Here is a 118,598-nt window from a genome sequence, read left to right on the forward strand (position 1 = left end):
GACACTGAGCTGTAATAGTCGAGTTCCTGATAAATCCTAAACATAGTTCTGTTAAGAGTGTTTTCATTAATGCTTGGAGTAGAGGCAATTTTGACTGACATTAAATGTGTTTCTTAAAGGTTTGGGGGAGAATGGAACACCTATATAGCTCTAATATTAGGGCTGGTAAGCAATTAAATTTTTTTATCTAATTAATTAAATTATGTGGCGATTAAATAATGTAATTTATCACAAATTAATCGCACATAAAATTTGACTGAGAAATTACTGCCAAAAGATCATTTAAAGTCATTGTTGTGTAAAGCATCAAACAGATGTTATAAAACGTAGATTCAGCAAGAAATATTTTGTTTGATAAAAATCAAAAAACCAGTTTTAGGTGGGTGAACTATACCTTTAATGATTTATTTTATTCATTTTTATTATTATTGCTATGGAAATATTAAATTGTTTATTTAATGAAATGATTTTCTTAATAATATACTAAAACTGCCAGTAGGTGGTGGTAAATGTCTTAATGATTAAGTCATCGAATCATTTATTCATTCATTTGATTCTTTCAAATGGCTGATTCATTCAGGAGTAAAGTAAATGGTTCTTTATGAATGGTCCATTGACTTATTAGGCTTATTTGACTTGAAGCAGATCATCACCATCAGACCGACCGGTGTGTGAAATCACAGTACAGCAAGAGCTATAGAGAGCAGACAGCTCCTTATGCTTATAAATAGCTCTCGTGGTACTTTGACGTTATGCAACGATTGGTCTGTGCAGCGGCTCTTCAAATCCAAGTCACCTATGGCCAATGGTTCAAAACGCCAAATGGTTCACCCAATCCGTTCAAAACATGCATTAAGAAATGAAATGCCACTGATTCACAGATGAACAGTTCTGCTTTTAATTTATATTTTCATTGGTAAAACTGAGCAAAACAGTGTCTAAAATTACACAGTATTAACTTACTTACTGAACTGTTGTATAAAATCAGTATCGAATTTGCACCCATGTGATATTGCACTTAGCCTATAGCTCATGTGATATTTCTTAACTATATGATGTAAATATGAGACAAAAACATTTTAATCAACTCGATACTAGGTTTCCATCAACCTTGGTATAAATGTCCCACCACAGACTACGCCCCTGGAGAAAAGAGTTCCATAATCTAAAGTGTTGCTGTACATTTTAACTGTAGCCCCTGAATATAGCATTTGCCAGCATTACCTTCCTAAATGGCTTGCATAATTAAAAAATCAACAATGCTACACATACCTTTGATTTTCACAACACAGGTTTTTAATAGTGTTTTTCTGTACATAAAAAAAAAACTATCTGGAGACTTTGACATGGTAATGGTTATGACAATGGTAATGTATTTGGTCTTGGTGGAATACTGTAGATCTGCTACACTGCTGCTGAGTTGCTGCTGCCATTGGTTATTGCTGCAGTTGTAGATTATTTCTGCTGCTGGTGCAGACAAGTTCAAGAACTGTAAATATATACGCTCATATGGTGCTGTCAGTATTTAAGACATACTGCTGCTGCAAAAATAGCATATAAAATAATCTGTAGCAGATCTATAGGTGGAGCTGGGAAAGGTGGAACTCTAAAAAGTGAGCTGCAAAATGCTAACTAGGCATTTCAATGTAAAGCAGCAAGCTATTTGGCTGTGTACAAAACATGAACCAATCAGCATGTGCCAAGTCATTTAATGCTGTGAATATCATCGGTTTACATTAAGGATCATCCTCCAACATCTAGGATTTCATGACAGAACTTGCCATTTATCAGGAAATGTAACTAATGTCATGGTGGATGTTATAGTGTGTTAGGAAATGGTGTATGTTATGGCACACAGTCACAGGCTGTGTTATATGGGGTGTTTTGTTCTATACTGTCATTTTTTTTGTTCTCCCGCAGACTTTATCTCAGAGCTTGTGAAAAATGTTTACAGATAGGTACTCAGACTAAATTCATTTAAACTAAGTTAACATCCAGAATAACAGATTTTAAACATGATTGCATTTAAATATTATGATGTTGCCGATGCTAAACCAAAGCACCACACATGACAAAAAAAGGGTATTTTTTTATTAGTGTTATAAAACATTAACCGTTAAAACATAACCGCAACTTTGTGGCACCTCAGTTTTAAAACGCAGACTAGGCCTACTGCATACATGCACCAAACGATTAACTAGGAAATAACTTTACTATTAAATAAATAACCTCAGAGAACTTTGAAAATATGCTAGATGTAATTTTAACAAAATAAATACAAAACAAAATAAATAAAACAAAATAGAAAGCTTTTTAAAAAAATCTTACATATTTCACATTCACAATAGCTAGCTTAACAGGCTATTGCAAAAAAAGAAAATAAATAATACTAATATATATATATATATATATATATATATATATATATATATATACAGGTCCTTCTCAAAAAATTAGCATATTGTGATAAAGTTCATTATTTTCCATAATGTAATGATAAAAATTAAACTTTCATATATTTTAGATTCATTGCACACCAACTGAAATATTTCAGGTCTTTTATTGTTTTAATACTGATGATTTTGGCATACAGAAAAAGAAAAGTGTTTTTAATACAAAAAAGTCAACCTTCAAATAATTATGTTCAGTTATGCACTCAATACTTGGTCGGGAATCCTTTTGCAGAAATGACTGCTTCAATGCGGCGTGGCATGGAGGCAATCAGCCTGTGGCACTGCTGAGGCGTTATGGAGGTCCAGGATGCTTCGATAGCGGCCTTAAGCTCATCCAGAGTGTTGGGTCTTGCGTCTCCTACCTTTCTCTTCACAATATCCCACAGATTCTCTATGGGGTTCAGGTCAGGAGAGTTGGCAGGCCAATTGAGCACAGTAATACCATGGTCAGTAAACCATTTACCAGTGGTTTTGGCACTGTGAGCAGGTGCCAGGTCGTGCTGAAAAATGAAATCTTCATCTCCATAAAGCTTTTCAGCAGATGGAAGCATGAAGTGCTCCAAAATCTCCTGATAGCTAGCTGCATTGACCCTACCCTTGATAAAACACAGTGGACCAACACCAGCAGCTGACATGGCACCCCAGACAATCACTGACTGTGGGTAATTGACACTGGACTTCAGGCATTTTGGCATTTCCTTCTCCCCAGTCTTCTTCCAGACTCTGGCACCTTGATTTCCGAATGACATGCAAAATTTGTCCAAAAGTACAGTGCTGCTTCTCTGTAGCCCAGGTCAGGCGCTTCTGCCGCTTTTTCTGGTTCAAAAGTGGCTTGACCTGGGGAATGCGGCACCTGTAGCCCATTTCCTGCACACGCCTGTGCACGGTGGCTCTGGATGTTTCTACTCCAGGCTCAGTCCACTGCTTCCGCAGGTCCCCCAAGGTCTGGAATCGGTCCTTCTCCACAATCTTCCTCAGGGTCCGGTCACCTCTTCTCGTTGTGCAGCGTTTTTTTGCCACACTTTTTCCTTCCCACAGACTTCCCACTGAGGTGCCTTGATACAGCACTCTGGGAACAGCCTGTTCGTTCAGAAATTTCTTTCTGTGTCTTACCCTCTCGCTTGAGGGTGTCAATGATGGCCTTCTGGTCAGCAGTCTTACCCATGATTTTGAGTAATGAACCAGGCTGGGAGTTTTTAAAAGCCTCAGGAATCTTTTGCAGGTGTTTAGAGTTAATTAGTTGATTCAGATGATTAGGTTAATAGCTTGCTTAGAGAACCTTTTCATGATATGCTAATTTTTTGAGATAGGAATTTTGGGTTTTCATGAGCTGTATGCCAAAATCATCAGTATTAATACAATAAAAGACCTGAAATAATTCAGTTGGTGTGCAATGAATCTAAAATATATGAAAGTTTAATTTTTATCATTACATTTGTGGAAAATAATGAACTTTATCACAATAAAGGCTGGGAGTTTTTAAAAGCCTCAGGAATCTTTTGCAGGTGTTTAGAGTTAATTAGTTGATTCAGATGATTAGGTTAATAGCTTGTTTAGAGAACCTTTTCATGATATGCTAATTTTTTGAGATAGGAATTTTGGGTTTTCATGAGCTGTATGCCAAAATCATCAGTATTAATACAATAAAAGACCTGAAATATTTCAGTTGGTGTGCAATGAATCTAAAATATATGAAAGTTTAATTTTTATCATTACATTATGGAAAATAATGAACTTTATCACAATATGCTATTTTTTTGAGAAGGACCTGTATATATATATATATATATATATATATATACATACATAAAACGTAGAGTCTAGTTGTAGACTACTTAACAAACAAATGAATTACTATGTCCATATTACTATGAAGGAAAAGTATATTGCTGACTGACTGCGGTCCCAGACTTGTGCGTCTTTCTTCCAAGATCCGCCCATACACACTGAAAGCCCTTCTGATGGCGCACTAGATGCGGGAATTCTCAAAATAAAACGTGTGAATTTTGAGAGGACAGGACTATCACTCTTTCCCGTTTATTTCAGTGACAAATGAGAATTGTTTCCAGATGTCTGACTTGCCTTGCTTTGTTTTTGTTAAGTAAAACTCAGATTTAATTTTCTTCTCAACTTCTTGTGTTGACTCAATTTCTACTACACACCACCATTCACCGCGGGTCTCCTGCAAAATGTTCTGACCGCCCACTCCCGCCCGCAGCAAAGGTAAAACCGCCAGCTCCCGCGAGATTTTAGTTGGGTCCCAAACCCAATGCAGCCTTCTAATGCTAAACTCTCAGAGAGCTGTCATGACAGAAATGCAAAGTTCTGTCATACAACTCTAGATGGTGCAGGCCAATAGTTTCAATCAGATATCATCAGATTCAATCTGATGTACTGTAATCACATCATTACTCACATGACAGAGCTGACTGATTTCTTTTCGCATCAGCACCTTGGCTAGTGCTTGCTTTAACAGTTATGGTGTGCTTGAGAGACCCTCTACCTTGCCCAGGTCCACCTGTATAGGTCTGTTATGGGGTGATTTCAAGTAGGTTAGATATTGGGATTATTTTATATGTTACATGTGCAGCAGCAGTATTTCTTACATACTCACAGCAGCATGTCTGTCAACAACAACATCAAATCATTTGGTGTGCATATTTTATTTTCTGTAATATTTCTCAAAATAGGATAAATTATCAAATTATTTCTGTTCGCCAGTGCCAGGTCCAACTTTTGTAAACACATTAGGTAGGTTCAAACTCAGGACATTGTGTTTGTCATCATAATCTGTAGAAGTATTCTGATAATGAGCCCATAAACACTGTGCTCGATTTATTCCTGGCTACCCTCAAAGCTCAAGGCTGTCATGAGCTGTTTCTCTGTTTATCTCTCTGAGCAGGGGCTACAAAGCTGCCATTAGAAGGTGATTGAGTGAGACCCCCAGCCTCCCTCCCTTCACCTTGTGTATTCATGCTGTAGTGTCCAGAGGTCACCATCCCAACCTGAAATCGTCTTTATGGCCTCCTACACACTGTGGTTGTCAATAAAGTTCACTCTGAGTCCACGGTATTGGGACTCTTTCTTGCTCTGTGAGTTTAACCCTTAAAATGGTTCTTGGTGACCACTGATGTAGTGGAGAACAGCATTATCTAGAAGCCTTTACTTGGTCAGATACTTTCCTGTGATGCAGTGTATAGATTATATATAAGGCTTCCAACCTGAAATCTTTTCTACAGTTATTTACCTGTTATTTACATCACAGTTAAATTTCTAATTGGACCAAAACCTAATGTAACTGTTGAATTTCAAAATGTTCCTTATGTTCCTTTAATATATAAAAACAATAGGGCTAAATGAATAATGTAACAAGCCAAAGGTGTAAATCATATAACTATTGTAACAAAGAGCTAGACAAAGGAAATAAAAGAAAAATATAGTCATAACTCTGAAAGTCATTTACATTACACCATTATTTTTTGGAAAATGTATCTTGTTACTGTAGAACAGTTTGTGATGTTTTCAAAAGAACTCTCTTATTCTCAGCAAGGCTGCATTTATTTGATTAAATGTAGTTAGAACACTATTAGTGTAAAATATAACAACATTAACTGTTTTTGTTTGTTTGCTTTTAATGCATTTGAAACTGTAATTTATTCCTGTGATGGAAAATCTGAATTTTCCTTAACTATTACTCCAGTGATCAATGTCACATGATCTTTCAGAAATCATTCTAATGTTGTTTTGGTGGTGAAGAAAAAAATCTTATTACCAATGATGAAAACCATAGGTATTGAGCATAGGTTTTGTGTCACGATCGGTGTTACAAAGAACCACGGGAGAGGGAACCAATTGCAGGTAAGTCTTTTATTAAAGGGTAATCCAAATAGAGTAAACAGTCCAGGCAGGGGTCGAGACAAAAACATCCATCCAAACATAAACAAGACACGAACACAAGGCAAGGACAAGAGCTGACGGACATGAATTAAACATTCAACAAGGACTCTGTGACACATACACAGACAGACCGGGTATAAATACACAGAAGGTGAATGAGGGAACTGGAGACAGGTGGGGGATAATCAATTAACTCAAACAAGGAGGAAGGTGACCAAATAAGGGAACAGACAGTTAATAAGGTGACAGACACCGTGGGAAAGGAGGACATCTAGTGGAAACCCAGGGACACAACCCAGACACTGTGACAGTACCCCCCCTCTACGGAGCGGCTCCCAGACGCTCCACGACAGACACAAAACAGAGACCAGGAGGGAGGCGGACAGGTGGAGGCTCAGGGGGAGGGACGGAGGGCCAGAAAAGAAAAACATGGGGAACAGACACCAGAAGTGTGAACACCAAACAGGGAAACCAGGAGGGAGGAGGACCGGAGGAGGTTCAGGGGGAGGGACGGAGGGCCAGACTGACAGAGAGGAACAGGGACAGGAGTGAACACAAAAACAAAAAACAACATGAAGCCCCACCAGGGCGGGGCAGAAGACCACCACGTCCGTGTGGTCAGGACGGAAGGCCCCCAGGGCGGAGCGGAAGACCACCACAACCGTGTGGTCAGGACGGAAGCCCCCCAGGGCGGAGCGGAAGACCACCACAACCGTGTGGTCAGGACGGAAGGCCCCCAGGGCGGAGCGGAAGACCACCACAGCCATGTGGTCAGGACCAGAGCCCCCCAAGGTGGAGCAGACCTCCGTGCGGCTGGACCAACGGGACGACGAAACTCTGGTAATTCCCTGGTGTCCTTACTGGACTCCAGAAGATTGGTGCTGGCCTGACACTGCTCATGAAGATCATTGGTGGCTTGCATTTGCTCATGAAGATCACCGGTGACTTGACTCAGTCCCTGAAGATCACCGGTGACTTGACTCAGTCCCTGAAGATCACCGGTGACTTGACTCAGTCCCTGAAGATCACCGGTGACTTGACTCAGTCCCTGAAGATCACCGGTGACTTGACTCAGTCCCTGAAGATCACCGGTGACTTGACTCAGTCCCTGAAGATCACCGGTGACTTGACTCAGTCCCTGAAGATCAGCGGTGACTTGACTCAGTCCCTGAAGATCAGCGGTGACTTGACTCAGTCCCTGAAGATCAGCGGTGACTAGCCCTGACTCTGGAGGATCAGCGGTGACTCTGGAGGGTCCACTGGCACCTGACTCGACTCTGGAGGGTCCACGGGCACCTGACTCGACTCTGGAGGGTCCACGGGCACCTGACTCGACTCTGGAGGGTCCATGGGCACCTGACTCGACTCTGGAGGGTCCACGGGCACCTGACTCGACTCTGGAGGTGGAACCTGACTCGACTCTGGAGGGTCAGCTGAGACTCTCATCCTGTGCAGCGGCGCTGGGCAAGCAGCCATCTTGGGCCATGACTCTGGACAGGCGGCCATCTTGTACTGTGGTGCGGGGCTGGCGGCCATCTTGTACTGTGGTGCTGAGCTGGCGGCCATCTGGGGTTGTGGTGCGGGACTGGAGGCCATCTTGTACTGTGGCGCTGGACCGGTGGCCAATTTGGGCATTGGCGCTGGGTTAGCGGCCATCTTGTGCTGTGGCGCTAGGCTGACGGCCATCTTGGGCTGTGGCGCTGAACCGGTGGCCAAAGTGGGCATTGGCGCTGGGCTGGCGGCCATCTTGTACTGTGGCGCTGGACTGGTGGCCAATTTGGGCATTGGCGCTGGGTTGGCGGCCATCTTGGGCTGTGGCGCTGGAACGGTGGCCAATTTGTGCATTGGCACTGGGTTAGCAGCCATCTTGTGCTGTGGCGCTTGGCTGGTAGCCATCCTGGGCAGTGATGCTGGACTGGCGGCCATCTTTGGTTGTGGCGCTTGGCTGGTAGCCATCCTGGGCAGTGGTGCTGGACTGGCAGCCATCTTGGGTTGTGGCGCTTGGCTGGTTGCCATCCTGGGCAGTGGTGTTGGGCTGACGACCACCTCGCTGGAAGAGACAGAAGTGGCTGGGGCATCCGACCGAAGCCGATGCTGCAGGTAGCGCACGAATTCCCAGAATTCCAGTGTCTCTAACTGCGCCATCTCCTCCTGAGACACTGGATCATCCAGCCCGCCATTAAAATAGTCTTTAAGGGCTGCGTCATTGTATCCCATGCCCTCGGCCAGGGACCAGAACACCTGTGCCAGGGCACCCACCTCATTGCCCTCTTGGCGGAGGGCTATCAACTTCAGATACTTCGCCCTCCGCTCCGCCATCCTGGCTGGGGAGCGGGAAAAAGACATACCGCTGGTTCCTTGCATGACGGAGTCCTTCTGTCACGATCGGTGTTACAAAGAACCACGGGAGAGGGAACCAATTGCAGGTAAGTCTTTTATTAAAGGGTAATCCAAATAGAGTAAACAGTCCAGGCAGGGGTCGAGACAAAAACATCCATCCAAACATAAACAAGACACGAACACAAGGCAAGGACAAGAGCTGACGGACATGAATTAAACATTCAACAAGGACTCCGTGACACATACACAGACAGACCGGGTATAAATACACAGAAGGTGAATGAGGGAACTGGAGACAGGTGGGGGATAATCAATTAACTCAAACAAGGAGGAAGGTGACCAAATAAGGGAACAGACAGTTAATAAGGTGACAGACACCGTGGGAAAGGAGGACATCTAGTGGAAACCCAGGGACACAACCCAGACACTGTGACATTTTGAGCACTCTATATGTTCCGATGAATAAAGCATAATTTTCGCACAATTACTTGATGAAAATCATGTTATGACTTTAAAACTATATTAATATGCTGGGATATTTGAAAATGTATGTATTTGAATGTTAGCATTGCACATATCCAGCTTCATATCTATGATTTTTCATAGATGGAAGGTTTGTTAGGTATCTCACGGAGTAAGGAGACGTACTTGAGGGGTGAGGAGCTCCCGTGTAACCACGGTTCCACAAAGCAGTTAAAATCTTTATATAAGGAAGTTGAAATGGCACTGTTGCATCAGCAAATGCATTTTTATATCAGTTTTGCATTTGTCAACACTATCGGGTAGGTTTAGGGTTGTGTTTGTTGTAGGTGGGGCTGGATTGGTAATCGGGCATACCGGGCATTTTCCCGGTGGGCCGAGGGATTTAAGTGGCCGACAGAATGTATTTTTTTTTTTTGCAAGGACCATCACGCAGGGACAGCGAACAGCCAGTGGCCAATTGGTATGTCTCCTGTATTGACAGTATAAAGATCCAATCACTATGCGCTGTAGACTGAGTGGTGAAGTTTTTTGCTCTGCCTATAAAAAGACCACTTCGCCCCAACTTCTTCCTCGTTGGCTTGTCGCATGTTTTCACATTAGCTTTATCAAGGACAGGCTTGCTCTGTGGTAAGTGATGCAGGCCAAAGACCCAGGCAGGAAGAGAAGAGAGTAGTTGAATTTGTAAAGTGCTCAAAAGGGACACTCAACAGAGGCAGGCATCTTGTGTGCGCTCCATGAGTGTAGAATACATAAACACTTTTTAATAAAATGTTAATTCTTAGCCAAGTCAAGTGTGTTCATAAAGGTTTCCATGGGCAAATGCGAATAAAGCTATTTAAAAAAAAAAAAGACACAATATTGTTGGACCTGACATTTTATTCATATCCGAAACAAGATATGAGTGTGATATATAGACTATATACATACACTACCAGTCAACATTTTTTAAACAGTAAGATATATATAAAAAGATCCAATAGAAAAATCCAAAGATGAACATTTATCTGAAATAAAAAGCTTTTGTAACATTATATATATTCCATTCAAAACCTTGGGAGTCAGTATATAAAAATAAATGAAGTAAATAAATGAAGGCTTGGTGAGCAGGAGAGAATTCTTTAAAAAACATGAAAAATCTTACTGTAACTTTTAGCGACAGTCCCCGGACATTTGAATTCTGATTTTGTGTTGATTATGTAGTTTTAAAAATCGTACACTCTTTGTCATTATTTAATAAAAGAAAATCAGCACAATATGTTTGCACGGACTGTGTGAGACCAAAGGATTTTTTAATCAGAACCTCAAAGAGAAATCTCCTCTACTTTCATTTTCCCAAAGATATCTCAGCTGAATAATATCTCAACAGTTATGACAGCGAGGGTCATCTTGTGTCAGTAGGCTCTGAGAGGCCTTTTTGTTTTCATTTCAAACAGACGAACAGCTGAAATTAGTGTATTTCATCTTGCTCGCATTCAAAGCCTTTGATGAATATCTAAGTGGTGTCTGAAGCCAGAGGGCTTTTGACCAACCTGCTGCTCAATGTATATCTATCTTGCTGCCAGTCGCAGTACAAGAATGGAAAGAGAAGCGCTCTGCCATGGAGAGCTGGGAAATGGCAGTCACTTTATCCCCTCACTTCATTATTCAATAAAGTACAAGTTAAGTCTACTGAGAAAGACACAAACCTCACAGGTGAGGCGCCTTTGTCCTGGTAAAGTGCTCCAGAAGAACTGAGTTAGCGAGTAAATATAACGGAAACTGCTGTATTTAACCCTGAAGTCAGTTATCCATGCTGCTTAGAATGGCAAGGAAAATTTGAATGCTCTTGACTCTTTGTACTCTCCCTCCCAGGGACTGTTTTGCTTTCTGAGATCATGTCCGTCATTGCCAGGGGCAACTGTGGCATGTGCAGCTGCCGGAATGTCTTTGCCACAGGCAATGAAACTTTGTCCTTCTCCCGAAAGATGACGGAAGTGAAATAGTTCAAAGACGAGACTGTGTGTTATTGTTCTGTAGTTCCACCAGAAGTCACAGCCGAATCTCCCACAGAAAAACTTAGCGTGATTATGCAATTTCATCAGCTGCCTGCAGTTCCAAATCATTGATTTTCTGATGATCTCCTCCTGGAATAAGAAATTCCCACTTTACTCCTTGCTGGGTGATCAGCAGTGTACTCCATCAATGTCTTCTCCCAGTGTCTCTCATTACACTTCCGTACTAAATCACAGATGATTCTGTGTAGGTCACTAGAGTCTCCACATTACAGTCAGTGTAACTGAAAGGCCTCTAACGAGAACTATGTACCCAGTGCAGAACTTCACTCATGCATGACCACATCTTTTCTTCAGAAGATGTAAGAACAGTCACAAGTAAATGTGACCAGGCCAATGTCAAGTGCTTTCCACTGTGTATTGAATGCCTACAAGCTGGTCTACAAATAAAGACACCGCTGTTTTCAAATGTAACGATTGCTAACCTCTGACATCGCAAGTTACTAAGGAAAGTGCTATTCTTTAAGCCTCAATAGCACACAAGATTTATGCTTTGTAACAATTATTCGCCTAAAGTCTACTTAATAATCTCTCAAAAAACAGAGAAAGTCAGATGCTATACATAACTGATTTGAGAATGCCTTTTACAATACATTTAAATTTAATTTGTGAATTTACATTGAGGTTCCAAATAGAAGGCAGAATTTAATTTAAAGAAGTAATATTACAGTTTTTCTCGGTTTGGCTCATTTCTTGAAACCGAGATGACATTCTCAAAATAACATGGACAAATCTCCAAACCACCTTGCAATTGTTCACAACCGAATGTCATTTTTCATTGGTTTTATCAAATTGCAAATGCTTTAGTACATATCTCAAGTGACTCTGTGCTTTTTTTCAAATGATTATGTACAAGTAGCTACAGTTAGCACAATGAGCCCACATTTAGCACATTTTCCAAATAAATAGATCTTGCTGATCTAAACTGATTAGTTGATTTTTCAGTGAAATGGTTACTCTCTCCAAAACATATCAGCATGGTTTCATTGTGTAAGTCATCATATGAACAATTGTCTGTTCAACTGTCAAAATTAGTCAAAGATATAATACCATGAAAGAATTTCTTGGAACATTTGATAAATTTATGACAGTACTTGACAATCAATCAGGTGAAATTAGAACTAACGAAGGAGCAGTTTCCCACATCTCAGATGACCAATCAAACAGTTTGTTTAGTTACCTGACAGGTGTTGTCTATGATTATGACTGCTGCCAAAAGTATATAGACAGAGCTTGGCCCGGGGCCAGTTTCATTTGCAGTGTGAACATGGAAGCACCTCGCCAAGTACAACAGCAACTTCCTGCTCGAGGAAGAGGAGGAAGAAGAGGAAGAGGAGGAGTGAGAATGCGTGGAGGAATAGGGGAAGAGGCCGAGGAGCACGGAGGCACCATGATGTCCCAGATGAAATCCGGGCCACCCTTATTGACCACGTTATAAACCATTGCCTCACAATGGCAGAGGCAGGTCGCCGAGTGCAGCCTAATGTGCCTCGGTCTACAGTCTCCTCCATCATCCAAACCTTTCGCAGGGAAAACAGGTACAGAACTATTCTATTGAACTATTCAGTGTTGGTGTGTGTGTAGGCCTAGAGTACTGTAATATCTTCATGTGATGTTATATGATACTATAAAAATGACAAAGAAAAAAAAATGGAGAAAATACTGTGAATAGTATTCCAGTCACTGTGCAGTGCATCACACTTTTAGTACCATAAAACAGCAGTACAATTACATTGGTAACTCATTTTGTAACAAATTTACAGTGTTGACCTTTGACTTGTATGTCTAGGATTGGACGACAGCCTCAAGTGGGTGGCAGAAGAAAACTTCTAAATGAACAACAAGAACGAGAAATATGCAACATGGTCATTGCAAATAATGCCATCACACTGAGACAGATTCATAATGCAATCCTTCTAGACAATGTAATGTTCCAAAATATAAACTCTATCAGCATCTCCACAATAGACCGGGTATTGAAGAAACATCAGATGACCATGAAACAGATTTACAGGGTACCATTTGAGAGAAACTCTGACAGAGTGAAAGAGCTGCGGTACCAGTATGTGCATGTAAGTCAACTACTGGTTGTCTATCATTGTAACACTATTACAGTAAGACATGGTTACCACTTTTTTTTGTTTTGCTTTATCCTTTTTACCTTCAGAATCCAGCTTTGTGTGACTAGAGCATTTTGCCTAGAAATTGTCTTCAGTTTTTCACTCCCTCTTTTTACAGTACTTTAGATCCTCCCTGCAGTATCTGTCTCTACTTGACTGATTAGATTTATTTTTATTCTATTGTAGAGAATAATGGCATTAGAAGGCAACGAAACCTCTCACATCCTAGTGTTCGTTGATGAAGCTGGCTTCAACCTGGCCAAAGGTCGAAGGCGTGGCCGTAACATCATTGGCCACCGAGCCACTGTGGATGTCCCAGGCCAGCGAGGAGCAAATATAACAATGTGTGCCGCTATATCAGAAAGAGGTGTGGCCACACACATTCCCAGTTTAGGGCCCTACAATACACAAAAGCTCCTCAATTTTTTGGACCACCTTTATACTGATCTGATCCCGGAAAATGAGAGAGTTGAAGAAGGACCTCAGCTACCACATTATGTCATTGTGTGGGATAATGTGAACTTCCACCGTGGCCCACGCATCAGAACCTGGTTCACCACCCATCCCCGGATGCTAATGGAGTTTCTTCCACCTTACTCTCCTTTCCTAAATCCAATTGAGGAGTTTTTTTCAGCTTGGAGGTGGAGGGTGTATGAGCATCAGGCTCAAGACCAGAGGGCCCTGCTGCATGCAATGGATGCTGCATGTGAGGACATCACAGGGGATCAATGTAGGGGATGGTTAAGACATTCACGCCGTTTCTTCCCTCGCTGCATCGCAAGAGAAAATATCCGTTGCGATGTGGATGAGAATTTATGGCCTAACAGAGAGCAGCGTGTCGATGGCCAGGAGGATGAGGATGGTGGCCAGGAAAGAGAGGGTGACAATGGCGACCACTGAAAATATTACTGTACTATAGTTCTGAAACTTTATTTACAGAATGGTAGGCTAGAGTTTTTTTTGTTTTTTGTTTGTTTATAACCGTTCACATTTACAGAATCCTGTATATGTTTTCTTTTCACAGTATGTTCTCTAATGTTAACATTTCTTTGTAAGAATAAAAATGTTTACAGTTTCCTTGAGTATGAGTGGTTTATTGGAGGCTGATTTTACTGTAAAATCTTTTAGTTTTATTCATAGTGGTATTCTGTTGCTAGACCTGTGCCTCAGTGACAAAACGTCTAAGCATTTTGACTTGCAGTGCTTAAACAATGCCAAAGGTATAGTGCATTTTGGGGGCACTGACTATTTATATGAGAAGGATATTTAGTTTTGACACATGGATAAACTGTTTTGGGAGAGATATGAGCTTTTGCAGGGGATCCATGGTGTTGTGCTAAACCATCCAGGTTATTTTGACAAAAGCACTAAATGAATGCACATGTGCCAAGGCAATTGAGAAGGATCTGTGCTATTTTGACTGTACTGACCTTTTATATGGGAAAGGAATCTGCTTTTGAAGCATGGAAGAAGAGTTTGGGGAAAGATATTTGATTTTGCTAGTGAGCTATAATGTTGAGCAGAACTGTAAGACTGTTTGGCCAAATGACCTTATGGTTTTGAGAATGTCATCTCGGTTTCAAGAAATGAGCCAAACCAATCGAGAAAAACTGTAAAAGGAAGTAAGGTTTAATATTTTTTTTATTTTACAAGAAAATAAATCTTTGAATGATGGCTTGACAATGCCTTGTTTGAAAGCCTTTTTGGCTGCCAAAAGTATCATGCCTGTAAAAATGGTACAGAAGGAGAGAGAAGGGAGGATGGATGGATGGATGGACAAAAAGACAGAGATAGATAGATAGATAGATAGATAGATAGATAGATAGATAGATAGATACTGTAGATAGTTTCTAGGTGGGATAGGTGATTTTATTGTGTGATCCAGCACTCAGTGCATAATGCAGAGTACGTGTCAAAGTTATAGAGTGTAACAAATAATTGACCGAGACAGAGAATTTTCCACCTAATGGGACTGCCTTGAATGTGATCCAGATGCGCATGCACATTACTGTTTGAAGGGCAATAAAAGAGGGATTCTTGATGATATTCTTGGGAAAGGACAGAAGTCTCTGTTCTTTCAGATGTGCAGAGAATTTGTTCCTTATTTATCTCCTTTCAGCTCCAACTGGATCTCCGGCAAGTCAACTTCTTGAGATAATACATTTCCAACATTCGTAATGCCACTTTAAGTGCCTCTAGAGGAGTACAGTAAATTAATAGGCTGCATACCTCGATTTCAGGCAATTACATTACCAACTGATTTATGAAACAACAGCCGCAAATGGGACAGTAACCTTGGGCATGTGAAATGCAAAGTGAATTGAGTTTTTTGTAGAATTTAAGTCACCGCAAGAAGAACTTCTGGATAAGCAAACTACTTTTAAGAGTAATGGGATATATATCAAAGTACCCCCACGCCCGCTAATGCCATTGCACACAAGTAAAGACTGGAACACACTACACAACTTTTAAAATTTAAACAGATTGTAAAACGGACATTAAAGACTTGCCAACTTTAGAAATGGTGACTGGTCAAAGTTCATTGAGAATACAGAGAAAACTGGGCACCACTAAACAACTGAGAATCACACACCAGACTTTTATTTCAAAGACAACATACTCATACAGAAACATGTTGCTCTGTGCTAGGTGACACATGACAGATGAAACAATATGATTTCTAATAACTGCTAAAAAAAAAATAATAATGATTTTGTGGATTAATTGTCTGAAGCTAAAAAATCAGAGTCTGTGCCCATCCTAACTATGCAATTTTCTGTGATTTCTGATAACTCAGACTGGCTACAATTTGCAGAGTAGATATGACTTTCAGCAGCTAATGCTAACCATTTCTGCCCTAAATGATGTGAGGCTTATTTTCTTTAAATGATATCCGGCTTATTTTCTTGATGAATTAGTATATATTTAATAATGCATAAAAATTTAATTAAATTTTAACTATTTTAAGCTAGTCAATGAAATATGCTAATCAGGTAACTGACTGCTATCTGATGAAAACTGCTGCTTTTTTCAACAGAAAAAGTAAACATGTTTCTTTTAAATAAAATCAAGCAAAATGTGCAAATGGGTGCAAGGCATATTATAAGTTTAGTAGATAAATCACAATCTATAATAAGATTAATTTGAATAGAAAGAAGGTGTTTGTGCTAAAAACGGCAATGACAAATGTAAATACTCACAGGGTAGCATTACAAACTAGATTGCAGGTGGTTTGTAAATAAGATGCAGTGTTTGGTGCTGAAATACTGACCATTTTGTCCCTGAGCATTTAACATTATCTTTTAGCCAACAGCAAAATTGTTTCCAAATTGCATTGTCTATTCATTCGATTCTTTCACTTCTTGAACACAAAACCCCCAGATGGTATTCAGAGGCCACTTCCGTTGTCAATATTTAATCAGCTATGACTTGTTGTGATCAGCTCACTGGCCTTACAGCTCTGGGGATCTGAAATTGAGGAACAAAAGTGCATCTGATGGACACTTTGCATGATTTGCTTTTCTGTTGTATGAATTTGCCACAAGCTGGCAAGCCCCCAATAACAGATTAAAGAGAGGCCTGTTTTTGTTCGAAGCCTAAACTGCTAGTGACAGCTTAATGTCTCAAGAGGTTGAAAAGGAACGCCTGAGTTAACATCACTGGGATTGTCACCACGGCATGTCAAAATTCTGACAAATCAGCCATGCTGCATTCATCGTAAACATTATCTTTCTCTTGTGCGCAGATGTGAGTGGCGGGGCAAGAGGCTGGCAAATCTTGGACTAGCTGGTACTGTGCAGTTTCTATTAAAAAGGTAATGAGGAGAGGCTGGAGGTGAGAGTTCTCATCCACCCGCAGTAATTCCCCGGAGCTTGTTGTGCTGCATTTAGAATCTCATAGTGGATGACTGCATGTCGCCTGTATTCGGCAGCTGTTAAGTCCTTGCTCTGTTTCAGCAAGTGCTAAGGGAGTATACTGCTAAAACTCATCAGGACAAACAAGCCCGAATGCACCCTGCATATTAATGAATATTGCAGCATCAAATTGCAGGTGAACCATTTTGACTTTGAGAAACTCAGTTCAGACTTGTGGGGGGTTAGGAAAGGAAAAAGTAGTTTTTGCTAGTCACTTTGGCAACAGGGTCCCCGTTGAGTGACAAAACACTTAAATTCTCTGCTGCAGTATACACTAAAAATGTTGTTGCCATTAGGCAAGGGCAAGATCAATTTAAGGGTGTCAAAATGGGCCTTTAGAGGTAAAGTGCTATTCTGAAATTCTTGACACGATTCGATTTGGCAGCTATAATGTAAGGTCTTGTTTTTATGAGACTTAAAGATTGCTGACTCCATAAAGATCAGCACTAGAGAGTCTCGATTTCAAGAACCTATCCCCTCATGCTTACATACAGCACAAAGTAGGGCACATGATATGATGCTTCTAGGGACACAACGCATTTGTTCCTATTCAGAAACTTCTGTTCCAAGCAAATCTCATTTATGCTAGCAAAAGCATTTATCTAGTGTTTTTTTTTTCTGCTGTTGTTGAAAAATTTTCCCCAGTTGTGACAAGAAATCGTTAGAGTATTTCAGCCAAATCCTGCACAGGCAACAAAATGCAGCATTACTTGTTAGAGCATTTACACAATATGGTGGTGATGGAAGACAGGCACAGCAGGATTGCAGATTTTAACAAGCTTTTATTTGACAAAATAAAATGCACATAAAAGGAACTGTAAGGGAGCAAAGAGTCCGGCAGGGCGTTGTGTAAGCCCTTGCTTCAAAGAGATGATTCAGGTAGATATGAAAATTATGTCATCATTTACTTCACCACATGTCGTTCCGAAGCTGTACACTGTCAAAAAATTTGCAAAAATAAAATAAAATTACCTTTAGGGGTACAACAGCCTACATTTTAATGGTCACAAGTTCTTCATTGAATGTAGTACCTACTCAGACATTATGCGATTTCAGACACAGCTCCTGTCTTTGTGATTTTAGTTGGCTCTCATTAAGCAAGCTAGCAGCTTCGCCTACTAGTTTAACATAGCATTAACTGGAACTAAAAATGCATAGTGATCTCATTAAGCTCTTTTGTTTAGCTACAACTCAACAAAACACCACAATAAGCTAATATGCTATTTTAATTTAATTTAACAATTAAATTATTGTGATTTCTACTAAAATTTAGAAATGGTGAAGCCACAATTTTTTTAACACTATTGTTCCTTCAGTTTTGTACTGTTATCCCTCTAATAACCACTAGATAAAGATAATTTTTTTAATGGACTACGTTGACAAGGGTGATGTGGAAGTATTCACCATGAAGCTGGTGATGAACCTGAGAGAAAACTTATTTCACAGAATTCCTTGCACACTATACACAAGTCTGAAATTTGTGTATGTATTTTTTTCTGTAAAACAAAATTCCTGTTGATAGGGAGTATGTAATTTAAGAAAGATATAATTATATTTTCAGAATGACATAATAATTTTTTTTTTCAAACTAGGGCATGGCTCAAATACTATAGTAGTTCTCTGTTCTGATTGAATAATTTTGGACTTTATATTGAAAAATTACCTCAAGTTAGCATCAGGTAGCTAGTTAGCTAGCCTGTTAGCCCCAGCTAACAATATTTTACACAATATTTACAATATTTAATTTACAATCATTGATTATTTTTATTTTAAACTAAAACTGCCAGTTCTCTGATGTTGCTGTAAATGTATAAAGCAAATTGCTTTGTAAGACTGTAAATGCCCCCTTGGTACAATGTACTCCAGAGATTTTTCATGTTTGGTTTATAATTGATGTCATTGTCACTAAAACTATAATAACTATCCTGGACACATTTTACTTTTGTTTCACACAAAAAAACACAGTCCTTAAGGGGGTGTTTTTCCCCAGTCTCCATTTGTTCATTAAATTAGACGACCATGAACAAAAAAGAGCAATGAAACAACATCAGAAATTACTAAATTTTCCAAAATATGTAGCAGGCGCAAAATCCATTTCAAATCAGAAGACTGGTAATCTGCTTTTGAATACTAGTCTAACTCAGCTGCACAGTGAAAGCAGCATGTCCTCAGATATAAACTCATACATCGCCACTGTGACACAAAGCAATAAAAAAACGTTGAAATATCCTACGATGGATGATGACAAAGTAGGACGAAGACAGTTGGCAAATATCCTGTTGTCCTAGTCAAAAAGATTAGCATATGTGCATGAGTAAACTTCAGTCCTCCCAGAGGGCAGAGCTGTTTACGATGAACTTGATAAATGACCATTAGCACATACACAGGGGTCAGGTGTATGGGGGTCGCAGATTAATAATCACAGACAGGCTAAAAGGGGATTCAACTGTCAAGCCAATGATCCATAAAGATGAATGATACAGTGAGGATAATTTCAGGTTTTCTTACTACATTTACTTGATTTACAGATTCACTGAATGTAAGTTAAAGGGTTACATTGATGATTAACTCATTCACTCTAGTCCTAGGGAAAGCGTCCTTTGTGATTTATGAAAATACATAGGGACGGTTACATTGAGTGCTTGATTAAATACCATGAAGTCATTCTTATACTGTATGTATGCAATTAAATTATTGTTATTATAAATGTTTTTTTTTTCAAAAGATTTTTTTGCTCTACAGAAGAAAGAAGCTCATACAGGATTATAATGACTAATAATGATAATGTCAGAATTTATATTTTGCGTGAACTATTAGTTTAATAAAAGGCTGGACTGAAAACAAGCATTTGCATTTCATCATATAGGCTATTAAAAATGAAGAAAAGTACATTTTTATTCTGCATACAGTCACTTTAACCCAAGGGCACAATGATCCTAAGTCCAGCGGACTAGCTGGGTGAAATCTCTAAGATGATATCTCTATATCTTGATTGGAAACATTTACGACTAGGCCTCAGCATTTTGAAAAAGTGCTCATCATAAATGTCCTCCTTGTATATAACCGATGCCTGGTGACTCCTGTGTGTTTGTGCACCCTGCCCCATATGTCATGTTGATCAAAGGGAGAGTGTGTGTCAGAGAGGGGAGTTGGATCAATCTGAGTGTTATACTCAGGGCTTTCTTCAACCTTGAGCTCTGTAATCACCTGCCTTAATGATACCCAAGAGTCGTCACTGTGTAGCCTTGACTCTGTCCTGGCACTTGGCAAGTCAGCAGCTGTGTCCTTACTGCTTCATGAGCAGTCATGTCCATGAAATTCTCACCTTGTGTTGCTCGTTTGTACATAGGGAATAGAAGTGTTTTATATGCATTGAATTTACAAATAATGTGATAGACATTTTAGCAACAGATACTAAGCTGTGTTTCCTTTATTGAATATGCATTTGAAATGTACATAAGATCTTAAAAGTATATTTAAAAAAAAATTGTACTTGCAAATAATATAATAAATAATTAATTTAACACAAGGCCATTTATTTGTGGTTAAAAAGAGTAAAGTTTCAAATGGAAGCCCGTTTCCCCGTTTCACTTTCCGAAAAAAGTGATTTCTTTAAGTCATAATAATGTGAAAGTTTCTCATGACTTAGTTTATCAATATAATGAGATACTTTCTCAAAATAATAACTTATTTTCTCATAATATTGAAAACATTTCTTGAAATAATGAGAAACTTTGTTGAAATTACTTTTTTTCTCGAAATAATGAGAAACTTTCTCAAAAAAATTACTTATTTTCCTCACAATAATGAAAACATTTCTCAAAATAATGAGAAACTTTCTCGAAATGATGACTTTTTTCAATTATGGAAAGCTTTCTCAAAATAATCTCATATTTTATTTTTATTTTTTTGTTTATTTTACAGGGACAGTGCTCATTGATTAACAGTAAAATAACTGTAAATGAGCCAGAGTTAGCTCAACAGGCTAATTTTCATCTGCTGTCCCTGGCCAGTTATTATAAAGGCAACCTAAAAATCAGCATATAAAAAAACATAGAATGACTTTTTACAGTCCACAAGTAATAACAACATAGAAGTTTCAAAGTCTGACACAAGACAATCTACTATCAAGCAACAATTCTCAGTAGACGGTCAGTAGTCTAATGTACACATATTTGATTATCAATTAGCCAGTTCTTAAGCTGACCAGTAAAAGAACGATAAGTGTCTGTTTTTCTTATCATCCTTGGCAATAAATTCCACTGTTTAGTTGCTATTACAGAGAACGCTGACTGACTAAAGGCCCTTTTTGAGTGGGAATGATACAGTCCCCTCTTGTGATACCTCTGGTGACATGAGTGCCAGCTCTCTGCATAACAAATCTCTTCAGTGGAGGTGGGGCCGTACTATGCAATATGTTATAGACTAGACAAAGATTACTGTAAGTGATCAAGTTTTCCCAGCTCAGAAGTCTATGGGTATTTAAAATTTGGCAAGTGTGAAAATTATTAGGTTTCTGAACTAAGACTTTCTAGACTAAGAGTTTGTTTAGAAAGACTTTCAAAGTGACCTCATTGTAGACTTGTTAGCTTGTGCCCAGCTTGTCAAACAATATGTAAAATGCAGGATAATCATGGCATTCATATATATCATAGCAGTTTCAAAGGTGAATGAATCCCTAACAAATCTAAAATTACTTAAATTAAATCTAACTAATTTGCACACACATTTAACATGAATTCTAAAACAGAGATTCGAATCAATCCAAACACCCAGATACTTGTATTCAGTCAAAACTTGCAAATTTTGACCTGATATCATTATGTCAGGGTCTGGAACACTACATGGTCGCTTTGAAAAAACATGCTAACGTTTTACCAACATTTAACGTTAGACATGATCTGTCAAGCCATGTTGTGATATAATTCATTGCACTGGTTAGTTTTAAAGCAGCTTGCTGTTTTGTGCTGCTATGTACATAAATAACAGCATCATCAGCATATAATAAAATTTCTACATCGGGGCAAATCATTAACATAAAGACTGAACAACAGTGGCCCAAGTATAGATCCTTGCGGAACACCAGTATTATTTGTATAAGAAGTGGATTTGTGATTTTGCACCTTTACATAATTTGTTCTTTCCTTTAGATATGAATCAAACCGCCTAATGGTATCATTGGAAAAATTAAAAGAAGCTAACTTGTTAATAAGTATTCCATGATTTACAGTATCGAAGGCCTTTTTAAAGTCCAAGAAAATTGCTCCCACAATACCACCCTTATCCATCATGGATTTAATATTTTCCAAAAGGAAAAGGGTAGCAGTCTCTGTTGAATGGTGAGCTCTAAAACCAAATTGCATAGGATGCAGGCTAAAGTCACTGTTGTTCAAATAAAATACTATTTTATCCGAAACCCATTTCTCCATCACCTTAGATACAACAGGCTATTTTCTCATAATAATGAGAAACTTCTTCAACATATTGAGAAACTTTCTCAAAATAATGACTTATTTTCTCAAAATAATGAGAAACTCTCTCGAAATTATGACTTATATATATATATTTTTTTTATTCCTCACTCTAGCTGCCAGCCGCCGCTCATTCTAGCCACCGGTGAGGAAGGGTTGAGTGGCCGGAGGGTGGAGGCAACCACATGTGATGACCCCAGGCTGAACTCCGCTTCATCCACGGTGAAAGACGATCCGGTGATCCACAGCGCGAAGTTGATGTATTTCCTCAGTGACCAGCACGGATCAGCTTTAGGCGTGACGAAGAGGATATTGTCCTCTTTTGGAAGGCCAAACAAAGTAGTTTTGCTTTCACAATGAAATACAAAGCGTCTCAATGACATGGTGCCAGTGGCAACAGTGAGAATAAAAGGTACATCTTCTTTCTTTGCATGAACATTTGGGCAGCGTTAGGCAAATCATCCCACACAGTGATGTATACATGTGGGGACATGTTAAACTGAGGCATTTAAGGGTGACGTGGACATGTCTTTTATAACTTTTATAAAGAATATGTCTTTGCATATGAGACTTCAGTCTTTGCAACTTTACAGATCTTCTTTATGCACCAAAAGCTTGTAACACTCCAAAGAGAAAGGAAAAATCTAAATCGCATTATATCACATTTAACATGAAAAAATAAAGTGGCTTGAAGTACAAAGACAGATTTAACCAAATTCAGTACACAACTTAACGATCATACATACTGTTACAGGCATTCAGACCCAAAATATGAATGCAATGCAAAACAGCAATGCTTATGCATATTCTTCAATGGTATTCTATAGGAAACTCTTAGCATGCAACGTTGGGTGTTGCAGTCAAATTCTGGGTTCTTATGCTTGCCCGTATGCATGATCAGTTATACTGTATCCTGAATTTGTCATTGTACTTTAAGCCACATTATGCATTTTTCACGTTCACATGTCATGCAGTAAACAGTGTGAGATGCTGAAGACAATGCAGTTGCCATGGTAATGAACAACTACACTTTGTGCAAGCGGGATGAGATTGGGCTACTGTATAAACACTGTGGGCCTATGCATGTGATGCATGAAAGTGACAGCTAATAAAACTAACAAATCATCGAAATTAACATCTATTCCTTCATATGTGTAATGGTTTTCATTACTTCATAAATAGCGTGTGATTTTTGTTGGAATATATTCTTCTATATCTGTTTGAATCATTGTCTGGCAGAATAACTTGTTGGTAGGTGCTACGAATTAACGAAAGATTGCATACATATTAATTATCTGAAATAATGACAGATTGTACACTTTAGATTACAGAACAGATGTTTGTGATGTTCCTGCATGGCTTTCACCAACAGACGCAGCTAGCATGCTATCACGTTGCATTGCACATGCGTGGATAAGTCATTATTTCGAGAAAATAAGTAATTATTTCGAGAAAGTTTCTCATTAATATGAGAAAACAAGTCATTATTTTGAGAAAAAAAGTCATTATTTAGAGAATGTTTCTCATTAATATGAGAAAATTATTCATTATTTCAAGAAAGTTTTTTGTTATGTATGAGATTTTTCCCCGTGAATATTCTAATATAGTAACTCAAAATTCTGAGAAAGTCTCTCATTATTCTGACATAGTAAGTCATTATTATGAGAAATCTTCAACAATCAATCAACTTTTATTTATACAGCCCTTAACGACACTCAAGGTAAACCAAAGTGTTTTCCAATAAAAACGTAGCAATAAACAACAACAACAAAAAAATACACAAAAATGTCACAACAATTGCTATATATTAAAAGCCATTCTAAATAAATAAGTTTTAATAGCTTTAAAAAAGCCTAGGTCAGTAATGGTGCACATATCGGGGGAAGCTTATTCCAGAGTCTGGGCCCAGCTACAGAAAAGGCCCGGTCACCCCAGTGTTTGTACCGTGACCTCAAGACTTCGGTGACCTAAGAGCCCTGTTTGGCTGATGAAAAGCCAGCATCTCTAAGGTGGGGCAAGGCCATTGAGAGCTTTAAAAATGAACAGTAAAATTGTAAAATCAACTCTAAAAGAAACTGGAAGAAACCAGTGGAGTGAATAAAGAATTGGGTGATGTGCTCACGTTTGCATGTGTTAGTTAAAAGATGGGCTGCAGCATTCTGCACCAGCTGAAGGCGACTGAGGGATGACTGTGAGACACCAACGTAAAGCTTGAATGAGAATAGGACTTCATTGGCAAGGTTAAATTGCTCTTAAAAGGATTCTGACTTAGCAGTCACTGACATGGGACATGGCATTAAAAAAGGAAATATGCAGTGGTCTGTAGTTTTTAAATACCTGATACAATTCAGCAAATGTTGTTTAGATTCTGGAAGAATGCATTTTAAAGAAGAAGAGGAAAGAAGCAATGATTTAATTTTTCCTATTGGGGCTAAGAGCAATTATGAAGCACCAGTTTCTTAAGATCCCATTGCGTCCTTTCAAAGTTGTGTGACATTTTCAAAGCGATTATGGTTTTGTTCATTGTGAAGGAACACCTGTAGAGCTGAGCAATCACCGCGGGATAGAGAGAAATGTCAGCACCAAAATTAATTAAGTAAATGCCTTTTTATTCATGAACAGTCTGCAGTGAATCCGTTTTCTTAAGTGATGATGTTATCATTGCATTAAAGTGAGGATATTAAGGCTCTCAAGACTTAGTCTAGCACACTTAAATGACTCATGGCCATTTGTATTCCATATTTTTAAAGCTGTTGTAGTAAAATTAATGAGCCTGTGTTGATTTAAAGGGAGCTGGGTTGATAACTAAAACACTGCAGGTTCAAACGCGACATGGATTACGTAAAGGTTTTTTTTTTGTTTTTGTTTTACAATCACAAATTTCTCAGTGTATAGGTCACTTTTTTTAAACTTCTACACACAGTGAGCACAACAGCATTCTATGAGGGAACAGGGAATAATTTGTATTGCTTTGACACAAAATGCATTCAATAATTACGATTTTTAAAGTACCTGAATTCTTTTCTTACTCCAACACAAACACTACCAAAATTATATGTACCTACATGGCAATTTGCATGTTTCGAAATTTTTAACCGTGCTAAGACTGTAACAAAAAAGTAACAAATGATCACATTTTCGTTTTGTTATTATAATCATTGTAATTTTTCCCACATTTTGTCAAATTTGGCCAAGTTCCCAGAGATGTCACATTCAATTAATTCCAGGTGTAAGGTAGAGATGAGTGCCATTAACCAATAAGTGAGGCTTATAACATTTTTATTCCACAAAACATATTTTATTTAGCTACAATTACCATATTGAATAGGTAACTGTATATATTTAGACTGAACCAGAAAGAACCAGAAAAGATGTCTCCTCAGTGTTTTTACACACATCAAATATAGGTGAGACATCATGATGAAATTTGTCGAAAAGTCAGTATAAGCTTTAAAAGCATTTAAGCCACAAGCATTAAGACAATTTAAAAATAATAAAATATTTTGCATTTTAAAGAAAGATTCTCATGAGATGTTTATCGAACATATTTCCTGGCTTAGAGATATCTGAAGAAGTCAGATGAGGGGAGTTCATATTTCTTAACTTTCAAAGTGTCTGATTAATACCAAAAAAAGTGTTGATACAAAACTTTTTATGTATTTTATGCTTAATGCATTATAAGCTTAACAACGCAAACCATTCAGTAAATTCAGTCTGCTAATTGAATATATGTTAGCATAACGTTAAATTAAAATTTCAAACCTAGACTATTTCACATCTATCATCAAGTCTAAAACTTTTAAGGTGTCACTTCAGCTAAGAGATCAAACGTAGAACATTATCAATAATGAATCTTTTCAATAGCCTTTTTGTGTTCTCAAAATAGCTGGAGGTTCTGCTAATTACTACAATAGCCCCAAAATACCTTCAGCCTGAGGAACATTATCACTCTAAAGTTGGGCACAGCAGAAAGTAATAGAGGATCAAAATGGCTCCTAGCTAAAGCACTAACCACTTTAAAAACGTCCATGGCTTACAATACATTCCCAAATCAATATTTCATTAACTGGATAGACACGAAATGTTAATATAAAAAAAGAACTTTTGCAGCACTTACATTGAAAGTTTAGCTGAAATAAAACATTAAAGGTGATGAAATGTTCATACTTTGTTTCTGCACAAGTTTAATACTCCAGTGTACAGTACAGTGTGGCAGACTGAGGTAACAGTAAAATTATCACTGTGTTTTTTTAAAACTATGTTTTAGACTGAAGAAATCTGAAGAAACATTTTAGCCATCCATGCCTTTAACAGAGAGCTACGCTAACAATGCAAAGGATGGCCTTTAAAAAGTGGGGAAGCAGGAGAATTATCTATAAGTGACAAGATAAATATATTGGTTAATGAAACAAATCAAGCACCAATAAAAACTTGACACTGAAATAAGGATAGCCTATTTTATTTTACCTACCAGTCTTCTCTTTACCAAGTTCAGTGTGACATTGCAGTTGTGTATTAAAACATATTGTTATTATTGTTCTGCTTTAAAAAATTGAATAGAAAATGTGTTTTTATTTGCTAAAAGATGTTGTAGACAGAATTTTAGCAAATACCAACAGTGACACCTAGAGTTTGACATGAAGAGGAAGCGATATTTTATTCCTCTTATAAGAGTGAGAGAGAGAGAGAGGAGTGACTTTTAAAGTGTAACATAAAAGAAAAACGACCAATTGAAAGTGTCATGTGAGACCCATGGAGCAAGAGAATTAGTTTCTAAATTATATGGATATTTTCTTTGGAATTTGTTTTTACAATAGACTCTTCTTGGCAGGTGGATATTCCAGACCAAATTCTGTTCTAGTTTCTAGGAATCCATCAACAAATCCATTAAAAATGTTATTCATAGGACATAAATGACTCAACGTAAACTCTATAGCATTAAAAACTTAAATCTGGTCCTGCATGGGAGAGGCACAGGGAAATTGGTACTTTTTATCACAAGGTTTCGGGTTGCCCATTTTCTGCATCGGGTTAAAGAAAATCTGTCCACTATTAAATGTCTCAGTCCCTTAGTCAAAAATTTTTGCGACAAGATGGAACCCTCCACATTCTCTTAATAAGCAATATTAGGTTCTCACTTTTATAGACGTGGTCTGAACTGTCCTCTGCACACACATATGTGTGTGTGTGTGTGTGTGTGTAGTCATGTTTAAGGTTCCCTGTTTGGAAATAATTGTCTCTTCAGTCTAACTGACTACTTTTAACTATTTTTATTATAATATTTCTATACTTGTATTCTATGTATTATATGTTTGTTTTTGTTTTCTTTTACTTAATGTTGCAAAGCTGGTTGTTTGTCTGTGTTATTATGTATGTTAAACAATGTAAAAGAATGGATTGAAAAAAGAAAAATGACCAAGGATCTTGAATGGAATGAATGGAATGGAATGTAATAATATTATCATTTCCCCTCACCTTGTTCATACTGGTTACTAACAGAATCCAAAAATAAAAGTATAAAAAGTTTCAGTGACAATAACACTTAACTGGCCTCCTTGCCACCCTTGATGACAAGAAATAAGAAAATGGAAAACTAAGACTGATGTCCCTCTGCCAAAAAGTGGTGACACAGTGACGTTCCCAACCTGTGAGAAATGAGATCATGAATAGTATTTTTGTTTCATCTCAGGGGTAAAGATGTGTGCGATTGTGCTAGAAAGTAGAAAGGTAGTTGTACTGGGAACATCATTCTGGAGTTCAGTCACACTTATTGGGTAGGGATAAGCAAGAGTTGAATCCCATAATACGTAGACCTGGAGGACTAAGGTTAGCAGTGGGTGAAGAATCATTATTGAAATTAGGCATTCTCAGCAACTTCAAAGGGATGGCAGCTGCAGTGCTTGCACCGATTTGATAAGTATCTCCCTGAGTGAGGTGCGTTTGCACAATTGTTGATGATGAGAGGAGAGCATAGTAGATGAGGAGGAGACATTGATTTATAGCTTCTGCATTTCTGTTTGAGAGTTAGGATCCATGTGCAGTTAATTGATTGTGGATATTAGATTGACAATGAATGCAAACACACTAGAAGCAGAGGTGATACAAAACCATGGGCATCAAGCGAGATACACAAAGTCCATTTAATATCAGAGTCATAAAGGGAATCAGAGTTTAAAGCATGAGAAGTCAGTCCAAGGTAATTCATCAAGCTCCAATATACGTTAAAGGGATACTCCACCCCAAAATGAAAATGTTGTAATTAATCACTTACCCCCGTGTTATTCCAAACCCGTAAAAACTACTTTCATCCTCGGAACACAATTTAAGATATTTTGGATGAAAACCGGGAGGCTTGTGACTGTCCCATTCACTGCCAAGTAAAATGCAATGTCATGTAAATGTCAAAGTCCAGAAAATTATGAAAGACGTCATCAGAATACTCCATCTGCCATCAGTGGTTCAATCTGAATTTTATGAAGTGACGAGAATACTTTTTGTACATTAAGAAAACAAATATAACAACTTTATTCGATAGTTTGTCTCCTATCTGTCTCTCCACATCACCATAGTGCCATTTTGGAGAATATGAGCTGAACACAGACAGCTTATGCTCTTCTATGTCAGCCGTGCCACAAGGATGCACTGTTTTAGTTCAAATCAAAGTGTAAATACATGTAGAAAACTTATCCTCATGGCGCGGCTGACACAGAAGAGCTCAAGCTGCCTGCGTTCAAATTTAATTTAATTAAATGGTGTTATGAAGATGAACAAAGCTTTTACGGGTTTGGAACGACATAGGGGTAAGTGATTAATGACACAATTTTTATTTTGGGCTGGAGTAGCCATTTAAGGATTACTGAAGAATGAACTGGTGTGAGGTTCTTTCGAACTACATCTGGCCAAAACAATGTTTGTTTGGATTTTGTTTCAGGAGTTCGAAGCTTTCCTGGAAAAGTTTACTCCGACAGGTACACTTTCAAACTACGATTGGTCTATGGCGATTACTGCGAGTTAAAACATAGAAACCAAAGAGCTGCTTCATAGTAGAAATAGAAGTGTAACTGAAACCAACATTGACTTTATTTTTAATGTTAAATACTGTAAAATTGTTTGGTTTAAATAAACGTTTTGCATGCTATATAAATAAACATGATGTGACTTTACTTGACTATAGTGCTGAATTGCATCCACATCATTATGATCAGATTCTTTCTTAACTGCTGTTTTCCACAGCTCTCATTTTGTTTTGTGTCCCATATTGACTGCATCATCCACAGACCTGTTTGCTACAGTATGTAAGCAAACTGCAGGGGGTCCAGTAAGGGTCCAGTAATGTCCTTCAAGTAGGCCAACACCGGTCTCTCAAATGACTTTATGACCACATATGTTAAAGCAACAGGTCTGTAGTCATTAAGTCCTGTGATTTTTGGTTTATTGGGTAAAGGGATGATGGTGGACCATTTGAAGCAGGAGGGGATTTCACACAGCTCCAGGGATCGCTTGAAGATCAGTGAGAAGATGGATGATAGCTGGACATCACAGGCTTTGAGGCAGGCTGGAGAGACACCATCTGGGCTTTTGGCTTTCCTTGTCTTCTGCTTCCTGAAGACTTTGCATACATCCTCTTCACAGATCTCTAGTACAGGCTGAGAAACAATAGGGGGGGGGGGGATGGTGTTGATGGCTGTGCTGTGAGATGGTCACTCTGTGTGTGGGGTATCAGACCAAGCTTTTGCTTTTCAAACCTGCAGTCAATCTAGGCTGTCACGTAATCAAGCTCCATCCAAGGACATCTCAATTTGAAGGATTCTTAGTAGACAGGCTTTGTTTCACATCCTTCATTTTACTTGTTTTGAATATGCATATTTTGCATCCTTCTGTCACCCACAATCCTTAGACCACTTTTCAATTCATGAAAAAATAACTAGCTGAAAATGAATTGGCACTGAGCTGATTAAATTTCATTATGTAATACAAGAAAAAAAAAAACTTGAGATGTATTCATTATACAACATGATGTTCTACTTGGAGCTGTTGACATCCGTGAACTCTGAATTATGCATTTCTATGGTAACACTATCAACACCTAAACATATCACAGCCATATACAGCCCAAACATATACAGACACTTTTATACAAAGCAACTTACAGTGCATTCAATGTATACATTTTTTTACCTAACATGTGTTCCCTGGGAATCAAACCCACAACCATTTGCACTGCTAATGCAATGTTCCACCACTGAGTCACAAGAACATTCAGAGGACATTATATTAATGTACATAATTAGGTTCTATAGGATCATTCTTTAAGCTTCCACAATCTTTATGTCAGTAAAAAAGAACTGAAATATTTTACATAAAAAAAACATTTTAAAATAGGTAAATTTGGTAAAAATTTAGGTAAAATTTTTAGGTAAAATTTTTTGGGGTAAATTAATAAAGCTTAGTGGAGTTTCTAAGAAAGAACGCTTGGGGCGGTGGGGGGGGGGGGGGGGTAAAAGAAATGTTAAAGTGCTTTTCAGTTTGGACCAAGTGGTTTCTGCCACAGATTTTATTAGTAAACCGAAATCATTTGTTACCATCACCCCCACAGGCTGATAAATGAACTTCTCCAGGCACTCTCTGAAAACAGTGGAGAGCTCAAAGTAAAAGTGTTTTCTTTGTCATAACCATAAATCTGTACATTACAAATAATTTTGTCTGTCATAACCATAAATCTGTACATTACAAATAATTTTGTCTTTTTAAAATACAAATACAGTACATATGTCTTAGTTGCATGGTTTACATTGAGCCATATTCTGTATGTATTGCACTTAAGTGAAATTCTCTGCATGTAGCAAATAAATTGCCTAAATCTGAGTCTAACAAAATGTCTCTGCATCTGAGTTCCATTTGCTTATCTTTAAGCATGTCTTGTTTATCATCGTTCCTCATGCAGATAAAAATTTGGAGATGGATCAGGCTATTCCCTTGTCTTGACATTTAAATTCGATGTTTTGTGATGTGTTAGGCAAGTCTCTAAATCAATGATGAAATCACTGCAAAATATCCTGCTTGAATGAATACAAACATGTTCTTTTTTTATCCAAAAATAAGAAACTCATGATGCTCATGATATTTAGTCTTACAAGAAATCTGTTTATAGATGTTTACAGTTTTTAGATTTGCTTAATTTAACCTGAAGTCAACACAACATTATTCTGCACCTGATGTTTTCTACCATTTTCCACTCATATGTTCATGTTTATGCGTATGTGATGGGCTGTGTTGGGTTGGGGAGCAAAGCAAAAGTCTTGATTTTTGATTTTCTTGATTTTCAAACCTATAATAACTTACAAACCTTTAAAGACAAATCTACTGTTAGCAATTAAGTTGCATGTTGTCAGCCACAAGCCCATTTTATTATTATTATTATTTTTTTTTTTTAATAATCGACTTAGCATAAATCCTGGTGAAAAACTACATTACCCTAAATTCTGCAAAGATTTTCTACCAGTCAGAGAACTGTAATTATACTACCATAACACTTTTACAGACTTTTAAATTAAATGTTCCCTCCTGGTGGAATGACCTGCCCAACTCAATCCGAGCAGCTGAGTCCTTAGCCATCTTCAAGAATCGGCTTAAAACCCATCTATTCCATCTTTATTTGATCCTCTAACTTTAGCACTCACTATTCTAATTCTATTCTTTAAAAAAAATAATAATACCTTTCTAAACTTTTTGTTTTCAATCTATTTTCTTTTTATTTATTATACAATTATAAATTATAACACTAGCTTGTTCTATTCTTTTTCTATTCTGTTTTAATATTATTTAAAAGCCCTTGCTACGTGTACTGTGTTAAGCTAACTGAGAATTGTTATAGCACTTGTACCTGTATATCATTGCTCTTTTGTTGTTTTTGATTGCTTCCATTTTTCTTTCTTGCTTCCAATAGAAAAGGTTGCACTGTGTGATGTACCTCATAGCTGACTGGTTTGGTTCATTGCATCTGAACTTATCATGGCTTTTAACAAATTCTTTTTAAAACTTCTGAGGGAAAAATACTTCTGGAACCAAAGAAGCTGAAAAATTTTATGGGCAATGTTTGCACTCTATTATGATGTATGAGCAGCTGCATTAGTGATGCAAAAATACTAGTCTGTTGTTATTTGAAACAACACAAATCAAAGTGACATACTCAGGCTGTATACAAGGTGCCAATATGTATTTTCGCTGGGTTTACCAACTATAGTTAGAGAAATGTGGATATAACAGGTACTTGTATTGCTATTGAGCAGTGTGAGTGAGGGGGGAGACTCGGGCTCTAACCTGAAATTGAGGGCACTTGTCCACTGAAATTGGGGCCAGGAGATAGCATTTTGTTTGAGATCACACTGCAGGCTTCAGGAGCAGAGCTCTCTAACAAGAGCCACAAGGTACTAAGGGGACATTAGTGACAACATTGAGCGCCTCAGCACTGAAATCTTAATCTTATCCATGTTTGAGTCCCGCTAGTGATGGCTGTGGTTTTAAAGGATTAAGGTCAAGAAGTCTGAAACAAGATCAGTGTAAAAGGGCAAGATATGCCTGCAGCAAGGAACCTCAAAGTCCCAGCGGTGGAAATTGAACAACGCTGTAGTACACATTATATAGACAGGATATAACAAGGATAGCGTAGTGTATTTTTCTTCAAGTCCAAAACTAAAAAAATTCTATGATATCTCTTGTGAAAAAGAAGAACTTTGCATACTTTCAAAAAGATTACTTATTAAAGTAATAATATACTTTTAAAGAATATTCTTAAGTACAAATTGAATGTAATATTTTCAGACACTTAACTGCATGTTATTCACACTTAAATGAAATAGTATTATTTTTTAAAGGTATGTTAAATGCAATTAGTTGAACTTAAGATTGATGTTTCGACCTGCTTAAGTAGGACATCAGTACATTTTTACATATAATTGTGTAATTTATTCTGTTGTCTTTGAAATATGCTGAATGTACTGTCATCTAAACTAAAATACAGCATTTCTGTTGAAATATCTATGTCATACATTTGTAATTACACACGAAGTTGCAGTCAAAGGGATAGTTCAACCAAAAATGAAAATTCTGTTGTCATTCACTCACCCACATGTCGTTCCAAACCTGTGTAGTTGCTTTCTTATGTTGAACATAAAAGAAGATATATTGAAGATTGCTGGTAATCAAATAGTTGTTGGTTGCCATTGACTTCCATAGTAGTTTTTTTTCCTACTATGGAAGTAAATTTAAATCAAAGAAAAATACTTTTAAGAACAACTTTTAATTTGACATCATAATGTGCACTTTTTAAATTTTGACTTGAGTGTGTGACTTTCTTTAAGTAGACTTGAGTGGCATTTTGTTCCATTAATAATTACCTGCAAGTACAGTTTTTTTATTTATTTATTTATTTATTTATATATATATATATATATATATATATATATATATATATATATATCTATATATATATATATATATATATATATATATATATATAATTTTCATATTTGAAGTATACCGCAAAGTGTACATTTAATACAATTAAGCACATTTGATATATGATTTCAAATTTCATTAGATAATCTGGCTGAATATTAAAAACTAACATTCTTTTATGATCAGATTGGAGCCCAGCTGGGGTGATGTTTACTAGGTCTCAGCTGATAGATGGAGGAAAATGTACAAAACAACGCCATTCCCTCAAATTATAAGCCATTAAGGAGCTGCTTCAATTTCACCCTCCTAATTAAATGAGAGGAATAATGGCCCTGCAAAACAGGATAAAGGACCGTGTCTGTTTCAGATAGAACAACCGGAGCTAGAAGGGTTTAAGGTAATTTGGAATCAAACATTTTGGGTGAATTAAAACCACTTATTGAAAATAAAAAATGTATTGCATTCCTCTCTGTGCAGATTAAGCAGTGTTACATATTCAAATTATTCATAGGCCTCCCTGATATAAAGCAGGATCGAAGAATCTAAGTTGTTTAGTAAAAGTGCTTGAAAATGTGGACTACAAAACGTTTTTGTATTTGGTTAATTTTTTGCTTGTGTAAAACCCGATGATCTTAATCTACAGCATGATTTCAGAATGTTCCACTGATTTGTTCTGGCTAATAATAAAGACTATTTTAATTAATATAAACAAAAGTAAGTTAACAACAGAATGTAAATATTTAAACAAACATTTTGTACAGAAAACTATACATTTTTGTCGTTCTTAACAGTCAAGTCTGTGGCAAATGCAAATCAAGACTCCCCACCACTTTTATTAGATACTACCCACTGTATACCAGGAATACCCCACAAGGCTTGCTGTGTTTGGAGATGCTCTAATCCAGTCTACTTTTTTTACCATTACTATATTTGTCCAATGTCTGAATCATTTTTCCAACACAATTGAAATTCAAAATTCACTTGCTGCCGAATATATTTCACCACTTGACATGTAATTTACAATATTATTCACTTCATCGGTCAGTGGTTTTAATGTTGTGTATAACACGTTTTCTACTTGAAAACATTTTAAAATAAATAATTTATTCCTGCGGATTTGCCTTTTTACAACTTTAGGAAGATCAGGCCCTTTCTTTCAGAACATGCAACACAACTCATTGTTCAAGCTCTTGTTCTGTCCAGGCTGGACTATTGCAATGCTATCTTGGCAGGTATTCCAGCCACTTCTATTAAACCTCTATAATTAATCCAAAATACCACTGCAAGATTAATCTTTAATGAGCCAAAAAGAATGCTCGTCACACCTCTGTTCATCAATTTGCACTGGCTCCCAATAGCTGCTCAATTACATTCAAGGCATTAATGTTTGCCTACAAAACTACCACTGGCTCTGCATCACTTTAACTAAATTCATTACTTCTGATTCATGTGCCTTCTAGAAGCTTGTGTTCTGCAAGTGAACGATCCATTATTGTGCCATCTCAAAGAGGCACAAAATCACTTTCACTGACTTTTTCATTAACTGTTCCCTCCTGGTGGAATGACCTGCCCAACTCAATCCGAGCATCCGAATCCTTAGCCATCTTCAAGAAACGACTAAAACACATCTATTCCATCTTTATTTATTTGACCCCCAAACTCTAGCACTTTCTATTCTAATTATACTTATCTATTTATCTTCTATTTTATTAAAAAATACAAAAGCTTTCCAAACCTACATTTTTATAATTCATGACTGTAAACATTTTGTAACATGATTTCGATGTACCATTTTCATGGTAATGCAATGTTTGAATTTAAAACGGGTTGCAAAGGATGCATTTTAAGATTTTAAGTTTTCAAGTTCTGAATTCTTATGATTTCTAAAGTGTGATAGAGAAAAAGGCAACAAAGAAGACTTTTTTTTTTGACAAAGGTAAGAACTCCTGTTATGATGTAGGTTTTTGAGGTGCACTCTTGCCATAAATTCAATTACTACTTTTCCTACATATTTTTAAACCAAACAGATTGGTAAAATATCTATTTAGGAGTCTTAGACCTTTCCAATGATATATAGTTTGTCATTATTATATTAGGATTTAATTGTAATATAGTGAAGTAAACGTAGGGGGCCCACCGAGGGGCCAGATGACAGTTAACAGGAGAATTTTATTGGTTACTAAAAAACAACTTGCTGTTGTTGCACAACCAAGTGGTTTGAAGGATAAATATAAAAAAATGATTAGTTAATGGGGACTGCACTATGATTATTAATAGTGTTTTAATGTCATTAAATGATTCCCGTTCAAAATTTCCATGGTTACAATTTATAATAGTCATTATTCTACATTTTAATGCACAGCGGGGGAAAAAATAACTGTATAGGAAGTTTTATTGTTTTGGTTTTAAAACAAGAGCTGTGCTTGGTGTGATTTCTTTATTCTTCAGTTAATATTTGTACATGAACACGTTAACAAAACATCAAAGAGACTTTTTAAACTATAGGGAGTGAATAATTGTTCGGTTCCTCAGTTGCTCCACATACTCCTTGGCCTGGTCAAATCCTGTCTTCTGCTCAACTTTGGGCGGGACTCCCTCAACAATCTTTACGAAGTAGTGGCAGTGCACTTTGTCCATGATGCCGAACATTCCACGTCCATGATAACGAATGCGCTTTAGGTATTTTCCCTTGCCAGAGAATGATTCAGCTGTTGAGGTCAGATCAAAAGAAACTTCAGCTGTTACAATTCAGATTCAGATGTTACAATTAACGGTTTAAACTGAAGTCCAAGAACCGTGTTCATTAAATGACATCCAATCCACAAAATAAATACATTACTCAAAATAAAATACAAAAAAGCATACATAACATATAATACATCAAATATTGCCTTTTCATAAACTAAATGTAGATTGATTTTGTGTCTTAAGCAATAATTTTTAATTTAATTTTTTACTTTTTGTTTTTGTTATTAAATCTCTTTTTTGATTTTTTTTTAATGTAAAATTGGCTAGCTTGAAAAAAACATCAAAATGTTTTTTTGTTTTTTTCCCCTCTGTGTACTGTTTGTTAGGTATCCAACTTACCAATATACAGATTTGATTTGTATTCCACATTGTGATTTCTGACCGCCATGTCCTGAGCTTCCAAAATTACCTTTAACACACGAGTAAAACTCACTATAGATTTCAAAAGACACTTCGAAAGTGCGTCACTGTATGATTTTTTTTTTTTTTACTGCAAAATACATCAATACTATTTGAGGAGTTCAACAGATATTCCAGTCATATCACTTTTTGTATTTTTACCTCTTTTATTATTTTAGCTCCCTTCTTGTCATTGAACTCGAGCTGAGTGAGTGCCTGGTCAATGGTCATACCTCTGATCTGTAAAAAAATTAATCACTAAAATAATGTAACCAACTATATATCATTACTCCATACGTTATGCATATGCCATGCTACCTACTAAAGTGCAACTATCAACTATCATAAATGACAGTCATTACACATATTACTCACCAATTTAGCCAAGTACCACATCTTGTCTTTGCTGTATTTAATCTGTCGTCTGCAGTGATAAATCTCCTATTATACATTAAAAAATAAATATAAATGTAACCCCATAATGGACTTCATTACATGCAAAAGTAAATTAAATGAATTACTAACAGCAGGTCTGCGTAGTTCATCTTTCTGCTGTGGTGGATATACAACCAGATTTTTCCTTTCCCAGTGTTTGCTATTTAACTCAGTACTTGTGTGAAGACAAGACACCGGAGATAACGTTGATGAAGATCCAAGCAACCTAAATGGAGTAAGGCAGATTGTAAAACAATAAATAGGCTGCGTCTCAAAACATAGCATAAAACAGCACATTGATGCCCAAGAATGCCGTTTATCATGTAGCCAAGTAACGTTATGTTTTGAGACAGTCACACTGATTAGATTTCGGTCAGTGTCCTTTTACATTCATTGCACAGCAACTGCATGCGATTTTCTTACCTAGAGCGAATACGTCCACAAGCACGACCAAAGGCTGCTAAACCTATAAACAATGTCCATGTAATTTCCAGTTAAAACAAAATGAGCTGAAATGCATATATAAATGCAAATAAAAAGAAAGTATATATGGTTTGACTCACCAGCCCATGTCACCACGGAGGCTGCCATATTGATTATCACGGATGTCCGATTCGTGAGCGAATCGTTCTTTTGATTTGAATCTTTTCAGTGAGTCGGTTGAACCGACAAGCTCTGTTTGAAACCATAGACTGTATGGTTGAAACCATACAGTCTATGGTTGAAACCACCGCCAGGTCTGATTTATTCGTTAGCAAATCCTACTGAAATGTAAAACATCTGAGTGATTTTTTTTTTTAATTTCCGAATCTGTGCAAATATTTTGATTCTTAATGACTTAATGCTTTGTGTTATTAGCTAAATTATGGCTGCAACAACTGAACAGGGACGCATTAAATTACAATATATTCCCATATACATCGAAAAACGCCAGTAAGTGCCTAACTTACATGGATTTACTGGTTTTAGAGTTTTAGAGCAGGTGGTATGTCACTCTACGATTTAATTTACTGTATCGAGATTTGGTAAAATAATACATAAATGAATCGCTGAAGTGGTGATTTGAACTACCTTAATGAACAGACTCTCGGTAATGAGATCCGGTTGACTATATTACGACGCTTTGCTTTACGGCAAATGTCACAGCTGAATGAGTTCAAAGTTATACGTTTTTTTAATAGTAGTAAAATTGTTTTCGACAAAAATATTCTAATTACAAATAACGCGTATGATATATATTTCCTCAAACCTAGTTTTTGAATATGTCGGTCTTAAACAAAACAAAAACACAGTCTCTATGGCAACACTGTCCCTTCTCGCGTTCCGTATAATTTTTACAGCTCACGCTGTTGATATTCGGCAGCCGGCGTGTTTTCGGCACCATGAGTAGACGTGAAAAGTGAATTCACTGTCACTATCCGTGAATTTATCCTCTGATCTTGATGCAGCGGTCATTTTCTCTTTAAAATGCACCAACGACATCTGCCAGCGTCTCCAAACTGGTACTGTTCACGTTGCAGTGACATAAATGGTAAGGGAGTGCTGGGTTTTGGAGCAAAGAATACGATCTATCTGGTAAATGTGACTGCAGCATCTCCAGCAGTAACAGGTATGGACTCAGGATGCTTTAATATAATGCTTTTTGCAGATTCACATTGATTTAATTAGACCTTCTTTCTGCAGGTGAACTCACTGGGCACACTGAAAGAGTTTCTGGTTTTGGATTTTGCTCCCATGATGGACAAGAACACATTTGTGCTAGCACCTCAGATGATAAGACAGTCAAAATCTGGGATGCTGAGCAGAAAGTTCTGTTGAAAGAGCACAATGTCCACCAAGTGAGTGAATAGTCTTTTTTTTAAGCTTTGTGACTGTCTCACAGGTTGTCCTTTAAACAAGTTTTGTACTATATTACAGTTTTCTGTCTGCCATTTTCTACAGTGGTAAAAGTGTAACTTCCGGACTCAATTTAGTCAGTATATTACCATTTTGTTAAATTAGTGTAAATAACTAAGTATAGAGTAACTATAATAGTTATTTTTATAAATATTTATATTTTTATATATATATTTATATATATAGTTTTTTTTTTTTTTTTTTGGAAGATTTTTGCTTCTCTACTGTAACAGCATGAAATCACTACTCATATCAAGATGAAATCAAACTAAATTAATGGCATACAAGGCAAAAAATAATTCATTTCTAATTTTCTATCCATATCACAAGTTATTTTAAACAACCACTTCTGTCATTCTGCTACAAAATTTAACACTGGTGAGGTGACAATTTTGCAACAACATTAAGACCTGAAATGGAAATTGCATCATCTTTTCACCCCTTTTGTCATGTATGTATGAGAGAAGCAGCTTCTAGAATGAGAAAATATTTCTCTTCAACTTCATGACAGCCATAAACTCATCATAACTGATATTGCTGCCTATTTAATTAAGCAGAGATTGTAACAACATCAAGATCCCCATGTAACAGAAATTATGGTCATCTTTTTTTTTTCTTTTTTTTTGTGACCAATATCCAAGTGAAAGGTGTAGGGTGGGACTAGTTTTTTTTTTATTCTGCCCATCATGATTTATTAATTTTTTATAATGAATAAAATGTGCATAAATAAATCATTTATGATAAACACTGCAGTATTCCATAAAAGGTATGAATTGTCTATTTTGATGTCATGGTGACTTTAAATATATTACAAAATACCGACTTTGAAATACCGAAGTTTGCAAGGCATAGAACATCATAAAAAAACATGGTGACTGACTTTCCATATGTTTGAACAGAGCACCATCTCTGCAGTCCACTGGTCTCCGGTGCAGAAACTACTTCTAGTCACTGGAGATGAAAAGGGCATTGTGGTGTGCTATTGGTTTAGCAGTAATGAAACCCAGAGCTTCTTCCCTGAACCTCGAACAATCTTCTGCTTATCCTGCTCCCCACATGAGGAAAACCACATTGCAGTGGGGTAAAGGATCATTTTATAATTATTCAATATGTGTTGTGTGATCCTAGATAGCTCTAGACTCATCAGCGGTGCATGCCAACTGTTTATGCTTCCTCTTAAAGGTATAAGGATGGAATGATAGTAGTGATAGACATCAGTAAGAAAGGGGAGGTAATCCATCGGCTGAGGGGACATGATGATGAGATTCACGCGTTGACATGGTGCCCCCAACCCAGAGAAGAGCCCCTATATGGGCGATCAGAAGACAACACAGGTAATCAAGACATGCTTAAGGATCCAGTTTGCCTCAGTCAGTTATTACCATTAAGTGTTTGGGAGTGTGACCAAATGATATTTCAATATCTGAACTAACCTTGCCTTTCCCAAATGGGGAAGCAATATATCTCATTTTCATTTAGTTAAACTTGATGTATTAAAAAAAACTGAAATAAAAGTTAATAAATACTATATAGACATATTAAAACTAACAAATTCTCTCAAATTAAAACGAGAACAGAGAAAATATAAAAAGAAAAACAGAATATTAATTAGAACTCTAATAGAAAATATAAGATCAAAATAACTCTTATTAGTAGGGGTGTAACGCTACACGTATTCGTATGGAACCGTTCGGTACGAGGCTTTCGGTTCGGCACACAATACAAACCGAAAGATTAGTTGGACTTAAGGCCCGTTCACACCAAGCACGATAACTATAAAGATAATAATAATAATAATAATAATTCATTACATTTATATAGCGCTTTACATAGTAAGGGGGTTATCTCCTCATCCATCACCAGTGTGCAGCATCCACCTGGATGATGCGACGGCAGCCATAGTGCGCCAGAACGCCCACCACACACCAGCTTACTGATGAAGAGGAGACAGAGTGATGAAGCCAATCAGCAGACATGGGGATTGTTAGGAGGCCATGATGGTCGGAGACCAATGGGCGAATTTGGCCAGGATGCCGAGGTCACACCTCTACTCTTTTCGAAAGACATCCTGGGATTTTTAATGACCATAACGATAAAGATATAGATAACGATAAAGAAATAGTTCTAAAAATTGTTCTCAATATTAAAGAACAACAGAGTCCACACCACAACTATAACGATAAAGGCACAGAGAAACGTTATCGTTGGAATCACTTTCAGAACGATTTTTTTTTCTGATGAACGATAAAAACATTGACAGGCAATTAGAATCCATCCTTTTGTAATGAGCTCAGGAATTTAAAGCGGTAGATGCATGTGCGCTTAGAATAAACAGACAATATCATTTGCTGGTGTGGACGCTAATATCGTTATCGTTATAGTTATCTTTATAGTTATTGTTCTTGGTGTGAACGGGCGTTAATCCTATTACATTTGGAAAATAAATAAGAGCTTAAAGTGTGTGAAATATAATTTTCTCAGTTCCACTGCACTCAACAAGTGTGATATCTGTTGGCTCGCCTCCATGGTTTAAAACAGAAATATTCCCAACATTGCAATGTAACCAATTACCTCCCCCACCCCCATATCGAAAACGTACCGAACCACAATACCAATGTGTCGTATCAAATCGAACCATGAATTTTGTGAACCGTTACATCCTTACTTATTAGTTATTCATCTATATCTATATCTGTTTACTGGCATGTCATGTGACCTTTAACTTGCATCAGAGAACTGTGAACAAAGGAAAGAATATGTAAATAATTCATTAAATATAAATTTTAAATCTCAGGGGGACTTCAAGTATATTTTGCATCAAAGGGATTCAGCTGAAAAAAAAGATTAGTAACCCCTGAAATAATAGAGATGACAAAATGATAAGTGACATGTCATTGACTCTTTCTATAGATGGAAGCAATGGATTGACAGAAGGAGCAGAGATGGGGTGTTACCTGGCATCAGGTAGTCGAGATCAAACTGTGCGAATATGGAGCACAGCCAGAGGAAAAGGTGACAGAGACAGACTCATTGCCCAAAGCTTGCACAAACAATGCTGGTTCTTAGTAGCTTTCAGGTGCAGGATCATATACGTCACAGTGTGTCTGTCTCCTTTCAGGAGTAATGACCCTGAAGCTTCCCTTCCTGAAGAGACGAGGAGCAGGAGTTGATCCAACAGTGAAGGAAAGACTCTGGCTGACTGTCCACTGGCCTAAGGGGAGACCTTCACAGATTGTGTCCAGCTGTTTCGGGTATGGTTGTATAGATGAGATGCCAAATGGTTGTTTTGTGTCAGAGGATGTTTTCTTGTAAATGAACATGAGTTGACTGTGAATGTTGGCGTGTAGTGGTGAGATCATAATGTGGGATCTCAAGAAGTCAGGCAAGCAGAAGTGGAGTCTGCTGGGCAATTCCTCAGATGGACAGAATCACAGCCGTATCGTCTTTAACATGAGCTCGTTTCGCTCTGGGGACAGAGAACTTTTGCTCAGCACCTCAATGGACAGAGAGGTGAGACATTCCTCCCATAACATGACCTTATAAACTGTTTTGTCTGGTTAGGTTTTGTTTTTGGTTTGGTTTGTGGTAGTGTTGGGCGATATGGTCATTTTTAAAATCGTCATATCAGCAGCCTGCGAGATCGACGATACACAATATTATTGTGCATGGGTGGAGCAAGAGAGAGAGTCTTTGTTCATGTCATAGCATAACTATTTGGTGTTTTAAACCATGCAGGTGCGCGAGAGAGCCGATGGAATCACCAATAATCAAAAAAATATACTTTAAAACATACTGATAAACTAACGTTAAATATAAAAATACTGTATTTAAAACAGCTAGTTCATATATAGTCGGACACAACTGTCATATCGTGCGTCGAGGGACAAATCTGCCACATCTGTGCATGGAAGTTATCAGTCTAATTGTTCAAAATCAGTCAACGGTGAAAATCAATAGTAGATTTAATTTAAAGTCCAGCAGTTTAACACTTATATTGGACATAAACGAACACGTTAAATATAAAGTATTCAAAACAGGTAAGTTCATATATTTGTAGAAAAGTTGAATTGAACTGATGCATCAGTCATACAGCGCTCCGGACCGCGCGCCTCATGACGAGACCGACGCACCGCCACAGAAACAAGAATGAGATGCACTCTAACATAACTGTGACATTAAATTCAGTAAGTGAGGGCTTGTTTAAAATACTGCACATATATAGGCCGGTTAGATTACTTGTTAAAGTGCAATGAAATACCTTCTATCTGCAGACGATGTACGTCTGTTTGTGGATGGAGACTTTGTAACGGCCAAAACTATGTATTTTGCATGCATCACATTATAGTGCGGTGCATGAAAATAATAAGGTGGCGGCAGAGCGAACTTATCCATAGTGTTTCTCACGTAGGCCTTCTACGTCATCACCACATAGTTACTGTTATAGGTAAAGTGATCAGTCTTTAAGAGAAGGACTACGTGAGGACTAAGTTCGCCTTGTTATTATTTTGTATTTACTTTATTTGTAACTGCAAGAAAGAGTTACTCTCTTTCTTAAAGAGCGCGTTGCCGTGTACCAGCCATTAAATGTGTGGGACACCAACTCCTCATTTTCGGTCTCTTTCATTTCATGGATTTAATGAGTTATCCGAGTCAAAGCGGACAACTTCAGCGACTACAGGCTCTAATCCTTCTGCGCTCGCGCGCGTGCGGTGTGTGTGTGAAATGCCGTGCTACAGTGAAATAGCTGCTCAGTTTGATAGCCGAATTATAATAAGCAGCCTAATAAAAATAATAATTATTATTATCTAATACATTAATAGGAAAATGAGCCTAATATCGTCTTGATTATCGAGAAATCTGCTTATGTCGATATCTCTGACTATCGTCGATACACGATACTATCGTCTATCGGCACAACCCTAGTTGGTGGTAGTTGTTCATGAGTCTGGTGTTTGTCCTGAACAGTTCAACTGCCTGCTGTAAACCTTTCCAACAATGACTGTATGATTTTGAGATCAAAAACTGAGCGACTCGTATGCAACTATTACAGAAGGTTCATACACTCACTGATTTTGAATTTGAAGATCAGGGATAATTTAACTTATTTTTTCTTTTGGGAAACATGTAAGTATCTTCCATAAGGCAGTACTAAATGAAAAATATTATATTTATTTAGCCAAAATAAAAATTTTCTTACATTTTTTACATTTTTTCTTACCCAACCCCCAGTTGAACTTTTGAACGGGGTCGCTTTTATCAATTCAACCATTATTTTCTCTTGTGAACTATATGTAAACGTCTTTTATGTGAATTCCAAACAAATTAAAATGGCCCGCCCTCACCCATTTAGATTTTTGTCTAGTTATAATCATTCTTAGTTTTCTTGATTCAAACCATTCAATCCGTTGTCATTTCAGATTAAGTGTTGGGACCTGGCATCTCTGGAATGTTGTTGGACTCTGCCCACTCTGGGTGGGTTTGTGTACTGTCTCAGCTTTTCTCCAGTTGGCACCGGCTGTCTGGCTCTAGGCGTCGGGGACAGCATGATCCGGGTGTGGAACACCCTGTCTATTCAGAACCAGTATGACATCAAGACATTCTGGCAAGGGGTCAAATCTAAAGTCACAGCCGTGAGTCAGATGTCTTTTAAGTCACATTTATATTTCCCTCCGTACCATCTAGTTAGTTTGAAATTAAGGCCATAAATGCCTTTTTTGCTCCCATCAATATTCCAGTTGGCATGGCATCCACTGAAAGAGGGCTCTCTGGCGTTTGGTACAGATGACGGTAAAGTGGGCATCTATGAGGTTTACTCTAACAAGTAAGAACAACTGATATGCAATCCGTTTTTACTGATTTTTGGTCTGTATATATGCATATGAAATGTTGCAATTTCTTAGGTTCATTTGGATACAAGATTCAATATTACGTTAAATATTTAAGATTTTATTTATAAAATTGGATTGAATTTAGTTTTATTTAATTTAAATGTAATTTCATTATTTGTTTTCACACACAGGCCGCCTCAGATCTCAAGCACTTACCACCGCAGAACCGTCTACTCCCTCTCATGGGGCCCTCCTGTGCCGCCCATGTCTTTTGGTAAGTTAATTCATAAACTACACACAAACCCACATGGGCCAGTAAACATCGAACTTGGAATAGCACCAAGAACAATCCATCAGCAATAAGTGATGCCCAGCTCCTCTTAAACGCACTCCGCAATTGAGCGAGTGTGGACAAATTGCTTACTTTCCCTCTGTTGGTTTTGTTGCATAATCAAGCAATGAAAACTTAATTTCACCTCACCACAGAGAAATGACACATTCATCACTGTATCCATCTCCGATGCTCAAGGGGGTGGAGATAATTGCTCTTGTTTGTTCAGAGGGGTATGAACAGTAGTAACAGTGATGTTGTTGCTAATGTTTGTGTGGGGCACAGGGGGGTCAGGAGACAAGCCGTCCTACAGCTTATACAGCTGTGCCGGAGAGGGGGTCATCTTCCAGCACGACCCCTGGAAGCTCTCAGGGGAGGCCAGTGACATTGACAAACTTATCCGAGACACCAACAACATCAAAGTAAGATGAAAAATCATTTGTTCTTATTCGTCTTTATGTATATTTTTCTAAATAAAATATTATTCTGTTATCCAGCACAAGATCCCCCCCCATACAGACCTCAGCTGGAAGCCGGACGGCAGTGTTTTGGCCATTGGAAATGAGGATGGGTAATAATGTTGATCAAAATAATTTCCTCTTCCTCAAGTAATAAATTGATTACTTATATTTATAAATTTCTAAATCCTTTATTAGTCTAGGTAAGTAATAACCTAGACCCCCCTTGCAATGCACAATGTATAATTTATAAAACGAGGGGAAAAAAACGTCAAATGTTATGAAGATTGAAGTATACACTAATGTTTGCAAGTTTGAGGTCTGATTAACTTATTTTATTTGTTAATGTAATGTTTCTCCGCATGGCTTTGATTTATATCAGCAGAAAAGAAAAATCATTTTAGGGATGGAGAAATGCAAGATTATGAATGTGACCGTTTTATTTCTTTGTGTTCTTCAGATGAATCATGTATAATTTGATTTCATGGTATCTTACGCAATAATGTAGAGTGCTATGTATCAAAGAGGTTGTGTCAAGTGTCTCACTCCATACGTGTACTTGTTTTAGGTCCATAGAGGTATTGAAGGCACCCATGCTGAAGCTCTTGTGCACAGTGCAGCAGCATCATAAGATTATTAATTCACTGCGTTGGCATCATGAACACTCCTCTCAAAATGAGCTGCAGTATCTGCTGGCGTCCGGCTCCAGTAATGCCGTAGTCTATGTCCATGACCTAAAGAGCGTCATTGGTGAGAATCGGCTTTACCTTCTTGTTTGATTGTTCTTGTATCTATACTTGTTGGCTATTCTGTGCATACAGAAAATACTACGGGTATAGTAAGAATAGTAGACCAACCATAACCATGTATATGTTTTTCTCACTTGTTTTTTTTTCTTTTACAGAAACTCCATCAGAGAGTTCATTGCTGATGACAGAACCTTTTAGAACTCTCTCTGGTCACACCAACAAAATCACCAGCCTAGCCTGGAGCCCCCATCATGATGGCCGTCTGGTGACAGTGTCTTATGATGGAACTGCTCAGGCAAGTAAATTTTTTTGCTAAATGTGATTTATATATAAAAAAAAAAAAGACTTGTTTCCCAATAATATCCTGGGAATCAAGGTTATTTTATCTGGAAACCGAATGAAAATGTATTTCTTTTAGGATTATCCAGTTTTAAATTTGATGAGTATGGATCGTCCTAATGGACTAATGATTCTTAATGATTTTCACAGGTGTGGGATGTGCTGAAAGAGGAGCCGGTGTGTAACTACAGGGGTCACTCAGGCCGACTACTGTGCGTGCAGTGGTCTACTGTTCACCCAGACCTAGTCTGGACCGGTGGAGATGACTTCACCCTCCATGAATGGGCCGTATCCAAGCAGGAACATGTCACACCTCCGAAGAGTATGTATACCATCATATTTCACATCAGTGTATATACACAAGTAGAGCTGATTGTGAATTAAATGTCTATTACAAGAGTAATTTGCCCTAGAAGTGAAGCTTTTTATCATCATTCACTAGAGCTAGGCTGTATGACGATATCCTTTGTGAGCATGGTATAAAGTGGATATAGCCTATTGTTTATTTCATGGTACCGTATTTTTCGGACTGTAAGTCGCACCTAAGTATAAGTCGCATCAGTCCAAAAATACGTCATAACGAGGGAAAAAACGTATATAGGTCGCACTGGACTATAAGTCGCATTTATTTAGAACCAAGAGAAAACATTACCGTCTACAGCTGCGAGAGGGCGCCCTTTCGCGACTGTAGACGGTAATGTTTTCTCTTGGTTCAGTTCTCTCGGTTCATGTCAAATTAATTTTTTATAAATAAGTCGCACCTGACTATAAGTTGCAGGACCAGCCAAACTATGAAAAAAAGTGTGACTTATAGTCCGGAAAATACGGTATGTAAATATAGCAACATAGCACAGTATTAAAATGTATTGATATGCAAGAGTGATATTAAAAAATGCATTACTGAGAAAATAGACCAGGAAGTGCTTGTTGATAAATAGTTATTAAACTTTGAACAAGGAACTCAATGCGGTGCTCATGCTGACTGACACAGTCAAAGCGTGCACAGAAAGTCTCCTCTCTGAAGCCTTTACCAACAGTATATGATTATGAATTCAGTTCCCTTTCTGGGCCTTAATGCACTCGAATAAACAAATACACACAGTTATGTCTTTATGCATAATGTGTGGAGTATTTACATAAACACAGTCAGTTAAGTGAAACTCAATCACATCTCTTGGCTGAATCACTTTTGTATGTTTAATTAGAATTGATTCATATTTGATTCATGAAGGAAAGAATATGCAGTGTTTTAGTTTTACATTTGATTATACAATTTCTGTAGTGTTTCTTACATGTAAAACAAACTGAAACTACAAAATTCTAATTTGTATCCTTGTTCTATTGTATTGTATTCTATTGTATTTGTCATGTTTGTAATTTGCTTTTTTTCATGTTTTTAAGAAATAGAGCTAAAAGCTCTAAAATATATAAATGATATATAAATAATTGTAATCATTAACCATACACATACCTTTAATGTTTTCATCAACAGCTAAGAAACGTAATGAGATGGAGAAAAAGAGAGGACCACAGAAAAAGTCCAAGAAGAAAAAGAAGGCACCAGAAAAAGGAGGGATGAAGGCAGAAGAAAGGGAATTGCCGTTAGGTGAAGAAATTAAAGGAGCAGCAGGCAGTGGAGCAGAAGAGGGCCAATCAGACAATGTCGAGGAGGAAGAGGAGAGGGAGAACACAGACGGTCCATCCGTCACGGGTAACGGTCCATCTTTTCTGCTTTCATCTCTCGCTGTCTCTTTCGCTTCCTCTCGCTTTGTGCTTCCAGCGCAGTCTTTGAAATGTCACTCCGGTTGTCTGGGTGTTGTCTGATGAATAACCTTTATCATTGGGGTCACAGGCTGGTCCAGAGAGAGCAGTTTGGACACACGTTGCACTGAGAGGGTTCAGAATGGAGAAAAGTTCAGTCATGCAGTTAAAAGGGAAGTCAAAGAGGAAAAGAAAAGAGAGAAACCAGGTCAGTCTCTGCTTTGTCTGTGTTTAATCAAGATATTTTTCTTATTATATTATCTTATATTGACTTACTCTTTTTTTTTTTTTTCTTTTTTTTATAATGTTTTTTTTTGTTTTTGCATCATGCAGAAAAACTGATTATGAAATCGATAGTTAAGATGCTAAATAAATGCATTTGTCACCACATATTCTATTATAATTGTGGCTTGTTGATGCATTGCTTGGTAATTGTAACGGCTGGTTAGTATTGTAATTATTATTGTATATAATAATAATAATTAGTATTATGGTTATTAACAATAATATTAACATAATATAATATATAACTTTTATTCATTAAATTTTAGATCTGTCTTTAAAAAAGAGAAAGCCACGCTCCATTCTCCCGTTGAGTACTTCTATGGATCACCGACCCAAAGAGGAACTTCAACAGGACTGTCTGACACTCGCAGCTGTAAGATACTCCCATGGTAAGTCAGGAGCCCACAATCAGATTTAAGAACGTGTGTGTGTGTGTATAAAATAATATAAATCTTTTACCCATCTTTTAAGCGTATTCTTATAATAAATAAATCCCTGAGATGTTTACTGAGGTATAATACTGTTACAAAAAATCTAAAATGTTGTTTTGGCCTTTCACCATAGCATTACCATGGGATTCAATGATTTACCATGGACTGTCATTTTATTTTATTTTTTTTAATGTAAAGTTTCTTTAGCTTTCCAATCTCCATTTCTTATAAAATGCAATACTGTAAAATATTATTACAATTTAAAATAACGTTTTCTGTTTTAAATTGTAAATGGTTTCTGTGGTAACAATGCTGAAGTTTTAACAGCCAGAAAAGTAGATAGAAACTTTATAAAAAAATACAATCTTTTGTAATTTTTTTTTTACTATATCTTTTGATCAGTTTAATGTGTCCTTGGTGTATAAAAGTATTAATTTCCTTAAACAAAACAAAAAATATATACAATAAGTGAAACGAGTGACAAAATGAGAAGAAAACAATATGTTACAATATGTACATAGCATATTTCCTTTCCCTTCTGCTCCTCAGGGCAAAGCGGAACATGTGTTCCAGGATCTGGAGATCATATTCAGCTTGGCCTGTTCACAGACAGGGATGCCCTCTACAGGATGTTTCAGGAGGAAGGTGAGTCAGGCACAGGAACAGCTGATCCCAGTGTAGGGTAGTGTCTGTATCTGCTAGTATGCTGAAGATATGAGGTGAATCAGGGGGTCACTGATGTGGTGTTTTGAACAGAGGAGAGCCATGTGGAGGCTGCTCATTATGACTCAATGGTGTATCTGAGGCTGTGGAAAGGAGATCTGATTGGAGCAATAAATCTTGCTGCAGAGAAAGGAGAACTGACTGACCATCTCCTCAGTTTAGCTCCAATGGGTAAGTAGTCTGGCAGTATTATGGCTATTGAACAAAGTTTTACTTAAAAAAAAAAAAAAAAAAATTTTTAAATTATAAAAACAAAGTAAATGTAAATAAATAACAATATTATTATATTTGTATGTTAATGGGTCATTTTTAGGTTATTCAAAACTTTAAACATTAAATTCAGCGATTTCAGAAATGACAAAAAGTTTAGTAATACAGAAAAAAGTCTAAACAGAATAAATTTCTTGAAAAATAATCGACAACTTTTATTAACAATTTACAAAATATTGACCAGCAATTGTGGTGTAACAAACGTTGTTTTCATGTGATATGTATTTTATATATATATAAATATATAGGTATATGTATGTGTTTGTGTGTGTGTGTGTATATATATAATATATATATATGTATGTGTGTGTGTATATATATTCATAATCATTCATTCTACCTGACACCTGCCAAAGAAATTCTTGATTTTATACTTATACTTTTGTTTTTATTGAATTACACACATAATAGTTTGTACACACATTTTCAAAGAATTCATTAATAATTACTACTTTAGATTTTATACTTTATATATGGTTACACCACTTTACATTTTCAATCTATTAAAACTTAAAACTTTTGGTTACAAATAGTTATAAATATTTTTCAAAAAAATCACACAAGCGTAGACGCAAAGGTTTGCACATGCATTTATGATTTCTCCTTTTTATTTTTCTGGTTATCCCTATTTGACATTGACCCTCTCTCAGCTGGCTATCAAGTGTGGGCCAGGACTGTAGAGGTGTATGTGAAGCAGCTCTGCCACCAGGAGCAGTTCCTCAAAGCAGCATCACATCTCGTCTCCATCCATAAACTCTATGAGGCCATCAGCCTTCTGAAGAGCCACCAGTTCTACCGGTTAGAAACATCACAATAGGCAATTGTTGGTGTTTGGCCTGAGCAGAAGGTAACGTTTGTGTTTACATTAAATCCTCAGGGAGGCCATAGCTTTAGCAAGAGCTAGACTCCAGCCTGAGGACCCTGTACTGAAAGATCTCTACATGAGCTGGGCTGCAGTGCTTGAAAAGGATGGCCATTATGCTACTGCAGCAAAATGGTAAGTGAAAAACAATAGGAAAACAATGTAGAGGTCTAAAAACATGCATGTGGAGGTATGTGCGAAAGATGTCAGTCAGCTGCAGTAAATATAAATTTTTTTTGTAGTTAAGTTAATTTAAAATATGTAATGTACAATTTACTGAATATTTGAATATATGAAATTTAAGATGTAATAGATCTTAATATTATATGTGTATAATTTAATTGTTGTTCACAGTCCAGGATGTGTGTACAGCGGGGAAAATATTTATTTGGTCCCCTGCTGATTTTGTAAGTTTGCCCACTTACAAGGAAATGAAGGATCTATAATTTTTATGGTAGGTTTATTTTAACGTAAAGGGACAGAATATCAACCAAAAAATTCAGAAAAAAAAACACATTATATAAAGGTTAGAAACTGATTTGCATTTCAGTGAGTGAAATAAGTATTTGGTCCCGAAGCAAAACATGACTTAGTACTTGTTCAGAAACCCTTGTTGGCAAGCACAGAGGAAAGATGTTTTTCGTAGTGTGTCACCAGGATTGCACACATCTCAGGAGGGATTTTGGTCCCCTCTTCTTTACAGATCGTCTATAAATCCTGAAGGTCGTTTGGCAACTTGAAGTTTCAGCTCCCTCCTCAGATTTTTTTGATAGGATTGAGGTCTGGAGACTGGCTAGGACACTCCTTGACCTTAATGTGCTTCTTCTTGAGCCACTCCTTTGTTGCCTTGGCAGTATGTTTTGGGTCATTGTCATGCTGGAAGACCCATCCATGACCCATTTTCAGTGTTCTGGCTGAGGGAAGGAGGTTCTCGTCCAAGATTTTACAGTACATGGCTCCATCCATTTGCCCCTCAATGAAAAAGTGAAGTGAAGTGACATACAGCCAATTAGGTGACCCATACTCAGAATTCGTGCTCTGGATTTAACCCATCCAAAGTGCACACAGACAGCAGTGAACAGACACACACACACACATACACTGTGAACACGCACCCGGAGCAGTGGGCAGCCATTTATGCTGTGGCGCCCGGGGAGCAGTGGGGGGTTCAGTGCCTTGCTCAGGGGCACCTCAGTCGTGGTATTGCCAGCCTGAGACTTGAACCCACCAGGGTTTCCGTTGTCTGGTAATTGCCGGACATTGGCCGAAAAAAAAAAGAAATGTCTGACAAAATTAAATCTCTCCGGTCAAATTGTCTGATTAAAATTGCCTAATAATCCTGCCCCCCTAACACAATCTGAATTTGAGAATAAGCCTAAAATGTATAAAGCAAAAATACACAGAGCTTTGGCTATGTTATAAAGGAACAGGCTCGTTTGAAAGTTATTAAACATTATTACATGGCTTGGTTGAATTCCAATGTGGAATGCGGTCTGTTATTTCTTGATATGAGACCACTGCGAAGCACCAGCGGTGCCAGGATTTTGATTGTAGGTGGGCCTCCAGAAAACTGGATGGGCCAGTTAAAATAAGCCAAAAAAAAAAAAAAAAAACGGGTTCCCCTTCATCTTCGTTTCAGCGCTTTTCTGGGCACTGAGGACAGCGATTGCCTACCTGAATTTATTGTGTAATTAGCATAGGTAAAAAAAAACCTTAAACACGATTTTTTGGTTGCTTTTTTAATACAATTACAATTTAATTTACTGTATTTTTCGGACTATAAGCCGCACCTGAGTATAAGTCGCATCAGTCCAAAAATACGTCATGATGAGGGAAAAAACATATATAAGTCGCACTGGACTATAAGTCACATTTATTTAGAACCAAGAGAAAACATTACCGTCTACAGCCGCGAGAGGGCGCTCTAGGTCTTCAGTGTAGACTACAGGAGCACTGAGCAGCATAGAGCGCCCTCTCGCGGCTGGAGACGGTAATGTTTTCTATTGGTTCATTTCTCTTGGTTCATTTCTCTAGGTTCATGTCAAATTAATTGATAAATAAGTCGCACCTGACTATAAGTCGCAGGACCAGCCAAACTATGAAAAAAAGTGCGACTTATAGTCCGGAAAATACGGTAATTTATTGTTTAATAAAATTATAGACCTATTATTTTTAGTTTATTAACAGCAACAACAGCTGTAAAGATGATGACTATCGCAATCTCCGTAGTGAACGCGCCTATAGAGAGAAATGCACATCATGGATTACATAATCAAAGAGTAGCCTATTTCTTTTCGTTTTAAATGGTTAAAAAGACATTTCAAGCTTTCTTAAGATATATTTCATGTCTGTGAGGCCTACGCTGAGTTTCGTTAAATTAGGATGAGATGCGCTCCAGTTCACGAGCAATGCAAGTGGCCGCGAGGGTGCCTGCATGATTAGGCCTATCGTCTGCTATATTTGCTTCTTATGTATTAAATCCAGGCAATTGGTTGATACAATTTATACAAAACGAAATTGTCTTTCTACAAAACAAAACTTAAGTGGTCAAAATCATGTCTGACCCGCTCCATGTCTCTCGATATTGCGCATCCTATCTTACTCGTGCGGTTCACTTTTCACAATCAACATAAATTAAAAAATAACATTATAATATTTTAACAAATATTAAATAAGCATATTTAATGGCTACAACACATATAGTTGACGTAGAATCTCTATTTGTACAAATTGCTGCACATTCATTTCATTCTGAATTTTGCACACATAAGTTGAAAGGCATTTGTTTGTGCATGCATGTAAAACATATCTGCAACTTTTATCAAGTTCACTGATAATTATGCGTGCATTTATTAATTATTATCTTAATCTATAATGATACAAGGACGAAGCATATAAACTGCTTTGTTTGTTTAGAATGGAATGGATCGCAAATAGATCCGAATGAAGAAATGAACCATAGTAGAAAATGTTTTTTTCCGTCTATTTGAAAGTTAGGCTAATAAACATGTTGCATTCGGCGGCCTGATAATGTCATTTTTTACGTTACATAGCCTGCCTCCAGTTTTCCTCAATTTGACTAATTAAGAGGCGATACTTGACCGGCATATCATCAAAATGTCCGGAAAACGAAACCTCTGCCGGTCACTTTGACCGGCACCATTTTTTTCTAGCAAAAAACTCTGGAACCCACAACCCTAGGGTTAGGAGTCTCTAACCACTAGGCCACGACTTCCCCTAAGTGAAGTCATGCTGTACCCTTAGCAGAAAAATAGCCCCAAATCATAATGTTTCCACCTCCATGCTTGACTTTAGTGATGGTGTTCTTGGGGTCATAGTCAGCATTTCTCTCCCTCCAAACATGGCCAGTCGAGTTAATGCCAAAGAGCTCAATTTTGGTCTCATCTGACCACAGCACTTTCCACCCAAGCCTTTTCTGAAGCAATAAGATGTTCCTTGGCAAACTTTAAATGGGCCTGTACATGTGCCTTCTTGAGCAGGGGGACCTTACGGGAGCTGCAGGATTTCAGTACATTGTATTACCAATATTTTGCTTGGTGACTGTGGTCCCAACTGCCTTAAGATCATTAACAAGCTCCTCCCATGTAGTTTGGGGCTGATCCCTCACCTTTCTCATGATCATCCTTAACCCATGAGGCAAGATCTTGCACAGAGCTCCAGACCGAGGCCAATTGATGGTTGTTTGTATTTCTTCCATTTCCGAATAATCCCACCAACATTTGTCTCCTTCTCACCAAGCTTCTTGCTGATGGTCTTGTAGCCCATTCCAGCCTTGTGCAGATCTACAATCTTGTCTCTGACATCCTTTGGCAGCTCTTTGTTCTTGCCCATGGTGGTGGGAGAGGTTGGAATGGAAGATACAGATTGTGTGGACAGGTGTTTTATACACCTAACAAGCTGACATTATGAGTAACTTCAGGACTAATCTGTGTTCCACATAGGAGTAACTTCAGGACTAATCGGTGTTCCACATGGGCACATAACCAATCTGTGGGAGCCAGAATTCTTGCTGGTTGGTAGGGGACCAAATACTTATTTCACTCACTGAAATGCAATTCAATTTCTAACCTTTATATAATGTGTTTTTTCTGGATGTTTGGGCGGTTGATATTCTGTCTCTATATGTTAAAATAAATCTACCATAATAATTATCAGAGTTCAGCAGGGTAACTTACTGTTCATCATGAGCCCTGTACAATCACATATGCGAAAACAGAAAAATATACAGGTAGATATACTGGGAAAGGTACATACTTTCAGGTAATGTATGTATGAGATCAAATGAATCAATGTGCTTAAAAATGTGCTTTCTTTCTTCACCTGTCAGTTACCTTGCCGCAGACTCGAGCTTTGATGCAGCTAAAGTGATTGCCAAGAAGGGGGATATGATATCGCTAAGGACTGCGGCTAATCTGGCGCAGATATCAGGAGAAGATGAGCTTGCACATTCTCTCTCTCTGAGGTGCGCCAAAGACTTGATGCTCTTCCAGGACTGGGCTGCAGCACAGGAAGTCCTGAGGATGCAAGACTCCCTTTTGGTTCGTTTTCAGCGGTCTTCACTGTTGGATTGAGATATGCATGTATATTCAATAAATTAGAATGCTAAATAGACACCTGATATGAATATTTTTATTTATGCACGTTTTCCTTTAGTAGGTTTTGCTGTTGACATTAAACATTTTTCTATTGCCAGTAATAAGTTTTAATATTACAAAATCAATATAATGAATCCTCTTTCACTCCTGCTCTTCACAGGGTCACAGACTGGTGTTCTCTGTTAATGAGATCCTCACTCAAAGACTGGCAGATACAGATGTGGTCACCTGGAGTGTGGTTTCTTCACACACCTGGTCGAAGTCCTGTGATGAGAACTTCCTCTCCACGGTGCACAGAGTGTGGCAGAGTGAGTTTGGAGTGGCGGCTACTGACCTGGTCAAAGTGAAAACGCTCCATCAACAGCTGAGAGCCATTGAGAATCCTTCTGCCACCACTAGTGTTCCTCTGAAGCAAGTATGTGTGAAAATAAGATTCCAACAGATGCACTTTTCTTACTACAGACTGACAGATCTAATATAAGATTACAAATATTTATTTAATGGATTCAACTTAAGGACAAGAAAAATTAAAGACAACAACAAAAAAAGACAAATTAAAAACAGAAATGCATGATAATATTGAACTTAGCAACATCTTTATATGATATATATATTTTTTATTAAATTACACTGATAGAAATGGTTGATAATATTGAACAGGGCAATATCAGTATGATATAATGCAGAATAATATGGTAAAGAATATTTTACATATGTAATAAATTACAGACAAAAATGGTTAATATTAAACTGAGAAGCATCTATATATAATAATATATTTTTAATTATATAACACTATATTCTATTAAATGAGTTGATAATATTGAACTGAGCATCATCTTTACAGTATTAAAATTTTTGAAAAACTTTTACTAATCCCATATAATGAATAGCTACTGTATAATTAAGTGTAAATATATCATTGTGCTTCTATTGTGTAAAACAAGTTTCAGATAACACTATTTTGATGGTCACCTTAGAACATTCTGTTGACTAAGTAATGTTGCATCTATGTGTCAACAACTTTCATTAGAGTATTACTAGACTGTATGTATGTCTGATAACTCTTTATTTTAATATTCACCCAACAGACATTATGCTGACTATAAGTATATGTACAAGTACATGTAAACTTAGTCTAACCCTAACCCTACCAGTCCACCAATGCTTTACTAACAAATTAATAAAAGCTAGTAGATATTTAGGTGCAGTTTTACTTATTCAACGGAATTTGCAAAAGTGACCATCAAAATATAAAGTGAAACCCAACACTGTTTACTGTAGATTACTGTATACTGTTATATAATTGTTAGCATTACATCATCCATTCAGTTATCTATTATAGTGTTCACCCTCGTCTGTAGATAATTTTTGACCAGAATGTTTTTCAGAGACAACACCAATTTAGAAAAAAGTAAGAAATCTTTTCGATGTCATCATCAAATTACCAATCTTTCAATTGTCTTTTATTCCTCAGCTCTTATTTCACATCTCATTGGACGTGGCACTGTGTGCTTTGAGTCAGATGTTGTGTGATTGGCCATCTGTTCTAGAGGATCTGCTGCGAGCTCTTACTCGAGGTTCTGAGGTGGGACACTTTACGCTAATGACGGAGATGTGCCAGCTGCTTCTGACACAAGGTTAGAGAGATCAATATGTCTTTTGAGATGAGATGAAATGAAATCGCTTTAAATTAACTTTGAAGTGAACTGTTCAAATTAGGGATGGGCACATTTACAGAAGACTGTGTAGCATAACATAATTTAAGTAGTATGTCATATTTCTAGTGCTTGATTTTATTTTATTTTTTCAGTTGTGTATTTTTTTCTATTGTAGTTATGAATTACTGACCGTTTACTTTTTTTTTATTTTGAGTGCACTTTTGTTTGGCTAATATACGTTTTTTGTGATATAGAAATGGATTATAATAATTGTGAAATTTCAATGTTATCAAAAATTTGGATATCTAAAAAATCCTTACTTCAAGCTAAATTAAATATAACTATATTGTGAAATATATCTCGTATTTTGATATTTTGATTTTATTTTATTTTTTATGCAGGTTTGGAGTCTGTGACATTCTATAAACAGAAACTAGACCCCACTGATGAAAGAAGCTTGGTAATTTCTCAAAGTGTGGAGGCGTTTGTCTGTTATCGGCTCATGTATAAGAAATGGTGGAACTACAGTGCTGAAACATCAGCTTTGACCATTAACACCTTGGGCAATGGTCACTGCTTAACAGAGAAGAACCAGTGTGAAGTTGAAGCAAACTGTAACAGAGAAGCTCAGTCTGATGTCATTTTCTCTGAGGGCTTCTGGAAGGTTCTTCTCTCTGAACCTCACGCCAATCTTCAGGCCACCCAGAGAGCCATAGAAGATATTCAGAGGAGAGTCACTAGGCTCATTCAACAGCACCAGTGTAAAGACTCTCATGAGAGCCCACAAGCACTTAGTACTTCTCAGTCTGAAACTTCAGAGGAACGTGGAGGATCTTTGAGTGGGAAAAGGTATTTCTAAGGCTGTACCCTTTAAATGCTTTGATTCTGGTGCTTCAAAGAAGTGTCTGACAGTGCCTTTTTGTCTCTCTTAAGCAGTGAATCTCTCTCTAGTCTGACTGCCCAGATTGCTGAACACCACAAAGCACTCACTGCTATTCCTGAGCTTATCAAGGTAAGTGGCTCTTTCTGTTTAACATGCATAATATTACAGCATGGCTGCTGTAAGTTTCTTATTATCATCAGTAATAGTAGTAACTTATTATGGTTATCAATATCAATATATTTTTTCTTGTATGTGACCCTGGACTACAAAACCAGTCAAAGTGTCAATTTTTTAAATGAATGAATAATTAAGCTTTCCATTGATGTATGGTTTGTTAGGATAGGACAATATTTGGCCGAGTTTAAACTATTTGAAAATCTGGAGTCTGGGGTGCAAAAGAATCAAGAAAATTGCATTTAAATTTATTCAAATGAAATTCTTGCCAATGCCTATTACTAATCAAAAATTAAGTTTTATATGTATTTATGGTATGAAATTTACAAAATCTCTTCATGGAGCATGATCTTTAGCTACTTAATATCCTACAGTGTATTGTTGGGTATTGCTACAAATATATCTGTGCGACTTATAGCTGGTTTTGTGGTTCAGGGTCACATATTGTTATCAATGTATAATTGCACATGAGATGCATATTATTATAATTAACCCCCCCCCCCCCCCCCCATTTAGAAATACTCATTTCCAGATGTCATGGAATGCTGTATCGTCCTGCTGTACATGGGAAAACATCTAACTCCATTTCCACAGCACATCTGCTCCAAGGCAACAACTTTGTTGTGCAAATATGGAACTAAAGAATCGCTCTGTAAAGCCTGGAAGAGACTGACACAATAACAGTTATAGCACTTAAGTGGTTTTGATATGCAATTTCTGTTGTTTGATATGTAAAATTTACTTGACTTATGTATGTAATAAAAAAAATCCCCCACAAATGACTGTTGTTACTGAAGCAATTGATACCTTTCAGTCACGTGACCGGATTGAAGACCTGGATGGCAAAACATCCATAGAACTGCAGCACAGAACGATGAATTAATCTGTTTCACAGCCATAAATATTTTAATCAAATAGAATAAAACAAATGCAAGTATTGGCCATTTGCAATCCATATTAAGCACCCGTGGTGATATTTTAATCATTAAACAGTGCAACAAACATTGTAAAAACACTTACAAAGTGCCTTAAAATATATGAAACCGTAATATTAAAAGATCAAAATCATTAATCAATATATTAATTATGGATAGTTTACATATGCCAGCAGATGAGGCCAGAATATGAACGCAATCTGCTTAATGGTTAAATTTTTTCCCATAGAAAACCATTTTAAGGAAAACACTGAACTTTGCACACTGCATTTATATTTTGGGTTCATATGCTTGCCTGTACAAAATATACATCACCAGTAAGGTGCATACTGATTTTCACCTTTTAATATCTGTATTTACTGCATTACTATTTAATGCAAACTGCTTCATTTTGCCCTCCAGGTGAAAACTCAATGGATCCTGTAATTATCCAATGTTTTTTTTTTCACTTCAAGGTTTACTTGAAGCCTGCCAATATTTAATTATTTCTATAATTTAATACATTTGAATGTTCATGCATCGCTGTAGGTTAATTTTCACATAACCAAGTGGTAACTTATGTATTGTAACTTATGATTAGCTTTTTATCAACCGTTTTATATATATGCGATTTTATTTTAATATTAAGATAAAAAAAAATAGTTCATCTTTCTCCATACTGTGGCGTAAATTTAAGTTTAATTAGACTAAAATGATTTGAGAAGTCCAGCATACATCACGTCACATAAACTCATTAGCTCAAAAAAAGCCCAAAAGAAACATGCACAGATGAATTAATAAAATGGGTAGAAGGGTAAATTTCCACTTCATGTTGACTTTAAAAGCTGGAACAAAGGGTCAGTTTTCAGAACACATGCCTTGTAAGTAGACATGAGACCACTGTGGCAATAGAAAACATTTTAATACATAACTGCCTCGAACAACAGATACAATAAAAACATGTACCACAAACAGTCAAGATTGTGAGATGAACACATTTAAAACTTACACAGGACCAGTGGACTTGCGTTCCCAAAGATGCCCCAAACCTGAATCTAAAATGTATCCCTTACAGAAAAAATGCTTAAAGAGTTTATTTTGAAAGTTTCAATTTTAATATACATACATGCTGGCATATTTTAAAAACACAACCCCACAGTCATGTGTACCAATAGTGAGAAGGCTTTTCCTCTTATCTCAGTAATGAATAAACCTTGAGCCTTTCTAGAAAATATCAAAACATTTCTAAAATGACCGAGTATATTAAAATGCCTGGAGTCTTTTAAGCCATAAGATACACAAGTGCTGGTCCCATGCTTAAAACAATGGTGTTTTTAATACTGTAAAACAAGATAAAATTTTAAATTTTCAGCTGATGGAAAGAAATAGGATCACATCTGGAGTCCTGGAACATTGCAATATGACAGACTACAGAGCAAAACAGAATCTGAGATTAGCTTGTTTGCATTTCCCAATGTCCCTTAAAGAATGCATGAATTATTTTAAATCATCATTATAAAGAAGAGTAAAGAACAATATCTGCTGGGTGGGGTTAAAACAAGTGTGTCATCCACTAGATTTTGGTCAGTGCTTGTTGTTGGCTTCCTCCTGCGAGGAGTTGGAAATTCCATTCTGAGTTTGAGAAGAACCCGATCCCAAGCCATAAAGCCGCCCACAGTACTTTGCATCATCAATGTTGTCTTCAAAAAACAACTGAAGGAAAGGAGAAAAAAAAACAACAGACTAAAGGTTAGAACTGATCAGTTAAAATCCCATTATTCAGCTATGGTCTCATTTTGCTAATATTAACCTCTTTCATGCGGAAGAAAGCCATTCCAGTGAGCAGCGAGTCGGAACCAGCCTGATGCTGCCTGCCGATCCTTTTTAGCTCCAGCTGGTCTGCCACCTCCTGAAGTCCACCCTAAATGCAGCAATTAAATTTTTTTTTTTTTACAATAACAGTAACATCTATAAATGTTAACACGGGCTACAGTATTTTTCTTACCTTAAGGTTTTTGCAGCTCTTCATAAGATATTTGACGTCATAAATGGCTTGGAAGAAAAGATTTAAGATCTGAAAGAATTCATGTTCCTCTTCTGGCAACCGGGAATCTGTGAGCAGCTTCACCAGGTAACCAAAATCATACCCACTAGTGAGAACGGAGAAAGTACATAAAAACATTTAGAACACACCAGATGTAAGTCGTTTATTTATTTTTTTTAAATGTGCAGCGACTTATTTTCCAAAATGTTTTTGCCTGAAATAGTTTGAAGGGGATAAGCATTTATGGTCAATGACGTGTTTTAACTATGTCTGTATCCCTTTCGTGCACACAAGATGGATAAGCTACAACATGTAAACATGTCAGCAGTGTGGACTCTTACCTGTGGCAAAAAATTGTGCCAAAATTGTAAAATTTGTTATCCGAAACTTTTGCGTCAGCAGCATTTCATACATCACTACACTATTGACAATGGACTTTTTGCATGCCAAATTTCGACAAAAACTGCACTAATATGAAGGCACCTTTAAATTGACGTCATTAAAATTCGTAATATTTTTAAATTGTGATTTTAAGAAACTTTATTAAGCTCGACTTTGCCACGAGTCAGTGGGTTAGTCTCAGACTGGCAAAACATCTGATACATACGGCACACAAAAGTGGAACACTTCAGGAGTTTCGAAGTCATCAACAGATTGGCTGAATTATACAGGTCAGGATTTCAAGGAGACGTATGTATCTTGTTCTTAAATGTTACACCTGGAAACAAAGCTGCTGTAATGCCAAACCCCATTACAAAAGAAGATAGGCGCCTTGTTAACAATTGGTTATTTGACATGTCAGTCAAATGGCTTCATGGGTGGGCCTTGGCAAATGAAAGGTGCCATGGATTCCAGACCTTCAGCCGGTAGTCTTAAGGTCTGGCTACACGAGACTAAATAAATCACATATTTAGATAATAAATAAATAAATAAATAAATAAATATATATATATATATATATATATATATATATATATATATATATATATATATATATATATATATATATAATAAATATATAATATATAATAAATATATAATATATAATAATAACTTTAATACTTTTTATTAATTTTACAATGAATTTCTCACAGGGCTGTTTTCAACTACAAAATAAATATCAAATCTATGAACTTGAATATAAATATTATAATTTATGAATACATTTCCACAGGGGTACACTTTCCTCAAGAGTTTTATTTTTGAAAACCTCATGATTTTCCTTTTTATTTATTTCCCAAATTCAGTTTTACTTTTTTCCAAATTCAGTTAAAATTTTTATGGATTCTATTTTTTTTTCCATTTTAATTTTTCTCAACTCCTTTTTAATGGTTAAATTAAGTTGTATTAATCAAAAAGAAAGTCTAATTAATTAAAATCATAAAACTTCTACATTTTCACATCAATTTATTAAAAAGTTTACAAAAATTACATATTTATGGACCTATGAAATGTTTTATTTACCATATGTTTTATTATTACCTAATTCTGTGTTTTAGCCTGTCTAATTATTTAAATGCATAAATACAACTAACATTTATTCAATTCAATTTTAAAATAGCCTTATGAAATGTTTTTCCCCATCAGAAATTTTGTGTATTTGCATTTTTCTGGTTATCAAATGAAGGCATAAAACATTTAATTGATCTTTTAATTGTTGAAAATTAAGCAAACTTTATTAACAAAGGGGATTTACTACTAAAAATAAAACATGGAAGAAATGTTGTGATTTAAACCTTAAAAAAATAGTTTGATTCTTTTAGTAGCAGTAGTAGTAGGCTATGTACATTCTGCTGAACATTTATGGCAAACACTTGTCTGTCTTTAAACTAAACCGGACTTTTATTTTGACGGGTTGACGAGAATACCTTTACAGTTCCGCAACATACAGTTCACTGTATGTGATGAGCTAGTTTTACTCAAATCAAACGGTCAAATGCTCATGAAGTGACTCTCAGAGCAGTTCAGGAGATGTTGTTCATGTGTTCACGGCCTCATTTAGTGAAAGGAAAGATGCTGAAATCACCGCGAGCTTCACGCGCGCTTCCATGTGTTTAATGGTTTAATGAAGGAAGCCGCGCTTCTGCGCCATTCATTTACACAGACACGCAGAACATGCAGGATTCATATTTAAATACTTTTCCGGCTTAATATTTACAGATATAAGTCCATATCGCGATTTGATGTAAGTGCAATGACCAACTTTTGATTAATTCATTCAAAATTTGGCAAACTCCATGTCATTCCGCGTTAAACTGTAAATTCCGTTTTTATGACTGGATTCCGCGAATTCCGTCCGCGTTTCCTAAATCGCAGAAATCATAGGGCCCTACAATAAGAAACAACTTGTAAAACCCAGTCTAGATTAGTAGCAGGTACAGTATAAAAATCATAAACAGTTCTTGTTTAGGAAAATGATAATATCTGCCTTCTCAGGTAGGATGCGTGAGCGTTCTGGACAGGTAACATTATTATCTCCTGCTGTGGAGAAAACACATTCACTGGGTGTAGAAGAAGCCTAAACGCATAAATAGGAGAAAGAAAAGGCAGCGGTGAACGGTCGGCGCAGCGCATCAAAGATGGGGCACATATTTATTTCTACTCCATGAACTTGTTGGTGCTTTATCATGTTCGACGTGCACCCTCCTATAGTATGCACGAAACAATCTTGATGCAAATGTTGCATGTTGCTGAGATTTCATTCTGTTTAGGAAAGTGAGGCCACACTTAGGACCGCCGACGCACGCTATCCATGTTCGACTCGCTTGGTTATGCCAATACTTCGGGTGGACGCTTCTTTGTTGGTGTTCATGGGTTTCTTCTTCTTCCGGTCGCCGGACTAGAAATCAAAACTACAAATCGAAATTTAAACTTTTGAACGATTCCGGGAAAATCGCAAATCTATTCCCAGTTCCAATCAATACTCGATACCCAAGCCTAATATTTATGTATAGTTTCTGTAGTTTTTTTGGTGTTATCCAATAAAATGTCACTACCGAAACGGTCACGACCAAAACATGTCATCATTGTTTCAGTAGTGACAAAAGGGAACACATAATCCTCATATTTGGGGGAAATAAACTATTTTAGTACAGTTACGCAAATGTTTTTGTATTTTAGCATGTTTTAGTATGCAAGTTGAAATTCTGTAATGTGTAAAGTGGTTGCGGCAAAAGTATTAGTCACTACCGAAACATGGGATGTTTTGTCAAAAATAAAGCATACTGAATTATCAATTATCAGATGTTATGATGAGTTTTTGGTTCAATATATATTCAGACTAATGAATCCTTCCCTTTGAAATCAGTATGATAAACTTTTTACCTTTTACATAGAAAAATTTAATTCAAATTACAACAAATCTCGTGATTTAAACTTGAAATAGTTCTAAAGGTAATTTTTATTGATTTAACTATTTTTTAGAAAATAGCAAAAAACTATATATTTACAATGTAAGATGTAAGCAAAATCTCAATAGGTCAATATAAAGATTCTAATTAAATTATTATTACTGTGTTTCGGTAGTGACAAATATTCTAAAACTTTATGAAAATACAATATGAGAATTAACTGCACAATTACTAGAAATGTGTACTTTGAAAAGATTTGTATGCAAGTTGTATAATATCCAAAAAAACTCTGACTTTGGACCAATTCTGTAGAATGGCCCATAAATATTATTTTTAGTGGTCGACCGATATATCACCAATGCCGATAAGTTTTTCTGCTTGGCCGATGTGTTGGAGGCTGAACTGTTATTTTGAGAAAGGCAGCACCTGAGCACATAGGGCTCACATTCTCCCTCTTGTTTGCTGTCGTCATTAACAGTTCGGTCTAATAATCAGATAGAACAGTTAAACAAAGGAATATATACAAAAAAAGAATTATAACATTAGTTTTTATATTATTAGTAAAAGAAAGGCAAACATTAAAATACTGTCTCGTTTTGTCAGCATTAAGCCAATACATATTTCTGTAATTTAAATAAATCTTTGAATGGGTAATGAACATTTAATTTCACAAACATTGCAAACTTAGTCGAATCCAGCTGTGAGATCTTGTGAAGTCTGCATTTTTATCCTGCATGATCGTGTGTTCTCAGTGTTAAATGAATGCTTTAAACTTTAAACTCGTGATTTCAAATTATGCTGCGCTTTATGCATATGTCCACTGTTATATTCATGACGTCATTTTCTCTGTGTGCTGTAAAATGAGTGTTACCCTGGCTTTATTTGAAAAATGTGATTCCCAATGCACGCAAACTTCCCAGAATACCGACTGCATACGATAGCATCCCCCTGGTTAAAAAAAAAAAAAAAAAATGAAAAAGCTTCCCCTTGGTTAAAAACTACCATCCCATATAAACTTATGCTAATTAAAATGTTAAAATTCTCTACTTATGATAATTCACAAAATAAATAGTGGCGATTGGCCAATCAGAACTCAGCACTGTAACAAGCTGCTCACAAGCGGTAGCAAGGTTTCGTGATTTGGCACAAAATGGTTCAAGCACAACTTCTGAAGCTCTTTAAAAAGAAGAAAACAGAAAAAGGTAAGATTTTTCCTTGATTATAATTTAAAGACGTTGCCTCACATTATGTTATTGTGCTGTATGTGTAACTGTGAAAATCTGAGAGATGATAGTAGAGCTGATGTCGAGTCACCGACTTTGCATAAACCAAACAAAAACACATCTTGAAAGTCCAAAAGCATTCACTGCGCGATGAAGCCTGTTAGAATACAGTTAGAACGTCCTTTATTCAAGCAATAAAAGAAAGAAAATACCCATGTATGAGTTTTTACTTTATTATAATTCATTGCAAAAGCAAACTTTTCTGAATATCAGCCCAACCGCAAACACAAATGTTGCTATTAATTGTAAACAACAGTTCATAGAACTCAATGTTACGTTCCTTGAATGTATCAGATTTTGAACGAATCGAGTGAGCCAGTGATTCAACAGTCCATTCAGATGGACTCACATTTCGTTTTGAATTGAATCAGCCATTTTAAATAAATTGTTTGATTTGAATGATTCAATAAATAATTTATTAAAACATTGACTTGCTGCCACCTAATGGCAGTTTTACTGTCATCAATATTTATCCATGACAGGCCTAAACCAGAAAAGGTGCCAGCACTAACCAGTACAAAAAAGCATTTAGCAAAATATTGACCAAAACTCCAAAATCCCTCCAGTCACCAGGAGGGAAAAAAAGTTGTAAATAATAGTTCATTTAATAAGGCAAATTTTTCATTAAATAAAAACCTTTTTAAAAATTACACAAGTTTTGTACTTTTAGCTGCAGGAAGTAGCTAAAAAAAGTGCTATTTGTTACCTGTGAAATGAGAGCCACTTGACATTTTCACAAAGCACAAGGCCTGATGTCATGAGGAGCTCAGCGAAGTAGAGTGTGTCGATGCCCTCCTCCTCATGCTTTTTAAACTGTAGCCCAGAGTTCTGAAGGAGATCTATGGAGTCCTGGGAGTACATGTCCTCTCTGCAAAACACGGGGACAAACAACACCCACCTCACTACTAGTATCATTACTGGCTAAGGCTAAATCTAAAAAAAAAAAACATAACCAAAGGATAAGCAAGTAATGCTGGACACCTACGTCAGATTGAACTTGAAGTTAAACTGCCATGTTGTGGTTCCAGGCGGGTAGTCTCCATCTTCATTCATAAATGTCAGGCCAAGCTGGATGATTTTTAAAAGGTCTACATTGCACCTCAGGAGCTGGTACTGATAGTCAACAGTGCTACGGAACTCTCCGATGGGACGAACCACCACCCCAGGAAACTCAGTGTCCTGACATACAAAAAAAAAACAAGAACTATCAAGTATAAATCACCAGACTGTACAAAATACAAATATGCTGCTAATATTTTTGTTGAATCACTTATATTGGACTTGTGATTTTTTTTTTCTCACCAAACCTACATTTAATCAAATATAGAGTACAAGCAGTAATGTGAAAAATAATTATTTTCTATTTGAATGAATATTACAAGTCGTTTATTTCTGTGATGGCAGAATTTTTAAGCAGCCATTACTTCAGTGTCACATGATCCATGCTGATCTGGGGTAAGTTTATAAAAAATAAATAAATAAAAAACTTTTTGTGCAAGGACACATTAAACTGATCAAAAGTGACAGTAAAGGCATTTATAATGTCCCTAATTTAATTTTTTTAATTATTATTTTAGCATCTTGTTGATATTTGTTAGAATGATTCTTTAAAGATCATTTTACACTGAAGTATGCAGTAATGGCTACTGAAAACATCTCAGGAATAAATTACATTTAAAAATATATTCAAAACAGAAAAGAGTCCATTAAAATATTTCAAACCATTACCCTCATTATTGTATTTTGGTCAAATAAACAGCCTTGGCGAGCATAAGAGACTACTTTCAAATCTATTATATATATTAAACGTACTTCTAGAAGTTTGACAGGCAGTGTGGATGTGCAATTTGACCCATAATGCTGTTTTAATAGTCACTTTAAAATTATTATAGGACATTTATGTTATTAGACCATAGCAGACCATAATGGAACATCAACATGGGCGCACACACCATGGCAATGTAGTTGTAACTTTGAATGATCTGTCGTATCTTCCTCATCTCCTCCTCCACATTGCTGGCCCAGACCTCACAGATAATCTGACTGGTATCTGCAAGTGCGGCTGGCATGATGATGATGATGAAGGCTGAGGAACTGACCAAGTAACCCAGCGAGTCTGAAGCTCTCACAGACAAAAGAAACTCTGCCAGGAAGAGCAATTAGATTAATGAGGTTTGAATCAAAAATACCATGGCTTTTATTCTGATTAACTCTTATAAGCATGGATATATTAAAAAGAACATACATTTTGACGAAAGACTGGTGAATATTAATAACATAGATCGTAATGTATTGTAAAAAGCGCTATCCAAATAAACTTGAATTGACAAATATTTACAAACTCAGTTTGAGTCTATTATCAGGGCAAGGATTTTGAATTTACTTTTATAGTGCAAATACGACAAAAGCAGGTGTATATAATTAATTACTGCTGAATATTAATTTTATATTAACAACCACAACGCTTTCAAACCCAAACGAACATCTATCATTATCTTTGATTTGAGTTTATAAAAGAAATTTATTCCAAACGTAACCCTCGTGGCCGTGGAAGTACCAGAATAACCGTAAATATGAACTAAACGTTCGTGAATATTAATCCATATAAGTTTAATATTCACAACTCTAATGATTAACTAACGTTACCCAAGCATCTTCCAATTAATTTACAATACAAACGGCAATTAACTAATTTGATTAAACATCTTAATCGTTCAAATAAGGAGTCGGTCATGAAACACAAAGGTAAAATAACCATAATTTTGTTGAGGATGTGGATGATGTTAGCTTTAAAACATTAGCATCTGTTTCTCTGCTGTCTCCAAACACATTAAAAGACAACATTTGTTCTACAGCAAGACTATGAAACGATATTACACAAATATAAAAACGCAAACTTTCAGAATGACTAGTTACCTGGCACGAGTATAGTCGTTATATGTAGATGTAAAGCCGCTGTGCAGCTGGACAGCTAGCAGCGACTCTAAACACACAGACAGCGCACTGCTTCCGGTCCTGCGGGATTGTGGGTAAACACCCGCCAAAACTAAAGCCTTTCAGTCATTGGCAGACCAGAGCAGAATGTATTGTAGGAAGAAAATAAAACACCGCAAAATCTAGTGTTATTAAATGACTTTTTAAATGTATTTAGTTTAACTTAAATGTAATGGGCAAGAGGTTGTGTGTTTATCATGCACCTATAAACAAGTTGGACACATTTTATATATGGGTCATTTGTAAAACAGGAATAAATGAAATCGTTTGTTGAAAATGCCACATATTTGGCCTTATTTTTTATATATATATATATATATATATATATATATATATATATATATATATATATATATATATAATCACTGTAACTGCATATGATAGTTGGAATGAGAAGAAAATCTTGGCTTCAAACATTTCTGTACAGGTAAATCTATTATTAGGAATGTGAGAGTACACATACAAACACACACACAAAAAAAACATTATACAGATTAGAAGAAAGAATGTTTTTATATTTGTTGTGAAACTACAAAACATACTATTGTGCTGGTGATATATTTACAATTCTGGTTGACAGTACAGTGTCGATGATACAATTCACAGCTTTCAGAAGTCTCACATGAAAAAAGAAAGACCGCACACCCAAATCACAAAAGTGCAATAAATACAAGCTGTACTTCTCAAACCATCTCTGTGATCAGATCAGGTTCTTTTTCCATCATTAATACAAGATTTATTTTTAAACTGGAGTTTTTTAAAGAAAAGTCCTACTGTGAACAATAAACAAATGAATCATTCATGACTAACAGCATCAGATACTGACAGCATTTTTTGTTTCTTTGTGATTATTTTGAGCAAGTATTACATGATTTATGCATGATTGGACTAAGCGTCTAAATAAAAAATAAAAAGCCAAATATTATGTCCTCATGAACCTTAAAATTGATAGTTGAAGAGCACCTAATCAATCAAGACAACTCTCTCCAACACATACTGTGAACGGTAGATACTGTACGACCAGTGAAAACATTAGAAATTGTCTATTGTTCGAGTACTCTCAGAATGAGATCAACTTTAGTGTTTCCAGGTAAACGGTACAAATTTAAAGGGGACCTATTGTTTCTCTCACATTCAAATATCTGTAATTTCGTAAAAGCTGTAAATCTGAAAGGTTCTGGTAAAAATAACAACAAAGAAGTACCTTAATTAAAAATGCCAATCTGAGAAAAATGTGCATCACGCAGCAGCTTAACAAACTAAGCTGGGATGTACTCTATGTTTGGCAGTCTACTGTCTTAACTGGGTCTAATCTGCAGAAATAATACATTAAAGAAGAGAAACAAAAGTGAAAGAAATGTTTGCACTCTCATAAACTAAGTTAAAAAACAGAGTACAATAGCTCTAAAGTGGAAGCTATATGATGCGTCTATTTGAATTAGATATTTGGCTAAAAGCTTTGGGACAGCATTTCGGTTGGGTCTTAGATGTCGTTTATAATGCGGCACAATCAAAATGATTGTGCGATCTCCATCTCCTAATCCAATTTTAGGCAAAATCACAATGGAGGAGAAATTAGGGTTTCATAACGAGTGCTAGTACAAGTTCAATTCTGTTTGCCAATAGGTGGAGCAAGAGACTAGGCCATATGCATATTTGCACTGCAGATGAAGAAGTGCTTCTGGACCATCCGTACCAGACTTCACACAAGTTTCAAATTTGTGTTATCGTTTTGGAGCATATCATCGCCTGCTTAGTCCGTACGGGTACATTTATGCATTATAATGAGAGTAGAAATATTGCTACTACAATTCCTATGACATAGTAGTTGATCTGAGGTTGAACCAAGGACAGTACATTCAATATTACCTTGAGGAACAAAGACATAATGTAGCACAGGAGGATCTCATTAAGAACGTGACTGTACATGGGAAGGCATAGCAGCAGGGGAACTGAGAGGATGCAAAACAAAGATGTCAAGAGCATTAACTACACCACAGCCTAACAAGGTGCAGATCAACTGGAGATTTCATGTAACATTTAAATGTGAGCAAAATCCATGAAATTGGGCAGGCTATACCATTCATAACTGGTTAAATTAGGCCAACATTATGTACAATTTAAATCAGTATCAAATAAAGCGTCGCATCAACTGGAGCTTTTTTTAAAGTGCTTCATTCAGACTGTGATGCAAAGCTATTGTTCAAAAGGGGCTTTAATGACATGGTAGTAACATTCATAGTCATCAAGATACTTATTTTCAAGGACATTTTGTATGTAGATGAAGAGTTTAGTGGAAATCAATATTAATTTAGCATATATGGAGCGCTCATTTACATAATGCAAATCACCAGTGACTCCCTCCGTATGAAGAGTCTCCAAATGTTACACAAACGGATCTCTGCAGTGGCGTGCGATACATTATTAAGTGTTTACAGGGAGAGCTGGGAATTATAAACTGCGTTCCTTCACAGCTTTCAGTGCCTTAGATGTGTTGACGTATTCTTGCCGCAGCAATTATATGGTTAGAAATTTCAACACTGTTCTTCTCAAAATGGTTCAATCTCACAAAAACGATCCAAGTCATATTTTTCTAGTCATAATTTAAAAGACGAAAAATGTGAAAAAAAAATTTTGATTTTGATTTGATTGGATTATTTTCAGGTACTAGTCTACTGAAAGGAATTTTTCTCTTTATTGTATAAAACAACAAAGAACAAATTAGCTATACATTATGATAGTACTTAATTTTACATCATAAAAAATTATGTAGATGAGATAGTAACGAGAGAGAAAAAAATTATTCTCATTACAGTAATGCATATGACACTACCAAACGGAAATGAGTTTTTCCTTCACATTACAGTATTACGAATTTAGACGAAACATGCTTGATTTTCATCAAAATAATCTTACATTTCAATTCATTTGATTGATTTAATGCAAATCTTATGCAAAATATAATTTCCTATTTTTCTTTAGTTTATGGAGTGAAATATGGTCAGATTATTTTAGATTCAACATACCAAAGACTCTTCTAGTACTGGTAGGTAGCAATTCCAATAAGTTTTGTTAAGATACTGGCTTTGATGTGAATGAAATGATGCTACCGTTTGTGTTCAATAGATACAAAGACAAGTTTGTACTCTAGAGCAAACCTGCAGACGTGGTGGTTTTAAATTAGAAGACATCCAAAGCAGTAGAAATGAAACACTATTAGAACGTGCCACTGTAGGAACTAGAATGGAAAATTAATATAACCTAAAAAGACGCTTAAAGTTTTCCAAAGATACAACAAGAGCTAGTATATGGGATAGTACGATCTTAGTGTTCACAATGTGCTTTTTTGCTTAATTTTCTATATTGATGCCTTTTTTCTATTAAAGTGCATGAACTATCTGATATTCTACCTGAGAGTTTGTGGAACTAAGTGCAGTTTCTACATCATTTTACGAACATTTGCACTAGCATGTGTCTTGTTTGCATGTGCAATTAACAAAACGAACATGGAGAACTGTTAGCAATCAATTTAGTCTACTAACCGGTCTAATAAACTCATGCTTTAGATTCATGCTTGCTAAAATCTGTAACCGTTTACACATTTGAAAAAAAACAACAACAACAACGGCTGAACATTAATGTGGACAGATGTGCTTGTTTTAGAGGGACGTGACTGGAATAGTAGGATTTATGCCCATTCATTTTTGTCCTGAACCCTTGTGCTATGAACATAAGTAGTACCCTAAGTATCTGTATTCACATCTTCAAGAGTTACCGGAAGCAGTTCTGCCCAATTAGCAGAACAGCATGTTTCACACTCGTTTCAGAGACGAGCTGGTGTTTTTGAATGACCAGTAAAATACCAAGTACAGCTACGGACATACTCTTATTAGTAACAGAACATGGTGAAATTAAAAAATAAATCTAGCTAAGAAAACAAAACAAAAAACGGATCTATACATTTTCAGTTCTTAGAGTTAAAACCCAGTGTTTTAAAATTACATTTTTCCTGCCCAACATACATTCTCCTGTCACACCATTCTTTATTCTTCATAATACTGCCAGATGTCAGTTTTGTCTCCAGGGAAACAGCAGTTGAGATGGATATCTTCTACACGTCATCAGCTGGTAGGTCAGGAATGTTTATCTTTGCCCTGGTGAAGAAGGCCATCTTCTCTCTATGAGAGATTACAGCAGACAGTAAGTACAGCTTGAAAATTGATGTCGGATAAAAAAAAAAAAAAGCTTATTACTTAATATTAGCTCTGTTCCAAACCCTAGTGAGCTGCCTAACCACAAATAATTTTAAGATGTCTTTTAAAATGTATTATTTTAGTCCAATATTAGTGCATGTCGTGCCCTTTTCACACTTCTGGGGTTCTTGGAAGTAAAAAGTCATCATACGGTGGTGAATGGAAACCACAACAAATCTAGTTTTTGCATTTCCATTCACAAAAAAAAAAAAGCACAATATTGTTTCTGTGATTTTCCAAAAGAATAAAAAATTAAATATCAAGGGACTGATTCTGGTGATTAAAAGTGAAAGATGTCAAATTTGCAATCTCTTCCTTGGCCATTTTATTAGAAACACCCATGCAGCAGCATTAACTAGTGTTCTGTCATTTAATGCCAAGTTAATTCAACAGTACTATAGTATTATTATTTTTTTTAAATAACAGTGGAAACACATCCTCACAATCTGTGACGGGGTCCATTAGAGTATCACGTCTATATTAGCAAATTCAAACCCTATCTTCTAGATATGTAGAATACTCCAGTCCAAATCAGGTAGCTGCACATGTCCCATTAGACATCACTGCAGCTCAGATTTTGGAAAAGAGCTATTTCTTCCCCCAATAACATATTCTTAGGATCAGTTGAAAAACAGTGGTTTGGATGGGTAGCAACAGATGCCCACCTGAAGGACTGGACCCCAGGAACCTCCTTGAGGCTCTGTCCACGAATCTTGTGCACATCCTTGGCTGCTGCTCGCATCATCTTCTCTACCCTCTGTTCCTGTAGCTGCTCTTCGTGGGTCTACAGCGAGAGTGGCAACACAAAATCAGATGCTGGAATGTTGTTTAAGAGGGCCCGAGGACAGGCCATTTGTGGATTTAGTTCTGGAAATCTAGTGGGACTCACCTGTCTCTCTGTATGTTTGAGCAGCAGACGAAAGCGCTCATCCTCCTGTACCCATGTGGGAAGGACATGCTGGCCCTGCTTCCGGGCACTCTCTAACTGCTCCTTTAGCTCCCGCAGCACATGCAGTTCCTCGTTCAGTCGGCTGTGCCGTGTCCGAGTGACCTGCAAGTCCAGCTCCAGATCCAGAGAAGTGCGCAGGAGACCGTCCAGACCTTTGACCTGCATCTGTGGCTGTGTGAGGGAGAAAACTCGATTAGTGATTCTTTTGGGTCATGTATGTGTCTTGTGCTATTTATTGCAGTATTGTATATGGGGAGTCAAACGTCTGTGACCAATGATAAAAATTCTTCTTTAAAATCTTTTTACTTTCTGTTCATTTCCAGGTTAGGTTAGATTTTGAACTTAAGACATTCCCAGAGATTCACCGACCACTGTATTGGTATTGTTATGTTGGCACACATAAATGAAAACCAGTGTTGAGTGTAACGCATTACTAAGTAACGGGTTACTGAAATTAAATTACTTATCCACTGAAAAAGAAAAGTAAGGGATTACTGCAAATTTTTAGTTAATTTAATTATAGTTACTTATAAAGTACTTGCTTTACATAAATCTAAATTTACCGTCTAAAGATACAATTGAATGCAGCGTCTTTAATCCTCTGCGCACCAGCAAGTTCACATTCAGTTTTTCCTGATTCACAGAGAAACCTTAAATACTCAGATGACTCAAATCAATCGAATCTAAAAAAGAGCCTACTTTTATTTGTGTACAATGAGAATAATAACGTGTGCAACTTTCTACACGTCACAAACTCAGCGAATATTTGACACATGAGAAATATGTCTACAGAAAGCTAGTGTCTACTATATAAACAAATTCAAATCGAAAAGGAATATTATCTGATTATGTAATCCATATGAAACTAAAGCGAGGTACAGTCTTTCCTGTATCTGAGCTCATTATATGCAGTCATCTGCGCGCAAACACCCTCATCTAGATACAAAAGAATTATTTAAAAAATAATATAAATAAATCAAGATTTGTCTATTTTTCAGTTTTTGAAAGAAGTCCTGCTATGAGGAATCTACCTCAGAAGAACAGCTTGATCTGACACGGCTTTATTCAGCAGAGAAGCTACTTAATGTCATTTATTCTTACCTACATTAGTTAATGTGTTATTTTTACATAAACCTGTATAGATTTTACTAGTTGGGCTTTTCCTGAACATCTTGCCAAACTGAAATGTATTGTTTAACTTTTCTTAAGCTTTTTTGTTATCCAGAGTATTTCTATTTGTTAACCAATAAAGTATACATTTTCTATAAAAATGTTTAAGTATTACAGTTGTTTTAAAGCTACAAGGCAAACCTATTCTATATTTGACTCAAACTGAAAGAATAAAGGGTTTAATTTCTATTAAGGTTTATAGGGATTTTAAGATGTAGCCTAATTAGCGATTTGAATAATTAAGTTACTTTTCAGACAGAGTAATTAGTAAAGTAATTTAAATACAATATTGTTATGTAATTAGTAATAGTAATTAATTACTTTTTAAAGTAACTTACCCAACACTGATTAAAACTATTCAGTATCATGCATCACAAATCTTAAACTGCTTTGCAACAATAGCCATTTGATTAACACGGTTTACCCTACCTTTGTAGACTGGGACTTGTGATTTTCATTTTTAAATAACTAAGGAGACTTTAAAGCCTGTACTATAAATTACTGAAGCGCTCTGTACTGTCCTCATTAAGCAAATCAATGCAAACTTTCAACATCTTAGTTTCTTTCATAGTCTCAAAGTAATGTGTCTCCTAAGGCACAGTGAGAGCAAACCTGACCTTTCTAGACTATTTAAGGGCCTGTAAAGGTGCTCAGCAAACCCATTTCCTCACGCTGAGACTGTGCTTCATTAACATTGACCTTAGGTCACTACAGAAATGTAGGCATTAAATATTAAACTTCTGCTATAAAGCTTTAACTCCCCTTTCTAAGAAAAACGTTTTGCTTTAGGGTTGGTGAAATGCATTCAGTTTCCTAAGAAGAATTCTTAGGAAAAAATAAGTGGATCCCTGAGTGGTATTTGATTCTAAAGGGGGTCGCACACCGGATGAGAAGCGCAGCGCCGCGTCGCGTCGCGCCACGTCTTTAAAATTCGAACACATTATTCTCAATGAGTGTACACACACCGGCGGCGCCATTCGGCGTCTGTCCGCGGCGCCCAGCTACGACTCAGAACTCTGTTCAAATTCCTGCCGCGCCACAGAGCGCCATCTGCATAGTTTTATATTAAATAACATCATATTTGTTTCAAACCGTTGTTTATACATTATACCAAGATACCACTGCTGCAAAATACTAGGCTACCTACATTAGTTGTACAGCTTAAATGTAAACATATATAATTAAATGTATAATAAACGTAGTCATTTTAATCTTTTATTTTTCTCTTGAGACATATTTTACATAGGCTACGCAAAATATTACAGTATTTGCCTGTCGTGATTACATTCAGTCTCAATGGCAGCCACCTAGTGGATTTACAAGGTCACAACCATCACAACACACTTCAGGTCATTTAAATAGCGGAGTAGCGGGCCGCAAAAGACGACAAACTAATCAAGGACATAGGGAAATACCCGGATTCAAATATTCAAAGACAACACGAGGAAGTCATAAACGTGGAGGAAGATCGCGTTTGTCATCGGTTTTTCAGGTAAGAATGTCTAATTTTCGATCTGAGGTAAAATGTTCAGTGACAGTCCTTAGAAACGTTAAGATATAAGCATACCTATATAATTTTTTTTAGCTTCTTTGTTTTTATTGAGCAAACAAATCAGTATTAGTAGATACAGCATTAGAAATGTTGAAAATTGCTTATAATAATACAAAACAATTGATTAATGGCAATCTAGTAGCTAGTGATAATCTAGACTAAATTATAACACAGATTCTTTTCATTAATTAAAGTTCAAAACTCATCAATGATCAATTAAAATAATATATTTAAAATAATAATAATAAATGAATTAAAACTCATCTTCATCTTGCTGCTCAGAACCTGATTCAATATTGAGCTCCAGCAGAATGTGCGCGTCCGGTGTGCGATACCTTGAGCTGTCCTACATGTGGCGCGACGCGGCGCTTCTCTACCGGTATGCGACCGCCTTAACCCTGACTTGGGAGTTGAGATTAACTACACCGTTTTTATGCTTGGGGTCTCAGACACTCCCATGTTTTAAGCCCCCAAATATTTTTTTTCATGGAGGATGGTTGAAGCGTGTTTATCGAGTTGCAAGTTTACATAAGATTAGCAGAGGCTATGAAGAATCAATCTGAATGTAAAGCATTTTTTGAGCTATTAAAGGACTATCAGACACCAAACTGAACAAACAAGGTTTATATTTGCATGGCAATTCATTGCAAATTTTAAATAGTGCAATTTGTTTCCCAAATGAGTAGATGTCAATGTCAATATTTTTTATGTTACCTTCTTCATTCGAACACTGCGTCTCTCTGAGGCGTTCCGGACGAAGGGAGATTTCTTAGACAGGGTGGAGCTGTCACTGTCGCTGCGGTTGATCTGATGATGAGATGATTGTGGGAATTGGTAAAAAAAAACTGAGTTCTAATACCACTATCAGTATGTACATATATTTTTGTGCGTGTATGTGTGTTCTTACCCTGCAGATATACTGGCTCTGAGGTCCGGGGGAAAATGTCTTGGACCGGATGATGGTGTTTCCTCGCATAAAAGGGTTTTGCTGATGGACATCATGTCGCCGGCGCTCCTTGGGCCGAACGACCGAAGCAGATTGCGGGAGACCATCCACACATGTCTGTTTGTTCACCTAATAAGACAAAGAGAGGATGTTTTCACTGAAAAGGTACACAAAACTTGCATGAATCAATGAGACCGTTCTATGTAAATGAATCATCAATGTCACCTTTTCCGTAACGACTGCTGTTGGTCCAGGTTTAGCTGGCTCTTCCTCCTGCTCCCATTGGCAGTCATCGGGGTAGAACTCCTCGTTCTCCTCACCATCACTACCTTCTTCATCCACAAACACGTCACCCTCCAAAGCCTCTGCGGGGCTATTATATAACATATACCATTTGACACCAGGGTTATTATGGCTCAAAATTGAATTAATAAATACAGAAGCATGAATTAAAATATGTTTTTGTTTGAAATTATTGAGACAATCGGTACTGAAAGTCACAGTGCTCCAAATTAAACCGAAAGTTATTGCATTGACATGGTTGATTCAAACCGTAATGTTCCTAAAAGAGCAACACTTTTACCTATCTAGTCTGCAACCTTTCAGAAGCAAGTGTGAGTAAGGGTGGAAATGCTCTTGAAAAATGCAGCCATGCCACATTCCTGTTTTTGTTTTTAAGTTCTATGACAGGTGGTTGTTGTTGAATCATCGTCTGAAACAATCAGGTCTTATAGTGCAGTTTTGGTTATAATCATGAGACTGCCCGATAGCCAATCAGCTTGTGACACAGTGAGCTAATTTACCGAGAAGCAACCTCAAAAGAGTCCAGAACATGGCATGAGAAAAGAATACCGCTCAGTATTGCTCACGCACTGCACTTGGATTAGTTGTTCATCCTGTTAACGTTACTAATGTAATTTTGGCAGAGCAGATCAAACATCAGGAAAAGGGAGCCATCACGCTGTGATGAATTCCCACGAGACAGCAGAAAGGAGGTCATTTAATAGGAAAAAAAAAAGAGTTTTGAAAAGTAACAGATGGAATAGGAGATCCAAAGAGCTTGTTGATTGTTGGTGTGGATGCTGGGTAGGGTACTGGATTGTGATATGAAACCCAAAGTCACAGTGACTAATGTTAAGTTGACAGCTGTGCTAAATAAGATTAAAGCTTATTAAACAAGTTGTGGCCGGTAACATACCAGTCCTCCAGAGGAGCGTTCTCAAGGCATGCAACAGTGCCCTCTGAGGTGCTGGGAGCCTACAAATAAATAAAGAGATGAGGATCATTTATTTAAAACAAAACAAAAAATACTATATTTTGGCATTCCTGAAATTTGCCAGACATTTTTACTAGAACTATATGTTCTTTTGGAAAAACTGCATCTGATAAGACTGACTTTTTTTTAAGAGTACTTTAATAGGGTACAAATTTAAGTCCCATTTTTTTTACAAGCATTACAATGCAATGTATTAAAATATATGTTAAAATGGTGAGTTCGGTCAGTCGCAGCTCGGAGGTCTTGACCTTTTCCATTGTATCCAACAATTCAAATTAAACAAAATATTAATTTTGAGAAAATAACACACAAATTGTGATAGCCTCAGGCCTTATTTTGTACCTTATTCGTGGAAAGTGACAGTAAAATGCAAATACATTTCCTTAATCCATCTTAACGGAAAAGGCGGTTTGTAAATTCGAAGCAGCTGATAAAAAGCGAAGCAACTAATTCTATGTAATTTGATCATCAACAGTATTAGAGACCAGAAAGAACCATTTGAGCAAGAAAGAATCCATTTCTTCATCTGAATGATGAAAGAAACAAATATAAAATTAATGAAGGCTCCTTGTTCCTCAATAAGCTTAGCAGTTTGGCAAAACTGATTCCAAGAAATATTAAAAAGGCATTTGGCTGTGACGAGGTAAAATAAGTTGAGGATTGTTTGTGTGTGTGTGTGTGTGCACGTGTGTTCTTTTTACCAGCTCCTGCTGAACAGAGACCTCTCTTTCCTTGCGCTTTCCATCCATTTTTGGCACGTATGTGCAGTTGAGGAGGTTGTACCACTTGGTGCACCACTCCTCTGAATACTCTTCATCAGCCAAACTAATCTGAGCACCAGCCTTTCAAGAGAAAAAAGACGAGAACTGAATAACCCAGGCCTATATTCACATACCATTATATGACAGTTTTTAGGCATCATCACTCTGTTTATTTTGTTAAATCAGACACTCACTAGACAATCCTCTCGACCAGCTTTACTGGTGCTACAGACATCAATGCGTAGAGTCTTCTGTCTGAGTGCAATGGAGGACATCTGCAGGCTAAACGCTTCCTTAAACTCTAAGGTTTCCTGCGACAGAGCCCCGTGGGTGCGGAACAGGCAACGAACGGGCTCTGAGCATGGCAGTACCACCACACGGACATATCTGCAATAGAGCAAATCCAACAGAAACTCCAATCAGAGTTGGCTTTTGTATGAGAGATGGGCACAGGCCAGTCATAAATCAGTGGTTCTCAACCAGGAGCGTTTTAAAGGCATTCTCCACCCCAAAATTAAAGTTTTGTCATTTATTACTTACTCCAAATGTCGTTCCAGACCCGTAAACACTTCGTTCATCTTCGGAAAACACAGTTTAAGATATTTTGTATTAAAACCGGGAGGCTTGTGACTAATCATTAAATAACTATAAAAAAAAATAGCGGTAAGGAATAATGCACGATACTCAACGCTCAACACTGTTTATTACTTACTGTCAACTTAATTTAAAGGTTGGCAATGTCAAAATTCAACATATATTACAGTATAAAAATTTTAATGAACTATCATTATATTTTTTACTATTTTACCTTCATTGAATGTAGTGTTGCTGGAATGTAGTAAGTAATGTTGAGTAATGCTACTCCATCAATCAGCATGTGCTTCAAAGCTGATATTTTTTACACTATCAATAACACTTAGTTTTTCAAGCAGGAATAAGCTGGTTGGCCAAATAGTGCCTTGAGGGCTAAGACACTTATTAATTTCTCTAAATTAATGAAATATAAACTGTTATACTTATAACCAATGTATACACACACTCCATAAAGCTCCTATTTTACAAATAATAATGCAGTCAGGAGATGGTGTGATGCAATAAGTGGTTTCCACATTTTTAAACATTTAAAATGCATGAAAATAAATATTTTCTATCACTTTGTTTATCACTCTTGAAATGACCTGTACACTAAATAATCTAACCCTCATACTTAAATAACAATAACAGTCTATTTAAGTCGGTATGTATATTAATGACAATATGGGACAAATATAATGTAATTTAGTGGCGGCAGGAGCCACTAAATTACCACTAAAACTATGTGCACAGTTATCAAAGGCACAAGTGCGCGTTAGGGCTGCTCCGATCACGATCGGCCGATCGTTAATGCGCATCTCGTCAGTAAAGCCGGTTCTCTAATCAATGGTAAATTCCCTCAGGTGCGTGATTTCACATAGAGCAGCTGTTACTACACGGAGCCGTTGTTAACTGAGAAGATGCGCAAATAAACGCTGAAAATGAAGTGGATTTGCGCATGTTCTCAGTTAACAATGGCTCCGTGTAGTAATAGCTGCTCTATGTGAAATCACGCACCTGATGGAATTTAACGCTAATTAGAGAACCGGCTTTACTGACGAGATGCACATAACGATGATGATCGGAGCAGCCCTAGTGCGCGTACAGACGTAGGAAACGTGTTCGGCAGTTAAAGACACGATGCAGCGCTGCGAGACTGTGGAGTGCACGTCATTGGAAACAATTTGCTCAGGAATTAAAGAGGAAGAGCTCTGGGCTGTGACATACTTTACGGGAAACGCTGAATCGTCAGAACACCGAATCTGTTCTGAATAAGAATCGGTTCTCCCTACTTGAGACTGACCAGACTGCCAAGTAAATTACACTGTCAAGGTCCAGAAAATTATGAAAAGCATCATCAGAATAGTCCATCTGCCATCAGTGGTTCAACTTTAACGTTATGAAGCGACAAGAATACTTTTTTATACGCAAAGAAAACAAAAATTTGGACTTTATTCAACTATTTGTCTCCTCTGTGTCTCTCCGCATCAGTTTTGGAGAATATTCGCAGAACGCAGGCAGAGTACACTCTTCTGTGTCAGCTGCGCCACAAGGATACGTTTTCTGCATATATTTAGACTTTGATTAGAATGAAAACAGCGAATTGTTGAATAAAGTCGTTAATTTTGTTTTTTTTTCGCATACAAAAAGTATTCTTGTCGCTTCATAACGTTACGGTTGAACCACTGTTAGCAGGATGGACTATTCTATCGATGTCTTTCATACTTTTCTGGACCTTGACTGTGTAACTTGCTAGGCAGTCTATGGGACAGTCACAAGCCTCCCGGTTTTCGTCCAAAATATCTTTATTTGTGTTCTGAAGATGAACAAAGCTTTTACGGGTTTGGAATGACATGGGGGTAAGTGATTAATGACAACATTTTGGGGAGGAGTAACCCTTTAACTACAAAAAATGGGTATGGGGAAAAAAACAACCTTGGGCTTAGGAATCAAATGATTAAATAAAATGTTGAGATTCAATTTCAAAATAATTCTCAAGACATCTCCATTTTTCAGCAAAAGTACAGAGGCATTATAGTTGCTAAATTGTAAATATAACACATAAAAACCATAATAAAATGTCTGTCTGATCTTTACACAGGAATCATCAAAGGGATAGTTCCCCCAAAATGAAAATTCTTTCATTAATTACTCATCCTCACATCGTTCCAAACCTGTAAGACTTTTGTTCATCTTAGGAACAAAAATTAAGATGTTTTAGATAAATTCCAAGAGCTCTCTGACCCTCCCACAGACTGCTAGAATCCTAACACGATCAAGGCTCAGAAATGTAGTAAGGACATCATTAAAATAATCCTTTTGACATCAGTGGTTCAACCATAATTTCACGAAAGCTACAAGAATACTTTTTGTGCACAAAGAAAACAAAAATAAATTTATTCAACAATTTGTCTCCTCTGCATCACCCTATAGCATCCATTTTGGAGAGTCTCACATACGTAAACAACGTATGCTATTCTGTATCAGCATTTACACTTTGATCTGAACGTAAACAATGTATCTGCATTCATTGATTGGCATACATTGTTTATGTATGTGATACTCTCCAAAATGGCACCAAGGGTGATGCGGAAGAGATTAATAAAGTTGTTATTTTTGTTTTCTTTGCAACCAAAAAGTATTCTCGTAGCTTTGCAAAATATCGGCTGAACCACTGATGTCACATGGATTGTTCTGACGATGTCCTTCGGATGTTTCTGAGCTTTGATTGTGTTAGGATCCTTGCTGTCTATGGAAGGGTCAGAGAGCTCTCGTAATTCATCAAACATATCTTAATTTGTGTTCCGAAGATGAACAAAGAATTACAAAGCATCTGTGAATCGATTTCTACATTTTATATTACATTTTATATTTGACAACAACTGAATGGGTTAATTCCATTTGTAAAAGCCAGCCCATTTCCCTAGCAGAGATGCTTCATTAAAATTACATCCTGCTGATTAAAATTAATGTCTCCATCAACTTTAAATGAAGCTGGCTGAGAGAGCGCAATCCTCACATGTTCTGGTTGGCTGGCAGGGAGAGTGCACTATAGTTGGAGAGCTGCATTACGAACACGGAGAACCTCTTTTCTTTTGCTTCATACTTCAGGCCGAGTTTGATCTGAGCACTGCTTGCTGAGCTCCCGTCATCATAACCCAGCTGTTGCTCAACAGGAAGCCCCGACCTGTAGGAATGAACAGCACCATTTTACTATCCGAATCAGGGTCTGTGATAATTTGTAACTGATAACAAAACTCTAGAAGCCTACCTTTTCTCTGAGGGCTCGTATACCCCGCTATCACCTGCTACTGATTCGTCAGACACTGCTGACGTTACTCCTGCCTTCTTAGATCCCGGCCCTGACATCCTTGTTTGCGTAACAGCATCTGCAGGCACAGAAAAGGGGTGAGTACAAATGTGACACCATGTCACTCTGGATGGGTGTTAGGTTCCTGATCTCGATTGAGTTCACCTGCTGGGCTAGTTGGAAGTGAGCTGTAAATCTACCCTATCGTACTAGAAATTCAGAGGGTTTCTCTAGTTTCAGATGGAATTCTGGATTGTGAAGGACCAATAAAGTTACCATGGAATAGGCAATAAAATATCTTATAGAATTTCTAGAAATGTACTCTTTTTATTCATTTTGGTTTCTTTGTTTTTTTTTTCTTTCTTTTGTTTTTTCTTCTTTTATACCATTTTCAAAAAAGTAACACATTTATTGACATGCATTTTTACAATTAATCTACTTTTCTTAGTCAAATAATCGTCTAGTTAGTTTACCAATAAATAACAGCAGTAACTTATGTTATTTATCTTTTAGTGCTCCATTCAAAAACATAATGCAATAACCATGTTAATCTATTGTTTTTTCCCAAGTTTATTCAGTTTAGCAAATTATTATTTTTACGATTTATCTGTAGATTATTTATTGATCAGTCGATTAATCCTTTAGTTAACTTACCTATAAACAATAACCTTTACCATGGCAAGAATTAAGAGGCATCTATCAGTAATACAAATGGCCATGTAAATGCCTAATGAGTTCACCTATAAAGCAGTTTTGCTCATGGAAAGAGCCATGTACCTTTCAAAGACTCTACTGCACCCTGTTGGTGGTCCTCTTCTAACCGTAGTTCCATCAGCCTGGTTTGCAGATCTAAATCCAACTGTGAGGCAGGACCAGAGAAGGCCTCTCCCGACATGAAGCAAGCATCGGTAACAAGGGGTGAGCAAGGAGGAGAAAGGGAAGACAGCGAGGAACGTGGGGACAGGGAGTTCATGGAGCGAGGTGTCTCTGACAGCCGCAGTACTTGGGTTCTCTGGCCCACCCCCGGCCCACTGCCGACTTGTCTGGAGGAGGACGAGACCTCATTCTCATGGATGGTGGTGATGGAGCTGGAGGGCCTGTAGCCAGAGGTGCTTCCCTCCTGCAATATAGAGTCCAGTTTGTTCTGGAAGTCAGGGTCACCCAGTTCGGGCTGCTCCAGGTAGATGTCTGTGAAGCTGAGAGAGGAAGTGGAGCCCAAGCTGGAGGTGGCCAGGGATCCTCGGCTGGAAGTCAACGATCCACGGCTGCTGCCTGAGGAACATGACAGCGTGCTGGCTGACAGACTGGAATTTTGACGTCAATGAAAGAGACAACGGGAGGGACAGAAGGAGAACAGGGAATTTATTCAGAAAGCAGCTCCGGTTCATGCTTTTTTCTCCCTTCATATAGTCTCATTCAACCCTATTTAAAGTTCTAACATCAAATGCATTCTGCTTTAAAGCAAACATGCTAATTAAGGCATGGTAGGCTCATTAGACACACAAGGGACTGTTCCTCTATGCAACATGCCTTTGATGTGCCCTAACGAGATGCTAAAAATGAATTAGGCATTAGTCAAAATTAAATGCAAAGCTATTGTTACTAAGTTACCAAATGCATTCGATTGCATCGTCTTAAAACTTCAGAACTCTGATTCTTTGGACAAGTTTGATCATTTTTATTGCAAAGTCATTACATCATATATAGTGCTTCCCTTTTGTGCTGATATTCAAACTTACACAATAAATGACTTACATTTACAAGTTAAATTTTTTGGTCTTTGAAGCCTGAACATTTTGGTTGCATTAACATTTAATGGATTGACAAACTGTCTTTGTCCTGTTTTCTTTTCTTTTTTTGGGGGGGGGGGGGGGGGGGGTAAGAATATTAAAAATATGTTACAATAATAAAAATATATTTTTGTTCCAAAGATGAACAAAAGTATGTTTAAATTAGTAAATTTAATTTTTCTACAATATTATAAATATTATACTACAATGTTCAATTTGACTTAAGCATTAAAAAAAACTTATCTTACTTTTTTAATGTTGCATTTTTATTTAGACAACAGTACAGAATTAGAACAATTATTTTATATTACATTTTAATTACAGCTGTTTATTGTTTATTGACAATAGAGGCATTAATATGAATGTATTTACCAGTTTATCGCATAGAATAATTAACATTGGCACATCCCGAGTAGCCAAAAGACAGAATAATTAAAGATGTAGTCAATATTATGAGTGTCATTTGTATTAAATATTTTGTTTAAATGTCAGAGTTGGAGAATACCTTTTCAGCTGGGTATCAAGGGAAGACGCCAACCTCACCATCTCTTCCAGCTCCTTCACTAGTTTGCTTCTTCTATAGTGCAGCTTTAACCTGAACAAACCAACAGATAGATCTTTGTGACAACGGCTCATTACTAGGATTAGGAACTGGAACAGACCAAGTGTGTTTTTAAAAAGAAGTGGGCACTTAGTTTTCAGGCAGTTAACAGTTTTCACATGGACAATGATTTGAAAACTATGGTATGACAATATTGAAGAGACTATGTGATGGGCTCTTTTGAACATCAACATGTCTTTTTTATATATTAAATAATATGTATTAAATAACTGAATATTATAATGCTTCTACAGTCTTCCTAGGGTCTAATAAAATGATGTTGGTTTGTTATTAAACGACAGCGCTGAAGAAGGCACCCATTGTGTTCAACCTAGATCCAGCGTTTGTGCCGCTCAGGTTACAGGAAGAGTGCTGAACGCCAAGCTAAACGAGGATACAGTATCTAGAGTAGAGAACAAGGACCCTGTTCAAATAACTGAGAGAGAACAAGCACCAACAGAAAGAGAGAGAATGAAAGATAGTGAGTCATGCAAAAAAAAAAAAATTCCTAATTGGTTCTCTTACCTAGGCGACCTGATCTCAAAACACAGGTGCCTCTTCTTAGAGTACAAAACTCGCTACAAACCACAAGCAGTAAACTAGTAGACGATTATGAATCATTTGCATACATGACATTCAACTTCTGCCATTTTAGCTGTAGATTTACAAAACCAAATTGTGCAGTTATAATAGATGGGGCCTGCAGTAAAGTAAATGAGGGACACAGTGACTGCTGTGCTGCTTGTTTTGCATAATGCAAAATATATTTGCGAGTGTGGTCTCTGCACACCAAGCTTTTAGTGAACATTTTTTAAGTTCTGAAAGAGGCTTTGATTAATTATTGTTTATTAGATTTTACTGAGAGCACAGCTGTAGCATCACAGATGAGAGCCCTGTTGTGTTTCCACAATAATTACACCTTTATTGTCCACATTAGAAACAGATATTGAAGTGAAGTGACATTCAGCCAAGTATGGTGACCCATACTCGGAATTTGTGCTCTGCGTTTAACCCATCCGAAGTGCACACACACAGAGCAGTGAACACACACACACACACACACACTGTGAGCACACACCCGGAGCAGTGGGCAGCCATTTATGCTGCGGCGCCCGGGGAGCAGTTGGGGGTTCGATGCCTTGCTCAAGGGCACCTAAGTCGTGGTATTGAAGGTGGAGAGAGAACTGTACATGCACTCCCCCCACCCACAATTCCTGCCGGCCCGGGACTCGAACTCACAACCTTTCGATTGGGAGTCCGACTCTCTAACCATTAGGCCACGACTTCCCACATATCTAATCTTCGGGTAAATTGCTCTAACGTGCTGTCAAGGAAAAGGAAAACACTTTAGGTCAGACCTTTAGTATATTACCTTTAGATAATTTCTGTAGCATATTCGGTGGATGGTTTAGCCTAGTGGTTAAAGATCAAAAGATCAAAACCAAAAGAATGCAGCATCAAATTCTGCCACCGGCGATCCTCGTTCACACAATTTCTAGCTAATAAATTTACAAGAATCCTCCATGATTTTTACAATCATTTGCAATGGCTGGATCAATGCTTTTTTTTGTCCGTTTGTTTATTTATTTATAGCTTAAACTTTGATACTTTGAAGAAATTGATATTCTTTTTTTCCATTTATTCTAAGATCTTAGGAAAATTATAAAGACCTGCAAGAACATCCCATTCTGATTATATGGTTCCACCGCAAGACTGAACAAAAAACTAATAGCTACTACCAGAACCAAATACATTGAACTCTGCAGGCCCGGTTATCCATCTTACCTCTCGGTCAGTGCTTTGCTCTGGTTGTCCCGTGCAGCTTGCAGGTCCTTCTCGAGTCGCTTCTTTTCAGACTCGATCTTCTCTGCCTCGCTGGGGGCGCGCTTACACGGTGTTACATACTGCAGTTCCTTTAGCAGCTCTTCCTTCTCGTTGATGAGGATCAGACGATCTCTCTCAGGGTCCAGAAGGCCTGGCCATGCCTCGCTATCCAGCTTGGCAATCTGGACCTCTATATTTGCAATCCTGATGGCAGCAAAATGAATGCATTGTGCCTTATTTCATATACAGTAAAACAGCACTGTATTTAATATAAATTCAAATCTTCTGAATGCTGCTCAATTTTTGTTTGTCATTATTACCAATGCTGAAACCAGTTTTTGCTGCTTAGAATTTTTGTGGAAACCATCATAATTGTTTTTTTTTTTTATAATGATGAATAGAAAGTTAAAGTTTCTTGAGAACCAAATCAGCATATTAGAATGATTTCTGAAGGATCAAGTAACACTAATAAGGCTTACGTAATGGCTGTTGAAAATTCTGCTAGGAATAAACTACATTTCGGAATATATTAATATACAAAACAGATATTACAAGTAACTTTTCACTATTTTACTGTTTATACTTTATTTCTGATTAAACAAATGCAGCCTTGGTGAGCATAAGAGACTTTTCTCCCCCCCCCCCCACACACACACACAAACACACACACATTATATCGACCATCGGTCCTTCTGTTCTGCAAATACTGGCATCACTGATTGAAAAACTTGATTGACCTCAAGTTAAATACTAATAATTTAGGAGGAAATTCAGAAGAAAATCACATACCTTCTTTTTGCCTCCTCATATTTCAGACTCAGTCGTACCTTCTCAGCCAGTTTATTTGAGTTTGATGCAAACTAAAAAATAAAAAAAGTTAAAAGAAATTATATGAAAGACATTTTACCCAACAAATGACCTGCACTTTGTGAAACCACTAAAAGACACCACAGTCATTCATCATTTACATTCATGTAAAACCCAGCACTGAAGGCTGTCTCTCACCTCAGCAGGTACATCTGTTTGAGACTCGGCGTCTGAGTAGAGGCGAGGCAGAGAGAGGTTTGAGTTGGCCAAGGAGGGACTGCTGGCCCACAGGTCAGACTGAGAGCCATAATCTAACTGGAAACCATCCTTCAGCACAGCCAGTTTCTAAAAGAAATACCATAATCAGATGTCAGATATTGCTCTTTTTGTTCCTTCTCGTTGATGAGGATCAGTCGATCTTTGACCTCTATTTTCTGTTCACTCATAGATATTGTTTGCAGACAGCACATTCAAAACATTTCTGAGATGACAACAGCTGACAGGGGCTTAAGCATAATTCAGTCATCTGACACTTCTGTGTTAGAGCTGAAGTTACCTGTGTGATTATTAAGTGATGAGCAACGAGAGGCAGTGAGACTACAAGGATGAGAGTTGATTTGCAAGAAAGCAACACAAAGCTAGGAGTGCGCATAACAGGCAAGCACACGCATGATTGAAGAAGTCTGCCAGCTGCAGCGGGGGGCATGCATTATTTAGCACCGCCTGCCTCTCCATATGCTCGTGGAACAGTGTGAGGAAAAAGTTGGAAATAAACAAATAAATAAATAAAAGATGACAAACAAAAGGAAAACCAAGAAGGCAAAATACCCAATGAAAAATGAGGTCAGCTTAGCTCACTGAGAACAGAAAAGCTGCTCTCTAAAAGCTTAAACACTACAGTGACACTTGGGAATACTCCATTTGCCAAACATACCATACCATTCAGAATTTTGGGGTCAGAAAGTTAGTTTTTTTTATTTATTTTTTTATTAATACTTTTATTGCCACAAAAAAATTTTTAATATAATAATTTTATAGGTTTCTACAAAAATATTAAGCAGCATTGTTTTCAACACTGATAAGAAATGAGCATCAAATGACTAATGAATAACTACTGAAAATTCAGCTTTGCAATTAAACAATTTAATTTTATTTAATATGAAAGCTATAACAGCAAAAGAAAAACTCCACGATAGTGTTTTCACAACTTTCAAAAAAAAGGAAAAAAAATTGAGAGAGACCTATAACGGCAGTCAGAAGAGAGAACCATGTCAAATTTACTGTCCCTTCCGTAGACGCTGCATTAGAAAACCTCGCAATAGCATTAAAGGTACAGGTTGTAGGACCTGCCACGAGAGGGCGCACTACCAAAACAATAACAATCGCGTGGTTTGATGACGCTAAGGAGGAGCGTGGATTGATGGGATTTGTTGTCTTCTACCCAACCACTGACGGCCATCAATCAGACGGAAAGATAAATCATGGATTTAACGCGAGTTCAACAATTTGCGCGAGTAGATTACATACAAAGTCAATGCAAAGACGCAATCAGACTGGATCAGACACGTCCTCGTGCGGGTCTAGAGATGTGATGCCCCGCATTTGGCGCCCCATAATACTAATCTTGTTGATTGTAATAATAGCATACATTTTCTGTAAAGATACGAATCAAAACAACTCACCTATCGAGTAAAACACAAGCGAGATCGGCATCTCTTTCTAGTTGAAGTTTGTCGCGAAGCTACTTCCGCATTTGTCCACGACACTGTTGTCATGTGGTTTCTATGTCAGTAAAGGCAGTAACAAAGGGTAACTAACGTCATTGACAGGCGACTGCACTGCCCCGTGTCACTGTTTAGAATGGGAATTTTCTCATGATTTACAAGTAGTTGGAAACATTACAGCTATTGTTAGTAATCAGCTGGACAAAATATGTGACCCTAGCCTAGTGGTTTTTGCATATTTTACTGCAAAAATCTTACAAATTGTACCTTTAACTGAAGATTTACAAAGCTGATGACCGTTGAACAGTCTTCTGAAAAGGGTCTACTAATAATATTTCATAATATTACTGTTTTACCTTTTTTCAAAGAAATGTAGCATTGGCGAGCAAATGAGACTTCTTTCAAAAACATTACAAACCTGACCCCAAACGTCTGGAAACATCTTCAAAGTAGTCCATGTTAGGGCTGCATGATATTGGGAAAAAAATGACTTTGCGATATTTTATTTTTCTGCGATATATATTGCGATATTTTTGGTTACAAACAAAAACTTACATTCTCATTTTAAATGATTTAAACATCGACACCATCGCGTCAATTGATTAATATGCGCGAGGGAGAGAGAGCAAGACAGCGCTCCTGTTGTTTGAAGACGGCTCGCTCTCTCTCTGTCTCTCTCGCGCGCGCTCTCTCTCTCTCTGTCTCTCTCGCACACGCTCTCTCTTTGTCTCTCTCGCGCGCGCGCTCTCTCTCGGTCTCTCTCGCGCGCTCTCTCTCTGTCTCTCTCGCGCGCTCTCTGTCTCTCTCGCGCGCGCTCTCTGTCTCCCTCGCGCGCGCTCTCTGTCTCTCTCGCACGCGCTCTCTGTCTCTCTCTCGCACGCTCTCTCTCTGTCTCTCTCGCGCGCATGCTCTCTCTCCCTCTCTGTCTCTCTCGCGCGCTCTCTCTCTGTGTGTCTCTCTCGCGCTCTCTCTCTCTCTCTGCCCTGTTAAACTTGCATGTGTTTTTCAGTCCTGTCAATGAAAAAACTTTCACTCTATGATGGTTAAGCTGTGCAATTAATCTGCGAATCACATTCGTCAAGGGCCGGGGAGCAGCTGGCCCGTACAGTTAATGAATAACAGATCAACTACGACAGCCTACATCGCACATCCTGCGATGTGACTATCGTGGATTCGTACATCGCGATATCGATGCTTAAACGACACATCGTGCAGCCCTAGTCCATGTGACATCAGAGGGTCAGTTAGAATTTGTTGCAGCATCGAAAATACATTTTGTTCGGAAAATTACGACTTTATTCAGCATTGTCTTCTCTTCCGGGTCTCTTGTGAGTGCATTCATGACGCTGCTGACGTGTTTTCTGGTGCGCCCAATAACAAAGATAACACGTCAGCAGTGTCATATGTCATCAGCGTTACTGCAGTGTTGTGCAGTAACGGGCTCACAACAGACCCGGAAGAGTACTTTGAAGATGTTTTTCTTACCTTTCTGGGCATGGACAGTAGACCGTACACACAGTTTCAATGGAGGGACTGAGAGCTCTCGGACTAAATCTAAAATATCTTTAACTGTGTTCCAAAGATGAGCAGAGGTCTTACGGGTTTGGAACAACATGAGTTACTACAAGTAATGAGTCCAATTACATAAACAACACACAAGCAAACTTGACGAAATTTAAGCCTCCAGTACAACCTGATTTGTACATTACGGTAAGGATGCAAAGAGTACATAACCAAATATTTTCTTTAGGCCTACATTCAAGAGCAGTAGGTTAACAAAACATTATGCAAACAAGGAAACTATACACTCCACGATGCTAGTGCAAACACTCGGATCAAACAAACTGATCCTCACATTCACCCACTGTCACATTATATGAATTATTATTATAACCAAATAAACTCGCTCATGTTTTTATCAGTTTCAATACTGAAACACACAGTGTGGTGTACATTTTGGATGGAGTTGCATTCTATCCTCTTTTACTTCTCAAGGATAAATATTTTTAATCAAAATTCATGATTCATTTTATGAATTTGACTGTTGTGATGCCATGAAAGAAAATTCTGTTAAAAGTTTACAGATAAAGACAGCATGGTAGTACATGCGTACAGTATGTACATTACGTTCAAAAAGTTTTGGTCAGTAAGATTTTTTTTATGTTTCTAATGCTCAATAAGTCTGTATTTATCTGATTAAAAATACAGTAAAAAAATTATATTGTGACCCCAATCCCCCCAACATATCAACAACAAAAGCACTATGTCTTAAAGTTTGAGTGTCTTGGTTCTATATGCATATACACAACTGTATTATGTCAAATTATGCACATTGTCTTTAGAGTAAAAGACAAATAATGTTGGTAAAAGTATGTGTTTGTGATTGTTGTCTTCAGAGAAAAGCCCCACCTTACTCGACCACTCCTATCTGCTTAAACAAATGAGCTTATTATGACAATCAAATTGGCTATAATTATGCAGCGAGTAGAGCACTTCATTGCGCTTTTTATTTGGATAGATTGTTTGTCTTCTTCTCTAGTGTGTACTTAGCCATTATAGAGTATCACTGGCCTGTCTACGCTTATATGTACACCTGGAACTGAGACAGACATTTCTCCACAATGTCTGAATGTTGAAAGAATGCAGGATTGTGTTTCCAGAACATTGTCTAGGTGTAACTTTTTGACCTTTTGTGAGCTAGGCGATGTTTGAACGCTTCATTCAGGGTGTCATTGCTCATAGATTATACTGAAAACTGAATTAAGGTTCCAAGCGATCGATCTTCATTTTTACCTGCATGAGCTCCTGTTTCTCCTTCTCCCCGGAGCTGATGGCATCTTTAATGGTCTTCACTTCCTTCAGGATGGCCTGGGCTTCCTGCAGTTTGTAGCCATGTGAGGCACTGGTAACTTTGTGATCAATTCTGATGAAAGACAAAGTAAAACAAAAATGGTCAATTTGCAATAATTGTGAATGAACCCAATTATTTTTTATTTTTTGATTATTTAGTTGAATCATTCACATCACACTCAGAAATTACTTAATTCTTATTTTTTACACTTAATTTTTTTGTATTGTAAAATAAAATGATGCTAACTACTACTAAATAAAAGCATAAAACATTTCTTTCATTGTAAAATAAAGAATTAAGGACTTAAAATACTACATTACTATTTTATTTTATTGAAATTAATTAAACAAACTGGATCTCCAACAATTTCAATCCTTTTTGCAAACCTGTTTGAATGTTTAGAAAATCTGAGGTCATTAGCTCTGAACAGCTAAAAAAAACACATGATTGATTGCTGAAATGTTATAAGAAAAAGTCATTCTCAGGTCAGTATACATAATTTTCATTGACATACAAAAATTTACCAATAATATTTTACTTGGGCACAGTGATGCTTTACAGGGAACTTGTGCCACAGTGAAAATGATTTACAATGCTCCTGGGTTTTACTCTGTGAAACACCAAGTGCATATATTTAATTAAAATCGCAGCCTTTGCAATTTCATAATCACTAAGCCGTAATCGTGATTCCAGTTTCATTTAGATTATTTGTTCACCCCTAGAATCAGTTCAATAAAACAAACCATACGAATTAATTACCAAAAACAAATCAAACTACATACTTCTTGCTGAAACTGGCTGTTAATCACATGCATGACTACCAAAGTATCTCTGTTTGAGAACTTTCCAATAATGCTTCCCCATATTTGAAGCCAACTGAAAACCAGAGCAAATAGCCATGGCTACTACCAATCCACCATAGTAGTAATATGAGTCATCAAGAACAGTAAAATAATACAAGGATTCACTCTGTGCAAAATGTTTGCTAACCCACCCAGTCACCTGAGCGAGGCATGATGAATGCTTTCTTTGAAATTTCCTGGAATGACAAGCTTCACTAGAGGCAAGAATATGGGGGGGGGCTCTGTTTACCCGAAGGGGACATGTAAAGCGAATCATCGGTAAGTCATGTGCAGACCTGACCAACAGGTTAGTCCACATTCCTCTGAGCAAGAGAACGAAAGGGAGGCTGTCAACAGGAATCAGCCCAGCATCTCAACGCCCTTTCACATACAAAAAGAGCCCAATCCAAAGCTTTAAATCAACGGCTTCCTAAAACAGCCCTGCGGGAAAAATATCTTGAGCAATTACAGGTGGGAAAAAAAGGACTGAACATTTTTAAGATCCTGATATGAAGCAGGGGTGGGCAGAAGGGTCTACTAGTGATTCCACAACAGACTGGACTATAATTGAGGTTTGACATGTTTGTTTAGGTTATTTTTTCTGGATTCCAGTTTCACATTCACCCATTCCAGTATCCAGATATCCAGTCATGTCAATTGGAATCCATTCAATCAGGAATTTTGTGAGAGGTGAATGATTTCCGAATGAAGATTCAGAGATTCCGTTTCAAGTTGGTCATGCTGAAAACTGACCAGCAGAAAGCAGCTTGCTTTGAAAGTGATCTTTATGCAAACTCTGCTTTGTACATAGCTACACTGCTAACTAGTGTTGTCAAAAGACCTGATACTTCGGTACCAAGTCGGTACTAAAAAAAAATTAAATGTGACGGTAGCCAGTGTCTTTAAGTACCGGTAGTACCGAGGTCCCGTTCAAACCCGGAATCTCAAAATCCAGTAATGAAAATGTAACTTACATTTTAATATGGACAGTCATGGAATTTGTCAAAGTTAGCATAAATTCAAATCTCCATATGGACCAGTATCTGTAAATGTTAAGCCGCAAAAGTTGTTTGAAATATGAATTCCTGTTCTGCGCGTCTCTGTGTGAATTAATGAATGGCAGAGACGTGCGGGTTTGTTTACTACATAGACTGAAGCGCATGACGCTTGCAGTAATTTCATCATCTGAGCTTCAGAGTTCTCTCTCCATCAAGCGATCTGAACTTTTCAGTTCATCTCAATGGACGCACAGCGCACCTGTATTTGACGCTCTGTAAACTCTTTGTGAAGGCGCACGACTCACCGTCGCTTTACTGATAGCGCTGTTTCTCACACATGCAAAGAGAGAGAGAGCGAGAGTCTTACCACGCTGAATCGACACGCTATATGTAAACTATTCTTTGTTGTCTTCTCCTGTCAAAATAATGGAGTTTATTTAGAATTATTCATATTCATTTTCGAACAAGCAGAAGACATACCGGTTTCTCCGGTAGTGGGCGGAGCTAATGCGCAAATGGCAATTTCATTGGCTGGCGCTGATCTCTTACCGTCCCTGTTTTGATTTCAGCAAATCATTTTGACCGAACGCAGACAACGTGATTAATATTCATGAACCCAGCAGCTCATCAATTCATAGTGCATTGTATATACATTAGTATGATAGTAGAATTAGTAGTAGTATTATCTTTTAATAATAATATGATCTATTACTATTTTTTTACAGAAACCCTCAATGACCAAAAATATCTTAAGCATCACCACCAGTCTTAAGTTCAGTTAAAATGACAAATATGCATTCATTAGGCCTAAAAGTTAATTTTTACATAAAGGCATTGTGCTAGAAATATTACTATTATTTAGTAAAATGTATGTGATACTGCTACTACTGTTTTATTTTTTCTTTTTTCTTTATTTTTTAAAGAAATAAATCACAATATTTCTTCCATGTTTTAATTTTAATAGCAAATCCCCTTTATTTACCAAAAATAAAATGTGTTTAAATTTCATAAATTAAAAGACAAATTAAATTTGGGTGAAACTTGTTTACTGTTTTTCATAATTATATGACTTGTAGAAAAACTTTAAACACAATTGTAAATAAGTATAAAGAATGGCATTGGTTTTATTTTTAGTACTAAAAAGTTTTTTTTTTTTAATTAGCATATTTTTGTGTTTTGCTTTGGTACCGAAATTGGTACCGAGAACCGTGGATTTTCACTGGTATCGGTACCGAATACTGAAATTTTGGTACCGTGACAACACTACTGCTAACTGTTAAGACAAATAGGTTTGTTTGTTTTTTGCTGTGAAAATTTGCTAATGTGCAGTTATGAGTAAATGTCATTATGGCAAAACTGTCAAAATATGAGATTAGAGCCAACATAGTTTTACAAAATGGACAGTCTTTGCCATAACCAAATATATAGAAAGATTTTGCATTTAGGGCTGAAACGATTCCTCGAGTAACTCGATTACAAAAAATGATCGAGGCAAATTCCTCTGCCCCGAAGCATCTTTTAATTTATTTTGAATCTCACGTCAGGTTCTTTTGCAATGATTGTTTTAATGAGACACAATGCGTTTACGTCACTCACAAAGCGGAAGGAGACACAGGCGCTGAGTCTATGATTTCCGCGATGCAGAAAACGCGGAGGGAATCGCGGAATCCAGTCATAAAAACGGAATTTACAGTTTAACGCGGAATGGCACGGAATTTGCCAAATTTTGAATTAATTAATCAAAAATAGGTCATTGCACTTACATCAAATCACGATATGGACTAATATCTGTAAATATTAAACCGGAACAGTCTGTTTAAATATGAATCCTGCATGTTCTGCGTGTCTCTGTTAATGAATGGAGCAGAAGCGCGTCTTCCTTTATCACACACACTGAAGCGCGCGTGACGCTCGCGGTAATTTCAGCGTCTGCTGTCTCACTAAATAAGGACATTAACACATGAACAACATCTCCAGAACTGCTCTGACAGTCATTTCATGAGCATTTGACCATTTGATTTGAGTAAAACTAGCGTCACATCATATACACAGAACTGTAAAGGTACGTCAACCCGTCAAAATAAAAGTCCGGTTAAAGACTATTGTTCAGCAGAATGTACATAGCCTACTACTAAAAAAAAAAAATCAAAATTTTTTTTAAGGTTTAATCACACAACATTTCTTCCATGTTTTATTTTTTATAGTAAATCCCCTTTGTTTACCCAGGAGACCCCTAGAGACCCAGGAGTCTTATGCACTTTAATTAAGCAAAAACACATTTTATCCGATTACTCGATTAATCGATGGAATTTTTGGTAGAATACTCGATTACTAAAATATTTGATAGCTACAGCCCTATTTGCATTATAGTATTGTTTTTTCCATGCTGTTAATAGAATTGTTTTCCAGTTAAAATTAAAATGCACTAGTGTAAACAGGGCCTTTAAAGAAACAAATTTAACAATCACCAATTTATAATCAAATTTTGATCATTGCAAACGCTGGACTTTTGGTAGTTCCTAGGATAGCAAAGTCCACTAAAGGAGGTAGAGCTTTTTCACATTTGGCTCCCAAACTCTGGAATAGCCTTCCTGATAATGTTCGGGGTTCAGACACACTCTCTCTGTTTAAATCTAGATTAAAAACGCATCTCTTTCGCCAAGCATTCGAATAATGTATCTCTTAAATTGTGAGTGTAGTTGCATCTGCATTTTTATTCTTTAGCTTGGGTTAAACTAATTTTACTTTGTTGGATCAGCAGCTATGCTAATGATGTCTCTATTTTGTTTCTATGTTTTGCCACGGGATTTACATCCCGTGGTAACTAGGATTTCCACAAGCTCCAGTCTGGATCCAGAACACCTGAGAAGAGATGATGCTGACCCTCAGAGGACCCCAGATGATGCTAACCTTGAATCAACAAACAGAACTAACAATTATTGCTACATGTGTGACTGCATCCTATAATTACTATTAATTAATAATATTGATAGTTCATCATCTAGCTGACTACGTCTTGTATTATTATTATTATTATTTTTATTTTTCTAAAATCCTGTCAAACGTGCACAAACTACTAGCTACTACTAAATATTGTAGAAACATAATTTTCTGTAAAGTTGCTTTGTAACGATTTGTATTGTAAAAAGCGCTATACAAATAAACTTGAATTGAATTGAATTGAATAATCACTGGACTAATCGACTAGCTGTTAGACAATCTATCAACCATGATATAAAATAATATGAAATATGAATAGCTTCACACTGAGGTGTATAATGTTCAGAAAAATAGTAAAAATATCAACTTTTACAACCACAGACAAACCAAATGAGAAACTGCCCCATCACAATAAAGTGACAACAGGCTCATAAAATACCAAGAGATAAGATATGTTTTTGTCTTGCACGAAGACAAGACAAGATGGTTTTAGATTGGAATTAGTTCAAACAAGGAAGCAATCAGTTGTCTGGAACATGATCATGTAGTGAGGTCAGGTTACACTTACTCTTTCAATGTCTCAAAGCCTTGCTCCTTATAAAGGAGTTCTTGCCTCATACAGGCCAAATCTCTCTTCAGCTTATTTACCTGAACAAAAGACAGCAAGAGAGAGAAAGTGAGCAGGTGAATGAACAAGACACTTGCATAATTACAAGACATCTTACATTTGGCACTAGGCGTAATCTCGCTTCTCATCATCACATCCGAAATCCATGAAGTACAGGGTGCCGCAAAGATAACACCCAATTTTTGTCTTACATAAACGAGAGAATTTACAGCTAATAATCAAAGGCTCCATGTTAGGTGAAAGAGCTTCTTACCCGGCTTTTTGATGTAACGATCTCCGCTTTGAGGATTTCAGGGTCATATTTACTGCTTGATGAGGATCTGGAATTTACTGTAGGAATGATAAGAGTTCAAAGGCTTTATCTTATCTGTAAAACCATTCAGCACAGCTCTGGAATTCTGTGATGTATAGTAATAATAATGCTACAGACTGTGTCATAAATATACATCCATTATAATAGCATTTTAATTCAAATAAAAAAATTGTTTGCAAAATATGTTTGAAGAGTGGGGTCATTGCCAGTAGGGCTGCACAAATATTTTAAAGTGAATTCAGGACTGCAAAACGCCATCAATTAAGCAAGAGGCGCTCACCATCTCTGCAGATGATTTGGTGGTTTTAATTATGTGTGAGGTTTTTTTGATGCTTGAGACATGGGGCAAAATGTGTTTAATGTTCACACTTGATCGATTTATGTTCTCTTTATTTTATCAAAGTTCTTGATATAGCGAAAATAAAAAGACTATAAACTAGAAATATGCCTTTCGTAAAAATTTTTAGGGGAATGGGGTAAATAAGTCAGACTTATGATATATTATGTTAAAGTCAGTCATTTCCATATTTCACCTGAGCAATTGTTATATTGTCTGTGTCACAACCATGACTCCATCTCACAAATTGTTAAAATTGTTTGAATAAATCAATTGTTTGAAATCAGTTTGAAACCATCCTTAAGATTTCTCTACATTTATAATTAGTGCTGTATCCTTAAAGCTACAAAAGTTATTGAGTTCCTCTTATATTAAAAGATATCACAACAGCTGGGTTATTAGGTTATTTGGCTGCTATTACTTTAAGAGCTGCCACTGCTGAACGTGATGTGAATATAGCCCCTTTCACACTGCACTTTGGTTCTGGAAAATTGCCGGGTCTAGGGCTGGGACAACGCGTCAAGGTCATTGATGACGTCAATGCAAAAAATACATCGACGCAAAATATGCGCATCGATTCGTCGACCTGTTTTTATTTCTCTAAAAAACGTTTGCAAAACGTTTACCTTATGTGCGCTGAATATACGCGATGGCCGGATCAACATTCTGTCCAACGTTATATAACCAATCCAGGGGTTTTTCTGCATTGATCTTTTTTTTTGGCGGCTGTCAAAGCCTTATTTGATCGGTGAGTGATGTAGAATAGAATGACTGTGCTGCACCTGACAGGGCGCGTACGAGAGAGAACCCCGGCTGTGCGCGCGCACTCACAGTCTTCAAACAACACGAGCGCTTCTTGCTCTCTCTCTCCCTCGTGCATATTAATCAAAATCATTAAACACGATAGAAAAAGGGCGAAACACCCAACTTTCACGCGCGCTCGCGCACTCACGGTCTTCAAACTACACGAGCGCTCTCTTGCTCTCTCTCTCTCTTTCTCTCTCTCTCCCTCGTGCATATTAACCAAAATCATTAGACACGATAGAAAAAGGGCGGAACGCCAAAGTTTCACATGGAGCATTCGGAGATTTATTTTTTCTACATAACAGGCTGCTGGCTCCCACTGTTAATTTTTATATTTTAGCTTTAAGCCCTAAAGTTTACATTGGTTACTGTATTCTTTCAATTGCTCTAAACAAGTATTTTGGGTGAACTTTTTTATTGAATGCTAGACATCAAGTTGTTGTTATTTTCATCTGAAAGAATAACTTTGTTCAGTAAGCTAGGCCCTATGTGTTCAGTAAGCTTGTTTCAGTAAGCTATGTGTTTTCAAGGCTTCAAGGTTTTATTGAATGCTATCTCTATACAAGTGCAAAGTAATGCATTCTTAGTCAGTCTTTTATTTTGTAATTTTAAGAGCAATAAACATATATTGCAATGTTAAGGAATTCATGTTTTTTTCATTCAGATATGTATATCAACATGTATAAATTGTAAGTAGTCAATTAATGGGGAGATAATCGAAATCGAATCGGTCTGAAAAAAATTAATCGTTAGATTAATCGATGCATCGAAAAAATAAGCACTAGATTAATCGTTTAAAAAATAATCGTTTATCCCAGCCCTAGCCGGGTCACCTTCTGTGCAAACGCAAACACGTCTTGGAATTTAGTCCAGGATCGATCCCGGGCTGGGGACCTAGTAACATTGCCGGGTTCAGTCCCAGAACGAGCGCTGTGTGAACAAAAGCCAGAACCAATGCTGTAAAGGGCGTGTCGTAGTGATGACGCACGTTATACAATATAAGTATATAAGTTACATCCTAAATAGAGAGTTGGTAACTGGACATTGTGAATGTTTGGATGGATGGTTATTTTTTTTTTTTTTTTTTTTTTATATATATACACAGGGTGTCTCAATAAAAAAGAAAAGTATGGTCCTAGCTTTTCTGTATTTCTGCAACCGAAATATAATTTTAGTATACAACAATGGGTGTGATAGACATAAATTGTAGTACTGAATATGAGAAAATTGAACATTACCTCTGTACCTCTACTAATACAAGCTGTGATTATTACAACCCTGAAGATCTGAAACAAAATAATGACTTTTCCTTTTCTGTAATGCATCTAAATATTAGAAGTCTTAAAAAGCATCATGACGATCTTGTTGCACTTCTTGCTAACACAGGAAAAAGATTTGATATCATCGGTTGTAGTGAAACATGGATGAGTGAACAAACCCTCTTAGATATTTATAAAATAGATGGATACTCATTGTATTGTGTTAATAGGCAGGGTAGAATTGGAGGAGGGGTATGCTTGTATCTAAAATCTCACTATTCTGTGAAGGAGCGTCATGATTTGACAGTTGATGATGACCACATTGATTCATTATTCCTAGAAGTTAAAATGGCGAGTGGTGCATGTATCATCATTGGAGTAACATATCGACCACCAAACTCTGACTATGAAACATTTAGAAACCACTCTGATAATCTCCTTTTCAGTATAAACTAGATGAACAAAAACAGTATTATTATGGGTGACTTTAATATTGACATTTCTAAAAAAGATATAAAGGGAACTGATTTTTTAAATATCCTCTACTCCTCATCATTCTATCCTACTATTGATAAACACACACGTGTTACAGAGAGAAGTATGTCCACAATTGACAATATTATAACAAATTTGCTAAATACTGGTTGTAAATCGGGTGTAATATTTTCTGACATTTCTGATCATTACCCTGTTGTGTTCTTTACAAACTGGATAAAAAGAGTATCTGATCCATGTACTAATAGGAAGGCAAAAGTTCTTAATAATAAAACACTTGCAAATCTAATTCAACACCTTCAAAGTAAAAGCTGGGATGAAATATACAATGCCACAGACCCCAATTATGCTTATAATTTCTTAATTGATGTAATAATCGATGCTATCAACTTGACTATTCCAGAAAGGATAATTAAACATAAAAAGTAAACCAAAGGAATTTCTAAATTCTATCCAGAAGAAGGATAAACTCTACAAAAAAATACAGGAAGAATCCAAATAGTAATAATAAAACCTTATATACACAGTATAAGAATAATTAACTAGTTTAATACGAGACAGCAAAGCGAGCTACTTCTCTGATCGTCTCAAAACTGCCTCGGGGGATCAGAAGAAATCTTGGAAGGTGTTGAATGAGATACTTGGCCGTATTAATATATCCTCAGTCATCCCTGACACGGTTGTGCCAACCCAATCAAATAATTCTACAATACAAGATTCACTACCAGATTTGTTCAATAGATATTTTGCCTCTGTTGGAAAGAAACTGTCTCAACAATTTGTTCCACCAGGGGGTGTCAATTATAGAACATACTTGGAGTAATTATCCCAGTTCTTGCTACTTTAGACCTACCTGTAAAATGGAAGTTACTAACATTATTAATAAAATTAAATGCTCTTACACAGCTGATGCTGATGGAATCTGTAGTATGATCCTCAAAGCTATAGTGAATGAAATAGCTGAGCCTTTAGCCTATATAATTAATTTATCACTACAGCATGGCATAGTTCCTAAACAAACTAAGGTGGCAAAGATAATACCAGTATACAAATCTGGGGATAAAAGTTATATCAGAACTATAGACCCATATCAATTCTACCAACGTTGTCTAAAGTATTAGAAAGGGTGGTTTATTCACGACTTGTAGATTACTTAAATAAAAATAACATATTAGTATCGTCACAATATGGCTTTAGGAAGAACAGCAGCACAAGTATGGCCATTTTAGATCTTGTAGAGAAAATAAATGATGCTTTTTAAAGAAAAGAAGTCGGTATTGGGGTCTTTCTCGACCTTTCAAAAGCATTCGACACGATTGATTTTCAAATCTTACTTGGAAAACAGTCGCATTACGGGGTCAGGGGTGTGGCTCTTCAGTGGTTCAGTGATTATGTTCATGGAAGACGGCAATATGTGACCTTAAATGGTTTTGATTCTGGATTGGAAAATATGGGATATGGGGTTCCCCAGGGATCTATTTTGGGGCCACTTTTGTTCATTGTTTATATTAACGATTTTGTACATTGTTCCTGTGATGTTCATAAAATTCTCTTTGCTGATGACACAAATCTGTTTGTATCCCACATATATTTGAATCATCTTGAAAAACTCTTAAATGATAGACTAACAGAAATAGATACCTGGTTTAAATGTAATAAACTATCGCTAAACATTAGTAAAACCTTTTATATTGAATTTCGATCAAGTAGTCATAAATTCACTGATTGTGACATTAATTTAAACATAGATGGTAGAGCTATTCAAAGAGTGGACGCAATAAATTTCTTGGAATACATATAGATCAATTCATAAACTTTAAGGAACATATTAATGAGCTGGTTAAAAAATTTTCTAAAATTGTGGGTTTGTTCTTTAAAGTGAGACATGTGCTCCCATTAGACGTGCTCTTATCATTGTATAGGACCCTGTTTGAGCCTCATCTGATTTATTGTAATATTATTTGGAATAACACTTATCCTACTTATATTGAGCAACTCTTGAGATTACAAAAGAAAGCCATAAGAGCTATTTCATGGTCCACACGTAACTCTCACACAAATGCTCTCTTCTATAGACATGGCCTAATAAAGCTTCCTGAATGTAACTTTTATCACAATGCATGTAAAATGTACAATGTTGTTAACAGGTTAAACATTAGATTGTGTGAGCTCATTCCATTATATACATCTTCTCACACACACTACACTAGACGTAAACTGCTCCTAAAAGGTAAATGTAGGTACTTAACAAGTGCTAGGTTTAGTGTATGTTACAGTGGTCCACAATTATGGAATGAGCTGGTTACTAATTTAAAACAATCTGCTTCATTATCTATATTTAAAAAGAAACTAAAGCAACAACTACTGGAGAGATATAAACCTGAGGGATTTGCGGCCGAGAATTAAACCCCTTTCTCTTGGTACATGGATCATTTCAAAATGAGGTACAAAGGTATCAGGACAGGTCATGTAGGTCAATTCTGTCTGTTTAAGATAACTGTACTCTAAATACCCACAATTTAAAGAATGGTTGCCCTGGTATCTAAAGTTGGACCGCTCATAATCCTTGCCAGGTGGGTGGGGTGGTGCTGGTGGTGGAATGGAGCCCTATTTATAAGCTATTGCTTCTTGGAAGTCCATTTTTTTTTCACAATAGAACACTATTGTTTTTTCTGATGTAGTAACAAATGCAATGTGTGAAATTGTGAAAAAAATAAATTACAAAAAATAAAAAATAAAAAAATATCATGTGACTCTTTAACCGGGTGTTTTGAAGGAAGATCAACGTTTGCGGCGAAAAAATATGTGCAAACTGTAATGAAGCAGAAATCAGTTATCTCCTCATTATCCGTGCTGAAGCTGAGATTGTTCGCCAGCTTAAGTGAAAGTTAACGTGCCTAGTGTTTTCGACTCGTACATTGTACATCACATCATGATGTCACATGTTATTGCAGGACCTTTACGGGTTATGTGTGAACGCACACACATATTCCGCAAAATCACTGGCAGTGTGAAAGGGGCAAAATCTAGCGACCTGGGAACAATTGCCGGGACAAATTACCCGTGTATTTTCTGGAATCGCAGTGTGAAAGGGGCTTAAGACACTCATGCTCGTAGTTTCATTCATGATTTAATACGAAAGGATACAGGCTACAGTGCACACCATCATATTTGTGTGTGCATGCACTTCGAGCACAATATAACAGCTAACAGGACTGGATTTTTTTTTTTACTGACATATGGCCTGAAAACATCTCATCTCATCGTTCTACTGATTTATCTTGTATGTGTTGCATATTATCTGGGGGGACCTATGAAATAAAAAATAAAAACTGAAATAAAATAAAAGGTTAACATTAATGCTGTCTGTCAATTGATAAAAAAAATAATCACACATTTTTCTGTAATTAAGCATGATTAATTGCATATTTATATTGTCACAATTTCACACTGAAGTTGGAGTGCGTGTCTGAAAATGCTCTCGTTTGATGTGGTCACAAAGACATTCTGTATCTAAATAAACGCAATTCTTGTCAAGAAAAAAGAAACAGAAACTGTTAAATGTGTTAAATATTTTTAACACCATTAACCTGAAAACATTAAACGCATTAACGCACTAATTTTGAAAGCACTATTTAAAATATTTATTCATCTTTTTCACATTGTTGACCTATAATGCGTGACAAATTTTATGACAATGTGAAAGGAGAAGAATTCTAAACATGTTAAACAGATTAATTCCTTAATACACCGACATGTTTATAGCCTGTTTTATCCCATGTCTCAAGAATCAGTGTCAAGTAGCTCATAAATAAGAACGATGTTTAAGTGAGAGACACATGTATTGAGTCACAAGTCTTACAGCTTGTCTGTGAGGATGATTTGTCCCGCCAAGCATCATTTAGCTGCCGATATTCCTGCTGGGCCAGGTGAAGTCGCTGTTCTTTGACCTGGTAGATCTCCTTTTGGGCGCTCAACGCTTCCTGAATCACATTCAGATAATCACGCAACATGAGCTCCTGCTCCCGCTGCCACTGGGCCCGCGGATCCTCCAACTGAGTGCTCTCTGTGGATAGGAGAGATAAAAATACCTTAAAATTAATGGAATACATACACTACTAGTCAAAAGTTATTATAAATACACTAATTTTCAAAACTTTGATGTTTTTAAAAGAAGTCTCTCATGTTCAACATTTATTTGATTAAAAATACAACAACAGTAATGCAATGAAAACAATGGTTTCTGTTTTGTTTTGTTTTTTTATTTGTGTAATATATTACTGTGATGGAAAAGCTGAAGTTTCTGCATCATTGCTCCAGCTTTCAGTGTCACATGATCCTTCAGAAATCATTCTAATATACTGATTTGGTGCTCAAGAAACATTTATTATTGTTATTGTTGAAAACAGTTTTTGCTGCTAAGATTTCTGTTTGAAAAAATGCTGTTCTTTTTAACTTTCTTTTTCTCAAAGAATCCTGAAGATGTATGAACAATCATTTTCAATAAATGAAGTTAAGCTGAAATAAAAAATAAACTTAAATTGAGGTAAATTACTAAAACTAATAAAAAGCTAAACAGAAACTTAAAAAAATAAACAAAATCACATAAGATTATTAAAACTTAAACGAAAATTTAAACTGAAAAGCTAATTCACCATATTAATAAATTCTATAATTGTGTATAATTAATACCAAAACTACTCTTAGATAGGTGTGTCCAAATGTTTCATTTAAAATAGTGAGAATAGCAAAAAATTGTCCATTTGTAACAAATTATTTACAAAGAAATTTGTTCTAGTGTTGCTTCATGATTAAAGGCCACGGAATGAACTTTCGGTTTTGTATCTCAAAGCCTTGTTTTCATTTGTGTCAAATTAAATATGACACTTAATCTTTTTAAACCCACAGAATCACATATCAGTCACTCTATACTCCTGTGCATGCGCGAGGTGGGCTGAATCTTGCTCAACTTACTGGTATTGTGGTCGACATAATAGGCTCCAATCTGGGGGTCGTAGGCCTCCTCCCATCCCACAGGCAGCTCATCTCCAATACAGTCGGCAAAAGTCAGAGGCTTAGTCTGCCTGGAAAATCAAATAGGGAATTCAACTTTTAGTCAATGGACAATCACAAGTAAGACAGTGTGCTGTTGGACCTCCATGCTTCATCCCTATTTTCTGGGGGATGTCACTCCAGCATATCACTGAGAGTTTGAGCGTGGCACAAGCATGTGTGTGGGGGGGAGGGGCATCAGAGGAATGTCGGGCTATTCACCTCCAGTGTGCTGGCCAAGCACAATAGCCGGAAACCCAAGCCGGGCATTCCACAGGTCCTGCTGACCCATCGCCTGGAGGTTTCTGAGGCAACACACTGTGGCTCTCCAAGCCCAGTGCTTTGGATCACCGTAGAGCAATGGAAACACTCACTTGGCCAAAAACAGCGACGCTAAAACTTTTATTAGCAAGCGTCCATTAATGCTAGCAAAGTAGTCTGGCTGAACTTCAGTGGAGCGTTCTGTTGGCACTCGCTAGCTAGACTAATCAATTAAAAAGAAAGAGCTTGTGGAGTTTTAAAGTAAATTTAAAGAGCCTAGAGTATGAGGTTTTTAGCACTAACCTGATATAAGGATGCTAATCAGGATGCTAATATATATATATACACATATATTAGGGGTGTAACGGTACGCAAAAATCACGGTTCGGTACGTACCTCGGTTTTAAAGTCACGGTTCGGTTCATTTTCAGTACAGTAAGGGAAAGAAATGCAAACATTAAACTGCAGGTTGTTTATTACTATAAACTTTTTTTAACAATTTGTTTACACTTTTTTAAAATACTTTTTAATAAAATATATATAAAATAAAAAAAAGAATAAGAAATAAAATACTGCTGCAAAGTTCTCCACTAAATAAAATACTCTCAGTCTCAAACCAATATCATATATGAAAAATATAAATAAATAACTATGATTACAGTGCAGCATTACCAATCCCAGCTTGTAGGCCTGATCATATTTAAAAAATATATATAACTTTTCCAAAGTGTAAAGTGCAGCATGAACAGTTTCAGTTTTAAAACCTGCTCAAATTTTGTTATTGCTTTGGACCGATCAGAATTAAGAGCAAAGGTCTGTTTAAATGCCGACGGGAGCTGCATTTGAATTACAATAGTTTTTTTCCTAGTTGTAGTGATGTTCACACTCTTGTGATGCCTTTTGAAAACCTTAGGCCGGTGACACACTGGCATATTGCACCTGTCAAACACCGTCAATACTGTTGACGGTGTCCTTTATCAGTAGGCTTTATATTTATGCTCATTGTTGTATGAGCATTTTTTGCGCTTAGGAAATCGTCACCGTTTATTTTGTGTCACCATACTTACTTGTGTAACTACTCATGTAACCGTCTTTAAATAGGGAAAACATGGAAGTGTTTGGTAACTTCTAAATTCATCCCTGTTTGGATCCTAAGGAATGAATGGTACTAAGGTAAATGCTAGAATAGTGGCGCCGCACGCTACAGCGATTGAGTGTACGCACTGAGATGGGAGAGGTACGTGTAAGGTCGTCTAAGTTGAGGGCAGAACATAGTGGAATATGGAAAAACGGTGGCATTTTCCTTTACAAGACGCGTGTGCGCTCTGATGTAAACTAGCACGCATGAGAAGCACATGGAGGAACACGTGAGAGATGTGCTGAATGAAAGCACATTCACTCTCTGACAGCAGATGATGCTAAACTGCCGAAAATGCAGCCGTTACCCTGGAAACCCCATAAATGAAGCAGCTGCTCTACTTTCTGCTCTAGCCATTCAGATTTGTGAATTTGCTGTGTTGCTCATCACAGTGCCAAATAAATATTTAGAGTTAATATATATATATATATATATATATATATATATATATATATATATATATATATATATATATATATATATATATATATATATATATATATATATATATATATATATATATATTAAATTTTATTATATAAATTAAAAATTAATTATGTTTGCCCCAAATTACCCACTTTACTCCTGACTCGGGCACCTACTGATAAGATAATTTCACAATTAGGTCAACTGATTAAGGAAAACTCTATTACTTCAAATGAAATTTCAAAATGTTTTAATCCTAATACCGGGTATATACAGGAATCATGGAGGTAAATTTAACACCTCTTAAGACCTTTTTTAAGACCCTTCCAATACATTTTAAGATCTCATTGCCACCCCAAGTTTTAACCAGTTACTTTGGCTATACTTTAACTTACATTTACTATATAGTGATTGTACGATAGCACAACTAAACAGACTTACTTTGTGATAACTCCTCATCAATACAACATAATTCAGAAGGGGGAAACGAAGGAAAAGATAATTAATTGAGTTACCAACCAATGCATCCCAAGAAACAACAATTAGACCAATAAACATAAGTGACAAAACTTATTGAGGAGGGAAAATAAAGCTCTCCAACCTAACAGGGCAATAAGTTCACACAGTACAGTCGTGGCCAAAAGTTTTGAGAATTACATAAATATTAGTTTTCAAAAAGTTTGCTGCTAAACTGCTTTTAGATCTTTGTTTCAGTTGTTTCTGTGATGTACTGAAATATAATTACAAGCACTTCATACGTTTCAAAGGCTTTTATCGACAATTACATGACATTTATGCAAAGAGTCAGTATTTGCAGTGTTGGCCCTTCTTTTTCAGGACCTCTGCAATTCGACTGGGCATGCTCTCAGTCAACTTCTGGGCCAAATCCTGACTGATAGCAACCCATTCTTTCATAATAACTTCTTGGAGTTTGTCAGAATTAGTGGGTTTTTGTTAGACCATCCGCCTCTTGAGGATTGACCACAAGTTCTCAATGGGATTAGGATCTGGGGAGTTTCCAGGCTATGGACCCAAAATTTCAACATTCTGGTCCCCGAGCCACTTAGTTATCACTTTTGCCTTATGGCACGGTGCTCCATCGTGCTGGAAAATGCATTGTTCTTCACCAAACTGTTGTTGGATTGTTGGAAGAAGTTGCTGTTGGAGGGTGTTTTGGTACCATTCTTTATTCATGGCTGTGTTTTTGGGCAGAATTGTGAGTGAGCCCACTCCCTTGGATGAGAAGCAACCCCACGCATGAATGGTGTCAGGATGCTTTACTTATGGCATGACACAGGACTGATGGTAGTGCTCACCTTTTCTTCTCCGGACAAGCCTTTTTCCAGATGCCCCAAACAATCGGAAAGGGGCTTCATTGGAGAATATGACTTTGCCCCAGTCCTCAGCAGTCCATTCACTATACTTTCTGCAGAAGATCAATCTGTCCCTGATGTTTTTTTTTGGAGAGAAGTGGCTTCTTTGCTGCCCTTCTTGACACCAGGCCGTCTTCCAAAAGTCTTCGCCTCACTGTGCGTGCAGATGCGCTCACACCTGCCTGCTGCCATTCCTGAGCAAGCTCTGCACTGGTGGCACTCCGATCCCGCAGCTGAATCCTCTTTAGGAGACGATCCTGGCGCTTGCTGGACTTTCTTGGATGCCCTGAAGCCTTCTTTACAAGAATTGAACCTCTTTCCTTGAAGTTCTTGATGACCCTATAAATTGTTGATTTAGGTGCAATCTTAGTAGCCACAAAATCCTTGCCTGTGAAGCCATTTTTATGCAACGCAATGATGGCTGCACGCATTTCTTTGCAGGTCACCATGGTTAACAATGGAAGAACAATGATTTCAAGCATCTCCCTCCTTTTAACATGTCAAGTGTGCCATTCTAACCCAATCAGCCTGACATAATGATCTCCAGCCTTGTGCTTGTCAACATTCTCACCTGAGTTAACAAGACGATTACTGAAATGATCTCAGCAGGTCCTTTAATGACAGCAATGAAATGCAGTGGAAAGGTTTTTTTGGGATTAAGTTAATTTTCATGGCAAAGAAGGACTATGCAATTCATCTGATCACTCCTCATAACATTCTGGAGTATATGCAAATTGCTATTATAAAAACTTAAGAAGCAACTTTTCCAATTTCCAATATTTATGTAATTCTCAAAAGATGTATTTGTAACATCAATTCTTATAACTGTCTGCAAACCATAGCTGTTTTGTGGAACTCTTCTCATGTCAAACATCTTACTGGTCACAGTTTACCTGTGATTATGGAGTGCTTGATTTGATAATGTCAGTACTGCACCTGATCATGTCTGAATGATCATAGAAGGTAAAATAATGATCACAACTATTACATCATTTTAACTGTGCATCCCTAGTCCATGCCAGTTACCAAAAGTAGCGCTATTACAATGTCCCAAATATAAAAATTTAATTTCCATACCTACAATACATATTTTACATTGAGTGTTATGCATATTTATCATAAACAGCTCAAATGCTTCCAACTAGTCTGGCCCAAAACATTTAGCATGGATGCAACAATCCCATGGAAAAAAACAACCCTCCATCCAACACAAGCTGAAGGACTCAGATTTAACTGATTTCAATACCCCACATATTGATAGCAGCACCGGGATGCGTGGAAATTACATACAATATTAGAATGTTTGCAGAAGCGGATACAAAAATCATGGGAGCACATGGGAGCATGCAGTAACGGTCAGAAATTCAGTGAAAGCGGGATCAACATAGCCTGTGCAAACACGTAGCACCGCATTCAGTCAGTGGGCACCGTAACAGATGACGTCAATCTTGCAGGACTCCACAAATAAACTACACAGAACCCCAGTATTCGTACAAATATACATTAGGAAAAGATGACACAAAATTTAATACCTTGCAAAATGGCACTGAAGACTTTTTAATACTTTTTAAGGGCTTTAATTTTCTCTAAATTGATTTAACAACTTTTAATATTTTTAAGACCCCGCGGACACCCTGTAATACATAAAAACTAAATTATATTTTAAAATTATGATGCATAGTTAGAATAAATAGTTATTGCACTGTATAATCCCTGAAAAATGGAAACTATGCTGTTCAAAATTATCAATTTTTCAGGTTTCTTTGATTAACAAAACGTTTAATCGAACAGCATTTATTTTAAATAGACATGGTGTCAACAAGTCGTTTAATAACACGTTAAGCCTTATGATGGTTTTCTATGGGAGGTAAGGCTTAATGTGTTATTAAACGCGTTGAATTCATATTCAGGGATCATCTGATTTTTTGTAGATAATATACTTTATTAATATGATGTTTAGTGAGTTTGGTCTGTTAATATCACTGTATTGTATTAAACTACGTTAAGCGTTTTAGAATGTCCCGATGACCTCAAATTAGATGTATTGCCACGTCACAGGAACCTTTTTTGCAGCACATTTTGCATATCGGCTCATTTATATTCGCTGGCTCGCCCTTTTCATTGGGTTGAAAGCCAAAATGTTCCCAAACTGGCGACGTGACATTAGGTTTTGGGACAAGATCGAGCGCCTCCCATCGTTTCATCCGGCCTATTCAAAACAAACGAAGCACCATAAAGCTACAACGGCTCGCCAGAAAATTACAGTCGTAACCATATTGTATCATTAATTTATTTAACATTGAATGCACAGTGACAAATTGAAAAAAAAAAAAAAAACAATAAGGCCACAGCCTCATTAAAAAAAAAAAAAAAAAAAACCTGAACACTGCGGTTGCCGCGGTTTCTGCGGTTGCTATCTTTCCTCTGCGGTTTGCTTGTCAATAGCGCGGTATTACAATATTGCGGTTATCGCGACAGCCCTAGTTTAATGGTTTGCAGAGATGTTGCTTTAGCACCATCTTTAGTACCATTTGCACAATATCATTTTACAAAAATATATATATTTCTTCTTAACCTTTTCTGAGTTTTCAACCACCACAAAAGACTTACTTTTGGGTTTAGGCATTGTTTTTGTGCAGCGCAGGAATGTCATATTTCCCAATTTCAAATACTTGAACGTTTAGGCTTTAAGAGAAGTATTTTTTGATCCTGTTACGTCCAGCAACAGGGTTACGCAATGAATTCAGCTCTGTGCTTCTCAGATTATCAGGAACATTCCACATTAAATCTGATTTGTGCAGCATATTTAAAAGATTAAACCATTTTTCACCAAAAAGAAAAAAGTCAAATGTAATGTATACATTTATTACATAAGAAATAAAATATCAAACCAAGTGGCATCTGAAAACAAACTGTTATTTTCTCAGAACTAACTTTACTTTACTGAGCCATTCAAGCAATGACTTTAACCGGCTGGTAAAAGTATAAAAGATAGTTTTATCTTAATTTTGTATATTATATTTATATATGGAATGCCTTGGAATTCTACATCTTCAGTTCCAAGACACACATTTTAATTTAAATCATCTTACAGTTGTCTGCAGTAAGTGAGTGCAGGCTGTTGCCTTCCCCTGTCGATTCAAGACTTTCAAAGAGGGTGAAACTGAACTAGCTCCTTTTTCATGTTATGAATAATGAAACTGTGCTGAGAGACCCCCACTGGCCTGATCTAAATTTAACTTGGAGAAAAGAAACTTGTGTGACACAACAAAGAACACGGCTACAGTGAGAAACACTCATCTTTTTCTCATGCCATAAATCTCCAGACTCATTGATATCTCATCTGAATGGGTCGGTGACATTAATCTCTGAGCTTAAGCCTGCGTATCTGAGGTCTTAAAATGGGCAAGAGCCAAGGGAACTCAAAAGCTCAAAATCCCAATCCCAAAGCATGTTGTTCAGATCTGCGCATTAGAATGATTAAGAAGGAATGGCATGAATATGGTGCAATGGCCTGCTTTTTTTTATTATGTAAAACAAGAATTGCAGAAAGGTCTCCTGTTGTTTTCTTGAAGCCCTAGCAAACCGACTCAGGACCCATGGTCTAATGCAAAATGACAAAGCGCATAGTTGAGCGCAAACACGGGACATAGCTAACTGATGAGTCAGACACTTTCATTCAGCGCACTCCATAAATTCCCGAGTCATTTATGAGGCTCCAACAAGCAGCACACTGTGCTCAAGGTCTGACTATAAAAGCGCGCTGCTACACCCTCGACGACGGCCGGTCTCCTATCTGAGACAGAGAGCGAGATAACATTCCATTTACCTGAGCGCATGTTTTCAGCATGTCACACCGAGGCAAAACAAAACAGTTCCGCCCAGTGTGGTGCATGAGGGCAGGCCACAAGAATGCTTTCTCTGCATTTATGTGGTAAGACATCAAGTTTGCAACTTTATAAATACAACTAAACAAATTATGTGGCATCTGATGATTCTGATGTTCTAATTCCATCATAAGCCGTGGATCCAAAATACTGATACTGCTTTTATTTAGCATTTTGTCTTATCTTATTTGATCAAGATTTTAAGTGAAATGTCAAAAATGTATATTACATGTCTCATAGCATTTGGTTTTTTTATATACACACACACACACACACACACAAATAATACATTGTCCTATATTGTTTTTATACAACAATTGACATAAACAAGATAAAAAGGAAAACATATGACAGAGAGAAGATTTTAACTGTGATTAAACACCTATATGTTGTGAACATGTGCAGTCCATTGTGCCACAGTTAATGTCTCCATTCTCAATGAGCTAAATAAAGGCTGCAACATAAGTGATTAGTTTCCAATTACTGATACTTCAATTTTACATTCAACTGATACATTAATTTTGGCTACTAACAATTTTAAATTCTTGGCTACATTCTCAACCAGGTAAATTGAAACCGTGTTATTCCATTCAAAGATGACAGTTCCCAGCATGATTACAAAAATTGTAGAAAATTAGGAACAAATTTAATATGTAAACAAATAACATGTCTGGCAGAAACACCTACGGATCTAGGCCTGCAAGTGCTTACTTCTACAAAAGTTACATATTGTTGTATGTTAATATCAGGGAACCAGGAATATTACTTATAAAACACAGCTACTCAAAAAAATATATTATAAAAAAAAGACTACATGAAAATTATATCACTTACACTAGCCACTTATATTACACATAAATTACCCAACTAAAATTTTCTAACAGTTACAAGCAGCACATTATTATTATTATTATTATTATTTAATGTCTGAAGGGCAATCAACTCCAGGCAATCGCCACAGGTAGGATGTCAAATGGGAGCTCATTAACAAGTAGAGCCACTAACATTAGAACACCATCAACTAACTGTTGCTCAGCAGAAAGAACCAGCCATCTGAGAGATGCATGCAGGGGGATGGAGGGAGGTGGGTGCGCTGACAGTTTTGGGTCAGGATTTGAAATTTGTCATTTTGAATCATCGCCTTTGATTCACCACACTGTGCAGGAAGACTAGCCAACCAGGCATGAGCGTGGAAACGTCTGTTATGCCACAGCGTTTGTTTCCGTTCAATTGCTCAACTCAAAGCTGTTGAGTTTTCTGCAGGCCACAAAATGAAAAAATAATATAATAATTATTTATTCAATAAGTCTTATTTTATTGCCCAATGTCATTCCAAACCCGATATTTTTTTTGGGGGGGGTGGAGTTTTTTATCTACCAAAGGAAAGATTCTGAGGTCCAAAACAACACTGGTCCCCAATGACTTTCGACACATGGACAAAAATTCAAAGACACATTTATCAAAATATCTTCATTGGTGTCCCACAAGAAAAAAGCCATTCTTGTTTCGAACAACATGTTGGTGAGCAAATAATTTTTTTAGGTGGGGTAGCCATTTAATTTTGACCAAAAACACAGCTCTTGTAACAAATGAACAAGTGTGGAATGCACTGAAAACTATTTGACCATTCTTGTTAAAGTTTGCACAGCTCGGGTGCACTTTGAACCCATTGTGCACCTTGACTCGCTGTGAAAAGGATTTGAGGGAATCAGCTGTGGGCTTCGCTCATGCTAAGGAATGTGTCTCAGGTACTTGTTTACAACTTTCTGCCATCTTGGTTTCCTGGCTACAGGCAAACCTGTTGCACCACACAAAGGAGAAAAATATGCAGTCTGATTGCTATCATCTTTCCATTTCTGTGCACCTTGTAAACTACTACATCGGTAAAAAACAAAAGGAAGAAAGGAAAAACACACCCCGGTGCACAATTGCTGAACATACCAGAGGTTGAACCACTGCAGCTTGAAAATTTTCTAATATAATCTAAGGCATGCCGCATTCCTGTACAGATTTTGTGTTGAAGTCCAAGAGGACTTAAGAGGTAAAGCAGGCATTGATCATGGGTTCCTGGATGAACAAAGCAATATTTCAACACTGAAACGGACCCTAAAATGCATAAATTTTAGGGGTTTTGAAGTGCATATATGATTTGAGAAGTGAACTGTATTACAAAGCAAAGAGGATTTGAATTACCACATTCACTGAATCACATCTGCACATATGAGTAATAGACTCAGCATGCATCTGTATATTGAGTAAGCAAGTATGCATTCCCAGAATGTACAGTACTCATCACGTACCTATCCCTTGGGTCAATCCAACTGGTGGTTTGGTTAATATGGTCTATATAATAGACCTTCCCGTCAAAATCTCGGGCCTCTTCCCAACCCTCTGGCAATGGTAACTCCTTCCTTGGCATGACCAACTAGTCTCCATGTAATTTTCTCAGTAAGTCTTCTAAATTGTTTTGAAAGCAAACCATGTGTTGCTTTTCATGGACTAGTCCAAATTTAAACCTAACGCATAAGGAAAATGCCATTAATTAGACAGAGATGTACTCCACATAATCCATGACACGGTTTCCAATATTCAAGTTCAGTTCCTGCAGTCTATATATTAGGCATTGTTTTCAAGAGCGAATGCTGTGAAATGAATGGATGAGGGTATGATGGATGCTCTGAATCGGGTAACTTTGCCGCAAGAGTTGCGCTTATGGTGAGAATTTCTTCGTTTCTTGTGCATTCTCGGTCAAATGCGCAATGCATCAATCAATCATCTTTTCTGGCGGAGCCTGATGGATGATGGTTAACTTGCGCGAAACGTCAGAACGCGAAACTTTCAAAGGTCGTGCGCGAGAGTTTTCCGCCAAGAAACAAAAACCAAAAAGCAATTTCAAAGTCCACAAAATTCCCTCCGAGCAGTAAAAACCGCAAACGAATTAATTCTTCAGCATTATCCACAAGTATTTGAACGCGTCTAGAGGGTTTTTTTCGCTCAGTGTCTGCCCACCATGTTTTAGCGACAACTGTGCTAGCTTGTTAGCCCAAAAGCTCGTTATATAGGGAACGCAAACAGTTACTCCACACACACATATTCCGTTTCTTCTAGTTTTGTCGATGCATTCATATCACTTCCACTGCATTTCGTCAATTTCTTTTAAAAGTAGCGCGTTTCTTTCTCATTTGTTTCAAATGTTGTCTTCTCCTTTAAGTGGCTGTGTGCGGTTCTCCCCCGTAGTCAAGCTCGGTCGCTATGCTGCGGTTGGAATGGATTACGTCATACAGGTGATGACCGTAGCCCTTCTAATAACAGTGCACACAGACTAATCATTAGATTTTATCATTTTGTATGATATACAGTAAATGATGGAAAGTTGTCTTCCTATTTATTTCGTATGGGCAGGGGACAGTTATTACATGTCCTGGAATAAAGATCAACTTTTAAGTGGATTTTAAATTTTCAGTGTGTGATGATGTGATAGTAATGACATTTACCACTTTTTGGAGGGGTTGAATAAGCCATGGAATAGTTAACATAAGAAGTAAACCTGCAGTTAATAAATTGTATATATATATATTAATTATATTTAATAAATTATATATATATATATATATATATATATATATATATATATATATATATATATATATATACAGTACAGACCACATTACTATTTTTAATGTTTTCAAAATAATTTTCTTCTGCTCATCAAGCTTGCATTTATTTGATCAAAAATACAGAAAAAAAATGTAATATTGTGAAATATTATTACAACTTAAAATAATAGTTTTCTATTTGAATATACTTAAAAAAAAAAAATTTATTCCTGTGATGCAAA

At 36.9% G+C, this 118,598-nt stretch overlaps 4 protein-coding genes across 5 annotated transcripts; 1 reads left to right on the forward strand and 3 right to left on the reverse strand.

Annotated features, from left to right (window-relative positions):
• Positions 1-36,560: 36,560 nt before the first annotated feature.
• mrpl22 (mitochondrial ribosomal protein L22) lies at positions 36,561-38,466 on the reverse strand. The gene is made up of 7 exons (XM_059526683.1): positions 38,332-38,466; positions 38,192-38,234; positions 37,859-37,994; positions 37,709-37,774; positions 37,496-37,573; positions 37,274-37,343; positions 36,561-36,894 (listed from the first exon to the last, which is right to left on the reverse strand). The coding sequence occupies exons 1-7, from the start codon at positions 38,357-38,359 to the stop codon at positions 36,686-36,688; spliced, it is 630 nt and encodes a 209-aa protein (XP_059382666.1). The 5' UTR covers positions 38,360-38,466; the 3' UTR covers positions 36,561-36,685.
• Positions 38,467-39,090: 624 nt separating this feature from the next.
• gemin5 (gem (nuclear organelle) associated protein 5) lies at positions 39,091-59,814 on the forward strand. 2 transcript variants are annotated; one of them, XM_059526681.1, is made up of 28 exons: positions 39,091-39,377; positions 39,452-39,606; positions 40,564-40,745; positions 40,847-40,998; positions 42,575-42,676; positions 42,783-42,915; positions 43,012-43,174; positions 45,082-45,294; positions 45,400-45,485; positions 45,684-45,766; positions 46,109-46,245; positions 46,321-46,394; positions 46,850-47,031; positions 47,186-47,325; positions 47,520-47,691; positions 48,862-49,080; positions 49,222-49,338; positions 49,682-49,804; positions 50,396-50,491; positions 50,603-50,740; positions 51,490-51,637; positions 51,717-51,836; positions 56,050-56,260; positions 56,478-56,732; positions 57,795-57,957; positions 58,380-58,827; positions 58,915-58,990; positions 59,552-59,814. In XM_059526681.1, the coding sequence occupies exons 1-28, from the start codon at positions 39,236-39,238 to the stop codon at positions 59,714-59,716; spliced, it is 4,395 nt and encodes a 1,464-aa protein (XP_059382664.1). In that variant the 5' UTR covers positions 39,091-39,235; the 3' UTR covers positions 59,717-59,814. The 2 variants fall into 2 exon arrangements, with proteins under 2 accessions (XP_059382664.1, XP_059382663.1); XM_059526680.1 differs by having other exon boundaries at positions 39,092-39,377; positions 58,912-58,990.
• Positions 59,815-60,852: 1,038 nt separating this feature from the next.
• Positions 60,853-69,686, reverse strand: cnot8 (CCR4-NOT transcription complex, subunit 8). Its single transcript, XM_059526684.1, has 7 exons — positions 69,543-69,686; positions 68,579-68,769; positions 67,612-67,805; positions 67,333-67,494; positions 61,955-62,099; positions 61,760-61,870; positions 60,853-61,662 (listed from the first exon to the last, which is right to left on the reverse strand). Exons 2-7 carry the CDS (start codon positions 68,693-68,695, stop codon positions 61,534-61,536), a joined length of 858 nt encoding a protein of 285 aa, XP_059382667.1. The 5' UTR covers positions 68,696-68,769; positions 69,543-69,686; the 3' UTR covers positions 60,853-61,533.
• Positions 69,687-72,262: 2,576 nt separating this feature from the next.
• Positions 72,263-118,027, reverse strand: wwc1 (WW and C2 domain containing 1). The gene is made up of 22 exons (XM_059526685.1): positions 117,061-118,027; positions 107,598-107,707; positions 106,486-106,689; positions 99,669-99,745; positions 99,356-99,435; positions 93,950-94,079; positions 89,631-89,777; positions 89,415-89,485; positions 88,587-88,829; positions 86,706-86,795; positions 85,188-85,714; positions 84,372-84,489; positions 84,120-84,287; positions 80,722-80,914; positions 80,468-80,608; positions 79,689-79,747; positions 78,716-78,863; positions 78,452-78,619; positions 78,259-78,351; positions 74,763-74,993; positions 74,539-74,657; positions 72,263-73,798 (listed from the first exon to the last, which is right to left on the reverse strand). The coding sequence occupies exons 1-22, from the start codon at positions 117,177-117,179 to the stop codon at positions 73,732-73,734; spliced, it is 3,303 nt and encodes a 1,100-aa protein (XP_059382668.1). The 5' UTR covers positions 117,180-118,027; the 3' UTR covers positions 72,263-73,731.
• Between the last annotated feature and the right edge of the window lie 571 nt (positions 118,028-118,598).

Source organism: Carassius carassius, chromosome 36 (assembly GCF_963082965.1).
Source record: "Carassius carassius chromosome 36, fCarCar2.1, whole genome shotgun sequence".
Taxonomy (NCBI): Eukaryota; Metazoa; Chordata; class Actinopteri; order Cypriniformes; family Cyprinidae; genus Carassius; species Carassius carassius.

Excerpts from the sequence above, each read along its gene's own strand:
- mrpl22 (XM_059526683.1), bottom strand. The coding sequence starts at position 38,359 with ATGGCAGCCTCCGTGGTGACATGGGCTG. Across the intron at positions 37,775-37,858 it reads ATGAACTACGCAGACCTGCT|GAGATTTATCACTGCAGACG; the intron begins GTTAGTAATTCA and ends AATGTATAATAG. Across the intron at positions 37,344-37,495 it reads GAGCTAAAATAATAAAAGAG|GTAATTTTGGAAGCTCAGGA; the intron begins GTAAAAATACAA and ends CGTGTGTTAAAG.
- gemin5 (XM_059526680.1), top strand. The coding sequence starts at position 39,236 with ATGCACCAACGACATCTGCCAGCGTCTCCAAACTGGTACTGTTCACGT. Across the intron at positions 45,486-45,683 it reads TATGAGGTTTACTCTAACAA|GCCGCCTCAGATCTCAAGCA; the intron begins GTAAGAACAACT and ends TTTCACACACAG. Across the intron at positions 45,767-46,108 it reads TGTGCCGCCCATGTCTTTTG|GGGGGTCAGGAGACAAGCCG; the intron begins GTAAGTTAATTC and ends TGTGGGGCACAG.
- cnot8 (XM_059526684.1), bottom strand. The coding sequence starts at position 68,695 with ATGCCAGCCGCACTTGCAGATACCAGTCAGATTATCTGTGAGGTCTGG. Across the intron at positions 67,806-68,578 it reads GTTACAACTACATTGCCATG|GACACTGAGTTTCCTGGGGT; the intron begins GTGTGTGCGCCC and ends TTTGTATGTCAG. Across the intron at positions 61,871-61,954 it reads AGAGCTGCAAAAACCTTAAG|GGTGGACTTCAGGAGGTGGC; the intron begins GTAAGAAAAATA and ends TGCTGCATTTAG.
- wwc1 (XM_059526685.1), bottom strand. The coding sequence starts at position 117,179 with ATGCCAAGGAAGGAGTTACCATTGCCAGAGGGTTGGGAAGAGGCCCGA. Across the intron at positions 86,796-88,586 it reads AGCAAAGCACTGACCGAGAG|GTTAAAGCTGCACTATAGAA; the intron begins GTAAGATGGATA and ends TGGTTTGTTCAG. Across the intron at positions 78,864-79,688 it reads AACGCTCCTCTGGAGGACTG|CCCCGCAGAGGCTTTGGAGG; the intron begins GTATGTTACCGG and ends GTTATATAATAG.